Source organism: Canis aureus, chromosome 23, assembly GCF_053574225.1.
Source record: "Canis aureus isolate CA01 chromosome 23, VMU_Caureus_v.1.0, whole genome shotgun sequence".
NCBI lineage: Eukaryota > Metazoa > Chordata > Mammalia > Carnivora > Canidae > Canis > Canis aureus.
In genome coordinates this window covers 2,531,526-2,675,704 of record NC_135633.1, presented here as the reverse complement: position 1 = coordinate 2,675,704, position 144,179 = coordinate 2,531,526, and the positions used below count along the sequence as shown (strand labels likewise).

Sequence of the window (144,179 nt, the reverse complement as noted above, 5' to 3'; positions counted from 1 at the left end):
CTGAAGATACGTGCCCCCCTCTCATGGAATTCAGAGAATTAAAAGTTTTATAGGAAAAAGAAATGCCTTGTGTGGAGGCCAATGGGCAAGAGAGAGCATTGATGATCTCAGAGAACTGAAAATGGGTCAGAGCACAGAGGGAAAATGGTGGGAGCAAAGTGGAAGGAGCCTGTGAAGGGTGCCGTCTCCCATACTATGGAGTCTGGGATTTGTCTTGGTATCATTCCATCATTCTTTCATTGCTTTGGCAAAACACTTTGGTGTTGTCCTTGACTCATCTCTCTCACTCAGACCGCATCCAGTCTGTCGTCAAACCCCGTCGGTTCCAAAATAAGACAATTTATGTGTTTGTTTGTTTTCCAACCCCTTCTCACCATTCCCGTTGCCCCCACTGTGGTCCAAGTCTTGTCGTCTCTTGCCTAGATTATTGAAATAGCTTCCTAGCTGGTCTCTCTGCTTTTGGCCCTGGCCCCCTTGGTAGTCCATTCTCAAGAAGCAGCCAGAGTGATCTTGGAAATGTATCAATTTTAACGGTCAAATGTAGAGTAAAATCCAAAGTTCTTAATATGACCTGCAGACCCAACCTACCTGAACTGCCTCCTCCCTCACCCTTGCATTGTCACTACTCTGTCTCTCTCCGCTGCCCCAATACCACTCTGTGTTCCCCTCTCTCATTCTGCTCCGCTAGTCTCTCTGGTCCTCAACAAGCTAGATATGTTCCCATGTGGGGATGTTTCCTCTTCTTTCGCCTTAAGATGGAGCTACCCAAGCATCAACAGATCTAGCTCCTTCACTTCCTTTATGTCTTTACTCAAAAGTCACTCTCTACTACACTAAATGTATAAATATATATATTTACTTAACTTTTTCACTGCTTGAGGCTTCACAAGAGTGTGAGCTTCATAAAAGCAGAACTTTTTGTGCATTTTGCTCACTATTGTATTCCTAGCACCAAGACCAGTGTCTGGCAGCTGGGAGGTATTCATAATTATTGAACAAATGGATAGAGACACTTCGGAAGATTTTTCTGATTGGTTGAATTGCCATGTAGCAGGTCTATTTTACTAGACAGTAAATGTTTTTATTTTAAAATTTAAGCATGGTTAGTGGATAGCTTTCTAAAGCCTATTACACTATTATCTGCATTTTTTAAACAAACATAATTAGTTGGATGTGCTCAAGTAGGGACACTTTTAAAGGCTCTTAGGATATTTGCCCCAGTGCTAAATAACTTCTGTGTATTGTATCTTGTGTCTGTATTTTATAGTTTTCCTCCTGCTTCTTTACTTACTGGTAGCCTTTCAGCTTAAGCTTTCTCCAACATCTCAAATGGGACAAGAGACAAAGATATCGGCCCAGAATATTGCAATAAATGGAAAGTCAAAAGAGTGCTTGGTCAACTAAAAAGCAAAGAGCAGTGAGACTTACGTAATTCACATAATAACCGGGTGATGTTTGTATCCTTTCCATCTTACAGATAAGAAGAGCAGACTATGGGAAATTAATGTGTTCAAGATCAGATGGTTTGCCAATAATAGAGCCAGGATTGATTCCAGATCCCTTGATTCCAAATACTATGCTCTCTTTACCATGTTGAGGTAAATCACTATTTCTTCAAGAGAGATATCAAACGCATTAAATCTGAGTTACTGTAATCCAAAGGAGTCTCATAGGCCATGAGTTGATTGCCTGCAAGAAAAGCAGTTAAGAGAAGACTCAATATGTATCAAGCAGACTCACATTAATTTCTGGCTCCAAATCATTTAAACTTTGAGCCTCAGTCTCCTTATTTGTAAAAGAGAGACAACAGTGATAATAATAATAATACCCAGATAGAGGGCTGTTGTGAGCTCTTCTAGAATAATATATGGAAAGCACTTACGTTAGTACCTGGCATATAATAAACATTAAAAATGATTCCATTATTATTATTATTATTATTATTATTATTATTATATTACCGAAGTAACTGAGTCCTTCCTCTCAATACCAGGCACCATCCAGGGAGGTTTGGGGCCATTTGTACAGGTGACTTCAAAGGCTTACAGGTGGACAATAGAACGTAAGTCAGCTCTGCAGCACTATGGCTAATGCAAGTCCTGGCACGGCTATAGCCACCATGCACAGGATATCAACACATGGGGAGAAGCTAGCCGCCCTACCCAACAGGGGTGAAGCCTCAGAGTCCCACTGGTCTGGGCATCTCACTGCTTTTACTGGAAGCCCCTCAGCCTGAGCCACTGTCAGAGTGGGTCTGAGCCGTCTCTGCTTTAGGCAGAACATTACGTGGACTGCGTTACACGGCTGTGACCTGAGCAGTGCATATTCATATGCTGTCGAACATCTGAGTTCAAACTAATTGAATACTAGCAACCTGTCCCCTTCCTACAATTTCTTTTCTCTGCAAGATTCCATGCAGAATCCTTCAGAGAATAGTGTCTTAGAGAACTCGCAGGATTTCAGGATGCCCTGCATCTTCCCTTCTGAGGCAGACACAGTTAAAAAGACCTCTGTGTCTGGGGCCCAGAACCACTTGTGTGCCCAAAATTGTGCCAGGAAAAAGCCAAAATTGAAGAAGTGGCAATGTGGACAGGAAGCTCAATAGGATGGTTATGTATTTTCGAATGACCGATGTTGCAATAGTTGTGCATGTAACTCACCTATGGGTAGACAACCAAGCTCTGTCTCCAAAGGCTAGAGCGTAATAGATGGCTGTGTGCCCCGTAACGTAAGGCAAAGTTTCATCGTCATATAATTGCTAAGGGGTTCGTATAAAGCTTGTGGAATCCCACAGACCTGCCTTTCAAATCCCACTTCCTTCACATACTAATTTCAAGAACTCGATGAAGTGATTCAACATCTCAAACCTTATTAGTTTCCTCCTCTTTAAAATGGATTGGTAATACCTACTGTGGCAAATGGACCTAAGTCTATTGCTTACTCAGAACTATCAGATCCTCCAGGGATTATTACTATTAGGCTATTTTTGGTAAAGAGTAAGTAGCTTATAATAGTTACATGGTAGGGAGGGAGGGCGGGAGGGAGGTAGATGAGGGCTGTAGGTTTCCTTCTCCAAAATCTATCAGGTGCTTCACTGCAATAAAAGCAAGTCTCGGGCCAAATTCTCCAATTCTGCCACAGATAAGGAAGCACCAGTCATACAAACGATTTTGTAAGTGTGACAAAATCTCAGCTCTCTGTATTTCTGTTTAGGCGACTGTGACAAATTTTTTTTTTTTGACTGTGACAATTTTTAAGGGTATAATTCTGTCTAAATTTCTAGTAGGAGCCAGGTAACACCATCCTCTCTTTTAGAACCCTAAACCTAGGGATTCCTTTTTGAAGCAATCGAGCTATTGAGTGACTAGATTTTTTTTTTTAAATAAGCTCCATGCCCAGTGTGGAGCCCAACATGGGCTTGAACTCATGACCCTGAGATTGAGACCTGAGCTGAGATCAAGAGTCGGACGCTTAACCTACTGAGCCAACCGAGGGACTAGATTTTTATATTCTGTTTTAGCAACGGCGAGAGAGAGTGCCTGTATAATATTAGTAGCCAATCCAGCATCTGGAACACTCCACATTTCACCAACAAAAATGATTTCTAATATCCATTATGCTAATTCTAATTAATAAATTTTTGGGGTTGACCAGAGATCATGACAGCTAAAAGACTAAAGTAGTTTTGTAGTAACTGCCTCTGGAATGTGGAATTCCAATAGGGTCTTTCAAAGGCTAACCAGACATCCTCGGAGTGTATTTTCCTGAGTAGAGTCCTTTGAATATTAATTAATCTTCCTAAAGTGGTTTTAAATAGGGTAATTATCTAGGATAATTAACTACCCTAAGGTGTAGATTGAAACACACTCATTACTATCTGTGCTGATATATTTCAAAGCTAAAGACTACACAGAGTATCTCATGGAATTAAATGATGCGTGTTAGGGACTTAGCGCCTACCACGTGCCGAATAGCTACTAGAGTTATATAAATTTGTGTTTCTAATAATAGCATTAACAGAGCTTGGACCAATTAAAGCCATCCGTCTTGGTGGTTGGCTCAGAATGGTGGAGGAAAGGCCAGTAGTGAGTGACAGCCTGTCCTGAACTGTGGGGTGAATGATGCCCCCCGTTGGCAACCATCAGAAACACAATGATGGTGGGGGGAGTTATGCAAGGGATTGGAATTTTTGGGTGAATAGATAAGGCAGGATGAAGAGAGCTTTAGATATTAATGTTAATGTGGTATTAATAGAGAACCGGTATTCTATTAACCGGTATTAATAGACAGTGAACTCCATAAGGACAGGAAATTCTTTCATTTCACCCCCTGCTACATCTTGACGCTTAGAACAGTGCCTGCTATATATTATAGTTGCTCAATAGATAGCTGTTGAGTGAATGAATACATTCGTTTTTAAAATCCAGTCTAAAAAAAAAAAATCCAGTCTAGTTTTCTTGAGGATGTTCGGGACTTACTGCTGTGCTAAGCATAAAGTAGAAGCCCAGTGAATGTTTGCTAATTAAAATAAACGAATAAATGAATGAATAAGCAGCTGAATGAACACACAGAAGAATTCCCTGAGGAATTCTGGCAGACCAGAACGGAACAATGTTTCTTGAAATCCAGATATGCTCCACTTACAGCGACTCCGATGACAATATCTTAAATAAGATGGTAAGAAGATAGTGGCGTTATAGCCAAACGAATGTCCCCAAGTGAATGAAGAACACAGGTGGATAGATCCACACTGGCCTGAAGAAAGGGCTTTTGTGTGGTTATGGGAAGTCTGCCTTCCAAGCTTATCATAATTTTTGTTTAGGAGTTGTCATTTTCCTTTCTTTATGGTATTTTTTGATTAAACAGTTCTTAATTTTAGTGATCAAATTTATCAATCTTTCCTTTTCTGGCTTCCACATTGTATACCTTGTTTAAGAACTCCTCCCTAATTTCAAGTTGAAAAATATACTCTATAGTTTTTATTAAAGGTTTTGAAATTTTGCCCTTCTCAATGTCATCGATCCATCAGGAATTGATATTTTGTGGACGGTGTGAAGTAGGTATACAATTTCACTAGTAGTCTCCCAATCCTTACTTAAGCAAAATGTCATTAAGTCGTCCAATAACTACATTTTATCACTTTGAACTACATTTTGAAATAACTACAGTTATTTTTTGTGTTGTTGGGAGCATCCACATATACTGTTAATTCTTCCCCACAAATAGTGTGAGTGGGCAGCTGTGGTTAGGAACTTGGGGCGGGGTGTCCCTCCCTCCCACACTCTCTCCTTCCCAACTTCATTTAGAGTCAAGTCTGAGATAGACCAACACTTTCTTCTTGCTGCAAGTTTATTTCTCATCTAATGAGGACATCACCTTTCGAACATGAGGTTCCTTCTTTGGAATTTTTGCTTTCCTTTCTCATCCTGCTTTGATGACTTCCAACTTTGCATCTAAGGTCTGGCCCAATAAAACCACGGCTTTGGGCTTCCAGGAATAAGTAATTTTTGTACTAGATTATTTCTTTGTACTGTTGATTCTGGCCTCGAGGATTTTGAAAATTCCCTTTAACTTCCTGACAGCTCATCCACGCATTAAAATATATTTTAACAATTTAATTCAAACTTTTAGATGTTCTGTACCATGAAAAAGTCTGCAAGGACTAGTCTCTCATGTTGCTGAAAGAGAAGCCTACGGTTTTTTGTGTTTAAATCTTTGATCCATGTGGAATTCATTTTTAAATTTTAAAGAGTGTGGTAGGGATCCTACTTTATTTTTTCTAAAGTCAGCTAGTTAATCCAATTATTTACTGACTAGGTCACAAGATGGCAGTTTTAGAATGCAAATACTCAACGTATTACAGGGAAAAGAACTCTAATACAAATATGAGTAAGACATAGTCTCTGCCTTGAAAGATCTTCAGCCAAATGAAAAATGACTCCTACTATTACCATTTGCCAGCATCTATTGGGTAAGAGCAATTTCTTGTACCACTAGGGTCATTTGTGCTAGAGACACTGCAATCTTATCTTCATTCCAAATATTTACAGACTGACATATACTGCTGAGGGTATAATGAACGATATATTAACTTTTTTCATGTGCATTATTGTGTTGCTGTACCTGTACCTAGTAATAATTCCAGAAAAGTTGTATCATATTTAAATCATGTTTTAAATTTCCTTGGTAAGTTTTCCTTTTTTTTTTTTTTTTTGTATATATTTTTTTATTGGTAAGTTTTCTAAATAAAAGGATTTTACTTTGAATTATTTTCGGAAATCATTCTGAAGAGTAAATAATGACTCCCTAATTTTTCCATGATGCAAATAGGGGTTTCCACTTACTAGGGTTTTTAATGCAAGCTATATTTGCATAATTCAGGTTCTTTCCTAAAAGAGGAAGAAAAATATAAGGAGATGAGAATTTTAAAAGCAAACCAATGTGTATTTTTAAAAATGCAGTTGTTGGAATACAGACTTAAAGACATTTCTTAAGGATCATTTACATGAATTCAATTTGCTTGCTTCTACACGCGAGGCAACATTTTGGGTGATTTTTTTTCCCAAAAGCTAATTTTTAAGCTTTGTAGGGTGGGTGCCAAATGGTATTTTAAAGACACACATTTAAAAAAAGAAGAACGTGCAGTTTTGCCTGGAGTGCAGATGGAGCCTGTGTCAATTGAAGGCATTTTGCCTAAGGACACAGAGAAAAGCACTTTTTCATAAAGACCATAAACTCCACTCTTTGTTTCTGTTCATCCTAATTTGCAGAAAGTGGGAAGGCATCAGATAAAGGGCTCAAGGGTTCGTTGTTTCAACAATCCCATTGCTCAAATTTTGTATTGAGCGTGCTGTAAATATGGCTTGACCTTGAAATTAGTAATGAAGGAATATGATAATTTTGGTTATTTCTTATTACTTCTCTTATTGATTCATTTCTGTCATGTACGAATAGGGCCTCAGTTCTATTTTGTATTTACATCTCATATGTATGTCCTCACCTTGGCCCCTGCAGCCACAGTATATTAAAAATGATGATAGTAACTCTCATTACCAAGTGTTACCCTGTGCCAGGCATTGTCCTAAGGACCATGGAGGCAGCATTTCATTTAAACTGCAAAAGAGAAATGAGGAACCAGAGAGTCTTTGAGATGTAAGGGGCAGAGGCAGGCTCTGAGCACACACTTTGGCTTGGAATCTTTTCTCTTTACCTTCAGAAAATATGCTTTGTAGAAACAAGTATGTGAAACTGCTAGTAAGATGATAATGTGAATTGGGGCACCTGGGGGCTCAGTCAGTTACGCACCTGCCTTCAGCTCATGGAGTCCTGGGATGGAGCCCTGCGTTGGGCTCCCTGCTCAGCAAGGAGTCTGCTTCTCCCTCTGCTTCTGCCCCCCACTCCCCTGGCTTGTGCTCACTCTCTCTCAAATAAAATCTTAAAAAAAAAAAAGATGATGGCATAAATCTTCATTTATTGACATGGACATTGTCTATCACAGATTGTCATGTGCAAAACTCAGGTTATAATACGGTACATGCCGTAGGATCTCATTTTTGTGAAAATAAATTTGTGAATGTGCAAAAATGACTGGGAATTTAAGAGCAGTGATTTTTTTTATATTCTTTAAATTTTTGAATTTCACTTATTAGTCATGGTTCTTTATTGCAACCAACAATTCTGGAAAAAAAAAATTAAGCAGCAGCACATGGCTATAAATGGGATCTTTGGTTTTAACGCCCTGTGCTACTATATCACTTATAGGTTATAATCTATCCTTTTGATTATAAAGCCAGTTCTCATCATATAGCTGAGATAAAATTAATCTTTCCTGGTGATAATTTCTCACAGATTCTCTATTTTTAAAAAATGAAAAAAAAAAAAAAAAAGAACACATTTTTGTTTCCCTTATCGTTTAGCCTCATTTGGGTGGTGTCAAGCTACAGAAATCCCGGCACAAACTAGCACATAAAAAAGGGGGGGGGGGGAGTAAAATTATTAGCTCCTGTAACTGGAGTGTTGAGGTTCTCAGTGTCATCAGGTCCTGACCCACTTCTCGGTGACTCATTTGCCTCTGCTCCCCTGCCTCCGACAGGCTCATTCTCCTCCTGGTTCCCTATCCTCGTATAAAAAGGCTGCAGCTGTCTTCGGCTCCACATCCTTTCTTACTCTCTTCAGGGGGAGGAAGACTATTACCTCTTAGAGAACTATGAAGAAGCTTCTTTCCCAGAGAAGCCCCAGCAAAAGCCTCCTTGTCTCTTATTGGCCCAAACAGGGTCACCTGTTTGGCCTGAGCCAATTACTAAAACCAGGAGCTGGATGCTTCTTGAAGCTGAGGTGTGGGCCGTTGTCCGAAGGAAAATGTCGATGCTGTTGAAGAGAGAAGAGGGAAGTGGAGTCTGGAAAAGCATCAAGAGCTTGTCCTCTTCTGTCTCGGCTTTCAGAGTCTGACTCTTCATACACCCCCCTTAACCAACCCTTCCCCCAACACACTCATTCTTAACCCTTCCTTACCTCATTGTTCCAACACCTTTCTTCGACCTACTAAATGATTTTTTTAATTTAAGTTTTTCTCCTCACATCAAGACTCTAACAGAACCTGCCTGTGGCCACAACATCAAATTCAAACCCTAATATCCATTTAAATTTTTCTCTCCCTAACTGTTCACTCTCACTTGATTGATCATCCTAAATAAAGTTCTCATTTTGCTCCTTCCCTAATGAAAATCTTCAAGGGTTCTCTGCTGCATAACAACAGATAAAGCTCATTCACCTTATCCTGTCATTTAAAAATGTCAACAACCTGGCCTCGTCTACAATTTAACTTTTTCTCTTGCCCTTGCCCTTAATTATTTCCAGAAAATGCTGTATTCTTACCTCCACAAATTTGAAAACACCGTTTCCCTCCATCTGAAAATCCTTTTCATAGATCTGGGTAACTAAGTAACATTCGAAACTATGTGCCTCTGCATAACTATGCCTTTTACTATATATTATAACTGTTCATTAGAATACAAACAACAGCAGCAGTTCTACAAGTGTATATTTCATTGATTAGTTTATTTACTGATCATGGTGTATAAGGTCCTGCATGAGCCTTGTAGGACCAGCCTTGTGTTACACCTTCCTATCTGTTGCTTGCCACACCTTGCCACACAACAAATGTTCAATGCTGTTTCCAATTTTAATGCACATATTCTCCTCCCAAAACGTTCTTTCCCCACCTCTTGACCTCGATAAATCCTACTCATCCTTCAAGTGTCTCCTTGTATATCATGGCTTTAAGAAAATCTCTGACTCGCAGTAGTAGATTTGGTCCTCCTGTTACGTGATTTTATAGGACTTTTACTCTTCTTTTTTGATTTTTGACACTTATTTCAGTTATAATTAATTATTAATTTGGTTATCTTTTTAATGCTATTTCTCCTAAAATACTCTAAGCACCTAGACAATGACTGGTACTGGTATGTTCCATTTTTTGCTGAATGAATGCTTTTCCCCCACAGTGATGCTTTTTTTTTTTTTTTTTCCACTAATCTTCATTGGCCGACAGACACTACTTAATCTAACATTGGTTTTAACTTTGGGTCAAGCCATACATCCAAATAATTTCCTTAGATTTATGAGCCTAAGCACATCTTCTTTATGTGAGGGTTTTTCCAGTCAGTGGCATATAGATACATATAAATATAGGCATCTAGGTAAATGGGGCCATTCCCTTAGTTTCAAATGAGCTCTAACAAAATGCTATTTTTTTTTTATCACATATCAAAAGTCCAGTGAACTATTCCAGTAGACTCCAAAATTTTTCAATTTGGTCATTCTTATTGAATATTTCAGGGCCCATTTAGTCAAAATCTTATACTATTTCAACCGAGTCTTCAGTTTTAGAAAGGATTTTGGAGAAACTAATTTCAGGTATTTTCTTATTGATCCTACGATATCCTTCTATGAGGGCTACAGGGACAAATGCTGCTCTTCTAACTTGAAAAAAATAGGGAAATGGGAATCATGTCAATGCCCCCTCACTCTCTTTGCAACAATGGAAATGTTCCGAATCTTGGCTCTTCAGTATGGTAGCGCTAGCCATGGGTGGCTATTGAGTACTTGAGATGTGGCTGGTGCAAAAAGAAGCTGAATCTTTAATTTTAATTAATTTTGATTTAAATAGTCATGTGTGGCTGGTGGTTATAGTATTTCACAGTACGGGAGTGCTTGCTCGAAGTGATGGATGAGTGGAATTCTGGATTGTAGAAGAAGCATCAAGAAGTGACTGTTAATTCTGGTCTTCTTTCCCTTTATCTCTCAGTTAGGTGAGGGAACTATTCAAAAGCAGAAACCTTTTTCTAATAGGATGACCAGACTACATGGGACATTCCATACTACAAAATTTATGTCTCACCTCATCCGAAACACTGAAAGACGAACCTCCACAAAAATAATTTGTGGAGCATGTTCGAACAGACACACTCAGGTTTTTTTCTCTCACGAGGCTCAGATGCAGGAACATTTAGAGTTCTGGTTCATACCGATAATATGAGCACCTATTGTGGCTGAGTGTTTGTGGAAATATTGCACGTCCACCCAACTCATCACCTGTTAAGTCACATCTTTGTTTAATTTTCAAGAATGAAATGATTCATAGTCATTTCATTCATGGGAATTGGTGCCAGTTCGTTTCTGGGAGTTCAATCGCCAGCTTCTAGAATTGAGAAACAAATATCTTATTATAACCACGCTAACATGCAGAGTTCTCTGTCTTATTTCCCCCTTGGAAAAGTAGCAGTAATTTCATATTTGGTCTAAGAAATCATTTTCCGGAAAAGTATTTGCTGACGTCATTTTTGTTATTCCCCGCAGCTTTGATATGGAAAAAAATAGTCTGGTCATGTTCAAAATAGGAGGTTAGCACGGGCAGTGTCTTTCTGCCTGTTGCAGCCCCCACTCCTCTACAGTCACGATTTAGGAGTGCTTTTACCTCACCACAAGAGAAACGACGCCGTGGAGGACAGACCTGGAGGTGCCCTGGGAAGAGGAGCTGGAAACTGATCTTCTTAAAGCACTGATTTCATCATGTGCATGTAGAAGTTGTGGCTGCTGTTTGCAATTTCAGAGATGAGGCCAGAGTCCCAGCCTGCAGGCAAAGCTTTCTGTAATCAGGCAAGCCGGACTCACAAGGTGAACACCCTGCCAAGGCCCACATTTAAAATTTCATCCATGTGAATTTTGATCCAAATGAACATGAAGGGCAGTCCTGAAGGCAAAGAGAAAAGGAGGATATTTCAGTTAAAAAGCAACAGGCAGCATTCCGGAGAAGAAAGAGAAGAGAGGTTTCTTGTTTGGCACACAACTGCTGTGACTGTATTGAAGAGTGCAAAGGCATTTCCCGTCCATACCGTAGCTGTTTTCCATGCTCCAATTCCAATAACTCCATGTACTTACTGAGCACCTACTACAGGCAGAACTGGGCCCAGTGGTACGGGAGCCTCCGTTTTCAGCCTAGTTGATTATTTAAGCCATGCATTTTTTGACTTTTTAAAAATTTTATTCGGGTAATCTCTACACCCAACATACAGCTTGAAATCTCAACCCTGAGATCAAAAGTCTGCTCTACCGACTGAGCCAGCCAGGCATCCCTAAGCTATGTATTGTTTTAAATGAATTTTTATATTAAAAAATTTCAAACACAGAGAAAAATTGAGACTAATATAATGGTTCCCTATATAACAATCAACCAGCTTCCACAATCAGCCAATATTTGCCATGATGGCATCATTTATCCCTTTCTATTGTCCTCATTGTTGCTAAATATTTTTTTAAGATTTTTAAAAATTTTTATTCATGAGAGACAGAGAGAGAGAGAGAGAGAGAGAGGCAGAGACACAGGCAGAGGGAGAAGCAGGCTCCATGCAGGGAGCCTGTTGTGGGACTTGATCCCGGGTCTCCAGGATCACGGCCTGGGCTGAAGGTGGCGCTAAACCACTGAGCCACCCAGGCTGCCTGTTGCTAAATATTTTTAAGCAAATCCCAGATCTCCTATCATTTCCTAATTCACTTGTGCACATCTCAAAAAAAAAAAAAAATAGTGTTTTCTTCCATACCCTCAGTGCCATGATCACACCCAAGAAAATTAAGAATATTTGCTTGGTACCCTAACAGGGTGCCTGGGGGGCTCAGTCTGTTGAGTGTCCGACTCTTGATATCCACTCAGGTTGTTATCTCAGGGTCGTGAGGTCGAGCCCCATCGAGCCCAGGTGGAGCCCTGCTGTGAGCCCCATACTCAGCAGGGAGTCTGCTTCTCTCCCTCTCCCTCTCCCCATGCCCCTCCCCTTACTCTTTCTCTCTCTCAAAGAAATAACTCTTTAAAAAAAAGAATATTTGCTTAGTATCTTCCAATAGGCAGTCACACACATTAACATTCAAATTTCCCACTTATTAAAAATGTCTTTTTAAAATCAACTTGCTCAAATCAGGAACCAAAGTTTAAAAATTAAATTAACTCAACCCAAACCAAGTTCTACTGTCTGTCTATCTATCTATCTATCTATCTATCATCTATCATATCTATCATCTAGCGTGTAGTTGACTGACCTGCAGTCAGTCCTACATTCTTAAATCCTAAGTTTTTCTTTCACTTCTTTATGGTGTCTTTCATCTTGATTCTTCATCCTTCTGTTTTCAATAAACTGAAAGTGAGATCTAAAGAACTAACTGGATCTACATTCAAATTTTTTTGGCAAACATACTTCATAAGTGGTGCCATGAGCCACACATTCTATCATATCGGGAGGTCCACAGTGTTGGCCATTTCATTCTCTAAGCATCCTCTCTCTCGAAAAGCTAAGGGTGACCTTGGGCAAATTATTTAACCCTGCAGAGTTTCACTTTTCTTGTATAGATATTGGGGATAATCCTAGATCGTACTTCTAAAGTTTGTTATAAGGATTGAATCATGTAATCTTTGCAAGAAATATGCCTGGCGCATCGAAACACTTAGATGATAACTACTGTTGTGAATAAGCCATGCAACATGTTTAATACAGTACGGTGATCCAGGAGGTACTTAATAATGTTAGCTAGTATCATTGTCATTACAAAGTATGTCAGCTGAACAGATTGGGGAGCTTTCATTGAGTGGATCACATTTGAAGGGTGTCATGAAAGGGGCATAGGCTCTAATACAGTGAGACGCCAAGAAATCTAAATGTCTTTCTAGGATTAGATTATAAGATTCAAGATGGCAGGAATTTATTAATACCTGTGTCTGCAGTATATAGCCCAGTGCATGACCCTCAATATTGAGTGAGTAAAAGACCCTGCACGAAATTTCAGATCCTTATTGCATAATCTCTTATTTCCACCCTTGTAACACCCATATCACAACAAAATGTCCCCCCTCGTTGCCAGCTGTGGACATCTGCCCCCGCTGCTCCCACTGTATAGACAGCTTGGGCCCCTCACTTTAACAACATCAATTGGATCAACCCCTCTGTATCAACTTATGTCCATCTCCTCCTGGGAGGACCTTTCTGAGATCATACCATCCTATAAATATATCATGTCTTTACTTTCCTCATTACCTGTATCACTTATTGTTTGCCACACCAACTGATGCTTATGCTTTGTGAATTTGTAGATTGCCTTGATTTTTAAAAATCCCTAATAGTTCCACCTTATTTCCTACAATTAAATTGTGAACGCTCTGATGGAGGAGATGATGTCTTCTTCCTTCCTAACTTCTATTCTTCTCCAATACTCATTCCCAAACCAAACACTTGGCATAGGTGTAGAGTCATAGTAGAACTTTACATGAATACGCTGTACTAATTTATCACCTCCTCATTATACTTTTCAACATACTGTATTTGGAAACCCAAGGATGTTATCATCAATACACTGCCAGGATGAGGCTGGCTGTGGCTCTGTGCTCGAAAGCACCCTATGCCTACTTCCTCTATCACTTACCACACCACATAGTAATGGTCTGGTTATGCGCTCGTGTCCTCATCAGACTGACAGGGTGCCAGAAAGAGGGATTATGAATCTTTATCCCTATTGCCCCTAAGGCTTGGCACATAACAGATGCTCAATCAATCAATGATTGAGATAAGAAACAGTGAGTCACCAAATTTGATGAATTCACTTTTGTTCAGAAAACAATTTCTGAACGATTTAGTCGACAAATTAAGGTGGTTGAACCAATTATATCTGGAGGTCCAGTCCTCATGAAAATATGAAACATATTTTTAGGATGCAGATAGAATTAGACCTGAAACTGAAATAGAAAAAAAAAAAAAAAAAAAAAAAAGAGAGAGAGAACTTAAGAGAGACATTGACTGCTAATGGCTCTGTTGTTCTACTCAGGAACATTATAGAGCTTTTAAGATTTTGAACCTAAAGAAAACTCTAGCAGTAGAATTTCAGGCAGGAGAGGGAGCTATTTTGAAAAGTGAGGCCTGTTGGCCGGTTGGTGCTTAACTCATACTAAAGAGATGTGTCTCTCTTCCCTTCTAGAAGCTCCAGTAATGCTCCTACTTCCCACCTAGCAACCAAAACAAGGCAGCTTCAGGTGGTGGGAAGCACAGAAGAATAATCCTCTCTGCTTATGTTGTGGATGTGTTTCTTCCACAATTGGAGGTGGAGCTTAACACCCAGGTTGAGGCACACCCAGGTTCCACGCTCCACGTATCTTCCTCTGAATCTTAGCCCACGTAGAAGTCAGGCACCCCCACATTAGAAGAGCTGGCCTTTCTGTGTTTTAAGTACTGACATCTACTGGCTCAGTGGTCCGGCTAAAAGTAAGGGAAAAGTTCATCTTCCAATTATCTTTATCCTTCAAGCCAAAAAAGATGTCTTTCCTTGCATTTTACTGACCACTGCCTGGTTTGGAGAAAGAAAAAAAAAACAAAAAACAAAACTCTTCAAGAACTGGGCAAACTGGCATTGCTAATGTAACATAATTTAGTTAAAAGTTAATTCTCCCCTGCCGTGAGCCACAGCCGATTTGTTTAGAGAATTATTACCATTGTTCATGGAGTGTGAGCTTTTTGAATTTCCATTGGTGTAGCATGATATGTTACTAGGAAAAATATTATGATTTTAATTGCATTTTGGCATCTTAAAAGTCTATTTCACACTGCTTAACATCTGCAGTCAACAGATGTTTAAACACAACTCCCTCAACAACTGAAATTTGGCAAAATGTGTAATAGTTGGAACAGCTTAAAATTCTAAATATACTTCTAGGAACATGATACAGGCAGATGAAGTACTACTTGTATGTGTTTTATATTAAATATTAAAATATAATTTTATATACCCCATCCCTCTAGGATATGACAGGTTGCAGGGAAAGGATAAGAACAGTAAGATTTCAACCCTACCACACCAGACACATTCTGTAAATGGGGTTGTATGTATGAACACCGTCAACTGCAGTCGGGATCTTTTTTGAAATTATTTGTGATTCATTCTGGAGGGTAGCAGAAACGGCCATGAGGCAGATAAGTTTGCCCTTCTTCTTCCCCTTTGGGTATTCTTTTCTCTGACTCAGTTCCCAATCTTCCATAAAGATTGATTCTCAGACTTACCTTGTAATTAATTGGTCAACCTTCAGTTAATTTAGGCAAAAATTCAGTCAGATCAGTGAGTGAGTGTGCGTGTGCCTGTATGTGTGTGTATTGAGAAGTGAAGGACAAGAAAGCGAGAACGACCCAATTAATGTTTGACCTACTGTCGACCAGTTCAGCCCCTGTGTGTTCTCCATCGTGGCTAGCATGGCTTAAAGCAATCCAAGGATAATTATGGATTTCAATGCAGTGACAACTTCCAACAATCTACCCCCACTGACCCTTTACGACAGTTGCTAAGTCTGGGCTTAGCTGAGAGCTGCTTCCTTTCTTCACGTAGAGCCAAACTCCCGTGGAAACCCCGTTTCCACAGCAAGCATCCAGACGTCTGTAGCAGAAAGAATGAGAATTCACATCTTCTATCCCTGAATGGTTGAGTTCACAGGCACAGGAAATGTATTTGAGATTCTGACATTCAGAAGGAAGACTGAGATTCAGTATTTCCAATTCTGGTTACTATATGAGGCTTTCAGTTGACACCTCCTTCCTGAACTCATGACACCATTCTGTTCCCTGCTCTCCAATAGCTTAAAATCCTACCGTGGAGACACAATTTAAATACATAGAGTAACAGTGAAGAGATGGTAATGGTTAATAGTAGGTGTCGATTTGTCCAGGCTTTGGTGCGCAGTCGCTTGACCCAATACCAGTCCACATTCTGCTGTAAAGGTATGTTTCAAGATGTGGATTTGGGCCCCAAGATTGAAGTCACAACATGCAAGCTTGCCTTACAATATATACCTGCACATACACTTATATATATACGGTTGTGCTCCTCTGGAGAACCCTGACTAATACAGGTGTGTTCCTGAGACATCCGCGTTCAGAGAAGGTGACCGTTGCCAGGAGGAAGTAGGGGGAGCTTCATAGTAGGAGACAGGATTAAGGTGGCAGAACCGTGATGCAGGTGGTTTGTCACGAAAGGCAACCAGCTTCTACAAAGGTCTGGAGATGGGCCTTGCGGGGATCAACGCAGAGTTGGGCCTGCTAGCTGGGAGGCTGGATGTTGGAGAGCGACGGGTTCTGACCGGAGGGATTAATGGGACCCGAGGACTGATGGGGACAAAAGCGCCTCTTGCTGTTTCTTCCGTGGAGGGGGCTTAGCTGGCCCTACTGCGTCTTTCAGTTATGTCTCTGCAGCAGTGACAGCAGAGAGCGCTTCAGACCCGGACGCCGTCCCCAGCCATCATCTCTCCCACCGACTCACCCCTGGAGGCGTTTTCCCTTCCTAAGAGGGAAGCCCTCCAAAGAAATTGTAAAACAAGCTCATCAGGGAGCTCTGGAGAATAAAGGGAGTGTGAAGGTAAGTGCACAATGTGACAAACGTTTTGGGGAAAGCTCGCAGTGGCAGGAGATGGTTGGAGAGGTGGCAGATGGGGGTTCATTTCTGCGAGAATAGAGGAATGCAGGGTCCAAGAGAAGCAGGCCTTCAGCACCCAAGGGAGGGAGCATTCCCCTTTCAGCGAGTGTCACAGACCATTTGACCAGGTGGATCTTTCATGTGATTTTTTATAAAAAGGTTTCTTTAGCTATTTTCGAAGGAGAGAAAGAGCAGCGGGGAGGGGCAGGACGAGAGCAGGGAAGGAGAAAGGATTCCCAAGCGGACCACCCTGAGTGTGGAGCCCGACGAGGGGCTCTAGCTCAGGACCCTGAGATCAGGGCCTGAGCTGGAATTGAGAGTCCGATGCTTGACCCACCGGGCCACCCCGGTGCTCCTCAGGTGATGTTTAAGTGAATACAGAGGACCTATGTCTAAGGGCCAGGAATGATGGTTGTGCAATTGACTGTCCTTCTGCAGAGATTGCCACCGGACTGAGAGGGTGGGGTGACTTAATAAACATTAGAAACGGGTGTATTTGAAAAGTACAGGAAGGGGGCAGCAATAAAAGAAAGAGAAAAGCTATCCATAATCCTACCACTTGGAAATTTATAAGATTCACACAAGAAGTGAAGTTGCCCCCTGACTCTCCAGTCCCATTATGTGTAGGGAACACGAATCTTATTTTATAAACTCAGATGTACAAGAAATAGCACGTTATTTATTTTACACAAATTAAATCCAGTTCTCAGTCTAGAGCCACCCTCATCCTATCAGGTTGTTGGAAATTCAGTCTCGACCATTATTGCCACCCTCGGTGTTGGGCAAAGGTCCCAGGGTTCTATGTAGTACCAAGTCCTGGGGACCCCTCGACCATTGGATGTAGACTGTGTTTACTGCTGAGGCGTTCACGGTCTCAAACCACATGATCTCTTCCAGTTCTGGCTCCTCCAAGGCCTCCTTTTAAGCCAGGAAAAATCTTTCGTGAGACTTTAGATTTCTGAGCTCCCTAGGCCAGTTCATCTGAGGTCTTCCTCTTCCTGGGAGTACTCCAGGATCACAGACCTCTATCCATTTCCATTTCAAAGGCCTTCCCTTTCCTCTCCTCCTCCTCCAAGATACCAAATAGAGTCTCTTCCATGGGTTTGGGTTTTATAAAATTCCAGAACCAGGATCAGACGTGTCTTACAGACAACTTTGGTTTCTGGCCCTGTAACAAAAATTTCCTGGTGGCAAGAGGCCCCCAAAAGCCCTGACCATCTGCTTACAGTGGAGGAAAGGAAGAAACATGGGGAGGATAAATGAAAGTTAATATTCTAAAAATTAAGCCGCAACACACTGTTGCTGCTTGGAGAGTTTCTTCTCAGAATTTTCTTTTGCTGACAAAGTCAAATATCTATGTACATATAAGCTGTGGCTTTTTAAACCAAAAGGGGATTAGACTTTACACATGCAGCTGCAACTTCGTTTTTCACTTACTGCAGCTTGACTATCTTTCTAGATTAACTTTATTTTATTCGATGACATTGGGTATTGCTCCATCGATGGGTCCTCAAACTCCACTGTTGTGCTATTACAAGCAATGCTTGTAATACTGTTTACATATATGCGTGCCTTTCTATTATTTTTTTTTATCATTGATGCCTAGAAGTGAATTGACTGGGTTGACCAAGTAATTAATGGGTATTAAACACTCAGGCTTATTTGCAAACAGCAGCATAGTTCTCCACTTCCCGCCCTGTGGACCCTGGCCCGCTCTCGTGAGTTGGTTTCCACAAGCTGGTTTCAAGAAAGGGACCCAAGGGAAAAAAAAAAAAAAAAAGAAAGAAAAAAAGAAAGGGACCTAAGAGCTACGTTAAAGCCACACTGAACAGAGGTCGGAGAAGCCAAATCAGAGGTCAAAACATCATCAGATGTCAGGATGTGGGATGTCAGAAACACAACGGACAAACAGGGGACAGAGTTTCAGGAAAGGAGTGAGAGTAGCAAAAAAGTAGGAGGAACCCAGTGCAGGGTGCAGACCCAGCTAGGAAGGCATCATGTGTCCGACGGCCGCTAAATGGTGTGTGAGCGACTTGGCCTGGAACAGACACCCCAAAACCAAGATCCCGAGCAGAGGGGCCACCGACAGGAGAGGGCTTGGTCCCAGGTGTCAGATCACGGAACTGTTTGGGGTGATAGAGGAAAGCACTGGCAATGAACCGAGGGCCTCGGGAAGGTTTTGTGGGGTATAAAAACATCGCCTCGTTCAATTTTGGTTCAAGAAATTAAAAAAAAAAAAAAGAAAAAAAGCTCTGGTTAGAAAAATTTAGAAAATCAACGTGCTCGTGTCACTAAATCAGAAAAAAAAACTTTGTAGGAAAAAAAAATTTGAAAATAAACCTAAACTGGAATTTCTTATTAGCTGGAAGAATTTAGGCAAGCAATTTGGACTAGTAACCTCTGTGCACTTAAGTTCTCATCAGGAAGTAGATAATAGCCCTGGGCTGTTAGGAGGAATCGGAGATAATAAGATAAGGATGGCGATGATTGATTGATTGATTGATGATTGATTGATGGTGATGACTTATCGACTACTTAATGTGTCCCCGGCCCAGTAGCAGGGGCTTTCGTATACTTGGCTTTATTTCCTGTAATAATCCTACAAGACGCGCACATCACCATTCTCATGTTAGGGATGCAAATCGAGTCTCGGGGTGGTTCAGTGCCCTGCGCCTCGTGCCACAGCTACAGATACGTGTGACCATCACGCGCGGAATCCAGTAGGCGTCTGACACATGGGGATCCTCCCTTTCCATTGCGCCTGCAGTGCCAGCCAAAGATGATTTTAAAATTATCTGATTAGTGAAGATAAAGTCCTTGGAAGTGTTCTCTCTCGGCTGGGCCAGGATTCGTTTGACTATCATGTTCTTCGTGAATTTGATAGCTTCTTAATCCACCCGGGCCACGACCTCACTGTGATGTGTTCCCTTCTCTGACGCCAGTGCCTCTCAAGGGACCTCTGTCCGCATTTGTTTGCGGCCGTCTCTCTCTCTCTCTCTCTCTCTCTCTCTCTCTCTCTCTCGGGGACATCTCCTCCTCCACCTGCCTCCCAAGATGCTGTTTCGCGTTTGCGCTTGGGCCGCGCAGGAGATGATGTCAAAGTGCATCCATCCCCGGCAGCTTGGGAGAGCATCCCTCAGCCTGCTGGCCTAGAGGACCATGTCCCCGCGCCCGATGGGCCACCCAGGAGAGCCCCAGGCCCTGCGGCCCCTCCTCAGCGGGCCGGATGTCCCGGGCTGGGCGCTCTCAGCACCCGAGGCCCGATGCAGGAGATGGGCGCTGAGGAGGTGTCCTCCCCGGGGACTGCCGGGCCCCCCGGACCCCAGGTGGGAAACCAACCCCCCTCTAGGGACCCCAAGGAACAACCCGAAGCTCACCGTCTCCTCTCCCTCGGGAGAGCCTTCTCTTTAGGGGGAAACCAAAGATTCTTGGACCCTTCGCACCTGTTTCCTGAGGAGAGGGGAAGGCTGGGGTCCCACCCTCGCCTGCTTCTCTCGGGGGCCTCGTCCCTCATCCCTGCAGAAGCCGCCCCGAGGGTCCAAGGATGTGCGGCCCTTTGGGGTCCTGCACCACCTGGGCTCCGGGGCCTCGGGAACCCCCCCCCCCGGTGTGTGCAGCGGGGTGGGGGGGCACAGGGACGCAGTGCTGGCGAGGAAGCAGGGGCGCACCTGTCTCCCGACCCCTCCAGGTGTGCGCGCAGCACTGCCCAGCTCCTTCCCTGGGCGCGCAGGACACCCGGCTGTTGGCACCGTGAGCTGCGCTGACCCCCGTGTCCATCACCTGCGCCCCTCCGTGCCTGGCCCACCTGCACCCTGACCCCCGTATCCGTTACCCGCGCCCCTCCGTGCCCGGCCCACCTGCCCGCTGACCCGGTATCCATCACCTGCGCCCCTCTGTGCCCGGCCCACCTGAGCCTGACCCCCGTGTCCATCACCCACGCCCACCCCGTGCCCGGCCCACCTGCGCGTTGACCCCCATGTCCATCACCCGCGCCCCACCCCATGCCTGGCCCACTGTGCCCTGACTCCCGAGTCCATCACCTGCGCCTCTCTATGCCCAGCCCCCTGCGCCCTGACTCCCGTATCCATCACCCACGCCCCTCTGGGCCTGGCCCACCTGCCCACTGACCCGGTATCCATCACCTGTGCCCCTCCGTGCCCGACCCACCTGAGCCTGACCCCCGTGTCCATCACCCGCGCCCCTCCATGCCAGGCCCACCTGCGCGCTGACCCCCGTGTCCGTCACCCGCGCCCCTCCGTGCCCGGCCCACCTGCGCACTGACCCCCGTGTCCATCACCTGCGCCCCTCCGTGCCAGGCCCACCTGCCCGCTGACCCCCGTGTCCATCACCCACGCCCCTCCGTGCCCGGCCCACCTGCGCGCCGACCCCCGTGTCCATCACCCGCGCCCCTCCGTGCCAGGCCCACCTGCGCGCTGACCCCCGTGTCCGTCACCCGCGCCCCTCCGTGCCTGGCCCACCTGCGCACTGACCCCCGTGTCCATCACCTGCGCCCCTCCGTGCCAGGCCCACCTGCCCGCTGACCCCCGTGTCCATCACCCACGCCCCTCCGTGCCCGGCCCACCTGCGCGCCGACCCCCGTGTCCATCACCCGCGCCCCTCCGTGCCAGGCCCACCTGCGCGCTGACCCCCGTGTCCGTCACCCGCGCCCCTCCGTGCCTGGCCCACCTGCGCACTGACCCCCGTGTCCATCCCCTGCGCCCCTCCGTGCCAGGCCCACCTGCCCGCTGACCCCCGTGTCCATCACCCACGCCCCTCCGTGCCCGGCCCACCTGCGCGCCGACCCCCGTGTCCATCACCCGCGCCCCTCCGTGCCAGGCCCACCTGCGCGCTGACCCCCGTGTCCATCACCTGCGCCCCTGCGGGGGAGGCGGCTCGCAGACAGGGCCCCGCAGCACCGCAGCCCCTACCCTGTTGGCGCGCTGGGTCACGGCCCTGCCCCGTCGAGCGGCGCCCACCTGTGCCCATCTGGGAGGGCGCAGAATGGCAGTGCCAGGTACTCTGCACACACCCGCCGGCGCGCAGGTGGACGTAGCTGGCACGGGCATCGTCTCAGCCTGGGCCACGGCCCCGTCTCCCTGGTGCTTCAGAGTCAGGCCCACCGAGTTTCAAATCTTCAGGTTGCCATTAGCTATGTGCTTTGGGTTTTTTTTCCTTTAAGGTTTTATTTATTTATTCATGAGAGACAGAGACAGAGAGAGAGAGAGAGAGAGGCAGAGACCCAGGCAGAGGGAGAAGCGGGCTCCATGCACCGGGAGCCTGACGTGGGACTCGATCCAGGACCCCGGAGTGACGCCCTGGGCCGAAGGCAGACGCTCCACCCCGAGCCCCCCAGGCGCCCCTGGGCTGTGTGTTTTGGACTAATCACTCTGCACCTGAGTTCCCTCCCCTGTACCTGGAGATAGAAGCGCTTTCCCAGTCCAACCGGCTTGGGCTGGGTGGCTCGGCGCGTCTTCCTTTCCTGCAGGCCCCTGGCCTCTCCCCTCCCGGCCATCGGTTCTTGCTCTCCGGGACTGTACCCGAAGCCTCCAGACTTCTCCAGCCAGCCCCTCATCACCATGAAACCTCAGATAAACAGTCTGAAAGGTGACAAGAAAGCAGGATTTGGAGTCAGAAGACCCGACTCTGGTGTCAGCCTCATGCTCATTTCTTGCCCTCCGCAAGCCTTCTCTGGTTCTGAATTACAGTTTCCGTCTGTAAGCTGAGGAGAGAGACCTGCAGCCGCGCAGGTGGAGGCGGGGTGACGTGAGTCCGTCCCAAGGATTAAATTAAGAAATGCATGTGAAAGGTTCTGGAAACTCTAGGGCACCACACACTTGGAAAGGATTATTATTATTGAGGCGGAAAAATCCTAGAATGAACTTTTGGCCCATTGCCTGGTCCCCAGGATGTTTTAGGCAAACCAGTCTTTGCACAGGACGTTTGTCCTGCTGGTGCGTGGCTGTGTGTACGTCTGCACGTCTTCTCTCCCAGGGGGCACGGGGATGCAGTCCGGGGCATGTGTTTTAAGTTTCTTTACCGAACCTAGAAAAATGATGGGTGCCTCATACATGTTCGGGATGCACATGGGATGCAGGCTTTCTACGCATCTGTCTTTCTTGTTCTTGCTGCGATGCTTTTCAGGAGTCGGGAGATCCCTTAACGATGAGGGTGAAAACCTTTGAAACATCTCAAAAAGCCCCGTGTGAGCGCAAAGGCATCACATTCACAGGGGGTGCCCTTGCGGCTAATGCCACGCAAATTCATGAGTCGTAACGGAAATAATAATTCTATAAGGAAAAATGCCTTTACTTCGGTTTTTTTTTTTTTTTTGCGTTTGGAAAATATATCCCATATAGGGATACATCTACATGAGATAAGGGATATAGGGATAAGGTCTACATCTCTGCATCCCGGCTTCCTTATGGCACATATTGAGGAATCCGGGGAAGAAAGAACCGTCTAAGGACGTGGAATCATGAACTGTGTTCAGCCCTGCCCCTGGGGCGATGAGAAGACTACGCCTGGGAGACCAGAAATGACCTGCCTAAGATCACACGGTGAAACAGTAATTCTTTTATGTCTTTATCCTCCCCCGGAAACATTTTGGTGTCTTCAGTGTTATCGACATTTCCTTGGAAAGAGAACAATTTTTACAATGCAGTCCCTTCTTCCAGGGCCAGCGCCGCGTCTCTGGGCTTCCCGACGGAGCTGGTAGGCATGAGGCAGTGGAGGGAAAGCAGAAAGGGCGTAGGCTCGCCACGTGCGCGTGTCAGCGCACCACAAGTGTGCCGTTCAGGTAGCTCATCCCAGGACAGCAAAAGTGCACCTGACTGGGTCACGTTCTTCAAGTTAAATATTGGATCACTTTCTTCAAATGATTATTTCCTGAGCATCTACTTTGTGCCAACGGTGTGCTAGGCTCCGTAAAGAATTACAGTTTTTTAAAAGGACTTATTTATTGGGGCCCCTGGGGGGCTCAGCAACTGAGCATCTGCCTTGGGCCCAGGGCGTGACCCCGTGTCCCGGGATCGAGTCTCCCATCGGGCTTCCCGCAGGGAGCCTGCTTCTCCTTCTGCCCGTGTCTCTGCCTCTCTCTCTCTCTCTCTCTCTCTCTCTTTGTCTCTCATGAGTAAATAAATAAAATCTTTTAAAAAATTACAAAAATAAAAAGACCAAATGGAAAAAGAACAAAAATTTTAAATAAGACCTAAGCCTTTGAGACATGGTGATTATTTATTAGTAAAAATTGGCAAAACATGGGCATATTTGATTAGTTCTTTTCTGAAAAAGTTCTAGTTTACCAGAATAAAGTTTTCTTTTCTTTTAACCACAAAGGGAGCTGATTTTGCAAGCACCATCCTTGTTCATTTGAAGAGCTTTCTTTCTGAGGTATGACGTGATTTCCATATCTAAGTTGAACTGCAGTTATAGGTATCTCCCCCTGACTGAATAAAATATATCCAGGCTTTAGATTTTATTTGTGAATTCTTTGGCTCCTTCTTCCCTTCTTTTTTCCCTTCCTTCCTCCTACTTGCATTTGAGCTTGGTTCGCAGCTAGGTTCCTGAACCACTGGTGTCTTCTCGGTCTTTGATTCTGGTCTCTCCTTCGTGTTCTAGATGGTGTCCTACATTCCAGTACTGCATTCGAGGTGACGTAAACCCTCAGCCACCAGGGCGCCCAAGGTCCCTAAAATGGCAGAGCTGAAAGGGATGGTAGATAGAATGTGCTTGAACATCAGATCGCAGCTGACAAGAATAGGACCCAGAGAGGAAGAACAACTTTCTCAAGAACACGGAGCCAGTCCAAGGTGGACATTTCAGTGCACAGAGCACGTGTGCAGGCAGGACCTGGGGCAAGAGTTTTGTTTCCTAAGGGTGATTCCCAGAGTCTCCACGGACCTCTCACGTACCGCTTCAGGACTTAGGATCCGTGGAGCACTTCGACCTGGAAGGGCTCTTAGGATCGTTGAATCCAGGGTCCTCCTTTTGCAGAGGACACGGCCAAGGCTGAAAGAAGTAAGGGGGACACCCAGGTCACACAGCAGGAGGGGCAGCGCAAGGCCAGGGATTCCAGTCTGCTGACTCCCGGGCCCACGTTTTCCCTCTGCTCATGCTCATCCCCACTTTCCAGAGTCCATTTCAAGAATCCATCTCTTTTTTTTTTTTTTTAATTTTTATTTATTTATGATAGTCACAGGGAGAGAGAGAGAGAGAGAGGCAGAGACACAGGCAGAGGGAGAAGCAGGCTCCATGCACCGGGAGCCCGATGTGGGATTCGATCCCGGGTCTCCAGGATCGCGCCCTGGGCCAAAGGCAGGTGCCAAACCGCTGTACCACCCAGGGATCCCCAAGAATCCATCTCTTTACAGCCCCATGCACTGAAAGGAATTCTGCTTCGCAAGGTCTGGAAGAGCGTCAAGTGGAGTGTGGCCAAACCAAAAGGAAGCCATTGACTTGGTTTCTCTCTGCTTAGTTCAGGTCGGTGCGTGGCGGCAGGGAGGTGTGGAGGGCTGGCCAATTCTGCGTTAGCAGGTTTTTCTTGACCTTTCAAATCCAAAAGGTATCACAGTGTCTGACTCCTTGGTGAAACCAGAACCCGAAAGAGTGGCACTGGCCACGGCAGCTGGTAGAGCGAGGCCCGACCCAGCCAGATCCAGGACTGCAGTTCCCATAGCTGCACTTCTGTAGCCGCCTCGCACCTCGTGCTCACAAAGGGAACACACAGCCAAGGCTCGATGGCCAGACTCTGGCGGGTGTGGCATGTGTCCGTGCGTGTGTAAAAGCTCTAGGAAACTAGGAAACACAAAGGGGGGGAAGAAAAAGAGAACCGTAACTCTCCCATATTACATCCTCTTGTCTCTTCTGTGTCGTGCATTAGAACCAGAGGCGCACGTCAGGGCCACCTCTCGAGCGACCACCCATCATTTTGCTGCTCAGTACAATCACCTGGGAGCTTTGAAAACAATGTGGGTGCCCGAATGCCGAAGCTTCTAACTCACTTGACCGGGGATGGTGGCTTGACATGATGATGTTTGTAAGGAAACCCCTCAGCTGTCCAGCATGCGGATGGGAGGAGGATCACTCGCTTGGCCTGTCCAGCCGCTCTACTTGGCCACCGGGATTGGTTCCGTGAGCTCCCGCTAACTTGGTTACAGCCACGTGGAGCTAAATGCATTTAAAATGCGGCGTTACACTGGGTCGTTCTATTTAATCGATGCTCCTCGCGGACTTAGCTAGGCACGCTGTGGTGGGCGCGGGCGTGAATGGAGCATCCATGGTCCTAGCGCGGCGTGGGGTAAAGCCAGGGGCTTCGTCCCCTGCACAAGTGACTCCCAGCTGGGAAAGGAGCGACTCCGTCCTCCTGGGAAAGCCCTGAACCTTGAAGGGAATCGAACCTTGAAGATTCTATAAATGGGGGGACAATTTTTTAATCTTCTTAGGAGATGATGCCTGTGTATGGAGGGCCATGGCTAATTAAAAAGTTGCTTTGGTGGGTCCTCGGTAGCCTGCAGAAGAGCCTGGGCCCGCTGCCCTGGTGGGGAAAATGGAAGCTTCTCTGCACATTAAAGAGTGGGAGCGGGCGGAATGCTACAGAGGAAAGAGGTCGAAAGAATACTTGAGAACTTTTTTGACCAAGATCAGAGGCTCGTGAGGTCATTTTCAGTAAGTTTTGTTTTTTTTTTGTTGTTTTTTTTTTTTTAGATAAAATGGTAGGTATTATGAAATGTAAACCCCAGCTTCCATATTTACTAAGAAACCCTCAGTGAAGTACCCATTGTTTACCGACGGTTTGGTACAGAAAACACGGAGGAGCACTGAACCCCGCTTTGACACGGGCAGAGTAAACCCAGAGGGTACGCGTAGTCGGGTTTGTCGACTAAAGTTATAGACTCTACAAAACAGAGTTAAATCTGAATTGAAATGAACACAGATCATTTCTTAATGTGAGCGTGTCCCCCTCGTGTCTGGCCGCATCTGTGTCACACAGTCACTCAGGAGTTACCTGAAACTCCTATTTCACCGGGCGTCTGGGTTCTATGTGGCCTCCCTACAGCCGAGCGGCTAGGCAGGCCTGCCGTGAGCATAAGGGTGCAGGGGCACGAGGACGAGGCGTACCCCGGGAACAGGAGGGGACCGCGAGCCCTGCGTGTGGGGAGTGGCGACAGTTGTCCGGACACTGAAGCAGGAAGATGATCTAAGGCTGCATCCCAGGAGGCCCCACAGGCCAGCGTGACCGGATTCGGCTCTGGCAGCAGTGGTGAGCCCTTCCTCGTGTCCGGGGTGGGGGGTGCCCTCCACACGGTCACCCGGCCGCCCATCCAGCGGGGACTGTCCACGTGTGTGTCAGCAGGGCGCAGCGGGGGGTGCAGCAGGGGCCCGCAGTGTGCACCCAAGGGAGCTGGGCAAGTGGGCCGGCCCCACTCATCCTCAGTTCTGAGATGGGCACCGCCGGGTCCCTCCCTGCCTGTCGCCGGGGTGGCCGTGGTGGCAGGGTGCGGCACCGCCCACAGGGCCCCCGAAGGCCTGCGGGGCACCTGTTGGGGCTCCAGCGCGGTGGGCACACCTTCCCAGCCGCTGCCCCAAACCACTGCTCTCGGTGTGGCCACTTCACCCTTTCGCAGAAGCCCAGGCTGCAGGCCCGAGTCTTCACCCCGAGTAAGGGCTGCGACCCTGGTGGGAGGAGCCGGGCGGTACCTGGGTGTGCGGGTGGGCCTGGGGATTCCTATGGTTGGGCACAAAGCACTTTCACGCTCCTTATTTCCCCAGAGCCTGTCCGGGAGGGTACATGGGGGTAGGGGGCCGGACTGGAGGTGGGGAGCCCCCCAGGGGCGTGGCGAGAGTCCAGGTGAGAGCTGGTGTAGACCCGACCTGCAGTGGTGGGGACGCTTCTGAAAGTGAGAGGAACGCATGAGAAGAGATGACACAGAAATACAGACAGGGACGTCGTGGCTCCCGCATTTTGGCCTCCCTGCCCTCGCTTCCATTTCCTCACGGTTCGTGTCTAGATGGGGGTGAAACCGGATGCTCCCTGGCGGTTTCGGGTGACATCACCCCTAACTTGCCATTGGATAGAGGACTGCCCGAAATAGCCTCTGGCCCCACAGCCTGGGGCTTGCTGGGACTCCGTTCCGTGGCCTGGAAACCAGGGGGAAAGCCAGGCACTCGCCCACTCGCGCTCCAAGCAGCTGACCGGGCAGGGGCACCTGCTGCCCGCCGACACGGGCCATTTGCCCATTCGCCCCGCGGCCTGCCCCAGCCGGGCACGTCCTGCCTTGCTGCTGACGGGAGCCCTCCGGGAGGGGCCCGAGACACCGACAAGCCGCCACGGGGTGTCAGTCAGAACGGACCCCTCGGCAGCTTGCGGCGGGTGGGGGGAGGCGAAAGCATCAGAAGCAGCCGACCGCCGGGCCGAAGGCTAATCCGACGGCCACCTGTGGAAGCAGAAGGCGGTCCAAGCAGTCGGCGGGGACCGCTTGCTTTCTTCTCTGCTCGAACTTTATGAAGCTCTTTGGAGTCCAGCGGGACAAGCGAAGCTTGAGTGAAATGACGTGTCGGAGCCTGTCGCTGGCTCGGGCAGGCCCCCCGGACGCGGGACAGGCAACGACCTGCCCGCCTCCCGGCCTGTGAGCTCCGTCCTCCACGTCCCTGGGCCACTCGCCCCTGGTCCGCGGGCTCAGCCCTCCTGCGGCAGCTGGCACCTCTCCCGTGCGGGCGGTGGGTCCACGCTGGCCACCCAACGGAACTACTAGGGGGCTTTAAGACACCCCTGTGCCTGGGCCCCACGCCCAGAGAGTCTGACTTAACCCCTCTGGGGCGGGGGCTGGCATAGCTCAGTTTTTAAAAAAATTCCCTAAGTGATTCAGGTGTATAGAGACCGAGAGCTACTGGTCTCATGGTTCAGATGAGGGGCCTTGGCGTTCGTGCCGTGACTTTGAGGGTATTTTGCTAAGTGCAGTAAGTCAGACAGAGAAACACATGTACTGTATGTTCTCACTTACAGGTGGAACCTAAAAAATCTGAACTCCTGGAACTAGAGACTAGGATGGTGGCTACGGGGGGCGGGGGGTGCTGGGGGAGCAGAAATGTTGGTTACGGAGCACAAACTTCCAGCAAGGGGGTGAGAACGTCCTGGGAAGTCTAATGTACAGCGTGGTGGCTGCGGTTAGCGACGCTGTGCTGGGCACCTCACAGTCGCTGAGAGGTAGCTCTTCACTGTTCCTACCACAAAGACGAGGCGGTAATTAGGGGAGGGCGTCGGCTAAGGCGGCGGCGGTGATCATTGGCGATACCTGTGTCTCGCGTCGTCACACTGTACCTCTTAGGCTTCCACAATGTTACGGGTCAATTCTACCTCAATAAAGCTGGGCATGCGCGAAGAAGGCAAATACAGGGAAATACAGGGTTGTGCTGAGAATGCCAGGGGTTGTTAACATAGAGGCAGCAGTAAATGCACTAAGATTTTTTTTTTTTTATGCACTAAGATTTTTAGGTTGCATGTGATCGATGAAAGAAAATAAAACAAGGCTGGTTTTTTTTGAAAATTGAGGACCTTGGGCTCATGCAGATGTGGCTTCCGATCTGAATTTCACATTTATTGCTGTGTGACCTCGGGCAAGTTATTTAGGCTTGGGTGCTGTTGGTTCCCTTAGCTCCTCAGTCACTCGTGTCTCGTGGTTGACGTGTTTCAGATAGCTCGGCGCCTCGTACAACATCCCGCAGGACTATGAGATTACTGCCTATCGCCAAACCCTGTTCCTTGCATCCCACCACTTCCTGAGTCGTGATCACCCCTTACTGGGCTTCTCAGGTCCAGGTCACGTATCCAAAGCCGACGGTGCCAGTGGCTACGGACTTGTCTGCGGAACATTCTTCGCCCTCTCGGCCCCCAGTCCTGCTCCGACCTGATGGGCACACGCAGGCCTCGGCACTTTGCTGCCCGGTGTATTCCCCTACCGACGGGATGTATTCCTGAGAACCTGGGGAAACGGGGGCGGCAGGTGAGGTCGTCCTTTGGGTCAGTCACATTCAGCTGGCGGTGATGACACGAAGCACAGTTCTAACGATTCTGAGGCTGAAACCGAGCTCAGCAAGGACTTACTAGTGACGCCTGCCATCCTCGGAAGGGGTGGGGTGGACGGGAGGTGGCACCTGCTACCCCTGCTACCCCTGCTACCCCTGCTACCTCTGTGGGGCCTGGGCCCCGGCCCTCTCTCCTCCGGCAATCGCAAACACAGAGTAACTTCATAAATTTTTGACCTGGAGGGGCGATTGGGCATTCCTGAGTTTAGCAAGTGGTTCCAGAACATTCTGTCTGCCCAATCCAGGCAACGCACAGGAAACCCTCCTGATCTGCCACGAGGTTGAAGGGGGTGACAGCTGCCCCGTTTCCAGGTATTGGAAACAGCTGGCACAAAGTCGAGAAACCCAGCCCTGGGATTGTTTAGTGCAGAGCGGTGTCGCGTCCCCTTTTGGACGGGCCTCCCTGCAACATGAGCCTCTGTGCGCGTTAACCCTTAAGAGAGCAAAGCCAAACAGTAAGGGCAGCACTGGCGCTCTCCCTTTTCCGTGAAAGCCCAAGTCTCCTCAGACACGGAGCTGCTTGCCATTTCTTTTGTTTCTGTTTTTCCCGAATGTTCTTCACACTTCTTCACCTCTGCAGCTGTCAGCAGGGCCAGACTGTGAGGATTCTGGGCAGCCCCTGGGCCCCCCCTGGGCCCCTCCTTCCCCCCTACATGTGGGTACTGGGACGGCCACCTAGATGGGCGTGGGGTGCGTGGAACCCTGCTGGCCCAGGGCGAGCCCTCCTCATCCTCAGGGTGCAGTGGTGGGGTGCGCGGGGCCCAAGCGTGAGGGGTGCCCCCTCCTCCTGAGGGCCTGGCTATTTTTAGAGCCGTGGCTGTGGCTCCTGGTTTCCCTTTCCCACTGTGTGAGTTCATGTGCTGCGCCCTGGCTGCGGCCCTGCTTCAGCTGCACCGGACACTTAAGGATAACGGGCTTCGTTTGGATTTCATGGCCCAGAAAAATGCCTTTTATTGTGGCGCGTCTCCTCCATTTGCCTGAGTGTGTGTCCTGGCCACGGGGTAAGAGCCAGAGCCGGCCGGTGGGTCAACAGGGGCCGCCTCTGGGAGTCTTCCAGAAGACACAGAGTGCCCTGGGCGCAATGAAACACACATGAAATGGGATCCCCTCTGAGAGCCAGAGAATGTTGGAGAAGAATCTCTGCCATCCAGGCCAGGTGAGCCCAGTTCATCCTCGGTCAATAGAATACGGGTTCGTAGCACCTTCCTGAGGCGTTTCCTTGCTCCATCCCTGTTCCCAGTGCCCTGTGTGCACTCACTTACTTGGTTGTCGCCAAGTCCCGAGGCAGGTGGTAGTATTTTTGCTCGTCTTTTAAGAAGAAGGAGGACACCGGGCACAGGGGCGGTCAGGAACTAGGCCGCACCCACACAGCCCTGGGGCAGAGCCGGGTTCAGCCCCCGCAGTCAGGCTGCGGAGTCTACACTGCTACCCACCCGGATGCTGGGAGGTGAGGAGGCGACCCCCGCCCACCGGCCGCGGGAAGGGAGCCGAAGCCGAAGCCGACGCAGCCACAGAGCACGTGCAGGTGGCACAGGGGGTCCTGGGCGCCGAACAAGCCGAAGCTGGGGGCTGGCGTGAGCAGGCCCCGCCCCCGGCTGGGGGACCCGCCCGATTCCCCGGATCAGGGAGGGGGTGGGGGGAGCGCGGGGCGGGGCGAGGGAGCTGGCCGAGGGGGGGGCAGGGGGGTGGGGAGCGGGGGCTGGGGGCGCTGCGGGGGCTGGGGGCAGGGGCCAGGGCGCTGTGGGGGGGGCACTGCGGGGCGGGGGGAGGTGCGCACGGGGCCTAGTGCGGGCATCCGCGAAGGCCAGGCCTCCCCGCGGGCCTATCCCCGACGACTGCCCCGGGGCCTGCACGGGCTCCGCAGGGCAGGGGCTCTGCTGGGCAGGGGCTGGGCGGGGCAGGGTCTCCGCAGGGCAGGGGTCGGCGGGGCAGGGGTCGGCGGGGCGGGGGCTCGGCGGGGCAGGGTCTCCGCAGGGCAGGGGCTCGGCGGGGCAGGGGCTCGGCGGGGCAGGGGCTCCGCAGGGCAGGGTCTCCGCAGGGCAGGGGCTCGGCGGGGCAGGGTCTCCACAGGGCAGGGGCTCGGCGGGGCAGGGGCTCGGCGGGGCAGGGGCTCCGCAGGGCAGGGTCTCCGCAGGGCAGGGGCTCGGCGGGGCAGGGTCTCCGCAGGGCAGGGTCTCCGCAGGGCAGGGGCTCGGCGGGGCAGGGTCTCCGCAGGGCAGGGGCTCGGCGGGGCAGGGTCTCCGCAGGGCAGGGGCTCGGCGGGGCAGGGGCTCCGCAGGGCAGGGGCTCCGCAGGGCAGGGTCTCCGCAGGGCAGGGGCTCGGCGGGGCAGGGTCTCTGCAGGGCAGGGGCTGGGCGGGGCAGGGTCTCCGCAGGGCAGGGGCTCGGCGGGGCGGGGGCTCAGCGGGGCTGAGCGGCCAAGGCGGCCTGGGCGGGGCGGCTCCTGCACCGCGTGGCAGGTGCGCGAGGGCGGCGGGCGCGCGGGTGAAGTCGGGGTGTCCCCAGGGCTGCGCGCCCCCACCTCTGCGCTCCCTGCGCACCGCAAGGGATGAAGTAGGGAGGGCAGGAGGACAGGCCCGCGGGGCCGGGGTCTCCCTGCAGGACCCTCGGGTCGGCGGGCGAGGGGGCCCCGAAGGTTCTGAGCCGCGGGCGGCTTGGCCGGGGGCGACCTGAGCCACCGGCACCCCAGGTCCCAGCACGTGCGCCCCAACCCGGGTTTCCACGTTGCCCGTAGATGGGCGACGGATTCGGGCGCCTCCACCCCAGCCCGCAAGCAGGGAAGGTTCCGGGGCTGCCTGGGTGTCCACGACGTGCAGGAGAGTGCGCACACACATGCACATTCACACGTGCACGCACACACGTGCACACACACGCACATTCACACGTGCACACACGCACACATGCACACACGCACGTGCACACACCCACATGCACACACGCACATGCACACGCACACACGGGGAGGCTGGGGGCGAACCATCCCTCTCCAGGCCCTGCTCCGGCAAACGGCTCCTGCAACGGGCAGAGGTTTGCCCCAGAGAAGCCGCCGGCGGCTCGGGGCCGGTCACTCCGCAGGGTGAGCTCGGCCTCCTCAGCTGGACGGTCAGAGCTGATTAACTCAGGAAGCTTATTTAATTTGCGACCAATATAGCTCGTTTCACGGAGCGAGGGCCGTGTTGGCAGGTGCAGAGCCCAGCTCCCCAGATGGAATAATCTTTTCCTTATTAATTTGCTGCATGTTGCTTCTCATTTCTCGCAGTCGTTCCAAGTGTGTTACAAACGACTACATGCTCTGGGTCCTGAATCCACGCCTGCTGTAGCTTCGAAAGAGAAGAAAAAAAAAGTTGTTGACTCTAAATTGTGGCCAGCGTCCCCCGCACACATTTAGGGGCTGGGCTGGCTTCTCGAGCAGCAGGGCCTTGGTCCCGGCTGAGCAGTGCTCCCCCCGGAGCACCCACTGCTCTGCTCTGCTCTGGTGGCTTCTAGGAAGTGGAAAAAAGAAGCTCGATGGTCTGAACGTGTTCAGGGCCCTGGAAGTGGCTTGCCTGGGATTCGAACTCACAGTTCCAATTTCTCGCGCTGTGCCACCTTCCTGCGATTTAGGGCACAGGCTGGGCCAGTGGCTTCCTTCCCTTCGTCCTGTGATTCCTCAACTTGTGTGGGCCTGAGAATCGCCTGGAGGGCCTTTTGAAAACACAGATTTGCTGTCTCCACCTCCAAAGTTTTACTCAACAAGTCTGGGGTGGGGCCTGAGAACCTGCATTTCCAACAAGTTCCTGGAGAGGCTGCTGCTGATTGGAGGGTGCACCCTGGGAGCCACTGCAGGTAGTCCAGCTAGACCAGAGCGTGGGGACCCCAACTCCCAAGTACGTGCTGTTTGGTACCTATCGAAGGTCTCCTGTTTAGGGAGTTTCTACTTCGTTCTGTGTCTTTTCCTCTTTTCCCTGCTTGATATGCACCAAATTCCAGTCCAGAAAAAAAATTTTTTTTGATGTTAGGGCTCAGTGGAGAATGTAGCTCGACTAAATTAATTTGAGTATGTACTGCAATACTTGATATGGATTTTTCCAAAATGTGAGCACTTAAGCTAGACAAAAATATTTCCCCTGGGTTCAGCCATTCTATGCAGACCGGCTCCTGCTTTCTAAGGCACCATCTGAGCAGCACACAATCCCAAAGTGCCGTGCTGCAGAAGCATCCTTATGATTTTTCAACGTAGAACATGCACTTCAAGCTCAGTCTTCCAGTCAACATTTTTGGGTCATTTACAAGCCGAAGACATGCCCCGTCATTAAACTGCAGTGTGTTGTACGGGGTATTTTAGTACAGAAGGAAGGGCTTATTTTTCGAAAGGGAGAAATAATTGTTTTGCCAGATTTAAGAGATTAGCGCCTCACACAGATAGTGAATGCAAAGGTCCCGTCTGTTCACGTGTGCGTGTGTGCATGTGTGCACACAGCGAGGAGTGATTACTAGGCCGGCATGTACAACGCCATGATCCTGAGGGTACGCTATCATCAGACAAGCCAGTGCCAGGTCGGGGGGCCTGCGCTCCGGTGTTCTGTGCCTAGCAAATAACTAGAGGGGTTGAGCTAGGGGCCTCTGGAAGTCCTACAGACTGTGCCGCCTAGAGAACTCTTTCTTAATGAGGAATATAATAATGTGTAGGATCACATTTTTTTCTGTTAATATTTAAACATTCTTCGGGCAATTTACTGCATTTAATCACTCATCAAAAGATGAAGAGGTGGCCTTTTTGCTTTTCTATAAAGAATTAATATGGTGGCTACAATCGGGGGAGTCGCTGAGGATGCTCAAGCCCGGGGACAGAGGTGCAGGTTGAGGAGGGAGACACGTGTTAGCTGCACTGCACGTAGACGCGGGCTGGTTTGCAGCGGCTGCACCTACTCTAGTCACTCAGTTTGGCTCTTAGGTGGGGATTCCCAGAACCACCCACCAGTTGGCTTAACGTAACCGACATTAGATTCCCAACCCTCCGTCCCTTCAAATCGTCAACCCACTAACCTTACAACGAGAGTTAAACCAACCCACCGCTAAAAAACCCCAAAACCGGAAACCAGAAAATTTTAAAAAGGGCCCAGATTCCATCACTAGTTTTGCTGTCCAACATTATGAGGGTGGATCAAATCCATGGATGAGTTTCTCTGAGCTGACTACGAAATGCTTACTACGTCATCTGCCTACATTTGTGTACGTGTATACTAGTTCTTACGCCAATTATTAGCATCCTTCACTTAGCAACAGCTTACCAAAATGTGGAGCCGTTTCAACTTTGACCGGCGTCTGAAACAGGCTTGACGAGAGGACGCGGAGAAGATGGGCAGGGTTTGCGTCGGGCTTCAGCCCTGACACGGCCCCACTGCTGGCCCCACGGAGGCCGGGCTGGAAGCCCTTGGTTGCGGCTTGTGAGGGGTGGACATTTTATCCAGAGGCTAGTGATCACTTAAATGAGTAAGAGAAGAGTTAGCACTGACCCACTCTCTGGTGCTTTGAATGTCACAACTGGGGTCGCCTTCGTGGAATCAGTACAGCCAATAAGCAAGCGTCATAGACCCCGCCAATCCCCACGGAAGCCTCCCAATGTGGCGGAAAACAATCGATCCAAGAAAGCAAGGATCTGGGTTACTTCGAGGCATCCCAGTGACTGAACAGGTTTCACTGCTTGTCCCCAGTGAGCCGAGTACAAATTAACTAGCCCTGCTGACTCTAAGTTGGTAAATTTGGTAGAGCCTACGTGGTTTGTTCCTCTGACCTCATCTTTCAATGAAAACTCCCAGTAACTGTTTACCCCGCGCTCCTTTAACTTCACGTAATTTGGAGGCCACACTGGATTCTCTCCTTCTCACACAATCCTTTCAAAAATACCTTGGTGTCCCTTGACTACGAAAACCGGTGGAGCCTGACGTTCACCCAAGCTCTAATTCCACGGCTGGGCTTGGGCCTCCACTGCCAGTCAGGGTCTTCTCCTGGAGTTTGGAGTACTTTGTTTGCAAAGCCCCCTGGACAGATTAGGATTGAGTCATTCATCTCATTCGATCTGTTCTTCCATATACACAACACAAGTCAATGTTTGTTATGACTTTCTTGATCCTTATTTATAAGACAATACAAGAGGAAACCATGTGTGTGTGTTTGAAATAGAAATGATACACTGCACAGATATAGTTCACCACGTTCTGGGATGGGTTTGTCAGTGTTCAAATGGGGAGTCTGAAGAGTAGGAACAGATGCTTTTTTTCCTTAATGGCTCTTTCTCTAATTTAAAATCCTTCCATTTATTTCCCTAAGATTTAGTGATAACTTTAAACACTTTAACTAAATTACCCAGCGGCTTGGCAGCCATCACAGAGGCAAATCTTTTTAGAAATCCTAGCAATCTGTTAGATCATGGGTACTATGATATAAAATCTGCATGCTCCACATACAAAAATTAAATCAGTGCAATGGATACAAATGCATAATGCAAATGGTACCATTTCCAAAATGAGGGTACATGACCTGCTTCCAAATATTGAATCTCTATGTTTTCTTTCAGTCATTGACTTTCTAAATTTGGGCCAATTTATTCCCATTATTCCTAAGTAAACCTACTTTGATTTTTTTTTTTAACAGTCATTTTATAATCAAATAGAGCCAGCCAGCCCTGATTCATGGATCCTGATGTTGCTAGGATACATGGTTTGGTACTTGATGAAACTATATCACTTCAAAAGGAGAAAACTTTCAAGTGTCCTAGAATATGACACTCCCGTCTTCCCCTGTGGAAGACAGGCCCAATCCTAGAGCTTCTCGGAAGCTCACAGACTGCAGGATTGGCCTCCCCTGCTTTGAAATAAGCAAGCATCCTCTCTTGGGGGGCTGTGCAATTGCTAAAACTAGTCAGGTTGGTCTTAAAGCAAGGAACACGCGTATTTATAATAAAACACGTTTTCATGTTTGTTTTACAGTGAAGAGAAAAAACCCAGAACCCCCAGATTTTATGTACTTTGAAAATATATTTAAAAACATTAAAAATTCTATATTTAAAACATATATTATATGTTAATTAGTACACTTAAATAGAACTTGTATTTACAATAGGCTTCTGATGCGGTTAAGTTTTAATGCCAATTTTTTTTTCAATAACATAATTATATAAATATACTAAAATACAATAAATATTTTTTTTGTTTTGTTTTTACATGGTGAATAATATCTTTACCATAGAGAAAACAAGGCCACAGACATTTACTTACATTTTCAATGGGAATCACCATAAAAAAGCAACAGGCCTGCCGGCATGCATGAAACACTTCTGCCACAAAGAGACCACAGCAAGACTTTAAAAACAAAACAAAACTGAACAGAACAAAAACGAACAGCAACAGAGAGAGATTTTAACAAAATAAATCTTAGGTCAACGTGAACCACCAAGCGTGTGACTGTGACGCATCCTATCGGGTAAGAGAGAGCCAGTGACCACACAGTTGCCGAATGTCTCCTACGCGACCACGTAACAGATCTGGCCTGTGCAGGACTTTGAGATGGCGCTGGGACTCCCCGTTTTAGGATTTTGTCCCTCAGAAGCAAGCTGCGAAAGTTCACGTACAGCAGATATTCGTTACATGTCAAAAATAATTACAAAGACAGCATTTTCAAACAGCACAAAACAAACCTACACTAAAGTCTTCCCTCTTCTAAAGACAGGTGTTCGGGTGGTTCCCTAAGGGGTAGGCTCGGCTCGCTCTAAACGAAAGACTGAACAAAGGGCAATCATTTGCGATGGTGTCTTCATGCCCTGGGTCACGGTGGAAGGCCTCTTTTGCTTACCCCTCGCCCTGCTAAGATGCAGCAACCTCTGCAGGCTTTCTGCTGTTCAAGGACTCTGGCCTAGGGCATTTTCAGGCTTGGGTAGTGGGCTGCGTGGGTGAGTGGGTTTAGCACTAATTCTCCCTGGGATCCGTGTCTCCCGCGACCACTACTCCAGACTCCCCACTTTACTTCTCCAACCCCGAGAGGGCAGAGGTGAGACAGGACGGGCAGGAGGCCGCGGAGGCCTTCACTGCAGGGCGTGACTCGCTCAGCGCCGGCCCGGCCTCTTCCATCGCGCAAGGCACCTTCAGGCCTTTGGTGTCCCAGATGTGCAGACACCTCCCCGAAGTCTTGTCTCTGGACAAGATTTTCTCTCGGTAGCCTTGGTCATCCGAACCTGAGTTTGGGGGCCTGTTCCTGTCCCTGCCCCCTTACCAAAAGTTCTCAGAAGACAAAACCCTGGTCTCCTCAAGTCTACTGTCCCAGCCGCAAGCGTTCCTGCCGCAAGCATCTTCTTCCTCCTTGCATCCGTCTCAAGATCACGGTGCCACACTCGGCTCTGAACCTGCTCCAGGCTAATCCAGCTCTAGGACAAATGACCCAGGGGCGCAGAGCTTCAGTCAGCCCGAGTGGGGTCCTCCAGCGAGAACCTCTTAGCACAGTTAGATAATGTAGGCACTTAAAGCGCGAGGTCCAAGCAACGCGACACAGTCATTGCAGAGCCGCCCCTGCAAAGTCCCTCAGAGGCCTCCCTTCCGGAATGTACCGTTGCCCACCCCCACCTAGACCTCAGGATGGCCCCCAGAAATTCCTCCTGCACCGCCCGGAGATGATGAGTCAGCTCCACGCGGCCTCCAGACGGCTGCGCAGTCTCCAGCCACCGGCAGTGTGGACTCCTGCCCTGATCTAGGCATTTCTGGGTCTGTACAGAGCTCCACCTTCCACTTGCGAGACCACTCTTAAGCCTTCCCATGATTTTCTTAAGCCTTACAATGATTTACCCAAATGTCTACCCCTCATAAAAAAGAATCTGTTTTTGTGTTTTGTTGTCTTTCTCTCCTCTTAAAAAAAAAAAAAGAAAAAAAAAGGAAAAGGAAAAAAAAAAAAGAAATCACTGTTCTCCATGCTTATAGGAGTGCTACGGTGGCAAAATTTGCTCACTTGTTCACAGCAGTGGTAAATTATTTCAGGGCGCGCAACTGATTTTTCTTCCTTTAAGAGAAAACGAAACAAAGAGGGGACCAGAGAGGGCGGGAGGGAAAGAATGTGCTCTAAGAAAATGTAGTTCTTTCCAACAAAAGCAGCCTCCCCTGACCACGTGGGAGGGCACGGGGGAGCCTAGGAGGTGCATCATGGGAAGTGGGCTGGGAACTTTGTTCGGTTGCCTTAATTTTTTATTCATTTTCCAGTCATCTGACTGATACTGCAAACATCTTTACAATATACAAATAAATCTTTTGTCAACCAGAATATATATAGTGAAGGAATTCTTTCCCCATCCCTACCCCCTATGGGAACTAAAAAAGAAAAACAAAAACAAAACAAAACAACAAAACAAACAAAAAAAAAACACAAAACAAACAAAAAATATACCCCCCATCCCCCATTCCCTAAGCCAGTAAAGCGATGACAACAGCACCTTGACATTGTTTTAATTCCAACGCTATCAGAAGTTAAAAGCAGTAAAACAGAGAATAGTACTAACAAGAACGAAGATACTTACTGTCTAAAATGTAAACGGAATGTTTTGGTTCAAATTTTTGTTGGTTTTTTTTTTTTTTGTCTGTTTTCTGAAAGAGGACAGTTTATTATCGATTCACAATTAAAGCAGCATGCAATTTATTATTATCATTATTATTATTATTTTTTTAGACTTTTTACGTTTTCAATTCTTGGCAACGGCAACAAACCACAACATATTATCGAGGAATGTAATGCAGACTTTTTAAAGTTGTGCGCAAAATGACTGTTTCCCTTCTGGTCATGGATATGTCCAATAAATAGATTGTAGAACCACTGTACTGTATAAACTTCATTTATACATGCAGTTCATAAAATTATTTTTCTTAACTGAATAATTTACCCTGTTATGTATATATACAAATAGATAATTTTTGTCTCAATATAATCTATACAACATAAAGCCACTATCTTCCCCTCTTAATGGTCAGTGTACACACACAGGAAGTGTCTATCCTTATGAACCGCCAGCCAATTCTCTTTTTGCTATCCATGGTAAGGGCCCGCACGTACGACTGGGTAGTTCGGCACTGGGAGTTCCAATGCCTTTTGTCTATGCCCCTGCAGCCCTCCTTCGTGTAACCCATGGGATTGCACTTGGTCTCGTAGAAGTACTGCTTCAGTTGGCCTTTCGACACAGGGACTTTTTCGAGGACGGTGACCGTCCCGCCCGACATGTCCACTGCAGTCTTTTTGTCTGCCGCTGTCACCCACTCGCTAATGCTGTCGCACACGCTCAGCTCCCCGCGGCGGGCGGGGTCGGAGTGGCGCCGGACCCTCATCGACATGTTTGCAGCATCCAGGTAATTTTTGTATTCCTCAAGCAGAAAGAGAAGAGGAGGCTCCAAAGGCACTTGACTGCTGAGCATCACCCGGGAGGTATACAAGTCCGCGTCCTTATTGTTCTCTTCATTGGGCCGAACCTTCTGGTCCTCGTCCAACAGCTCTTCTATCACGTGTTCAAAAGTGTCGGCCAACGACGTCAGGCCTCTGGAACCCGCCTTGGGCCCACTCACGCTCTCCAGAGTCCCATGGGTCCGCACACCTGGGTAGGCCAAGCTGCCTTGTCCTCGGACGCTCGCTTCTTTCATGGGGGCAGCCTTCATGCAACCGAAGTATGAAATAACCATAGTAAGGAAAAGGATGGTCATCACTCTTCTCACCTGGTGGAACTGTAGGGAAAAAGCAGAAACAGGACACAGAACTCGTTAGGGCTTTCTCTTGCGAGGATGCAGTGCGGCCACGTGGTTGCTATTCCAGGCCATTCTGCAGGGTCAAGGGTCTTATGCGCTGGTGACAAACTCCAGCTGCACCAGACACCAGCTAACGCCGGCAGCGCGCTCTACGCGGCTTAATAGGTTTAATATAAACCAGGGACTGTGCAGGGTCTGCCGCAAGATGTGGCACTGAAACCTGAGCTTAGATGGCTTCTGAGCGAGCGAAAAAATGGTGGCTTCAAGTTTTCCTCCTTCCTCCCGCTTTAGCAGCTTTGTAAGTTTAATTTTTAATGATCTCTGCTCAGGCTGTCACAGGAAACACAAAATCAGAAATGTTACTAAGCAACAACTGCAAGTGCAATAGTAATTTTCCCCCCAAGTCAGCAACATGGTCCTGCTGCAGGAGCCTGTGACAGACGGGCAGTGGCCCGCGGGGCCTGGGGGGCCTCCGGCTCCGTGGTGCCCGGGCACCAGCGGCACCAGGAGAAAGAAGGCGGGGAGCTGGAAAGGGCCTTTCTTTCCATTGCCTTTTCCCCCCTCCCGTAGAGATCATCTATCAGAACAAAGCAGAAAGAGAACTCCAGCAAGCGTGGCAGATAAGGAGCCTGAAGGCCTCCGAGGACTCGCTCCCCGGCCCCAAGAAAGTTTACACGAGGGCTTGGGGCTCCCGACTTCGGCTGCCGCGTTCTCCTGCTGCACCTGCGTGGTCACAACTGAAGATGCTTTGCTTATTTCCAAACACACATCATTTTCTGCGCGGGGCTGGGGCCATGCACACAGCGCGAGTGCTCCGGGGCGAGCCGGCCACGCCGCCCTCCCGCGGGACCCGCACCCGCACCGACACCTGCACCTGCACCCGCTGGCCACGGCGGGCCGGGCCCGCGGGGACGTGTCCGAGCACCTGTCCGGCGCCGGGTGGCATCCTGCACGTTCCCCAAGAGGCAGCGAGGGCCTCCTCCCCACCTCCAGGGTCCCCGGGAGCCCCGAGGGCCACCCCATGGGCCGGCTGCTGCACCCCAGCTGTCTGTCTGTCTACAGGCAGGCCTGGCAGTGGCCGGCACGGGGTCAACCAACACGGACATACCTACAGGCCGCCCCTCGGTGACCGTCACCCGGCAAAGGACATCAGCGCACTTACCTGGAGCACCAGGTCCCTTAGCAAGACACAGAGGCACCCTCAGCCCCCACCCCCGCAACTATTCCTGCTTCCCGGGCCCAGAGCAAGCGCTTGCAAGGCACAAACGTGCCAGGGTGTCATCCTGTGCCAGCCAGCAGGACAAAGGACGGGCCTCCTTCTACCCAACGGAAGGCACCAACCTACCTCCACGCAACAGGCCATACTGCTGGTTCCGACAAACGAGGGTTTCCGTTCTCGGCTCTCACAGGAGACCACGAAGAGACAACCCCAAACACCCACAACTTTCCTGGTGGATCCACTCTCACTTTGCACCAACAGCAAGCACGCCAGGCCTGTCTGGAGTACCTGAGGGTCCCGGGGCAGGAGGGCCCACGGGTTTGAATGAGCCACAGATACCCATGCCGCGAACACCTGAACTTTTTGTGCACGTTCTGGATTCTGCACCATCAAAGAAGCTTTCTGGTCCTGGCAGGTGGTATTGACACCACTGGATGAAAATCCTTCCTCCTGATGTTCCCAGCCCAAATTGAAACAACCCAAGGGCCACCTCAATGTAGGTCGAGGAAAGAATGCACATTTAGAGTACCGTACTCCAGCGGTCTGTATCACCCTGGTAGAGACTGGCTGCGATCAGTTATCTTTTAATATGATTTATTTCATTATATCTAAGATGCTGGCGTTATAAGACACACCATTTTATGTACCACCAGAAATAAAGAATGTAGTCAATTAAGCTATTGCTTCCTTTTTTTTTATTTTATCTTATTCATTCATGAGACACACAGAGAGAGAGGGAGAGAGGCAGAGACACAGGCAGAGGGAGAAGCAGGCTCCCTGCCGGGACCCGATGTGGGACTCGATCCTGGGACTCTGGGGTCACGCCCTGGGCCAAAGGCAGATGCTCCACCGCTGAGCCACCCGGGCGCCCCTAAACTATTGCTTTCTTTATCGCTGGGAACTGTTACCGTGTACTTACTGAGGAGCTCTTTGAGACTTATTTGGACACATTTTATCACATATAATTTTTCTGCAGATGTAACAAAAGAAAACTAAGCAAAATATATTGGTTAAGGCGATGACAGCTGTGATATCCTACCTGTGATTCCTACCTGGCCAACAAGAACAGTAAAATGATATCAACTGTAGGACACAACCCTTTCCAGAGATGTTAAAAATACGATTAAGAAAATGCTCATCTTAGAATTAATGAAAAAGAGTACGTTTCATTAATATTTACTAACTGCCCACACGAGCTCCTTAAAATGACCCGAAGCACTCAGGCATCTTCAGCTGCAGAGTGGGGCAGCTGTCTCATCACCACCGCTACAGTAAGGAGTCTTTGAATGATACCTTTCCTACACTGGGCTTCAAGAAGTTTACTCTGCTTTTCACTGGTCTCAGCTTTTTACTAATAACTTCTTGGTTATCAAAGTATATATACCATTTTCTCAGCTCTTCCATAAGTAAATATTTCAGAAGAACAAAAAGTTCATCCTGAAGCCCCAAGGGGGGCGTCCTTCAAGGCTGGACATCTGCACAGACGAGTAACCAAGGACCTGGTGCTGAAGTCCCCCCCCACGGCCAGCCCTGCCCAGACGGACACTGCCCGGATGTTGCCCGCCGACCCGCCCACAAGGCCTTGTAATGTATCCAGCACCGAACTCAGTCCTTTTTTTGTGGGGGCCACCACGTTCCTTCCTCACTCTTTTGCTTCTGACAGTGATTTCCGAATGCTTGGGCTGTCCAGGCTGAAGGTGAGAGATCTTGGAATCAAGTCCACATGATTTGGGTGTGGTCTTCAAATCCAATCAGTGAAGAAGTCCTGCTCATTTTTCCTTTCAAACACGTTTCTCATCCATCCCACTGCCACCCTCTTGGCTCAGCTGTCACCCCCTTGTTTTGGGATGACGATGCCCCCCGATGTACCTCACATCCTTTCTGATCCATCCAACTATGATGACCACTGGCTGACTCACCACTCTTAATCTCGTCGTTCTCTTACAAAAACCTGCAATGGCATTTCTGTTCCACTAGATCCTACCCAACCTCTTTTACCAAGCTGGGCATTCACACTCTTCAAAACCTGGCTTTAACCTTACTCACCTCTGCTCTGATCAGACCAGAGGCCCTGGAGCCCCGTACACATTATGGCCTGGAAGTGACTTGTCCCATTCTTCGGGCCAACTCTTTTCTCTCTATCTGACTAAGTCTTGTTTATCCTTCACAGCCCATTCAAGCTTCAGCTCATATGCGCCACCTTCTCTAATTGCCCCGCACACGCTGCCCTCCTTGTCTTCTAAAATTTGCACACTACATCTCACCTCGTACCTGGTTCCCTACTCGCTTGTTAATTGTTAACAGTGTTTGCGAACCATGGCCGGTCTGCAGTTAGATGATAAGCTCTCTGAGGGAATGAATCATGCCTGACCCGACTAATGCTTAACACAGAATAATATCATAGTTCTCAGGGAAAACTTACTAATGGGTTTCCTAAACCATGAGGAAAGACAGTTTTGACCCAATTTTCATGGGAAGTCTTTCCATTTGGAAAGCACCAGTGAGCCCACTGGAATTATCTGGCCACGTACAGGTCATGCTAACCCCAAATTATAGGCTCTAAGGGACCCGATAGATGTCAACGATCAGCCACACGGAATCTCTTTAGCTTCTGCAAAGGGGAAAGCTTTACTTGAAGAATTTCTAAAAGCAAATGACATGATATCATACGAACTGCCCCTATTTCTGTAGCTCTGTTTTTAATAGAAGCCCTTGGAAAAGCAGCCAGTGATAACAATGATCATGGCAAAGCTTGGGCTTTTTAGTCTTGTAACTGCCTCTTTTGCCTTGAACCTCTTCATTGAGTGATTTTAGACGTTGTATTAGGGAATCCCAAAAGCAAGTAAGAGCTTCCATGACAATTCCTGACATTTTAGCCGCTCAGACGAGTCTTCATTACGCCAGAGATAAAGAGGCGGTGTGTAATGCTGCTAAGGAGACTGTTAGTCTACACAGCTGTTGATATGCAATAAAACAACTGGTGCTAATTTTGCTCCAAGGTTTCCAACAATCAACTCCATCATACCTATAAGATGCTAGGAAGGAGTTTTTTGGTTTGTTTTTTGTTTTTTTTTAGCCCTATTCTCAAAAAATTAAATATAGTACACAGGGCTAAAAGAAAATCGACAAAATGGAAGGAAAGTTTAGTTTTAAGCATGACTCCAAAGTCTTCAACATTCAACCAGGTGAATATCCAGGACAGGATGCTGTAGCAACGACTTACATTTGTCTAAAAGACTACAGCACATTCACAAGTATGATCTAACTTGATTGTGACAAGGAGGTAAGACAGGGTATTATTATCCGCATTATACAGATGAGACAATTATGGTTCAGAGAGGTTAACAGGTTACCTCTTTGTCCAAGTTTTCACCATCAGGACCCGCTGCCGGGTTTAGAATATGTAACTGCAGGGAGAAGAGAGGCTCTGCTACAAAGAGTGGTCAGAGGAGGAGCTTTTAAGATGTGGCCACGGTTCTCTGCAGGTGTGTGTACCCTGGAGCCCAACTTTCTAAAGGCAGCACCTCTGAGATACTACTTTGTAGTATTGGATTAATTGTGACCTAGAAGTCCCTTCCACTTTAAGGCTTGATTATTTCAGGAGGTGGAATTTCAGACAACATGGTCTTCCTCTAAAGGAAAGCTCTGCAAAAAATTTAAGCATGTTAGATAGAACAACACTTCCATGGCCAAAGCTAGGAAGGGAAAGCAAAAGCAACAGGGGTAATTCAGGCACACAGAAGAAAAAACACAAAGCCAGTCCCTTAGAGTTTTGTCTATGAGCATGCTATCAAAGCAAGCAGTTTAAAGATATGGCTGCTCAGCGTAGTCCTATAAGCAACAAGGATAATGGTACTGTTGAAGAAATTATCAATTAATAGTTAATTCCTGACATATATGACGCAAACCTATTCAAAGACCACCTTAATGCAATCTTGCAGATCAATGTAAGATGTAAAATCTTTCATTTGTATCCAGTTTCACTACATGCATAGATTAGCTTTGCTTGTTCAATCATCGTACAAGGAATCTAATTCCAAATGTTACAGTGTAGGAGGGAAGTAGGACATATATTTAAGTAACTAAAACAGAAAGGTAGACACGATCCAGGAAAAGTAAAAAGAAAAAATTCTATAAAGAGAAAGAGGTTACTTCCAGTTAGAGAATGAAGAATGCTTTGTGAAGAGGAAGGCAAAGGATGGGGATGATTTAGACGTGTCCAGAAAGGACGCTGACGGATGGATGGAGGCTTGGTTAGGAGTCATGGAGTACATTTCCCCAGAGAAGAGCTTTGGAAGAGAATGGCGAGAAATAACAGAGAGTGACTGTCAGATTCTGGAAGGCTCTCAGGGTGATGCTTAACGAGTCTGGATCTTGCCTTACAGGCATGGGAGAGCCAGTGAGAGTTTCTGAGCAGGAAAATGCTTCCAGAGAGCCAGTTTATCACCAGGTGTAGGGGGACCTTGAGTAACAGAGTGGGACAGACCAGTTAACTGGCTGGTTTTCTTCTCAGTAAACTTTAAAAATAAATAGCGAGGGGCACCTGAGTGGCTCAGTCGACTCTTGATTTTGGCTCAGGTCATGATCTCTGGGTGGTGAGGTTGAGCCCTATGTCCAGCTCTGTGCTAGGCATGGAGCCTGCTTAAGATTCTCTCTCTCTCTCTTCCCCAGCCCTGTGTGCACATGCGCTCTCAAAAAGAAAGAAAGAAAGAAAGAAAAAGAAAGAAAGAAAGAAAGAAAGAAAGAAAGAAAGAAAGAAAGAAAGAATGAATTAGTGAACAGTTACTTCAGTGTGAGATTGGGGTTCTGGGCTTGGGTATATCTTTTAACTTATTTCTATCTTCTATTCTCTACTGTTAGGCTGAAGTGAGTTGCAAAAGCAGAAGGGGTTGGAGAAAAGTGTGCAGGGATGAGTGGTACCCACGGGCCAGGTCTGGGTTGGCTGAAAGAACACCATGGAGCGAGGCAGAGGGAAGACGGGAATCGAAACTCTCATTCCAATTATAATTACACTGAACTTGGATTCCACTGCTCAGCACTTTTAATTCAAAGATCTCTAAACACTTTGCAAATATTAACTAATTAAGACTCATAGGACCCCAGAGGTGCAGGTAACTATAATTATCCCCCTTCTGTACAGGAGGAAAGAGGACCAGAGTTTTTAATCAACTCATCCACTCTCTGTGGTTCCCCTGATAGAACAAGGTCAGAACCTGAGATTCCAAAGGAAAACTAGGCCTTCAACTACAGAGACCAGTTTCTTTTATCCCTCTGCATTATTTTCCCATTAGGTATATACTGCTTGGCTGAGAAGAATATAAACGACAACAACTCAAAAACAGAAAACTTCATATTCCTCAAAGAAAATACTTGGCAGTTGGCATCCATAAATAAGACGGCGGTGGGGGCCTAATGATCATGACAGATGCTCACCTACTTGCCTGAATGACCAACCAATTGAAACTAACAAATATTTTAGGAAATGAAATCTGATAATGCAGATGTTCCAAAGCTATGGAGGAAGTGCCTTTAAAAATGAAATTTTTAACCATAATGTATTTTACGTTCATGTGCAACCAATTATGCTTTCTACACAACACAGTCCCTCAAACCAGAGTACGCTCTGATCCCCTAGTATGCTCCATGGAGTTGTGACATTTGTAGACACAGAATGTCTTACTCAGAGTGCCAGAGAAACTGCTGGTTCTTACAGACCCAGAATAATACAGACACATAATTATCATGTAAAAAAGTATAGCCCCTTGAATTACTAATTTGATAGATAAATTACATACCACTTTTGATAGCAAGCATATAGCTCTGATGCTCTATTAACACCCTTTATTCCATTCCATCCTTGAAAAAAGCAAAAATCTTTCTACTGGCCAGAGACCTAAGTCACCCAGGGGTAAAGCAGGACCGTAGTCTCCAGTAGGATGGGGATGGGTCTTCTCTCTGATTTACAATTTGTACAGTACCTTGTATAAAGTAGGTTCCCACACAGGCTAAATGACTCTCTTCCCTTCGCGCTGGTAATATTTGTGTAGTATTTAGGGAGGTGAAATCAAAGTAAGAATGGTAAGTCTTAAAATGAGATGGAACAAGTTTTGGAATAAGGGTAGGAAATGCCTGGCACAAGGACCAGGTCTGGTCAGAGATCACCCAACCTGTCATTCCAATCCCAGGCACGGCTGTCACCATCCAAAGGTCCCTAAGTTCCTCCAACACTACTGCCCCAAGAAACCTACTCTTCTACTGTAACCAAGGAAGAACCCCTGAAAGCCAGAGCCACCCACAGCTGGCAGCTCATCTAAGCCCTGCCCCTCACCTTCGCCTCCTCTTCAGAGAGCAATCCCACCCAAACAATGCACGTCTCTGTAATAGAGTTTCCAGCACACACAGGTCACTGGCCTATCAAACGAATAGATGGATTCAAAATTTTGTTTTTTAAAATACATTTTTAACTCCTATTAAAAAATATTCTATTTATGTATTTATTTATTTTGAGAGAGCAAGTGTGCAAGCTCACGTGGGCAGGGGGAGGGTCAAGGGGGAAGGGAGAAGCTAGAGAATGCCAAGCAGACTCGTGCTGAGCGTGGAGCCTGATGCTGGGCTCAATCTCACGACCCTGGGCTCCATCTCACGACCCTGAGATCATGACCTGAGCTAGACTCTTACCTGGCTGAGCTAGCCAGGTGCCTCTTAAACTGCTGGTTTTTAGATCATAAGAACAAAATGGCAGTTAACACTCAATTAATAAAAAGCCTGACCTCTTTATTTAGGATTCCATTATCTTTATTATAAACAAATCTCACCTGAAATTCTAAAGTTCAGATTTAACAGTATTCTATTACTATTTTTCTTGACTTTTTTAAGTCTATCCTAAGTTATAGTTAATTAACATACAGCGTTATGTTAATTTCAACTGTAAAACATAGTGATTCAACAATTCCATACATCACCCGGTGCTCATCACAAGGGCACACCTTAACCCCTATCACCTGTTTAACCCATCCCCCATACCTCTTCCATCTGGTAACCATCAGTTTGTTCTCTGTAATGAAGAGTCTGTTTCTTGATTCGTTTCTCTCTCTCTTTTTTCCCCTTTGCTCATTTCTTTTGTTTCTAAAATTCCCTATATTAATGAAATCATATGGTATTTGTCACTCTTTGAACAATGTTCTAATTATTAAATTGCAAAAAAAACAATGCATTATCAAATTCCCATACATGGCAGACAGAAATCTTGATTTTCCATATGATCAAGGTTCCTTTAAGTTTCAATGGCCCAGTTTGTAAGGAAGGACCTGGAAAAAATAATTGAAACCTTGCTTCTCAAAGTGAGCTCCATGGGCCAGAAGCAATAGCATCACCTAGGAGCTTATAAGAAACGAAGAACCTCAGCTTCCTTTCCTCCATCCCACCCACCCTATCCACTAAAACAATCTGTACTTCCACAAGATTCACATATACTTCAAGGTGATTTGTATCCTTATTAAGGTTGAGGAACGCTGGATTGTAAATGACAGAGAGAAGGAAAGTTACTTAAGATAAGGAAATGAAAGGGTTAATTGGGTTCAACTTAAGTATCTGGTACATTCTGCGCTTACCTGCCGTCTCTCCTCATTGGTTCAACTCATTTTATTGGGACATTTATTATGTAGGAAAATATTTTTCCTTTTGTAATGATACTAAATAAGTCTGTGTTCCCTTTAGCTCTGTTGTCTTTTCCACTATTGTGTTTACACAATACAGTGCAGGATGCCTATAAACATGATGGACTGAATGAGAATTTATATTGTATTACTGACCTGAATCTGGACTTCCACTCAATCACTAATTTCTATTTCCACGCTACAAAGCAAGTACAAGCATAATTGGCTTCCCGGATCACTTCCAAAGCCTAACATCATTCCCTCGATCAGAATCAGACTGGAAATGACACCGACGGCATTAGCAGGTGATAGATTTCCACACACATGAATATTCTTTTCAGCCAGATGTCTCTGGTGGTGAAACAGAGACAGAGGCAGGGAAAACTGACTCACTCACCACATGAAGATTTGTTTCTAAGCCTCTCCTACAACTAACCGATTAGCGAACTCCTACCACCTAACTCCTAAATAAAATTCGTAAAACAGCAGCAGTGGCAACAACAACAAAACCCTGAAACAGATCAAGCATCCAAATCCTCTAACCAACCCCAATTCATCTTTATGTCAGTAGGGTACACAGCAGGCAACCCGATTTCTCAGTCGGGTTCTGACAACTGGGATCATCTCCTTTAAGACTGGAGGAGGTTAAAGGGGGGGAGGGGAAGTCAGCTTTCTAAAGAAAAGCCTAAGAATTTTTGAGTCACTGGGATATCATCCGGGAGCTGATGGGGGTAGTTTCATCAACAGAACTGGAGATTGCTTCACTGTTTAGGTTTTTTTTTTTTTTTTCAAAGGATTGCAAAGACAGCTAGTTCCCAAACACCCGAGTCACCGAGTCACCAGTACATATACAGATGAGTCACTCGGGAACTCTGATAGTGTTGCTGTTACATCACCTGCAAATGGGTGGGACTGAGAGGACACAGAACCCCCTTTCCCAGGTGCAGTCCTAAGTACTACTGGTTTCCACCTCGAGCCGCACACAGTACAGATGTGAGCACAGCTAAGGGACTGCCCCCTCCAGATGACAAACAGGGTGCACCTACTACCAGGTGGTGCTGTGAACCCACAGCAGAGCACGGCCTTCCCAGCTCCGGGATCCAGGAATAAGCATGCTCTGTACTTCACGGAAAGTGAAGAAGGGGGGTGCAAGAGGGGGGGTGTGACTGCACGCTTTGTCCCCAAGGGAGAACATACAGACACCCTTTCAAGCCAGAGGATAAGAGGAATCCCCCTTTAAAAAAAGTTTGCCACAAGGCCGACATGGAGAACAAACAAGCCAGAACAATTACAATTACAGACAAAGACCAAAAACAAGCAAGAGAGATGACTGCGGTCTCTCTGCTCAGAATTGGAAACTTCCAGTTGACAGGTGGCTGGAAAGGTGTTGCCGGGCCCCCTCCGAATTCCTGCGAGCAGGTGCTACGGCAATTCTGGCAGCTGTGAGCCCACGCCCAGCAGACACGTCTCCACACTAACACAGGCTTAGTGGGCCCGGAGCTGTTGGTGAAGGCCTGGCGGTCCCAGCGTTTCCACGGATGGAGCGCCTGAAATCCTCCACAGCCAGTGATTTCCCTCCCGCGGCTAGCCAGTCACCTGAGCGCATTCCATCACAGACTATCCGCTCACGAGAGCCATCGCAATCCAAACTGGAAGCCTTCGGGGGCACTACTGCCAAGGGGTCGAATGAGCCTGGGACACATGACTCCCACCTGGTGAAGACACCTCCCCCTAGACCAGACCCTATCCTCTGAACTGCATCGGAGAACACGGGTTCCTACAAAGCAAGGGGTGAAACACAGGTCGGGGAAGAAGCCGGACAGAGGGGGTGCCCCTGGAATGACAGGGGCAGCCCCTTTAAAGCCCCACCAGGCAATCCTAAGGGAAAGACGTCCCACAAGGGGATGTCGGTAGCTCCCTGTTGCTCACCTTCATGAGACCATTTTCAGGGATCAGTGTGTTAAACTCTGCACGCCGCAGCCCTCCCTCTGGGATGCACAGTCACGCCATGAGGATGCGTGTGGGCAGCTGCCAAGACGTGTGTGGACGTGCAGCCCTTTCTGCAGAAACTCAACGTTCCAGGCCTTAACTAGGATTAACCTCCTGTGCACGTGGGGAAAACTGGTGCCTCTGCTGCACACATCCATTTGTCCTTCGGGCTATTTTTGCATCTAACTCTACAATTTTTTTCTTTTTTTTTTTTAAAGATTTTATTTATTCATGAGAGACAGACAGAGAGAGAGAGAGAGAGAGAGGCAGAGACACAGGCAGAGGGAAAAGCAGTCTCCATGCAGGGAGCCTGATGTGGGACTCGATCCCAGGGCTGAGGGCGGCACTAAACCGCTGAGCCACCCAGGGATCCCCTACAATTTCTTTTAATCACTTAAAAGAGCACAGGGATGTGCCCGTTCTTTGCAGCCTTATGCAGGAGCAAACACCATGCAGTTGGTTCCCCTGCCCACTGCCCTCCCGCATCCCCAGCTCTTCTCAGTGTCCCTGCTCACGTGAACAGCTCACGCCGGCCAGTTTCTGGGCCCTGTGCATAATGAGCCATGTGGACCCTGTTCCAGAAACTGGCCATGTTCCAGAGCTACTATAAAATACAAGGAAAATATTAACATCTCGGATGACAAAAGATCCATATGGCTGGTCAGAAAATATCCACATCGCTTAAGCCAATAGACTGTACCTTTATGGAAACACTCGATTCTGTTTCATGAGCATCGGGACTGTGAGAACATCTGTTTGTCTCCCTCCCTTTTCACTAAACATTGATTCCCACAGAATACATGCAAACTCAAACACCAACATATTTAATCTAAGCAACAGGATGAGGGATGTGTTTTTTATCTACATAGTGTCTGTAAGCAAACATAGCACTGGTGGTAGTGGCGGGTTGGGGGGGTTGTAGATTTTGGGAGAAGTTGTGGGCAGCTGGATAAATAACCTCTCTGTATTAAAAATGATTAAAGATAACAGCTCACATTTATAAGCTGCAAGGTGGATACCCCAGTTATCCACAGCTTACAGCAAAGAAAGCTGATGCTCAGGATGCCTGGGTGGCTCAGTGGTTGAGCGTCTGCCTTCAGCTCAGGCCATGATCCCAGGGTCCCGGGATCAAGTCCGGCATCAGGCTCCCCACAGGGAGCCTGCTTCTCCCTCTGCCTATGTCTCTCAGGAATAAATAAAATCTTAAAAAAAAAAAGAAGAAAAGAAAACTGAGGCTCAGAGAGGTTCAATAAATTACTTAAAGACACACGGTAGAAATGGAATTTGAACCAGAGCTTGCATGCTTCTTTCCACATGGGGTCAGATGTGGATGGGATCTTATATTTTGAGGGAGGTCTACTTGGCAGGGACACCTTCAAACCCTAAGCATCAATTTCATATTTACTTAAGCAAAGTCCTCTATGATCATTCCTGATAAGCAGCTTATTGACACACTAATTCCACAAAAGTTGACTCTAACCCGAATATTCCTGTTTTACTATCTCTTCCCCATATTGAATCGTCAAGGTCTCAGCCCTACATGCCTACTTAATAGGGCATAGTGTCAACACAATGCACGGAGGTAATTTGTTTGAAATGTCAGAACATTTTCCTAGAAGATCTCATTGGGCCAGGAACAGAACCACGTGCTTTTTAGGTCACTAACCATAACTGGCAAATAGCCCCAACTCCACCTGAGTAAGAATGATTTCAATCAAGACCCAAGTGCCAAGGTGCCTAAGGAAACAACAACAACAACATAAAATCTTTCCTTTTAGTACCAACCTAATCCTCTCCAAGTCGAGACGCCTGGTTCCCTAGGCCACCCCACCTGTGACTCACGTCATACTCCCATTCTTCAAGAACAGAGCTGAGAGGCTGAGACGGAAGTGAAACAAAAAGTATGGCAGGACAACCTCAAATATATTAAGGAGTAGTTCATGCAACTAGTTATGACCACAAAGACAGGGGAACAGATGATCCAACACGGATGGAGCAGAGGACCCTCCGAGTGCGCCCACAAGAGAAATCAAGCCCAAAGAGCCAAAGGAACAAGGGTTGTGAAGACCTTACATGGGTTCCCTGCCTCCAAATGGGTGCCCAGAGGCCCGTGGGCTGAACAGCAAAGGCCAAGTGGACCCCCCAGCCACACTGAGTCGATACAACACATACACCGAAGAGGACATCCTGAACGTGTGTGGCAGGTTGGACGCATCATGGCACAAAAACCAGAATGCCACACTTCTGGCCCCCCGTCAGCCCGTGGATGACAGCAGACTTCTAGAGAGGCAGCTGCAAAGAGCCTGAGAATAGAACTGGAAATGCCTGTTGTGAAAGCCCTCACAGGTATTAACAAAAGAAAATGCGTCTTTATCAGCGGTGTGTCAGCTAAGCTTCTGGAGGGCCACCCTAAGCCTTGTGTGGGCCATCAGTCATCGCTGCAACTCCCCAGGTCAGCCAGGCCACACCCAGGACGAGGAGTGGCTTTCCCTTCTAAAGAGGCCCCATCAAAAATTCTATGAAAAAGAACCATTCCGCCACTTTTCTAGGCAAACTAAAGGGATTTTTTTTTTCCTAATTAAAGCACATGGTCTGTAGAGAAAAGTAAGACTAAGAATCAATCTTTTCAATGAGATTGGTAGAGTCATGTGAACGTGACCGGAAATGTATGCTTTTCAAAATGTGGAGATATTATCTGGGCTCTAAACCCCATCGTGTTTTTCCACGATCCCCTATTTGTATGCTGCAGGGAACCGGCTGGCAACTTTACGGGAGAAGTGCAGCAATACTGCGGCACAGTTCGATGTTTACACTGTACGCCATCAGTTTTAATTTATCTTATAAAGTACTGATTATTCAATCACACATCTTCAGGAAAGCGCAAAATCATTCCTGAAAAGTGCAGCCCCTGGGGTGTGAAGGTTCTAAAGCCCAGCAAGGCTTCATCTGTGATTTGGGATGGATCTCAGGACCTAGAAACAAGGTTAACTTGCTACATCCCAGTAGTGACTAAAATCAAGACGTCTGTTGGGTGCCATCTCAATTTCTGGTAAATTTCCTAGAAGAAACTGGGCAATGAAGACCTGAGTTCTGGGCATGCTTTTCCCACTTGTTATTAAGTTGATCCTATGAACTGGCTGATAATTGGCCATTTTTTAACCAACAAATTGGGCAAATTCATGGGTGAGCCAATCGGAGGAACCCTGCTGCCTCAGCTCTGTGAAGGGAGGATAAGAAATCTCACCTTCCCTGACTCACAGCCTCATGCCAATGGTCATCAACACATGGGAAAGGGCTTTGGAAACCATAAAGGGCAACTGTGCAAACAAATGTTGTTAGACATACCACCAGCCTGTGGGGTGACCAAAGCCAAACACAGGAGGAGCACAAGACCAAAAGTCTCGGAGACACTGAGATGGTCGGGGCGGTGGTGGAGAAGAGGAAATATCCAAAATAATCTCAAAGTGTAAACAGAAAACAAGAGCGGGCTGACGAAAACAGACGTGAAGAGGAAGACATGTGGTTAAATGACTCCAAGCGTGTTCATCTACAAATGAATATACTGCAAATTCCATAAGCCTAACAGGGAAATTAGGGAGATATGATATATACAGGAGCAAACTTTAAGGACACGGAGTTTAAAACACAAATGCAAGATCGATGTCAAATGAATGATCCAAGATGCTGGCCCTATCCCTTGTGATCAGTATAGGTGTCGGCAACAGGTGCCTGTCACACACAGGTAGGCCTCCAATCTTCCTCCGAAATTAGATGCAAACTTCAAACAGTCTGAAAATACTCCCTAAGGGAACTTTTACCCCAAATTTAGAGACTGAATGAAAAACCATGCTTTAAAAAAAAAAAAAAAGACCAAAAAAACTCCCCTAAAACCAAAAAAACACAACCATCTTCTCATCTTCATATTTATTGTCATCTGGAAAGCAGATTTCCCATTAAATGGATGGTCAAGGCCACACCACGATGTTAAATTAATTATGAAAATCCAAGACTGGCATTCCACAGCCTCCTGAGGTACATTCATAGAGGCAGGGAATAACCACAGGAAGAAGTTCACTGGAGGTGCTCTACTCGGTACTGGCCCCTAGACACCTGGGGAGAAACCAGAAGGTTCAGAAAAAGTAAGAAAAGAACATCTTTCTTTTTGGTTAAAGAAGGCCCTGTGCAAGGTGCCTGGTTCCAGCTGAGTCTTAAGTAGTCTACATGGTGCCGTGCATTCTGGGATCACCTCTTAATGAAATGAATCTTGACTCTAGGCCATTCTGAGAAGTACCAATGCCTCTTTGGGCCAAATGCAATGTCCTCACCGCCAGCTTCATGTTTCACAGCAGACCGTGTTCCCTTACAGAAATTTCCCTAGGAGGTTTACTAACCTATAGTGTTTCAAGTTGGACTCTCTTCTTGCCTAAGAGCCATAAGCTATCTCTTATTAAGGACACATTACATACATGTTAGTTAACGATTCGTTTATTTATTCAGCAAAGGTTATTAAAAACTTACCGAGTTTGGATGTATGTTGCTTAAGAGAGGTAATTTTCAAGGCTGCTTTATGTAAAGTGGGAATAATCAATTTGACAAACTTTTTTTTTAAAGTAAGCTCTACGCCCAACATAGAGCTTGAACACACAACCCCAAGATCAAGTGTCAAATACTCTACTCACTGGGCCAGCCAGGTGCCCCTTGACTGGGTAAACTCAATAAAGTCTTCAAGAGAGTAAGCCCTGAGTTTAAACTGTCACTGACTTTTAAGAATAACTAGAGAATCTGAGACCTACGGAGGTGGGAACACTTCCCAGCTGTCAGTAGCTTTCAAGGAAGTGTTTCCGTGTCACCCCAAATGGTCAGTTTCACACAGTTTATCAATTAGAGGTTCACAAGATCAAAAAACAGTTCTTTAAAGATGTTTATGGGAACATAGGGCCAATGAGGTAACACCTCCACGGTGGACATCGGGGTCGGGGATTCAGACTCGTGTCCCACCAGCAGAGCTCCGGTCGTATCGCTCAAGTGGAAGGTCATAACCAGCTGTGTTTCTGCCATCCTCTCTCGTGAAGAAGCTCAGCGGCAGACCACCATTATTCCATGAGGAAAGAAAATCCCACAAGTATTTTTAAAGCTCCATTTCCGCCTCTTCTCCTTTCAGGGACACAAAGGTCATCATCCATCCTTCTGTGGCTAGGTTATCCTCTAAAGCCTTTCATTGGGGTCGAGGCGTCAAACTTACAGCTTAAGAGGACTGTGACTTAGCCTTCTCCTAACATTTGCTTTTTAACCTTTTGCTCCTTAACAATCTCTAAGCAGATGCCAGGGACGCCCCGATGAGTGAGGCAGGGTCCCTGCCTCTGGGGACTTCGCTGTTAGAGAGAAGGGATGGGGAACTGGTTGGACACAGAACAAACCAACAACTACAGTTGACTGGAGAACACGCTGTCATGGACACGTGCCCAAGGGCAGCTCCAAAAGAGGGAGGGAGAGGGAGGAGGGGTGACAGAGAAGGAGGCTGTTGACTTAGGTTTATGTTCAGTATAAATCATATTCTGTAGAGCAGAAGGCGACTTTATCTGATCTGTTTAACCTCTTAGCACCTAGAAGCCATAAAGAGAAGTGCCCATGGAGAGTTCAATGTTGGTGAGCTCCTGGGACATGGAAGCTGGAAATCAAGACTCGTTTATGGGCACTTCCATTCACGTGCTTGCCTAGCTGAACATGACAACGCTGGTCTTTCCCACACGTGAAGGAAATGCTGATTTATTTAGCAAGTACCTCTGGCACCACCTACTATGTATATGCCCACCTGTCAGCTATGTGCTATAGGAACTAAGACAACACAAGACACATAGGTTTTGCTTTCAAAGGGCTTACAATTTTAATTGTAGAATTAAGACTAAAATGGACAATGTTGCTGAACCACTGTATTATGCCTGTAACTGTAGGTAACACCGTATGTTAACTAATTGGAATTAAAATAAAATGTAGAAAGACTGAAATACATGGGGAGACAAAAGCTAACTGGTAACTCAGCTGTTTTGGGAGAAGGACCCTAACTCATTCAACTTTGAAAAAAAAAATTATTGTTTATTCAACTTCCTACTTATTAGTACGTATATAGGGTCACCATACCTCCTCGCTTCAGGATTCTGAATTGAGAACAGAACAGAAGCAAATTGCCAAGAGGGAATCAAAAATACAGAGTCAACCTCATGTTAGCAAAGCTGGGCTGGGAAACACGGTGGGCACAGGTCTTGGCAGGGCCCGAAGAAGCCTGCCCTGCACTTACTGCTTACTGCATAATGGCTGGACCGGCAAGAACCTACACATTTGGATGTGGTGGTCCCACAGAGCAGGAGAGCGGTGGGCTCGATTTCAGCACAGAAGGTCCGTTGCTTTGATGTACATAGAGTATACACTCCAGGAGAGGAGAGATTCAGGAAGGGCCCCCTGACCAGATTATTCACCACTTCTCACAGAAAGGAGCAAGTAATGGGGATGAGAGCAGACCCAGCATGCTTCTCTGATCCGACCCTTCTCTTGTGTGCATTTTACACATTGACAAGGGCAAGTGCCCTTGTAGAAGCACAGGATGGGGAGGGGGGAGTATTTCCCTCAACATTACTCAAGGCATGGAGAATTTAGGCAACTTGCCCAAGATCGCAGCTCTAGTGAGGGGCAGACCTGGAATCCAGCTCCATCACTCCAGCTGGGTCTTCAAGAATGAGCAGGATTTAGATGGATGGGGCGGGGGTGGGGGGGGGGGAGAAAGTCGTTAATAAACAAACTAGACTCCAAAGAGTACAGCAAAAGAGTCTTGGTCTCGTCAACTTCGGTACCAAGTGAAGCAAATGTAGGCATGAGGCGTGTTAATAAAGTTTTTAATTGTCTTGATAATCAGTCACAAATGGTGCTACGTAGGCCTGGAAAGTGCCAACAGCAACAACAGTGACTGAAGGACTCATGAAGCCCTCCCTACGCCAAGCACCACCGCGAGCACTTTACGCGTTTTAAAGCACTGAATCCTTACCACCACCCCGCGGAGAGGCTGAGGCACAGTGTACGCGACAGGCACGCGGTCACACCTGTAGGAAGTGGTGGGCCTGGACTCCAACTTGATCACTGAGCTGGGGAAGAGTGTCCCAGCGCGTCTGCTCTCAACGAAGTCTCAGGGGAAATATCTCTGGAGTCAGAGACTGTCTTCAGCAGACCTCCCATCTCAAAGCCTCTGAACTCCTGATTATTTACAAGGCCACAAATCCCTTCTAACCATGCGCTAATCCACATATTTGAGCAATGAAGTAAATGATAAGTCTCTCTAAAGACAGGATATTCAATTTATTTGGCTTTTCGTTCAGCAATTCTTAAGCTTTCCTGCATGTGGAAGTTTCTAACCATATGTCCGGGCTCTGTCCCAAACCGATGGATCTCAAGGACTAGTACCTGATATCTCTGTATTGGGTGGTTTTTTTTTTACAGTTTCAAAAGTAATTCTGATGATCATCAGGTGTGAGGATCCCGCTCTGGTATGTTCTCCAATGGTTCACTTACCCGGATCCTCGGCTTTAAGTAAAATTTTAATGAAGAAGCTCAAGCTCAAAAAATTCATTTAGGGCAGCCCGGGTAGCTCAGTGGTTTAGCACCGTCCTTGGCCCAGGGCGCGATCCTGGAGATCCGGGATCGAGTCCCACATTAGGCTCCCTGCATGGAGCCTGCTTCTCCCTCTGCCTGTGTCTCTGCCTCTCTCTCTCATATGAATAAATAAATAAAATATTTTTTAAAAAATCACTTATTCTGTTTCTCTCTTCAAGAGTTTTCTTCTTAAAAAATAAAAAAGGAAACTAAATTTAAAAACTCTTTAAAACAATCTTTTAAAATCTTCCCATCATCATTTTCCTCCTTGGCATGCAGAAGGTCGCCAATCTCTGCTCTACAGCATGGACACTAGGCCAAGGCGACGCGATTGGCCTACACCTGTGCCAGACACTCACATTGATGTGCCAAGGGTGAAATATGGTTTCTTACCTGAATACCATGGGTTATGGTGGTGGACAGACATGATGGAAGAGGACTAGGTCAGGAGCAGTCACTGAGTTGTAATCCCGGCTCTTGGATCAAATTATTTCACTACTCTGAGCTTCAGTTTCCCCATCTGTTATATGGGAATAATGTCCGCTCAATCATTTTCAAAGGGTTATTTGTAGGATCAAAGGAAATGAGACATGGGAATGTGTTTTTAAAATATGAAACAAGATTTTGGACACGATTATTACTGTGTGCAGTCTTGTCTACATATGACATAAGCCAAGAAAACCATGTAGGAACGTTAACGATGACAAACCAACTGAATTTTGGTCTAATACCGATGCTTACTGCATTAGGGCGAGTTTTCACATCCTCTTATGGTGCTTGGAATAGCGATGGTGCGAGTTCCCCTAGATTTTTACATGCGAATGACTCTAAAGAACAATCAGAGGCTCTAGGATGATAAAGGCTTCCAACTTTTAAGAAAGTCATTGTCAAGAACGTGAGAACTAGAAAAACACACTGATATTTTAGGAAAAGCATTTTAAAATGAATTTTGTTAATGACCAATTTTAATGATCAATAAAATCCTTAAGGTCATCCCTCATTGCTTTTCAGCCATTATACATCTATGATTATTTCTAAAAACTATGCAATGGGGAAAATGTCATGTACAAGTATCTCCTTGATTAAGGAATGCTCCGAACAAGCAGATGAATACAACTCTCAATGCAAGAGAATGAATGGCTAAGGAATGGGCAGGAGGATAGTCCTTTTCATGGAAAAAAAAGAAGGAAGATTTAGGACTTTGGGATTTCTATGTGCTGACTTTTACCTGGAAAACTCATTTCCCATCTGGGTTTTGCAGAGCAGAGTGTCAAGGGGTCTCTTGCAAGGGACAAAATTGAGGTCAAAGGGGCAGGACACTGATGTTCTCACCTGCAGTTCAATTAGAACAGCTCTGCTTACTGTTGTCTTACAGATGCCGATTCCTAGATGTGGTTTTGTAAGGGGGGAAAAAGCCAGTTCTACAATTTACTTATTAATATTTATATCACTGATTTTGAGGTTAGTGGACATGTGTCTCTCTCTGTCTGAGTCCGTCTCAAAACACGAAGCATGGGGTGTTCTCTGGCACCGTTTATTCACTGCTTACTCTCGCCGCCCTGCTCAGGAGCGAAGGAGAGGGCTGGGCACGTGGCTGTGAGCTTGGCATATGAGAAGGAAAGTGGGACCTATCACCCCCCTCTCGATCCACTTCCTGATTTTTCTGAAATTCACAGAACTACATGAAAATCCGCTTCCTTGTTATATATCAAGAAGTTAAACAATCCTTTCTGAGCCGATGGTGCCAAACTGCTCTTAGTTATATCGGCGTATTTACATGATCCATGAACACCACATATGGACTCGTACTTCTACCGCATATTTGAGCAAAAACACCTCCTGACTTCACCATGAAAGGAGATCCCATGGATTGAAAAGTGGTTTTCAGTAAACGCTAAAGAGACACATTACTAAATTTAAACCTGTTACCGACTAATCTTTAAAGGCAAGATAGTACTCACTACGCTGAGTTTTCCATCTTTCCCTTATTCAGCAGAACCATGAAACCAGCTTCCAGTAAATGGAAGCATTCTCACAATTTAAATTTATATACATACAGCATTTATAAACACTGTCAAATGAAAGACACATTCCTGAATACTAAGAGGCCCAAACATGTCCTTGTATGTAAGGGAAAAAATCCATCACAAAGTCAGTGGAAATGAACCAGCATCTTTGGTGCAGAAGTCCTACTGTGGCTTCTACCAGCAACTGGCACAGAGATTTCCTCGCGGAATACCCTCAAGTAGCAAAATGAGAAGACCACGACTAATAAGCACTTTTGTCTCTACCTGCATACAAAATGACACCCGAAAGTCAAGTGATAAAAAAGATCAACTCTTAAAAGAGGAGGAAGTCATTTTAAAATGTTACAGCCCAGAGCTAAAAATACAGCATGGAGAGGAAGTCAGAGAATTTGCTCAGATTTTTTTCTGTCTAAGGACCAGGCCTCTCTTGAAGTGAGTATATGAAGAGGTAACCAAGCTTTATAGGGGAAAATCAATGGATTTCTCAAGCACCTAGGGCGGATGGATCCGTTCAGGGAAGAGAAACCCCTTCTAGCCCAGTGTCTGGCACCCACTGGGTGCTCGGCGAATGCCTGGTGAATTCAGGAGTCAAACAGTCATCGCTGTGGATAATACTCCTACTTTCTTTTTTTTTTTTAATTTATTTTTTATTGGTGTTCAATTTGCCAACATATAGAATAACACCCAGTGCTCATCCCATCAAGTGAATACTCCCACTTTTTAAAAAGAAATGCTTTGAAACAGGAGAAAACATACACACAGCAACATAAACTACAAAATGTGTGAGGTCCTAAAGGGGACGTAAATAGTAAACCCATACATGCTGACTATAGGATACTTGAAAGGAGTCTGAGAGATGGGTCATAAAGAATAAATATTCATGAGTATGGGAGTGGGCCGTGCACCCCCATTGTCTAAACTTGCATTTTAATGACAATATCCATGTTGGTTAATCTCCAACTAGTCTACACAAGAGCAAAATAAGTTATAAAAAAGAAATTTTATGTTGAAACCCAGTTTCCCCCGGGGTTGAGGAAGGGGTCCACTTCTTTGACCTATTATATTTAAAGAGAGAAACTCTGGAAAACCATCCTATTTGAAGAGCTCTTGGTTCCCAGAAGGAGGAGGTGAATGTTCAAGGGTTTTTTTTAGCCCCGCTGTTGAACTCTCTAGAAAATCCAAATGTCAAAAGTTAATTTGTTAAGCAATTTGGGCATCTGAATCTGATCAGCTCTTTTTAGAAACATTCTGTTTAGTCTGATCTAGAGGAAAAAAGAACTACTTTTGGGAATCCATACGAAAGTAGGGAAAAAGTGCAGCATTTTGTAAAAATATGAGAAGCCTTTCTGATACTCCATGAAGCTGCAAAGGTAGAGGATTAAAAAAGCAAAGACAGGTAATTGTCATCATTGGGATTGTACGTTAAGTGAAAACGGGGAGCTCACTTTCCGATATGGTCCGTGCGTCTGAAAACTTGGGTACTCCTGGCCCCGTATACCGCACCCCAACCTCCACACTGGCATGCACCCTTTCCACAAGGTTTTCTTTTTTCTTTTTTTTTTTTTTTTCCCCACAAGGTTTTCAACCTGCTTAAGCATCTATACCTGGAACTGACCCCTATCCCTAAAAAGCCTCTTTTTTTGTTAGATCATAAATCCGCCTGATGAAGCGCTTTGTATGCACTAAGCAAGCATTCAGCATCTGCCGAATTAAATGGCACTGAGCACACCTGCAGACACTGGAGGGCACCCACATTATCTCACAGTCCCGGAGCTGCTCTCTGGGGTGACAGGAAACCAACACACTCCCTCCTCCCCACGTGAAGACCGTCCTGTAAATAAGGAGGTCCCCAAACCTGCCGCCAAGGCCCCGGCGGGCATGGGGCATGGGCCATGGGCCGTAGGAACATCCTTTCTCTTGGGGCCTTCTCTTGGGGCCTCAGAGCTCTTCCTGAGCCAGCACTGCAGGTGGCCAGGATCATGTGATGGGGTTGCTGAGACACCGAACCCCACCGGCCCTTCCAGCCTAAGTTTTTCTCTCCTGGCCATGCATTCCAAGTCGCCTCCACCGTTCCTCACATGCAATGACTTCAGAGGCCCCGTGCCTCCGTGTCCCTGGGCTCTCAGTATGGGAAAGCAGCTTGAGTCCCTCGAAGATGACATTCCACGCAGAGTCTATCCAAGAGCGGAGGAGAGTCCCTGGCTTCCCCAGGTGAGCGCTCCGCTTGCGGGGGTGCAGACCCACGCGGGAGCGGCTGTGCTCCTGCCCGGGGCCACCCCGCCAGTCACACACACCTGCGGGTACGTCAGCACACCTAGGTTGCCTTTCTACAGTCGTCCCCCCAAACCTTTGCCCAACTCCCTATTCTAGCCTATGGTCATAGGATGGATTTTAACCGAATCATACTATTTTACATCCAAGTAAATGTAAACGATGCAAAGTCTATGATTCAACAGTGTCTTCTGGCTCTGTGTTTCCATGTGGTAAGCGGAGCGTCTGTGCCCTTAGAGACGTCATCAGCCAACATGTTACTGCGGATGCGCTTTCCCAGTGGGGCGTGGGAGCCCGCACCTTTGACGTTTGGTCGAGGAATGTGGCCTGGGCCTCTGCCCAGCATCCCTTCCAGCAGCGCGAAGCAAATTCCTTGACCTCCAGATCCCGTAGGATGTAAAAGAAATTTATCTGTGTTGAAAAACACTCCCCGTAATTCAAGAAATAAACAAACACGTGAACAGATAAGAGAAACTTGTCTGATTTGGGCAGAGTCTCAGTTTTCAAAAACAGAGGAAGGCAGAAAGAGCATCGGAAAATGCAGCAAATGCTGATGCCAGCAGCTCCAAGACCAAGACTGATTGGACACAATCTCGTGTGGCAAAAGTTGTATTTTTTAAAGATTTTATTTATTTATTCATGAGAGACACACAGAGAGAGGCAGAGACACAGGCAGAGGGAGAAGCAGGCTCCATGCAGGAAGCCCCATGAGAGAGAGACTCGATCCCAACACCCTGGGGTCATGACCTGAGCCAAAGGCAGCTGCTCCACCACTGAGCCCCCCAGGGCTCCCCAAAATCCTATTCAATGAGTTTCCTTTTTCTTCCTCCTCTTTTTTTAGTACTTTTTTCCCCCTGAAAAGTAGTTTTCTGCACCCGATCGTTCCTTTGCATGACACAAAATACAGAAAATATATGACTTTGGTTATCTGCTTACTGCAAGAAATTAGCACTTACTTAACATATACTGTTAAAAAAAATATACACACGCACATGTGCACGGGTTTCCACTCCCTGGAACACAGTCACTGACATCCAAAACTTGGAAAACATTTAGACAAAAACCCACCAGTAAGTTTCCGGTTGCTACTGCCTAAACCAACTCTAACATTTCCTATGTTCCAAACGTGATTGATTTTATGAAAGAAGAAAATTATGCATAAGAAATTTCAGAACTAAGCCAAGTAAAGGACATCAACAATAGGTACCCCCCCCCCAAAAAAAGCAGCACTACACTTACTACTTCCAACTTCTACTTCTCTACCAGCAAAACAAGTAAACATTTTCCCGCAATTATGAGGTTTCTTCATTGTCTACACAGCTCGTCAGAATCTGAAGCAACTATTAATCCACCTATTTGTTCTTTCAACAGCGTTTGTCAAAGGGCCCCCTCTGCTACCAGCGCGGCTTTGGAGGCTATTGTGTGAGCACGCGAAAGTGAACTAAACAGAGATTTTTGTCATCAAAGAATTTTAAGCTAATTTATAATTATCGGTTCCTGGCTCCACTACTATTACTTGGTGCTGGCTCAGATTCTATCTTTATCTAGTCCAAGGCTGAGGCAGCTCTTATAAATTTCCTTCTCCTTGTCTCTTTCCCCCCTTCACTTTCTTGGTGTTTAAAGTCTTGTTACATATCTGATCCTTTATTTTACTCTTAATTTTTCTCAAATCATTAAAGTCAAAATTGGATCTTAGATCAAAGACATTCTTAAGGTCTCTCTACTCAATTTATTTGGTGTTACTGTGTCTCGGAGAGTGCAATGAATTGCCTGTAGCAAGTGAATAAAATCAGAACCTTTGTACTTGATGCTTCGATACATATTATTAAAAATAATAAATGTCAAAAAAATATTGAAAGCCAGCCTTTATTCCTGGCAGGCTGTTCTACATTTGGCTACTATATTAAAATGCTAAAATGACTTGCTGTACCCATTGAGCTGTGGATCTGCCAGTTTTAATATCTCATGGACAATCCCAAATGCATAATAAATCTCTTCCCCCTGCGGGCCCCCTACCCCCGCCAAATCTGAAGAGGGTGGCGAGCCAATCCTAGTAGCTGGGGAGACTTACAAGTAACTGTAGCCTGAAAAGAAATGGCTCATATGGCAAATTAAGCCATTTGGCTTGGTAAAGCTGGTGATTTTGTTCTCTAGGTGGCACTATTACTTCAACTTTTGACGCGTTGCTTCAATTTCTTGAAAATGCCGCTTTATCTTTTTTTTTTTTTTTGAATTTCCGTAGTATAAATCTTAATTTTATATACACTAGTTGAAATTAAATGACAGACTGTCTTCCAGTTTCATTTTAATAAGCCGGTTTGAAGTTGAATGATTTTTTTTTTAATCACGATTTTACATGTCCTTGGTTATATTGTCTTAGAATTAAGGACTCTCCCTTTGCCCGCCCTCTTCCCTCTAAATATGCAGAGGCACGTCAAAAACACAGAAGGTGGTCATAAAGCTTCAGTCAGACCAAAGGAATCAAGATGAAAGCACATTTAAGAGCTACTAGGTTCTGTGAGCTTTCAAAATCAGGACATTACTACCATGACAACCAATGAAAAGTTCTTTCAAGTGAACCTTTGGGGGAAAACTGCATAGCATTTGTTACTCTCTGGGCTCTCTGGAAATGAACTTTTGCTAGATTATGGCTGTCCCTGAAGCTTGTAAACTGACTCTGCTTCCCCCCCGCCCCCCGCCCCCAGTCACTCTCCTGGGTCCCGCACCCGGCTCCCCCCAATTCATTTAATGGAACCCATCCTCAAACTTCAGACAATGTACCAATGAGACATCAACCGCTTCTTAGCGTCTAGCAAATCTGGTCAGATTTGGTGAACCAAGAGCCTAAGCGCCCCAGGGTTTGAACTTGAACAGGAGTACCTGCATCTAAAGGAAAGCTTCCATACCTCTTACCGCATGTTTTCCTACTGAGCCGAGAATACCTTCCTGTCGCGCTTGGGGAACACACCGTATTCCCACTCCCTTACCCCCCACCCCCCAAAGTTTTTCAGAAATCAATATATTGGTGAGCTTCATTGTTTCATGTCTGTCATGAAGAATGACTCCATATATTTAATAATTGGGTCTATGCCTCTCCTAAGGCTTTGGTAAAAGTGTTCTAGAAAGCCAGAGATGCGTTTAAGTATAAAATTATTTAGGACTGAACAATTCTATGCCTTCAATGCCTTGAAGAGGGCTTTGAGGATCCATATGCCTAGGCTTAAAAATACCAAAATTTTCCTCTGTTTCCTAGGGTTAAGCCCCACCACATACAAATGACATACGGATTTCATTTGCCAACATCATTTCTTGCTTAACATTACTCCATACTAAACGGAGTAAATGGATGCAGAAGGGTAACCAATAAGTTTGCTCACTCACTTTTGAAGCCCATCTGGGTATGTTATTCATCCTAGTAAAGACAATTTATCACAACGCAACTTAATGTGATTCTTGTTCAAATGCCTTCTTCCTCCACTGAGCAGCCAGCAGTAAAACCTAGAATTCCCCCTGAATTCTCTTCTCCATTCCTCTTTAAAATGCAATTCACAGTTTGAGATTACAGAGCTTGCCAGCGGCTGAATGGCTGCTCTCGATGGCTGAGAGTCCTTCAATTAAGCAGCAATTTTGCAATTAGTGGAAACTGAGTGCTCCATAACAATCGTTTGAAAACAAGTTGAGAAAAGTTAGCAATTACCCTATTAAAGGGACATATTCACTTGCATTTGGCTGAGCTGGCCCCCTCACACAAATTGCAATCTTCCATACTGGGAGATGGCAGTTGAAAAGGATGTTTCAACCATTAAAATAAATTTGGTATTATAGGCATCGAAATGGGAGTGCCTTTCATTCTAAAAGATGCTCAGAGTTTAGCAATCATACAATTTCCATGCTCTCTGCTTTCATTCACAAAGTCGAAAATTGTTCTCTCTACTCTGGGACTAACTGCCTAGATCTTAAAATGCTAATGAACTGCGTGCACATGACCTTTCCACTGTGTACATCTCCAATATTCCTGAAGCTTGGTTGAGGAGTAAGCCCGTGACTGAGACCCAAAGCTGCTGGCCGTGACTCTACCTGGATATAGAGCATGAAGCTCTGGGTGCCCTGTGAAGGGAGGTCTGGGGGCAGGGGGATAGTTACAGAACATTTTAAAGACAAAGGTAAAAAAAAAAAAAAAAATGTTAACAGAGCTCTCTGCTATATCGGGTGGGCGTGCCCAGCTTGCTGTGTGCTGAGCTACAAGCCAGAGCTATTTATGTTTGAAAGAAATGGGATTATCAATCATCTGCATTTTTGACTACTGAAAAGTAAGATTCCAGGAAGAAGGGAATAGCTTACATTCTAATGGTGCCCCTATTAACAGGAAACCAAAAGACTTGAAGCCAGGATTTTAGAAATTTGCATTTACAGGATTTCCCCCCCTCCTGGTAAATCACAATGAACCAGCAATATCCCAGCACCTCCCCACCCCACCACTCTGGCCATTAGGAGCTTTAGACAATTCATTCACTTAGTATAAATGAATCATTTGCTTTTTAGGCAAAGGATCATTTTCTTGGTTCCTCTCATTCGAAAGTAAAAGTTACACTTATTGAAAAGACATCCTAAAAGAGATTTCCTTAATGCTTTATTCCGTGGATGCTTAAAATGTTGACCTACTTTATACCTTAAATAACCTTACATATCACCTTAAAATAAACATGATTTCCAGTTACTAATTCAGTTCTGAATGGGCTATGAATGGCTCCAAAGGCATGTGGAAAATCACGCTGTTATTTTGCTTTTAAAAAAAAATGTGATGTCTAAGTGTGGATGCAATGTTCTAGTGCTTCAAAACATGTACGTAAGTCTTGTTTATCTGGAAATAATTTCTTTCTGCTTATATCATTTATAAATAGAAAACGTTCTGTAATAACTTAAAATAGCACTACCTACATAACAATTCTCCTATCAAAATACTCATTACCAGTCTGTATTTACCAACATTTTTTTTTTTTAAATCACATTTTGCAAAATAACGTCAAAGAAAAAAAGACAACGACCTTATGGCCCTGGAATTCCAGTCATGGTGACCAACATGTTTTAAATTCCAGGAAAAGTCACGGTTACGTTTCAACAAGTGTCTCTTTCCTTTCTCTCACCTCTGCTGCTAACCCAGAGGTGAACTTCACGAGAGAAAAATCATAAGGTGTTTGTAGAAACAGGGAACAGGAGTTAAGGAGTGTCTTAAAGGGGTGCAGGTCCCTGGGCCAAAACTTTGCACTCTCGGTGCTACGTGTGACAACGTGTGATGAGATCTACTACGGGTAACAACATGGAGCACCGCAAGCCGTTATCTCAGAAACTTCAACTTGAAAGTGATAGTGTTTTGCAGGAGGTAACCATGGAGGGTTCCCATGGTCAGATGAAGTCTGTAAGTATACCCCAGTAAGTAAAACTGTAAAGAAAAAAAAAAAAAAAGGTATAGAACCAAAATGGCTTTTAACCTTATAATAAACACATAGACTCATAAATCTCTGGGTAAAAATAGAGAAGGAGCATTTTCCAGGAAGCAGAGCCAGTGTGAAGATCTTACTTAATAGCCTACCACGTTTTTATGCATTTCAGAAACAACAACAATATTCCCAATTAGACACCGGTTTGCTTTAAAACATAATTGCACTGGGGGCATTAATAAACATCCAGAAATAGGATTTTCTTTGCTTCTGGCCACGGACATTCCTGCATTCTTGTCCAAAAACTGCCCCCTGGCTCCCCCTGACATCGGGCAGTAAGGGTCAGGGACCCGGAGGTCCGCGAAACGGGCCCTGGGGGCCCTAACCCGCCGCCCACCCTCGGCCCTCGTGACCCCCGCGCGGGGCGCCCGACAGGGGCCACGAGCCACGCGCGTCCGGGTCGGGTCGGGTCGGGTCGGGAGCCAGCAGCATCCTCAACAGGTGTCCCCCGGCGCCCGCAGGGGTCGCGAAGAGCCAGCCCGCCCCCCCCCCCCCGCCCCCCGGCTCCAGCGGCTGCTCGGGGAGCTCGGCCGGCAGAGGGCGCCCCCGGCCTTCCCTAGCCCCGAGCGCCGGCCCCCTCCGCCCCGCGCCCCGCGCCCCGCGCCCCGCCGGCATCCTCCGGCATCCTCGGTCCCCGGCCCGCCCCCCGGCCCGCCCCCCAGGCCTCCGTCCCCGGCGCTGCCCCGGCCCGGCCCCCCCTGCGCCCCGCGGGCATCCTCGGTCCCCGGCCCGCCCCCCAGGCCTCCGTCCCCGCCCGTGCCCCCCGCGCCCCGCGCCCCGCGCCCCGCGCGCATCCTCCTCCTCGGCCCCCGCCCCGCGCGCATCCTCCGGCCGCCGCGCCCCCCAGGCCTGCGTCCCCGCCCGCCCGCCGCCCCCAGGCCTGGCTCGGTCGCCCGGGCACAGCCCACCCGTCCGCTCCTCCCGCCTGGGCGTCCCCGAAGCCCCCCCCACCCCGTCGGGACGCCCCGTCCGGTTCCCAGGCCTGCGCGCCCCGCAAGGTGCTCCGGGAGGCGCGGGGCGGGGCAGCGCGGGCGCAGCCGCAGCCGCGGGAGGAGCTCAAGTTTTCCGACGGGCACGGACCGGCGCGGGGCAGCCCGGGGGGCGCAGGGGGCGGCCGGGCCGGAGCCCCGGGGGGCGGGGGCGGGGACCCCGAGATCCGCGCGGGGCGGCCCGGGGGGCGCAGGGGGCGGCGCGGCTGCAGCCCGGAGGGCGGGGACCCCGAGATCCGCGCGGGGCGGCCCGGGGGGCGCAGGGGGCGGCCGGGCCGGAGCCCCGGGGCAGCGGGAGCGGGGGGACCCCCAGATCCGCGCGGGGCAGCCCGTGGGGCGCAGGGGGCGGCCCGGCTGGAGGCCTGGGACGGGGACCCCGAGATCCGCGCGGGGCAGCCCGTGGGGCGCAGGTGGTGGCGCGGGGCCCGGCTGCAGCCCCGGGGCGCGGGGGGCGCGGGGGGCTCGGGGGGCGCGGGGGCCCGGCCGGCTCCCGGGAGGCACCGGTGTCCCGGACCCCCGCGCCCGCCCGCCCGCCCGCGCCCGCGCCCGGGGAGGGGAGGGGAGGGGAGGGGAGGGCTCCGGGTCCCGCCGGGCTGCGGCCCCGCTCCGCGGCCTCCGGGTGGGGTCCCGGCCGCGGCGGCGACGAAGGCGGCTCCCGCGTCCTCCCGCAACTTGGGGGCCCCCCGGCCAACTTTCCCGCGGCCCGCGGCGCCCGCCCGTCGCCTACCTCGGGGCCCACTCGCAGCCCGCGGGTCCCCGGCGGGGTCACATCGTCGCCCGGCTCCTGGCCCCCGCGCGCAGCCCCGGCCCCCGTGGGCCCCGCCGGCCGCCGGCCCCGCAGCAGCGCTCGCAGCCGCCGTGCGGGCGTCTCATCCACGCGGGGCGCGGGCGCGGGGCCGGGAGCTCCAGCCTGCGCCGCCCGCTCCGCCGCTCGGGATTTAGCTCCTCGGGCGGGCGCCGATTGGTCCAGCGGCGCCGCCCCCGCCCCGCCCCGCCCCGCCCGCCCCGCCCCGCCCCGCCCCGCCGCCGACTCCCGTGCGGGGCGGACGCTTAAAGGGGACGGCGCGCCTTTCCGCCGCGCGGGCTCGGCCCCGGGCTCCCGCGCCCCCCGCCCCCGCCCCCGCCCCGGGACGCCGCGCCCGCCGTGGGGAGGGGAGGGGAGGGGAGGGGCCGGGCCAGGGTCGTGCCCGCCTGCCGCGCGCCCCGGCCCTTCGCAGCCCCGCAGCCGGGTGGGCGGCGAGATGCCCCCCGCGCCCCTCCCGCCCCCGCCCCCGCCCCCCGCGCCCCTCCCGCCCCCGACCCCGCCCCCCGCCCCGCGGACCCGCCGACGCCGGCGCGCAGGGAGGCGGGGAGGCGGCGCGGCCCGGGTTCGCGCGCGGAGCCGCAGGTAGCGGGACCCACCTTGGCCGCCGCCGCTCGTCCACGCGGGCATCAAGGCGGCGGCTCGCGGGGTCCCGGCCGCCGCGGCCCGTCTCCGGGTGTCCGCGCGCCCGCCGGCCGGGGGAAGTCGGGGCGCGAGCGGGCCCGGGCCTGGCGCGGGTCACAGGACACCTGCGCTGCCTCGAAAGAGACACGCCGGTGCGCGAATTAGCAGAATCAGAAGCGAGCGCGTTCAGAGCGATCCATCTTTTTTTTATTAGGAGGGTCCGTCGCGGGGCACCGCGCCGCTCTGCAGGGCTGTCCGCGCCCCGCCCCCCAAGCAAACTTGCACGCGCGCGCGCCCCGCGCCTTCGCTGCCCCATCCCGGGCCGCCACGCCGGCTGCGCAGCCCCGTCCCCGCGCGCCCTGCGCCCCCCCGCGCCCCCCCCCCCGCGCCCTCCCCTCCCCTCCCCTCCCCCCGGCGCGGGGCAGCCCCGGGGCGCAGGCGGCCGCACCCGCACGCAGAACTTCGCGGGCGAGGCCCCTGGGGACGACCGCGGCCAACCCTCCACCTCGGTTCCCGTCCTAAAGCTCAGTCCTCCTCCCGTCAGTTCAGCCGATTGGCAGCTGCTGGGAAGGACCTCAAAACACAGACGGAGGGCCCGGACCTCCCGGACCTCCCGCGGGCTCACGAAGGTCCTCTGGGTGCAGCTGAAGCGCTGGTTCCCCTCCTAAATTGGTGATTTTTAGGAGGGGTGGGGCCGGGTCTAGGAATGAGCATTGCAACCAGCACCTCGGGGATTCCAGATGCAGAAAACCCGAGGTCACCCTCTGAGAAACCCTCAAGGGATGAATCAGTGGGTGTCAGAGGAATCCCCCCCCCCATTTGGTAGGCAGCTTTATGAGTCTGTGCATTCTTCTCTAATCTCAAAGGGATCTGACCCACTAATTGCTAAGACTCCTTGCTGCAAGAATTTCCCTAAACACTCTCGCATTAATTTGGGGAAAGGGGAAGATTTATAAACAGTTTCCTTTCCTGGACCCTCTTGTGGTCATCAAGAATGCGGTGTTGAACCCAGTATGTAATAATATTATATCTAAGGGTTTGCAGTTGACAAAATGAGTTCACTTACATCAGCTGTTTTAGAGCGTCCAAAGACTAGTGACAGAAGCGGTTATTATTTTATAAGCGAAGAACCTGAGGCTCAGTGCCACGAAACAATTTGCCCAAATCCAAATCCGCACAGCTAAATAAATGCCAGAGACAAGGCTTGAATGAACTCGGGAACTCTGGCTGGAAATACCCCCGCCTCCCCGTCCCTCAAAACAGACAAAGCTCTCTGTCCCTTAGTGGAAGTGCTGTCAGGAGGAGTCCGCAAATTGTTGGACTGAATAGTCAAATTGTTTAAAAAAGGGGGGAAAAAGCATGTTCTTCGAGTGTCACACAGTTAGCTTTGCACCTCTATCAACTTGACAGGAAACATGACCCGAACCAAGTACCCTGCACCCCAGATGATGAAGTTGAGGGCGAGGTGTGTCATGCGCGTGGAACTGGCAGGCGAGCCACAAGCAATCAATGTCAGGGGGCATGAGGCTGGGCTGGGCCAACCCAGAGAACCCCTGTATGGATTACCTGGGGTGGAGGCTGAATGCAGACACAGTTTCTTTTAATTCTGCAAAACATTTTAAGAGACTAGATTCGTAAATTAAACACACACGCGTACACACAAATCGTGTACTGCCTTCTAAAGTACTGCAGGAATCCTACCCTAAACTTTGAAAAAATAACTTTACGCTAATTTCAAACCCATGCTTACTTTCCAACTTTAAATTTGCTTGAAAATGAGCTACTTCCTCAGGTTTTTAAGCTCAATTGTAATTTACTTCCTGCGGGGGGGTGGGGGGGGGGAGGAATACCTACCCAAAGTCAAGAATCTTAGCATTCCCGGTGCTGCTCACTGGGAAGTTATGGCGAATCCTCTACCTGCCCAATCCACGTTGCCACATCAGCATTTTTGCTGAAGGAAAAAGTGTTCTCGTTTCCGAGACTCTGATCGTGGTCTATGGCCAATGTTCTTATTCCTACTCTCCCTTGACGTTATGCAAATAAATGTGTGTATCTCTACCTTCCAGTGTGTGGTGCAGTTTTACTGAGGAAAAGACAGAGGAGTCAGAAATGGCAGGACTATTTCGAAATAAAAGAAGACCAATGCCAATTCAGATAAACCCTTTGATGAATCAGACCTCTTGACATTTCTGAGCATTTTGAAACGTTCTGATTTGTGATGCCACTGTTACCAAAACAATAAAAGACGAGACTTAAGATACTTGCTTATTTGCCTTAAAAGTACACCTTGCATTCAAAAACAATGAAGCTAAAAGAAGCCAAGGTTGTACTAGTGTGTGGCATGGAATTCTGAATAATTCTTGTATTTGTTTAGTTCGGGTAGCGTATGGAGACGGTTCCAGATCAAGCTTTTTACGAGATTATTTTCCTATTACGATCAAGGGTGATGCTGAGGATGTAGAGCCAACTTTCTGATTCTCTCCAAGCATTAGTCTCTCAGGTGATTGATATGTTAGGAACAGTTTCCAGATTCATGATCTGAACATTTTCTTAATCACCCAAAGGAGGAAAGATTTGACTCCTTGAAAAGAAAATGCTCCCTATTTCCCCATTAATTTTGAATTACCTAAAATCTTTGTTTTTGGTTTTGGGTCAGTTCTATTCTAACCCAATGTTCTAGAAGAACAAAGGTCAGGAAGAAATGCAAACTCCCATCTATTCTTATCAGGAAACATAAACTAATCCTCATTACCCAAGCGGGGACAGAGGCGGTAGACTCAGATTTGACATTGACGTATTTTTTCTATTAATAATTTTAATTGGCTGAGGTCAACTCTACTATCGTTGTAAGCATTTTATGTTTGATTATGTTTATTTAGGTTTCCTAGTTACTCCTGCCCTAAATCCTCCTTGCAACAAAATAAATAAATAAGTTGTCTAGAATCCAATGAATTGACCTCAAAAACTGCTGAAAATCTTAGTAATTAGCATAGGGGAAATAATAAGTAAACAGAAAACTCTCCTGCTTAGCGGAGTGGCAAAGGTATTTTCAGTGTCATGCTGCGTGACATCAAAGGCCCAATACAGCATTCAGGTATGTCCCCTCTAATCCTACAAATTATTGAGTAAGGTCTATTTTGAGAAAAATCTTGAAAGAGAAGTAATATTCCTGTTCATCAGACGGTACCTTAATATGAGGTGTGTTTCTTCTATGTAAACTTCTTACGAACCCTAAGTACAGCTCTATGCCATAATCAAATGTGTCCAAATTGGTCAACACCTGTTACAGTAATTATGCAACCAGGCATGGCCGTTAGTGGCAAACAAACAAAAGAAAAGAGCCACAGTATGAAAATGTTAGAAGGGCCAAAGTTAGGAGAATAGAACAAAGAGGTCAAAAACCAGTCCCATCTGGGAATAATATTTAGTTGGATCGAGAGAAACCGCGCCAAAACCATTATAAAACAACTGAGACTAGTCCCCAAACATATGAGAGTCATCAACTTGTAACCCTGTGAGTTACCAGGTTTTCCCTGAGAACATTTAAAAATTAATAGTAAAGAATAAATTGGTTTACTCATTGTAATGTTTCTTTAAGTGTGATCAAAAGGGCCGTGACTGTAGACAGACAAGAGTTAGAACTGACAGTGATAGCTGCCTATGGTATGTTGCTGGTTTTATTGGGAGAAGAGCTGGAAGAACTCGCAAGTTTAAACCAAAGGGTTTCAGGTCGTTTCAGGATCAAACCGTAAGGAACAGATTACATTATTTTTGAGACTTAACTACACAGGCTGTTTGATGGTGGTGGTGAGAGATTATCTACCGTTAAATTTTATATTCTTCATGGATAAAGTTAGAAACGTGAGAAAAAGAGAATTTAGAAAAAAAGTAATCATTGAACTTCCTAAAGTCATATTAAAAATAAAATCACACTAGGAATTTGGCCTATTTTTATGTGACTCTGAAACTATCTTGAATGGTCTCTTTGACCAAGGACCTGCGTGGGACATGCAGCTGGCTGCTGGTCCAAGTCCTCCAGATAGCACAGGGATGGTAGGAATAAAATCTTCAATGCTACACATGTGGCGGCAAGGGTTGAGATTTAGATTTGTCTAGCACACAGAATTATCTGAAACTCTTGACTTTCTCAACTTCAGTTAATCTTCAGTTTACCGTCCTCATGTCATGGTTACCCTCATTCAACTGATGAAAACTTGCTGAATACCTACTGCCACACATTGCTCTACAGACTATGTTTTGTTTTAAGATTTTATTTTTAAAAGTAATCTCTGCATCCAGTGTAGGGCTCGAACTCACAACCCTGAATTCAAGAGTCACACACTCCACCGACTGAGCCAACCGTGTGCCCCAACTCTACGGAGTATGTTATAGGCAGATGAATAAGACATATTTCAGGTCTTTCGGCACTCAAATTCTTGAGCATAAGATTTGTCTTTTAATCCGCTAGGTCACTTGTGAATGAGTGAAAGGTGGGAAATTATGTCGGGTTTTGTCTTCCCTTGTCATAGGATGGGTGTGTGGGAAGACCGACCTTCCAGCATGCTGGCAGTGGCCAGGGGATAGTAGTGATGGACAAGAAACCTGTTCCCAAAGCTGGAAGGGCACCTAGCAGCCGGGGAGGGCCCATCATGATCGATCAGAGCCCTAGTTACCCTTGGTTAACGGCATTTTACAGAAGGTAGACAAATGATAAGGGATAACCGATGCGAGTAGTGACAGGAAGGAAATGAGGCATTGTCCAGGCAGATCATTTTTCTGAGTGATTAGGTAGATTTATAAAACGATGGATCCAGAAGAGATCGTAAGAGATTATCTCGTCTTCCTCACCACTCCTAGGCCTATCATTGCAGACCACTGAAGAAGATTCCACATCCTTCTTCTGAAGACCTTCCTAAGGATCCAGCAATTCTAGGGCTTGGAAGTTCCAACTTACAACACAATTTTGTTCTTGTTGCAATTTATATCTCATTTTACTTCATCTAACCTTAGTGAAGATGGAGAACAGCTGCTCACTAACTTCCTTGTGTTATTAAGTCACCACTCGGACTTTTCTCATAGCAAGAAATCAGATCTCACAACCTTTCTTCATAAACTCCAACTTCCAACCCATTAATCATTTCCCTGGGTCTACTCTGGAACTCCTCCAAGATCTCCATATTCTTCTGAAAATGTAGAGCCCCGTACTAGACATGTGTGTGAAATTATCCAGGGCTCAGGAAACATGGGAGTCATGAATTATCTGAACACAGCTGTTGGGAAAAACTAAAGGGGAGATTCAATCAGATTGACAAATCCTTCCCTCGCAACTTAGAGACAGAAGTGGTTTGTTTCATAAAAAAGATGAGCCTTCATGCCAGAGCTGTGTCTTCTGTCCTTAGTTTTTAGACAAAGCACTTTGCAAAAGAGATAGGCCTTGAACAGGACATTTAGCTTTTATTTCTTTTCTTCTCAAAAAAAAAAATTGTTTAAGAACAAGTGATTTTTCTATACTCCGCTTAATATCCCAAGTTGTGAACCTTTATCTGTTCAAGTGGGATTGTGCTTACATATTCTCAGGGGTTTATTTTGATGTAATTTCTCTCAGAAGGTAAGGACTACAAAACACTGCACTACTTTTAAAGCTTCAACTTTCTCCTAATTTGAACCATATCTTTTCATTTTGTCTGCGTATAAAGCCTCGTTAGAAGAGAGTAAAACTAAATTGAAGTCCATACAAAAGCATCATGCTAATCTACATGATTCCCAGAATCACATTTAAATGATCACTTCTCTTGTCATTTATATGTCTGTTATGACCTCACAATCAAATATTTGGGGCCTCTTCATTCTTTATAGCCCAGATGAAGAGCATGGGATCAGCAGAAATACCGTTCCCACTACTCATGGTTGTCTCTTTAGGGCATATTTAGGGCATTCTGTGGTGACTACAAACTCAACTTACTAGTCCTGAGAAATGAGGCCAGCCATGGAATGAAATCAACACTAAAAAGAAACTGAATAGGAAAGGAGGGCACTTATTTCCCCTTCATAATATAATTTTGAGAAGTTGCCCAGGGACTCTGTGACCTAACGAAGACTACTAGGAGTGTTTGCTGTAAGTAGGCACTTCTGAAACCTCAGTCCATCAGTGCAGGGCCCCATGAGTGGTAAGTCTAGTTGGATCTAAGAGAGGGTGATGCTGATGCAGATGGACAGGACAAATACAATGTTTCATGAAAGTCGAGGACAGAGAGATGGGATAGAATGGGGAACGAATGGGGGAAAGCAGAGCTACACGTTTAAATTCCAAGACTCTTTACTTGATTTTTCTTCCTCTAGTCATTGCTATATATACCTATTTTTCTCTGCTTGGGCAGTGGTTATGACCTGGGAAAGGTGGGTGATGTGTGTGAGGTAGGGGGATACATGGCTAGGTATCCAATTTTGGAAGTCAGACGTTGATTCCATGATACAAATTAAATATATTTCTGGGATGCAAATTCAGACCACAGTCAGCTTTCCTCGAGACAGCCTCGATGCTGAATTAGAAAAATGAAGACCCAACACTTTGGTACCAAATTTCATGCCTCTCCCAAATGCAGGAAAATGTTTAGCATTGAGGATCTTTTATTTCCATAGACATGTTTTCCTGGAGTACTTGGGAAGAATGAGCCAATACTATTATATATTCTGACCTTTTTAATTTAAAAAAAGAAAAAGTTCCCAGGATAAATAACTCAAGTTAGCTTGCATTGCTCATTGCTTTATGTCTATACTGAATGCTAATTTGAATTACCATTCTCACATAATAAACATATTCTTATGGCATTACAACCAGATTGTGGATGTAGATCATCTTAGAACTACTTTGCAAGCCAAATTTCCATTGCCTTCCATTTTATCTGCACACAAAAACTAATTAAAGTGAGTAAAAATAAGTTGAATTCCATAAAAAAGAATCGTACTAACCTACATGATGCCAATTTGTCTCAAAAAATATATAGAAGTTTGACATATTCTTGACTATTTGCTTGGCTAATTGACATGTTTAATATTACTTTTTGTTATTGTGTTTTTGAGAACTCATATTGTTGATATTTGTTTATATAATTGCATTTGTCATTTTTAGGAACAACTTATAAATATCTAATTTACCCTTCAATTACTTGGTCTCTATAAGAGCACAACTTCAGAGTACTTAATAATAGAAACTAATCACAAAACTGGGATTATGTGTGTGGATGTTATATGAAGAATAAAGAAACAGCTTTAAAGAGTATTTCTTTGAGGAGCACCTGGCTGGCTTAGTGGAACATGCAACTCTTGATCTTGCAGTCATGAGTTTAAGACCCATGTTGGGTGTAGAGCTTACCAAAAAAAAAAAAAAAAAAGAAAAAAAAAAAGAAAAAGAAAAAGAAAAAGAAAAAAGAAAGAAAAAGAAAAAGAAAAAAAAAAGAATATTTCTTTGGAAAATGATGTGGGTTAAAAAATATAAAGTTTAAATTAGCAAACATTTCCTATCATTTTTAAGACTAGGGATTTTAATAAATAAATTTAATATTAGAATTCCCCTCTATTTTGATCATTTTAAGGGAAATAATCAATTTTTTGTTTTGTTTTGTTTTCGTAGGCAGAGTGGGGAGGAAGCTACAAAGATTGTCACTGGAAACCAAAGAAAGCTGTTTTGTCAAATCTCAGATAAGAAATATAGGAATCAATGAAAACTTGAGGTTTCAATTCATCTTGCCTTAGCTAGTGTCTCAATCATTGTAAAGTAACTGTGGAGTGTTGAAAAAAAATGTAAATGTAATTAGTTTTGTCCTATCGATTTAAAATTACTAATGTCTTATTGGCAGGCTGTCAACATCTTGTTAATCGTGTTTCTATTTTAGTAATTAAGCTATATATAAACTTAGGCTATCCATTGTTTTCTTATGTTTTTATTCTTGGAAAATAGAACTATCATTGTCACAGGCAATTTTAAGGCCTGCGGGCAGCGCATTCAGACGGTAGCCCAGAAAGAACAAATGATTCAGGTGACTTCAGTGCACTGGAGGTACCTGTGACCTAAATCATCGTTAAGATACTTCCTTCCCCCTACATTTAGACTCCTTCCAGGAACTGTATATCATTTGGTAAACTAAGCTTGAAACTCGGATCATTATTTCCCCTAAAGTTAGAGCCCTGAGCCAAGGTTAGAGTTCACAGTCTTCTATCCTTTATAGCACGCAGTTACCTCTGACAAGGCTTTCAGTGGATGTTTTCATAGGTTAACGTGTTCTTTAAGATCATCCTTTCCTGCCGGAATGGTTTCTGAGCTCCAGGACATAACAAACACGTTAGGCGTTCAGGCCATCCTGTCTTGCACACATCTGAGCGGAGGCAGGAGGGGGTCTCCCCATCTTTGATTCCCTACATAACTTCGGCAGCTCTGCAAACACCACTGACTCGTGCTACCAAGACTTACCAGTCTGCCTCCGGGCCCTCACTGAAAGCCACATCTTTCTAGGAGTTGCTTTTCAGGAGGGAGATGGATGAGTTTTGTCAGGAAGATGCCCAAGTCCAGGTATGACTCCCTTACCTGGACCATCTCCCAGCTTATTTCTAGAGCTGATGCTCGAGTTCTGAGTTGGCGCAAAGACACAACGGACCCAAACACCAAGTTTTGGCATTCTCCCAAATGAGATGCGATTCCCAGAGAAATTCCAAGTTTGGACTGGAGCCTTTGGAGGAAGAACATTGAATTGCACAAGGAAAGCCAATAAACATTTTAGTCCCTAACAGGGGCTGTAAGCCTTGTAATTACATTCAGGATTGTGCTTGTCCATCCTTCTCTTCTCCATATCTGTAAACAACATGTTAGCTTTGGAGGTTTGTCATCCACTGTGTTGTTGGAGAGGGTGTGCCTCTCACAGCATCTGCAGCGCGAGAGCCACTAACAGTTTGAAAAGGCAAATTTATGAAATGGCTTCTAAACACACTAAGTCCTAATCTAAACAATTTACAACGTTTCTTACTCAATAACTCTCAGAAGCCAGCTAAGTTGGAGCTGCCCTGAACAAGTTAAGAAAGGAATTAGACATCATCCATTGGGTTAATAAACTAAAGTAAGTGGAAGGAAGAACAGGCAGGTGAAGAGTTCCAGATACTCATCTCTCTCTTCAGTGATGATATACTTATTTCTGGAAATTCTCTTTCTTGCTAGTGTTTTAAACATGACAACAATTGTGATAATAACAGCTAAAGGATTTACAGATTAGTTTACCAAGTAAAAGAAAAGGCTTTGGGATGAGGCTGACCTGGGTTTGAGCCGAGCTTTGCCACTTAGTGGCTATGCAAATTTTGGACAGTTCTTTAATTAATGGATGCCTCAGTTTCCTTATCTTTAAAATCGGAATAATCCTAAAATGGTTGTGAGGATTCAGTTAACTGTGGAAATGTAGAATGCTCACCACAGGGAACTCAAGAAATTTCGATGTTATTGCTAATTGGTTGGATCCGCTCAAAACCCTAAGTATTGTCCCTGTCTCCATTTTGTGACTGCGAGAATGGGACTCCAAAGAGGATAGGTGACAATGAGTAGTTTGAAAGTCTTTCATTCGTTGGCAGAGATTCAATATAATTCTGGACCAGCATTTGCGGCAACCAGTTTTGAGATTCTCAGCCATCTCAAAGGGTTTGGCAAGATCTCTTGATGAAATGTATGTGCAAACCCGAAAATGCGAGACGCATATCAAATCTGGGTGGTAGCTATGAGATAGGGAGACATGATTTTACAATGGACTTTGGAACCAGAAAACCTTTAGGTTTTAATTTTAGCTTTTCCACTTAAGATTGGCTGTGTAATTTTGGGTAAATCACTGAAACTCTCTGAGCTCCACTTTCCTTATTTGTACCATTAGAATATAATCCATCTCAGAGAGTCGCTTTGAGGGTTAAACAGTATATTCAAATGCAAAGCAAAGAATTTAGCACTGAATAAATGCAAAATAAATGTTATCTCATCCCATCATAATGTGCATATAGTTCCCAGAGGACGGTAGTGACAAAATGAAGTCTACAGTTTGTTGAGGTTAGTGAAGTCACACAAGGTGTCCGAGGCAATGTGCATTGAGTTAGTGACCAGAGTGTGAACTTTGTCTCTTTTTCAATACAGTAGTGGATTTCTAGGGCAGTGGGGGTAGTGCTGGTGGTACTAAGGATAAACATTAGAATGACAGCAAGCTCAATCAATAGAAACACGTCACCATACCCCTAGCCACGCCATCACTTGGTTCCTTCTCTACTTGGCAACTTGTTGAATGGTAAAAGTATATTTTAAAAGTTTTCCCCAAATGCCAGTTTCCTTCTGCCAGGGAGGAAAACTCAATGGCTAATACTGGCAGACAGCAAGAGGCTAGATTAGCATTTCTGAGTCTACACTATGTTCATAAGCACCCGCCAACAAGTGTCGTGTTGTCAAATAGCTTTGTGAAATGCTACAGAGTAGTATTTGCAGACTTGGCCACCAATAGAAATCACAGACACCTTCCTATCGCTTGTCACTTGTTACAGACATCTCAAAAGACGTTGATGCTTAATCACCACTGCAAAACGTCAGTGTTGACATACTGTTAGATCTTATTTCGTGCATTAAAAAAGCACACGTTACCATATCACACAATATACTGTTTTTTTTTAATATTTTCATGACTATTAAATATAATTGGCTTCCTTTGCAATCTTATAGTTCTTTATTTACTTAGAACCATTATTTTGAGAAGGGTTGATAGGCTTGACCAGACTGCCAAGAGTGGAGTCCATGGGCCAAGAGTGGTTACAGAGCTCATGCTAATCCAACATACTCCAAGGAGAAACAACAAGCCCATTTTCAACTATTGATTATGGAAGTTGCTGGGAAGAAAGTAGCCCTTAGTGAAGGAATCTGGTAAAAGCAGAAGAAATGGGTTTCCCACCAAAGTAACCAGAATAAGGAGCATGGATGGTGCAGACCAATCTCAACAAATGGCTTTAGGGGATACGCAGAGGGGTTACTTCTAGAATCTCTCTTTTAATAGTGATCCTACTTTGGCTTTTTATTTTTTTCTGCTCAATTTTCTTCATGTTCACGTTTCTCCTTTCTAGTCACTCACCCTGCAGTGTCCCATTGGAAAGGCTTTAGGTATGTATGGAACCTTTCCATAATCACCCAATTTGAGTATTTCTTCCCACAGGTCGCCTTATTACCTAGGGAGTGGGTAGTTGGTATTTTCCTTGAAGCTGGAGATAAGATAAACTCAATTGCAACTTCTTCTAGTGCTGATAAGTGTGGGACCCTGCAGATTCTGAAGGAATTTCTAGATTCCCTAACATTATAAAATGCCCTTCGATGTCCTCCGAGCACAAAGATCGCAGATTATTTTCTTCTGCTGTTGAGGGCAATTGATTGGATTTCTCTTTCTCGGCGTGAGGAGTATTTTGGTGCATTTAACCTTTACTCAAGGGTTAAAAACATCTGCAAAGTACTTTTAAATTCCTGTGGTGGTCCAGAAAATGCTTGCAACTGGTCAAAATGTCTCACATAGACCGCATGTTTCTCCTAGCTTCAGACTTTACTGCTAAATTCAGAGGTCACATGTTGCTAAACTGCTGGTTTTTAGAAACGAGATTTTAAAGTTTTTTTTTTTTAATTTTTAAATTAATACTTTGGAATATATTTTGCCATTTGTCCAAAATAGAATTCAAGAATGATATCTGTCATCCGTAGTGCATCAGAAGTTATTTTAAATATGGCATCTTTATAAAAGTCAATAGCTGCCTCATCAAAGGGCAATCATGTCCAGTGTGGGTGGCTGTGCCAATTGTTTTTGAACTACTGCAGCAAGCTAGCCAATCCCAGGGAATGGCTTGCAGCCTTTCTACACCCACATTTTTTCTTAATTATCTCCACCAGGCTGAGTTAGCTAAGGACAGATCTATAGCATTTCCTGGATGTCAAAATGCCCACACACCTTCTGCAATCCTTGAGCTTCCAGCTCCCTTTCATGTTTTTCCTGGTTGGTCCATCTAATTATCTATTATCATGTATATATAATGCATTATTCATGAGGCCCAGACAATTTCAGGATGTAATATCTCTGATTTCAAAAGGAAATGACCTGAAAAATTAGAACTTATGCTTGCACAAAGAAGATGAGCAATTAATTTGATAGTGAGTCTCTCTCATCATCCCATACATTTGAAAAATAATCTGCAGGAGTTTGGGATCATTGTTCAAATTAAAACTCTCCCAGTCGTCATTTCTCAGAAAACCACAGGTTCAACATCTAGATTCCTTCTATATGGGGTTTAAATAAGTTGCCTTGACTTCTCATAATGTGCTTCCTAACAAACAAGTTAAAAACCTGGTGGCACCCCAAATTATAAATCATCAAAGGTTAGGGTGACTTAGGCCCTACCTTCCGCCAAGGAGGAGTTATCTGTTGTATCACTCAAACTTGGAGCTAACATGGAATTGAGAGTTTATCTTGAGAACATCTTCCTTGTCTTATGTGTGAGGAAATAGAGATGCTGAGGGACTAATGGATTTTTTTTCAGCTCCTGACAACTAGTTGGGAGGGAAGCTTGAACTCAGACTTTTAATTTGGTTCACTGTGTTCTCTTGAAAAAGGTAAGATTCCAGCAGTTTGTCCCCTTCTGGAGATTGGAGGAAATTAAAGGACGAGTCATGTCTCTAACCTATAAGCTCCACCAAGATAGGTGCCATTTAGTCTTCCTTATTGCTGAATCTTCAGCTTGTAAGTTAATGCTTATTGCATAGAAATATGAATCTTAGCATCTAGAAAGTATACCTTTTGGGCAAAGTAGGAAGCGGCCGGTCAAGTTCATGATCCCGTAAGTATCAGGGTATCTACCAAGACAAGCAAGATCCCAGGAATTGAAAGCTGGGATGAAATTCCAGAGGCTTGGAAGAAAACAAGTCAGTATGAATTCAAGCATCAGATATGGGTTGGGATAAGTGACCTCTGAGAACCTTCCCAGCCCTTGGATTCTATGACTCACTAGAAAAGCAAAATGATTCTTGGCTTTGGCTCTTCCTATTTTCTGTGTTGTTTTTTTGGGGACTTAGAGACTGTGCCTTAGATGGTATGTCAGGTACAGGAAGATTCCTTCCTTTGAGTCTCCAATTGCAGGAGATTGAAGTGGCTTAGAAAGGCAAGGTCATAGAATTCGGTGAACTGTTTGTAAATAGTTTTTTTTTTTTTTATCAAAGAAATCAAAATAGGAGAAAGATAACACATACAGTTCCCTCAGATGCCTAAGTGGGATTTGAGGTGGCACCGTCTGGAGAGGAACAAGCATGATCCGTGAAATTTGAAGAAATAGACTGAGTCAGTCTTCACCTCTTACCAGCAGCGTGGTCCTGGACAACTCTGAATCTGAATTTCCTCATCTGTAAAAAGGTGACTGCTAATTCCTACCCGACACAAATGCCAAAGAGATCAAATAAGGAATAAGGTAAAAAGCTATCAAAGCACTACATGCCTACAAAATACTATTATCAGGAAATACAAATAAAGTCTGCATTATAGCAGAATTCTTTCTAGGACTCCTTTAGAATGTTAGGAAAAAAGAAAAAAAAGTAAGAAAGTCTGCCTACATTTTTAAAAACTCAGAATGAACACTCCCCAAATTGCCAAATGAAAATGGAGGCAGGGACAAAGAATTTAACATTCTGCCCTTTGCATCATGCTGTTTTGGGGTATTAGTCTTCAGGGAACATGTGTATCTTCCTCAAGACACACTTGTTAAAGCAGTAGCTTTAACTTCCAAAGTAAAAAAAAAGAAAGAGAGAGATTTCAAATTGTTGAAAGTATGATCATTCTTAAGTCAAAGGGGGAAGGAAATTTTCTTTTTATTGTTGAAGAATTCAGTCTTTCTGCCTTTACAGGCAACCCCCCCTCCCCATTTCCATAGGATTCAATAGTGGTATGCTCTCACTAGGTGTTACTATTTATCTTTATTAAGTACCACACTCTGTTCTTTACGTGGATTGTGTCGTGTCAACTCAAGAGAGCCCCGCTTGTTAATGACACCAGCAAAGACACAGAGACAAACATGCCCCTACACACGCACACGCACACACGCACGCACACACAGCAGTAGCAGATCAGCAGGGAAAGACACGAGCCAAAGAAAGATAATTTGAGTTACTTCTGAGGTAGCAGTTGTAAAATTAAAATAGGCAACTCATTAAATTATCCATAGAGTGAAAAGAAAGCTACCAAAATAGATATTTTTCTGGCAAGTCAGTGCTTTTCAGAAAAAAAAATTTAGTTTTAAGCAGAATTTTAAAACCAGATGATATCAGTTGGTATTCATTAGAATCATTTAAATAGTTTGCCCTAATCAAAAGCAAAGAATAGCTTTGCTGGCCTTTGGTAGAAGTATATTGAATAAAAAATATGTTCAGTGAGACATCATTTTAACTGACAGATTGTAAGCAATTTGATCTGGTGAATGCTATTTGAGCAAGTTGGAGCCTGGTCCCCAAATCATAGAATTAAAAATAAAAATTCTTTTCCGGCAATGCCTCCATGCTGGCTTTTCTTCATTTCCATGTGCTGGTTTTTGTGGCCGATTATCTATTTAGTGGTCATCATCCAGGCCTTGCCTCGCACATTGACTGATTTGGGGATTTTGTTTCTTACTAACGCTTCCCCTAGAGGACAGGCCAGGAAAAGAAAAGAAACTAGATTCACCAGCTTCTCCTCTTATTAAAAATTTAGATTAGCGACTTGATAGGAAAAGAGGCTGGCAAATAAACGAAGTTTACGTACGTTGATTTTGGTATCTTTTCAAGGCCTTCTTTCCGACTCACACTGGTAGGCAATTAACAAATACTGTTTTGTAAGCCAGCAAAAATCTTGCTTGTACAATCCCTATTCCTGCCTTAACCATACAAATTTTCGATCATCTAAAAATAATTAGCACCCTGATTCCATTCAATGAAAGTGCTGCACGTAAAGAGAATGTAAAATAGTGACAGCTCCCATTTGCGGAGAGCGTCTGCTTCCCAGTTTGCAAAACCCTTTCAGACATTTTTTTTCTTCCTATCCTGCAAAAATTGCTGTGTTGTAGGTCTTACTATCAATGACACTGAAAAAGCTACAGGCAGGATGAATATATTTTCATCTGAATCAATACTGATATATTCCATTGGGGGAGCTAGACCAAGCGAACATCTCACACACGGAAATATTAATATGCAAGACCAGGGGTCCAAAAGTAGGCTAGAAGGTTGCTGGTTTTTAGGGTTAAAAAGAGCCCCCCCCCCCCCTTCCTTGCTCTCTCTCTCTCTCTCTGTATCACCTTCTAATCTTCCTTCTGATTGCAAACCGGACAATTGAAATTTCTTGCCTTCCTGCTGAGACGCTCTATGTAAATACACATCAACAGTGACTAGCAGGTGCACCATCCTTAAAGGGACCTTCGTCTCCGCGGCGCCCTAGGCGAAACCATTTTACCTCCTAAGTCGAGGACGTGTGTGTCTGTGACAGAGGATGACGTGACACTTTGCAGGTTTAAGTGCTTAATGATCTCGAGGTTACAAGCATGAGGCTGTTAAGCATTTCCCCCTCCTGGTCTCCCAGAGACGCGGAATCTACAATTTTCTCGGGTCGCCTGTCAGATAAATTGGCAAGTCGACTAAAAGGCTAATATTCCCTTAGCGATGCCTCCCTCGGAAGCCCTAGCAACTGTATTAGGCAGCGGGGAGTACTCGCGAGCAAGACACCTCGCCGAGAGGGAACTCTGCAATTTAGAGTGACAGATGATTCTTTTCTCATCCATCAAGCCGCCTCAAAATGTCACAATATTTACACCTCTTCCTTGGTGAATTAGAATCCAGGCAGGGTAAAAAAAAAAAAAAAAAAAAAAAAAAAAAAAAAAAAAAATGCGACCGGTTGCCGCTTGATTGGGGAAAAAGGAAAAAGCAAGCGTTGCACCTTTAAATCCTGCCGATCCGTTCCCGGTCCACCCGCTCCCCCTCCCCTCTCCTCCCCTCCCTCCCCTCCGCACCCCTCCCGCCCTTCTCGGGATTTTGCAATAAATCTCCCAGTTCTGCGTTCAGCCCTGCAGATCCGTATTTAAAACAGCACCATCTGGGAAGGGTGGGTGGCGGTGGTGATGCGGACTCCTTGGAGTTCCTTTGCAGCACGCTTGGAATTGCATCAGACGGATCAGAAATCCCCCCGCCCCCACGCCCCGCCCCGCCCCGCCCCGCCCCGCCCCGCCCTCCCTCCATCCTCCCGGCGTCCTCCCTCCTCCCTCCTCCCTCCTGCTCCCTCCGCGGGGCTCGCGCGGGGAGCGCGGCTGCACCCGGAGCCTCCGAGCCGCCTCGGCTGCTGCGCGCCCGGCCCCGCGCCCCCGGCCCCGCGCCCCCGGGCCCGCCCCCGCCTCCGGGCACAGCCGGGGTCGCGGCGCTCCCCGCCCCCCCCTCGGCTCCTGACTGCAGGGCTGAGCCGGGGGGAGGAGCCCGGGACGCCCCAGCCCCGAGCCGGGCTCGGCCGCCGGAACAAAGGGTCCGGCCCGGGGGCGGGCGCAGGTCGCGGGGGCGGGGAGGGCGGCGGCCCCGGGCTCCCGCGGGAGAGGCCGAGCACCGCGCGCCGCAGGCTGGGGCATCGCGGGGCGCCCCCCGGGGCGGGGGCGGGGCGGGGCGGGGGAGGCGCTCAGCGGCGCAGGTGCTCCCCGCGCCCCCGGGGCGCCCCTCGCCGGGGCCGGGCGGCCTGAGCATCCTCCGGGCGGGCCTGCGAGCGCTCCTCGCCGCCGCCCAGGCCCCCTCCCCCGGCCCGGAAGGGACCTTCTTCCACCGAGCGGAGGCCCCCCCTCTCCTTAGTTACCCCGACTGACTCGGACCTGGGCTCAGTGAGGCATCCGGCCCGGCGGGGGAGCGGAGCGCGGTCTCGGCGGCTCCCCTTCCCTTGAGAAAGCGGGAGCCCTCCAAGCCAGCGCCCGAAACTCGTGGGGAGGGAGGAAAAAAAAAAAAGAAAAAAAAGAAAAAAAAAAAAAAAAAGAACCACCAGAAAGAAACATCCAGCGAGGGCGACGGAGGGGAAGCGATAGAATGAGGGAGGGATGGAGGGATGGAGGGATGGAGGCAGGAGGAGGGGGCGGGGTACAAGGAGGGGGGGCGGGAAGGAGGGAGGGAGGCAGGGAGGGGGAGAGAGAGGAAGGGAGGGGGGAGAGATACATAGAGAATGAATCCTTCTCACTAGAAGAGCTGAAATTACCTTGATTCATTTTGTGTTGGAGATTTAACGCTACCTCCTACCTCCTCCCCAGCCTCCACCTCCCCTTCCCTCGCCGTACACCACCTCCACCGCCTGATTCTAAATGGCACAAAGTCAAAATTTAGGGGATCGAATGTTGTGTAAAAGCTTCATAATTAGTAATGAATCTACTGTACACACACACACACACACACACACACACACACCGGCAAAGAACGGAAAAGAAGGAGGTGAAGGGGAGAAAAAGAGAAATCTTACATTTGAATCAGACATATGCAGGTCCAAGTTAACTAAACTCATTATATCCGCAGGAAGACTGAGCATTTTTTCCCCCTTTATTTCTGTTTCCCCCCCCCCACCCCCCTTCTCGCTTTACCCCAAGGCTCTCACCTAGGGCAATCCAAACTGGGCAAATACCAGGAAACAACCCCCCTCTCATGCTCTCCTTCCACCTCCTCCCCTTCACCACAAGTCCTCTCGGGAAGACTGAGTATCAAAATAGCTCAAGAATTGGGGTTGCAGGGGGTCCCCGCCCCGATGCTTACCTTCTTTGCGGCTTACACCACCCCGGTGGCTAGATCCTGGAGATAAACACTTGCATTTCCCAAAGTTAACCCAGTATACCAACCCGGAGCTTGCCAAGAGTCTATTCCAGCCTACACCGCTAGGAAGCCAACTTCAGCGAGCTCAATGAGGGGACCAAACTGGGGCTCGCTTTCCAAACGCTCCGCTCCAAAATCTGACTCTCTCCAGCCCGATCTCGGTGTGAGCCGAACCTCAGAAAAGACGCTTCTTAAGGGCGACACGGAGCTGGCTTCACTGCGGGGCCGAGAGGCCACCTAGGGTACCACCACCTCGGACAAATCCGTTGGCTCTGTCCAAGGTGCTGAATGGACTCCGCTCGCCCAATTACACACCCGGCGCAGCGGGAGGAAAAGGCTAAAAAATCTCTAATTCAGTGATACTTGATATTGCTCTAGACGGTTTCTTCCACTTCCTTACGTTTTGTCACGTGTGGATGGCTTTGCCAAAGCCATCCTGTTAATAGTTGATCACATGTTGATGAGACCCTTTTCTTCTAGGAGAGGATTACCCATTTCATTCCCGGTGATATGCACTTCTGACTTATTTCTCCCCCCACCAACCCCACCCCCATCCGCACCCAAACTCCCATTCTCTACCCCATCCTTGCCCCCCCCTCCACCCCCTAACCCCAACCTCTAATAGCATTATTGGTTTCAGATGGAAATTAACCCCCTTGCGAATGTCAATTACATGCCCACATATAAATCATAGAATATGCTCATACACCACACACATAGAGGAAAAGGATGGAATGCAAGAAGGCTGGGAGAGAAGCATCAGCCTTGAACAGCCAATATAACACACACACACACACCCCCCCTCCAGCTCCAAGTTTGTTCCACGCAGTTCCACATTGCTGTGTTAAATCTCAAATGATTCCAATTAAAGTTGCACTATGTAAAAACCCGATTCTCCTGGCCTGAGTAGCTGCTGTTCTTTGGCGTGTGAAGTGCCAGGAAGAGCTGTGATATGCCCGTTGTTAAGCAACATGTCAAGATTTTTCAATTATAATGCAGGGTTTATTGCTACTCACCATTGTGCCTTTGCTGTCCTGGAGACTCAAGTGTCTTAAAATCCCGTCTCCCCAACAGATGCTGGAAGGTAATGTGTCTTGTTTGAAGTCATCATGTGAGAAGTTCGGCTTTGCTCAGTGGATCGCCCACCACTTGGTGTGACTTATGAATCTAATAACCCTTTGCAATATCCGCAAGCTTAAACTCTCAACCACCTTGGCGACTACAGAAGACAAAGCAACTGGCATCGGTGTTGAAAAACCTATAGATTTACGCAAACGCCCTCACTCCGAGAGAGACACGCTTTCTCTGGAGTTCTAACGTGATTCTAATGAATGAGCGAGGTTACCGAGGACTGCCCAACTGCCCTGCTAAATAGCGGGTGGTTCCTGGGGCTGCCTCCCAGCCGCCCGTCACTGGGTCCTGGCACAGAAAGTTCCCGGGGAAAGTGAGGAGTTTCAAGGGTACCCTCATAAAAATAGTGCAGCCTGCACAACGCTCCCTTGTCCACTGCCCAGGTCACACCTGGGGCTCTGGCAGAGCTGAGCTCGGCTCGGGAGATTTCCCCGTCGCCAGGTAAGAAACCCTTCGCCGTGTCAGGCTAGGGCGGGAAGACCGCTGGGGAACTTGTTGCTTATCAGCGCCAGCAAGCTACCGCTTTAATAATAATAGCAGAAGAGCGCAGGGGGGGAGGGGAGGAGGGGAGCGGAGGGGAGCGGAGGGGAGCGGAGGGGGCGGGGAGGGGGGGCGGCCTCGACTCTCCAGGCTGTTTACGTGCCCAGCTCGCTGTGACTCCCTCGGTAGAAAGGAAACTTCTCAGAAAAGTTCGTGCCCCCCTCCCCCATCATGACTAAGGGTCTCCAGCTGATGAGGTCGTGAGTGATGATCCGGGGCGGGGGGGTGCTGGGGGCTGGGCGGCGGGGGGTGTGGGGGAGTGACTCGCCCTTGGGCACCACTGCGTGCGTCGAAGCGCGCATCAGCCCGACAACTTTTCCTCTCCCTCCCAGGGACCGATGACTAGGCGAGAGGCACCGGGGCGAGCCACCAGTTGCCCACGGGAACCCGTGCAAGCCCAGCTCTCGGGCGGCTGAGTTGGATGAAGTTCTAACTGCGTGTGCTCTAATGGGTTATGGCTCCTCCGGTGGGAGTCAGAGCCCCGGCGCGCGGCTGGGGCGGCCTGGAGCGCCGCGGGGCGCGGAGCCGCGGGCAGGGGCGCGGGGGGGGGGGTCGCCGCGCGGCTCGGGGGCGCCTGCGCGCGGGCCTGGGGGCTCCCGGGGGCCTGCGGGGGGCGGCGGGGGCGCGCCCGCGGGGCCGGGCCGGGATCGCCGCGGCGGGAGGGGTCTCTCCCAGGAAGCCCCGCGGCTTAGAGACGCGCGTCCTCGCCAGTGGCTGCGCAGGCTGGGGCGCGGGGAGGTCACGTGCCGGCGGGAAGAAACTTGCAGAGGGGAGGATGAACTTCAAGGAGAGGCTCGCAGCGCCCCCGCGCCCCCTCCCCGGGCGCCGCAGCCGGGAGAGGGGCCTCGCCCTCCGAAGCCTGGGGAGGGGAGGGGAGGGGAGGGGGCCCGGGGAGCTCGGGCCGCGCGCGCTGTGCCCATCCCCGCGACGCTCCCGCAGCCTGGGGGGCGCACCCCGAGGCCTCTCTCCGCCCAGGCCGCCCTTTGCAGCCCCCGGCCGACGCCCGCGAGCCGAGCCGAGGACGCGCGGAGGGACGTGCGCCAGTTGTTATGGAGATGCCGGCCGCCCCGAGGAGCGCGAGGCCCCGGGAAGTCCCCAGGAGGGTTTCGTGCGGGTGCGGGTGCGGGTGGGGGGTGGGTGGGGGCTGGCGTCGTTTTGGCACCAACAGCACCATCATTTCACTCTCCACGCAGGGTCCCCACCCCGGGGAGCCCATCGGCGGCGTCGCAGGCCCTGGCCGCGGCGCTATTGACTGCAGGGATGAGGCAGAGAGATGCTGCAGAAGATGGTGGATATGGCTCTGAAGTTTCAGGCCCTCCGGCCCTATCCAGCCTCCACTTCCTTTAGGTCAGTCGCAAGCGCCCTGTCTGAACGCCATTCATTCGTGGCTTCCTCGCGTGTGAAGACCTGATCGGAGGCGACAGGATGTTCTGGGGCTGCCTCAAGGATCTGCCCCCCTCCCCCTCCCCCATCCCAGAAATGCCTTCCCCTTGGAAAACTGGCTTGAATTCCTAATTGCGTACATGGACGTCTGCTCATTGGAATTCCCATTGGCTCCGGGTTATTATTACTATGAGTGAGTCCAGTGTTGAGTTGATAGCGCCCTAGAGATGCTTCCGGGGCCAACCCAATTCATCCGAGGCTCCAACCAAGGTACAAATATACAGATGTTCCCTACACCTCCTTAGGGGTAGTTACAGATGTTTCCTAGACCTCCTCAGGGATAGTTCTAGACTCGTCCTCCTCCTGGACACCTGAGGGAGGTCACGATAAAAGGATGCCAGGCACCCTCCCCATCATCAAGGCAACAGTTCCCTCCAACTGAGAGGACTGCTCAGATTGTCCACAAACTGCCACTTTTTGTCGATCCATGAATTAGCCAGCAGATGCTGCCCTAAGACTGGGACAGCTGGTACATACCATCCTCAGAGGTCTTGGGGGTACAGGTTTTGTGGACAAGACTGGTTTCCTGAGAATGCGATTCAAAATGCCATAATTAGGTTTCCCTGCCTATTCAGTGACTCCATTACAGATCTGAAACCTTGAAATAACACAGGGAGACGATCACTATATGAACATAATTATTCCCATTGTCATCCATGTGTTATATTTATTTGGCTTCTTTGTCAGCAATTTATAGGTTGTATAGAGACTATCAGATATTTCTCTCTCTGAGGGATCTTTATTCTGAAAACTAACGCCATATTTTATAGTAGGGTGCCTTGAGTTGTTAGCTTGGGTGCTTGGGGATTCAAAACATGAGTGATTACTTAGTTTGAAATGATTTAGACAACACATAATCGTACCGAAAATGTTTTCCAAGGAATACGTTTGACCGCTGCCTTTCTTCCTTGGAGTCATTAACTAAAACCTACAAGTCATGGGCCAAGATGAAGGACAAGAACTGCTATTTAAGGTGAGTTCTCATAGAGAGTTGGAGAGAGAAGTGAAGAGGTGGTGTTTAACATATAGTATTTTTCTTTCTGTTCTTCATTTCCCAGCGATGAGAATTCTCTTGGTGCATGATCAGCTCTCCACCTTACCTCGTTCCACTCACTTACACATTTTCTTTTTCTTTTTTCCCATCTGCAGAAATCCAGTGTCTAATATAAGCAAAGATTGCAGTCATTTCATTTGTTAAGACATATGCCAAGCATTGTACCTGCCACAGTTTTCATCTTGGGAGCACTTATTCCTGAGGTCATCTCATTTTCTCTGCACAACCCGAGTCAGCTGTGATATGAATATCACACTTCTCCAGGTTCATCTGACCCCATTCATTTTTAGCAATGGTAAGAACATTTCAAACTGAACAGTAAACAAATCTTGTTCCTTAAAGATCACTACTTAACAATGTAGCCAGATTTAAAGCAAAGCGTATTAACAAAACCTAGAAGAAAGGATTTTTGCTTCGAAACCATGAATATTGTGTCCCTGGTAGGTGAATTGTCTAACGTTCACACGCAGTGTTCTGCCAAAGTCATAGTTGTAAAATCTGGTCTCTGACTGTATCTTTCTGAAGATGAGCGTAAAAATTAATAAGAAAGGACTTATCCAGACTAGGAGGCACAAGAATATCATTAGGGAGGTGTGTGAAGATTTTCAGAATTAGTGGGAGCGAGGTAACAAAACAGGAGTCTACACCATCAGAAATGAAAGAGTATTACTTTTTCTTGGGGGAATAAGCAGATGCTTGGGATATCTCTTGGGACAAAACCTTGACTTCTAAAAGGGAATTCGGTGTGTCACAGTAAAAAGAATGGTTTGGGTACTCCCTTCCCTCATATCAAGGCAGAAGTGATGAGACAGTACTTCCATTCTTTCTTTCCAACTTTTCTTTTTAAATCTATTTGATTGTAATTAATTGCCAGGTGCTCCACCTCGTGTTGGATGGATTAGTTCCTTTCTTCTCACTTACTCCTACTTCTTCTTGCCCGTCAGTACTTACTCTGTGCCTGCCACTTCTTGGGAGTTGGTGATCCCTATATTAATAATTCCCAAGCCTAACAGATCTCGGAGTCTCATAAGGCCAAGATCTAATCCATGAAGGGTTGGGGAGTTAGGGGAAGATGACACAGTGGAAGAGTGTTTGGCTAATTATTGCCCAGATGTCAGCAGTCATTGCCTCAGGATCACTTGTTATAATCCATGAAGGAGAGTGTTCATAGAGAATCTTCAGATGGTGACATAATTGCTGTCTTGGAAGCTAAAAAAACAAAAACCAAAAAAAAAAAAAACACAGCAAAAGAGTTGTGTTTATGATATGAGAAGTGATTCTGACCAGGTAGGAAGAAAGATTGGCTCCCTTAGTCACTTCCTGATTTTTAATGGTTCTCCACAGGCAATAGAAGGAGAGGCAAAGAATCACGATGCACAATTTGGAAAGCTTTCTGAAAACAAGAATAGGCAATGATTGCCAAGAACCTGATGTTGAGCTCATATTTAAAAAGAACCCAAAGAATCTTCCAGTTACAAACCTAGTTTAGTTAGAGAGGAAACAAGCAGAGCATCGAAAAGAAGCAAACAAGAGAAAGCCTTGGAAAAGTTATGGTTTAGTTGTAATAATCCTGGTGCATTCCTGAGCCTGACAAGTAAGCATGAGACAAAAGATCTGATCATGACTTAACTCAATTTCAGGAAAACCAGACAGCCACATAATGAGGCTGAAGCAAGACCACATGGGATTTTGAGGAAGAACCGAATGACTCTTTCCAAACCATCCTACGGACAAGAGATGAATAAGAGGAAGTATGGGTGGCAAGTCGGGGAGAAGTGACGTTGTTAATGTGAAAAGCTGATAGAAGATTAAGACAGGTCAAGAGCATGTCAGGTCAGGGCTTGGAAGAAAATATACTTAGCTAAATGTAAGATAATATTAGAAATTGAATAAAATGAGAAAGCAAGTCCCCAAGGAGTCCCATAACTTAGGATCATGAAAAGGCAAACAGAAACTCGTAAAAGCAATAGCGTCTATATCGTGGTGGGGCCTACCAGGCTGTGTTTGATATTTAAGCTGCCTAAAACATCTGGAAGGAAGCTTTCACAGATGCTAAACCATACTTTTTTTTCCAAATGATTTAATGGGCACATGAATTTCCTGGGTAGTTGTGTTTTTGTTTTTAAGTAAACTCTACCCCCATTGTGGGGCTTGAACTCATAACCTTGAGATTAAGAGTCACATGTGCTATTGACTGAGCCAGCTAGGTACCCTACCCGGGCAGCTTTTTTTGAAAAGCAGATTTGGAGTCTAGCATGAGGACCGAGATTTCACATTTTTAACAAATTTCCGGGTGGTGGGGCTGGACCACACTTTCCACGTGCTGCTTCAACCCATGGCATCACTGGGATTACAGTCTTTGTCAAAAAATAGCTAATCGCTTTATTAACTGAAGCAAATGCCAAAAAATGAAAAAATAATCCAAGTAATAGACCTCGTCTTTTAACCCTAATATTACGCCAACCGCAAACTCTGACTTGCTCTTGAACCCATTAATTCTAGAAAGTTCCTGAACACAACTAACATCAACCTCTCAAAATAAATAACATTGGCCATAGTTTAAATGTTTGTCTTTTTATATGCACTGAAATAAGGGGAAAATGAATTGGCTTGGAATATACTGGGCACATTGCAAAACTGAAATGAAGTCAGGAAAATTATTCTAGTCATGTAAAGAGGATTGGTTAGGTCATATTATAAGTCCTGAGCTCATTCTGGGTTTCTTTCTATAAATAGGATATTTTGGAACTAGAGAAGGCATAGCAGAAGGCAACCAGAATGACAGAGGGATTTGGGGAATTTGCTTCTGCTGAAAGGTTAAAGAAACTAGGTCTGTTTTCTTTTGTAAGGAGAGAAAAGATGGTACCTCACTGAGGTGATATCATTCTAAAAGTAGTGGAAGTAATAGGATGCGACAAGAGTGCCTTATGGAAACAAGAGTAGAAAGATTCTGGCACAGAATGAAGGCCAGAAGAATGGCTCTAGCTTTTCTAAAGGCCCTCAGTTAGCACTGTTCCTATTGGCAAAATTTCACTAGTCACAAAAGGAGGGATAAAAAATGGATTTTGACCAGGAAATAAGTGAGAGTTGGAAAATGAGGAGACAAGGGGGACCTCATCTATCTCTTCATTGAGAACATTTAAAATAGGCATCTATTAATCCTGTAGAAGTCCTCACTCATAGCACATGGTGAACTTTACCAACATTCCCCAGGCTCAAGGACTCTGCTTCTGTAACATCACATTTCTGCTTGCTCTTCATCACCAAGATGGTACTTTTTCCATCCGTTCAGCAAAGAAATGTAAATAATCAGTTACAACGTGCAGGACTCTTCGTTAAGTTACTTTTCCCTCTTCATCAATCCTGGAAAACATTCCTTTTTTTTTTCTTTAATTCATAGAAAAAGCATTGTCCCTGACTTTGCATATGAGATCCTAACACCTTCATCTGACCCCTGAAGCTCAGAGATGGAAGGACTTGCGGGTCACTCTGGTCAACCCCCTCATTTTACAGCAGGAAAATATGGAGCTTTTAGAGTGGACAATCATGCAATTTTGTCCATTTGGTATTAGAAAATACACACTTTCTGGAAACTTTGAAAATTCCCCCATGAACTATCTGGAGAATATCAGTCATACCATGGGTTAACTCAGAATTCTAGTTTTCTGTCAAAATTCATTTTCAGCTCTGTGTCTTTTCAATTAGACAGCCCTTGGCAGGAATTGTTCTAGGTCCACTGCTCTAAGTGGTCTCCGGCTGCTGTGGTGGTCAATAATTCAGGGCAGCAGGTAGGAGGAGGCGGCGTTTCTCTCTGGCTTCTCCTTAGGCCTGTGTGATGCTCATGTGCATGTTATTACCTAGCTACCTTTCCCTCCATCGGGACAACAAGGGCTGGCCTAGCCCCACTTTCGTACCACCCCGCCTTCCTCTGCATCCTCAGGAACCGGTAGCCTGAGGAACAGGGGAGGGATGAGTGTTGCAAGAAGAGAAAGTGGCCCCGGAAAGAAGCTCCCGGGGTGATGTTTTAGTTACTGCTATGCAACAAATCACTCCAAAACTTGGTAGTGTAACACGAAAATAAACATTCTTTACACCCGTATTTTCTGCGGGTCAGGAATACTTAGCTGGGAAGCTCTGGCTTGGGGGGCAGGGTAGGTCTCTTGTGAGGTTGCCGTGGAGATTTCAGCTAGGGCTGTCATCATCTAAAGCCTCCACAGAGCCAGCGACGATCCCTTTCCAGGCTATTCATGGACACGGATAACTGTTGCTGTTTGTTGGTGGGATTCCGCGCCGACACGGACCTCTCCGCAAGCTGCTTGGGTGTCGTTACAACATGGCAGGTGGCTTCCCTGGAGCAAGGAATCCAAGAAACAGAAAGCCAGGCAGAAGCCATTCCTCTGATGACCTCGTCTCAGAAACCACAGAGCTTCAGTTTTGCCACATTCTATGGGTTACAAGCGAGTCACCAAGTCTGGCCTACGTGTAAAGAGAAGAAAATCAGACCTCACCTATTAAATGGAGGATTGTCAAAGAAATGCATAACGTACTTTAAAGCCACCAGAGGTGGGAGAAATGTTAAGTTGTATACCTGGGTACCGAGAAGGGCCATGCAGCTGGAGCGTAGTGAGGGAGGGAGGGAGGGAAGAGGACAAGAGGAGGCTCTAGAAGTGAGCACGTGGTTCCACCACGCAGGGCCTCTGGGGCGCTTTGGATTTTTATCCTCTGTGCTTTGGGAGACCATTAAACTGAAGAAGTTACATGATTCACTTTATATTTTAAAACGATTACTCTGGATGCCCTGTGACGTCTGGACGAGAAGGGTCTAGGTGTAGAGTCCAGGCAGGAGTCTATTACAGATCAAGGCTTTCACTTAGAAAAGTGGATGTGAGATATATTTGGAAGGAAAAATCAAAGGACTGGGTGATGGGGTCATGCGGAATGAGGTGACCAAGGGTTCTGGCGTGAGCAATGGCACGTTTGAAGAAATCATTTACTGGCTGGAGAAAATTGGAAGAAAAGCAGATGTACAGCGTAGGGGAGAGATGGGGAAGGTCAAGAGTCTAGGTCACTTAATTCTTACAGCAGCGCCGGGAGACAGGTCAAAATGACCGCTGCTATCTATTGGGCATGAACAATGTGCCAGGCGCTGTGTTCAGGAAGTTACCTTCCTTCTTCTGTTTAATCCTCTTGACGATGTACTATTATAACCAGGTTATGGAGAAGCGAACTGATTTCTCCCAAAGTCAAGCCGCCTGTTAGCGGTAGGGTAGGGATTAAAACTCAAGATTTTCAGATTCCAAAGCTCATGCTTTCAAGGCTACATTTACCCCTCCTGGCCTTCTCCCACCCTTAATACATCCACAATTGATCTTTTTTTTTTCAGCCTAATGTGTGTTAGGGTACTGCGACAGGCCAGTCTCAATGAACTATTCTGTCCCCACCCCACCCCCATGCCATGGCTGGTAGATAATTGAAGCTTAATAGAATTTCATTACATTAGTTAGAATTAAACCTCCCCTCTTCTCTCTGGGAACACTTGTTTTCTAACCTCATAACAACATAGAAATATAGATTGGGATGCACCGTGCGACTGGAAGAAGAGCATTGAATACCAATTGTCTTATGTCCCGGGAAGGCTTAAACCACATCAGGAGATTCCCCTTCCTTCACCTCCATCCTAGCAGGTGGCAGGTGCGTCCCAGAAGAAGCCTAGACAGCAGAAAGGCCAAGTCCTCCCTGAGATGCAGGTTCTTCTTGAAACCCAAGAGCTACAAATCAAAGATGGGGTAGACACTGAAGCTGAGGGGGCACCAATGCTATGACTCAGAGCTCCAGAATGGGCCTGGGCTTGCAAATCGCTGAGGAGATGTTCCCAAAGTCTTGACAGATCTATGTTAAGGCAGAAACAAGGACATCATATTCTCTAATATTCCTGTGATTCAGAATCTAAATAGTGACCTGAACATCAGAAATATCAGCCAAGAAATGGGAAAAGAAATGAGTAGGCCAGAGATCTAGGTCTGTACCCAATGACTTGGAGAAGAGGCAATTGTGAAAAGCCTGAAATTTCAAGAGAAAAGGAGACATCTCTGGCCCCCACACTGGGCCTTTCTTGGTTTCTCTGTTTCCTGCCTTCTGTAAGGCAGGAGAGAAGTCTTGGAATCCTCTGACATGTTGGGGAAAGGGCTGCACTGGAAAGAAGTCTCCTTCTGACTCTATTACTAATTGTATTGTCTGACCTGGGCAGATTGTAATCTGTCTCTGGATCCTAGTTTTTCTACTTATACAACGTCATTAGATTTGACATTTGTTATGGGCTGAATTGTATCCCCCCACCCCCAAATCCATATATTAAAGTCCTGATCTTCAGTATCTCAGAATGTAACTATATTTAGAGATAGGGGTCTCTAAAGAGGTGACTAAGTTAAAAGGAGGATGCATGGGTAGGGCTCTGATGCAATATAACCGGTGTCACTGTAGGAAGGGAGAGACTCCAGGATGCACGTGCACATGTGAAGACAAAGCAGGAGGGTGGCCATCTGCAAGGCAAAGAGAGAGGCCTCTGAAGAAACCAACCCTGCCGGCAACTTGATCTTGGACCTCCAGTCTCCAACACCGTGAGAAAGTAAATTCCTGTTGTTAAAGCCACCCCGTCTATGCAATTTTGTTATGGTAGTTCTAGCAAACTGATATGTATTTCAGAAAGCCAACTTACCTGCTTTCCTATTTCTGTGAAATTTCCTTCAATAAGTTTAGTCCTGGAATCAACTGAAGTTGACTGTGTCTCGAAACACTTGCTCTTGGAGCCCTGTCCCACCATGTCAGAGGTCCAACACTACCCTGCTGGAGAGACCGCGTGAATCCATGAGACTACATGGAGAAGGAAAAGGGCCCAGCTGAGCCCAGCCTTCCGGGTTGCCCTGCCAGGATGCTGTGCATGTGCGTGAAGCCGTCCTGGAACCTCCAGGTCAGCGCGGCCCCAGCTGAAAGCCATCAGGTTATTCCCTGATCAATGCCATGGGGAATGCAAGCATTGCCTAGCCGATCCCTGCTTGAATTCCTATGTCACAAAACCATCAGATATGACTTGGTTGCTGATGTAAGTAAACCATTAAGGCTGGGGGTAGCTTGTTACAATAATAATAAATAACAATTTATAACAATAGCTTGTAATAATAATATAATAAACATTCTGAACTGATTTACCGGGTGCTTATTGTTGTATGAACTCTCTATAAGCCATTCTTACCAAGTCTCATTTTGTGGGAAGGAGTAGGTGCAATTTTTAAGGGATTTGGTTTAAGACAGGTTTGGATCTTGATAAACTCTGCCATCGACAGGTCACTTGTCTGGTTTCAGTAACTTGGCGCCTTTGATCTCGGTTTCCTCATCTGTGAAATAAGGATAATTGCCCCTGCTGTGTGGGCTTTGGAGATAATTTAATGTGTTAATTGGACGTCATATTGCTAATGCAGAGAGAGAGCATGTTAAATGGTAACCACCATTCCTGCAATAGGCGTGCTATGCTGCCGCTGATTGTAATGATAAAACCAGGTCGGGCCACCTATAGCTGTCAGTGGAGCTGGGTGAGATGCGCCTGCTAAACAAGCAGCTCTCAGTGGTCTACCACAGGACCCAAGTCCCACCATTGACGCCTTCCAGTTGTGACATATCAGCTTAAGGACTCGAAATCCTGTAAAGTTCTAGTTTTACCTGGTGAGATTGATGTATACAATGACATTGTAAACTGGGGGCCATGTAGCCAAGTGTAAAGAGCGTGGGATTTGATGTGTTCTAGAATTAGTTTTGGCTGAAAGTGGCTCAGGACCCCTAAAAAGGTAGATTAAATATATTAGAAATTTGACTTCCTTTGAAAGTCCAAGTAGGTAGCCTGTGCCATATGGTGTTGCATGGTGCCAGGTATCCAGGCTCTTTCTGTCTTCCATACCATCAGGAAAGAAAAAAATGGTTGGAGAAGGGCATACTCGATGGTTTTCAGGACACTCCCCGGAAGATGGACACGGGTTTTGCCACTGGCCACAACTTAGTCACATGGCCAAACCTATCTGATAACACAAGCTCGGGGATGTAGACTTGAGTCAGGATATCCATGTGCCCAGCTAAAATCTAGGAATTCTAACCATGGGAGAAGAGGTCATTTCCAAGGAAAAGGAGACTCTTTTTTTTAAAAGATTTTATTTATTTATTTATTTATTTATTCGTGAGACACACAGAGAGAGGGGCAGAGACACAGGCAGAGGGAGAAGCAGGCTCCATGCAGGGAGCCCGATGTGGGACTCGATCCTGGGATCGAGGATCACACCCTGAGCAGAATGCAGATGCTCAACCACTGAGCCATCCAGGCATCCTGGAAGGAGTCTTCCTAACAGTCACCACTTACCAAGCATTGTTTCGAGTCAGGAATGGTGCTAGGCAATTAGAGTACTTACCTGCCCCATGTGCTTAGTCTGCTCATTTCCATCTAAGAGAGGAGAAAGGTGAAACTGAGAACTGACTTGCACAAAGACACACAGCTCTTAGTGCCCGAGACAAGACTGGGACCAGGTCTGTGTGACTTCTAAGTCTGTGCTCATTCTGCTCAAGCAACCTGGTTCTGGTCCTGGATTGGCCAGGTGACCTTGAGGTGGTCACTTCCTCAGGCAAAGCCAGGCTTACTGTGAAGCTAATGAAGCACTTCCCTTGCACAGACCCCTGGAGAGAGACAGGAGTTTCCAGGAGCTGTAGAAGGCTGGAGGTGCGATAGTGGCGGTCGGAAGCCAGGTAGCAATTAGGAAGCATCCCTGTGTAAGCATTTCTGGCAAGTTGACAGACAGACCGAAGAAGAGAAGGACCCACTCCCACAGCTGCCGCTATTTGTGATATTTTTTTCTTATTCTAAGTAAACATTTCCTTCTGGACCTGAGGTTGTGTTTGTAACATTGAGGTCTTTCTTAAAGAGTCCCCCAGATTGTATACACTCCAGGTCTTACAGAACCTGAATCCATCCCCATCCCCAAGTCAAAATGTAGGAAAGCCCAAGAGCATGAATTCCAGACAAGTTCTGAATAAAAGTTGGGCCTGAGAAATGGCAGGGCAGGAACTCTGAGTAGGAGGGCAGACCCAGGGGGAGGTTACGGGGGGCTTTTGGAAGCACAGCACGGCAGGCCTCCTCTGGAACTTCTCCAGATTCCTCCCTGGAAGGAACTCACCCCTGGCCCCATTTGTCCTTGAGTCTAGCCCACGGCGCATCTGCCTTCTGATAGAAATTACTTGTGTCCGTGACGGGCACTGGGGATTATTCTGTATGTTAGTAAATTGAACACCTATAAAAAATAATTTAAAAATTAAAAAAAAAAAAAAAGAAATTACTTGTGTCCCACAGAGGCCGTGTTTAAATGCAGAAACAAGGTCCCCGTCTCTCTCTCTAAATGCCAAGAACTTCAGGGAAAGAGCTGACACAGAGCAGGGGACAGTAAATAGTTGTTGAGTTAAACTTAATTGGGGGAAACCGTGGATTTAGTGGCACAGAGAAGCAAAGTGACTTCTAGGCCTCAGTTTCCTCGGTGAGGTGAAGGCATTGGTCTCAAGGAGGGCAATTCTGAACCTGACAGCAGGGAACTAATTAACATCTCTGTACTCGATATTCTCAGAGTGTAGGTTTTATACCTTGAATGGAGGTGAAATCCAAGCTGGAGGCTTCGTGTCCACTGCATAGGCCTACGGCATTGCTTGCAAGTGTCAGACGCTGGCCTGCCCAGGTCCAGTGGGGGTAACTGCATTCTGGCAATTTCGAGTTCCCCTGCGCTCTTCATTTGGACAAGGTAGACTTTGCTTCCCGTCCCAATCCTTTTGCGCTGCTGTCCTTGGCTATTAAGCAGAGAAGTCACCTCCTTTGTAAGCCATCGTGTGCTTCCTTTCGAAGGACTATGTAGTTTTGCTGAGGTTTAATAATTGTGACCAGTTAAGACATCGTATGATTTCAGGTAATTCCCATGGATGAAAGGCTGTTCCCAATGCTGTATCAGAACTATTTTAGAACCACCTTCTTCTTCCTCCAGCGCTGAAGAATGACACTGGAACATGAAAAGTCCATCACAGTGATTGACCCTTGTGTGTACGGGAGCAGAATGGAATGTGAAGAGAATGTGAATTCCCCTTCCTTTAGAGGCACAGACCTGACTAAAAATTGCCAGGGGCCACAGGTGTTACCTTGTTAATAAAACAACCATAGGTTCCAGTTGGTTCTACATTTGAGTCTTGGGACACCCTGAACCTGGCCTGATATACCTTTCAATCTAATCAAGGAATGAGAACATGTGGAAGGTGTTCGAAAGTGAGATGACTCTGTAGATATTACTATGATCACGATTGCATTTTTCTGTTTTCATCATGGAACGCAGAAACAAGGGAACCGATATGCCCCGACCTGCCCTCATATTCAGTTCCAGCAAGACAACTCTGTAAAATCATTTGTTTAATATTAAGGAGGTAATTTAACCCATCTTATGAAGATTTATTTTATTAGCAGCTACTCTAATAGGTTGGCATCTGATCATCTTTCTTTGGTTATAATAACATCCTTATCCTCTTAATGATGAAATTTTCTCCACTCCTTTGATGTCTGTGCTAATTGCCGTCTATTGTAATATTTAAATTCAGAATTAAAATGAGTTCCTTCCTTTATCTCAAGCTCTTAAAAAAGTCAAGTTGTGAACACAATGACATCAAATCAAACCCTAACTAGAGGCCCATAATGATCTTACTTAACAGCTCAATGATTCTGCTGTTATAAATAGATGGTTCATTCCTTCCATCACTAAATGTTTACTGAGTACTTCCTTTGGCTTTGTATGGGTGATGAAAAGATTGCTACGCCCGATATGACCTTGTCACCCTTTTCTCCCTTGACGTGGATAGTATATATCTTGGAAAAAACTAACAATTTTACAAAATATACCTGGAATCAAGATGAATGGAGATGGGCCATGGAAAAGAGGAAAGGGGAGTGGTCATGAATTACAAAGTAAAGGCCTTGTAGGAGGTCTTCTCAACTAGCTTTGTACTTTTTTTTGGAATCTCTTAGAAAAAATGTACCCCCTTTCCAAAGTTTGCTTGGGATTTTAGAGTAGTTACAGACTTACAGAAACCCCTCCATGCAACCCAGCTCTGTAACAGCCTATGTAGGTAAAACTGAGAAAACATTTAAGTTGCTATACGAAGCATGCCACGTGCTACTCGTGAGGTTTCCCACACGATTACTGACCTTGCCCCAGAGTTTCATGCAGTGCTCAGTCATGGCACCCAGGACAGGAAGCTTCCTGCTGAAAGGCCAGAGTGGCTTTATACACTTACATTTATTGTCATTATTATAGTTTGTCAAAATTCTCCCAATCTTGTGACCTTTTTTATTGATGTCAGAAAGACTTTAGAGTATGTGCTTTTTCAGCGATTATGATCCGGTTTAATGAAAGGATTGCCAACGTTTACCCTCTTATTTGGAACATTGGAGGCAGAGCTGTGACATAGTATTTATGCAGCTTCTAGGTCAGATCCACCCGTTCACTTGTGTTTTATTTGCCCACTGTCATGGTTTTAGCAGGCAACAATGCTCACGGGTGATTACGAACCTAGGGGAGGTAACTGTAGGCAGAGTCCTAGACACACATAGGTCCTACAGGCAAACAAAGCAAACCCCAAAACTCTGTTACCAAGGGTTTATGATTAAGGTGTGTGTGTGTGCGTGCGTGAACACTTGGATCTCCCCAAGCAGAGATTGGACAACCCATTTATAGAGGGACTTCTTCTTCCAACCGACAGATGCTTATTAAATATGTTGTTTGGGAGACCAAAGTACCAGACATGTATAAGGAGGTTACCTGGTTTACTAGAAATAGTCTTGAGGAGCACTTTTGCCCTATCCTTTCATTTAATTGAATTCAACAAATACACATTGCATCCACACAGGCTATGACCTGTGCTATGCTCTCTGAGTGATTCAAAGGTGCGCACTATGCTTCCCTGAAGATATTCGTTGCTCATGCAGGCTGGTAAGCACACATGCAGCCAGTATTCCTTCTTGTTCCCACGTCAGACATTTCCAATCGATCATGGGGCTCTTTCTTTCTGAACCTGGATTCAATCTCAAAATCCTTTTAAACGCAGTGCTCGAGGCAGCTCTTTCCAATCAATCTGAGTTGGAACAAGCAATAAAATCCATTTGCCATCCTGACGCGGGGAGGGACAGATATATACACAGATATGTATGGTTTCAGGTGGATCAACAAAAATAGATATTCCTTAAGTATTTACTATATGCTGAATCAAGTTCTCAACAATGGATTGTAGTAGCAATGCCCTGCAAATGAAAACTATTTTAGGAAATCCTATTGGGACCTTCTTTTGAAAAGCAAAGAATCACTTTGGAAGCAAATCATCATTCTCTGATTGATCTGTTTGATGAGATCAACTACGCATTGAATTTTCTTTGTGTACCACACACCTAGAAGAAAAATATAGGGCTCAATTTCAATTGCCTGCGCTGGAGTCTGAGATGAAGCCAAACAAGGAGAAAGGAGTGGTTTTTTTTAAGGAAAAACAATTCAGAGTAAAGAAACAAAATTAAAGCACTCAGTGGGAGTGAAAGGAAAAAATATGGAAACTAACGTTACTACATGAATTCCTTTCCCCCTCCACTTGATAGAGAAAAACATATTTATTTTCCTTTCTTCCTTGATTGGAAAAAAATCTACTTCCCATTAGATTAATTTCTTTAGGAAAGTCCACTCTTTAGGGCAAGCTGGGTGGCTCAGCGGTTTAGCACCACCTTCAGCCCAGGGCCTGATCCTGGAGACCCGGGATCGAGTCCCACATCTGGCTTCCTGCATGGAGCCTGCTTCTCCCTCTGCCTGTGTCTCTGCCTCTCTCTCTCTCTGTCTCTGTGTGTGTGTCTCTCATGAATAAGTAAATAAAATCTTAAAAAAATACATTAACAAAGCACAGGATTTTTTTTTGAGGTGAGGCATTTCAATTTTAACAAGTTACTATAGGCTAAATGCTGTGTCCTCCCAAATCCCTTTATCCATACCTAATCTGCAACGAGCTGGTAGTTGGAGGTGAGGCCTTTGGGAAATCATTAGGTCATGAGGGTGGAGCTCTCCAGAATGGGGTTAGTACCCTGGTTATAGAGGGTCCAGAGAGCTCCCTCAACTTTCCTTCTTGTGAGGATACAGCAAGACACCGGACACCAAGTATAGCAGAGCCTCGATCTTGGACTTCTCAGCCTCTAGAACCATGACAAATGAATTTCTGTGTTTATAAGCCACCCAGTATGCTATCCTTTTTAGCAGCTCAAATGAACTAAGTCACAAGGACTTTCCTTAGCATCCCCATAAGAGACTTTTAGAAAGGGGACCGTATGTACACAACGCAAAGAGAAAGATTGCATTAGCAAAGGGGCCCTCGGTATGGCTTGTTTAAAAAAAAAAAAAAAAAAAGACATGCATGTCATTAAGCAGGAAACTTGGGTGCCCATTGTACTGTCTTTATTTTCTAGTTTGTTTCTCTTTTGAGGGAATTCTTGGTTTAAAACTAATTTGGATCAGCCCTTGATTATCATGTGTCAGGTAGTAATAATAGCTGCCTCAGTACATCCTAAGTGCCAGGAACTGTTCAGAGAGTTTATAGGTCTTGACATTTAATCGTATCAACAGTCCTATGAGATAGACACTGTTGTGATCCTCATTTTACAGATGATGAAACCGAGGTAAAGAAAGGCTAAGTAACTTGGTCAAAGTCCTGTAGCTAATAAGTAATCAGGCTGGGATGAGAACTCTCACAGTCCAGCCCCAGCGTCTGCATTCTTAGGTGAAATGCTTTATAGCCTCAGATGGGAAGTTGAAGCCCACAACTGGTACTCTGGGTTTCCTGGAAGTTCCACTTCGAAATATTAATATTAGGATTATTTTATTTTCAAAACTGTATTTGCCCTTTTAAGACCACATGTAAGTAGGAATGCAAGAATGACCAAGACTTGGTATTTGCCTCAGAATTCATGATTTCATTCATTCATTCATTCATTCATTCATTCATTTTCAATAAAACAAATTATTGGAGTCCTCTCTATTGCTTTTTTTTTTTATCTCACTGGCCACTCCTTCTTGATCTCATTTTGCTGATTGTTTCTCAACCCCCAGACTTCTAAATCATGGGGGTTTCAGTCCCTGGTTTTAGTTCTTGGTATATTTCTCTATTTACGATCAGTTTTCAGGTAATTTATTAAGCTTCATGACTTCAAGTACCCTTTGTAGAATCTGACTCTAAAATTTATACTTCCAGGGATGCTTGGGTGGCTTAGAGGTTGAGCATCTGTCTTCGGCTCAGGGCGTGATCCGGAGTCCTGGGATCAAGTCCCACATCAGGTTCCCTGCATGGAGCCTGCTTCTCCCTCTGCTTATGTCTCTGCCTCTCTCTCTCTCTCTCTCTGTGTCTTTCATGAATAAATAAATAAATAAAATCTTAAAAAAATAAATTAAATTTATACTTCATCTCAGACCATTCCATTTAACACTAGACTTGTATTATCTACTTGATAGATGCTGACATTTAATAAGTGACTCAAATCTAACATGCCCCAATCCAAACTACAGGTTCATGCCCCTGCCGCCAACATATGCTTTTCCCATGGTCTTCCCACATTGTAAATGGCAACTTTATTTTTCTAGTTGTTTGGGATAAAAATCTTGATGTCATCTCTAACTCCTTTCCTTCTCTCACATTCCATTTCAGCAAATCCTATCAGCCCTTTATCTTTGAAATGTAACCAGAATCCAACAACTTCCTGCCGCTCTCCCATATTCCCCTGGTCCGTGCTATTATTACCTCTCATTTGGGTTATTTTATCTACCTCTTAATTGACCTACCTACTCCCACCCTGGCCAATTTCAGGGGTGTGTTGTGTTTTCTAGTATCCCTCAGCATAGCACTTAGGTCATCTTAGACTAGAAGTGAGGTCAAGTTGCCCCTCTGCTCAAAACTCTCTAGGGGCTTCCAACCTCATTTGGCACAAAAGCCCATATTCTTAAAGAAATTGTATGACTTGGTCTTTAAAGGGCCTCTGAGACTCTACATTATCCTCTTCCTCCTCCTCAAGGTTCCTAGTACTTTTCTGACTGTATCTCTTACCACTCTCCCCCTCACTACATTGGCCTCCTGATAGTAGTCAAGTCAGACAAGCGTAGTCTCTCCTCAGTGCCTCTGCACTTGCTGTGTTTTGCCTGGACACTCTGGCTCTGCACAACCACATGGCTCACTCCCTGACTCTTTCAGTGCTTTGGTTAAACGTCATTTTATCACAGAGGTCTTTGCCGCCATCAAACAGCATATACCGAATCCTCGCTGCCTACATCCACCTGACACTTGCAGTCACATTATTCTACTTTATTTTCCTCTAACGTATTTATCAACGTTTGACATTTTATATCTTTATTTAGTTATTGTTTGAATCACTCCATCAGAATAGAAGCTTAATGAAGGCAGGGACTTCCTCTATTCTGTTCCCTGTTGTGTAACAAGCTTTTGGAATAGCATCTTACACGTAGTGGGTGCTCACTAAGTACTTGTGAAATGACTGACTGACGGAATGCATGCCTAGGGATCTACCGTGAGTCAGACCCTGGGCTTAGCACAGTGGGTTTAGCAGTGAACAAGACAGACGTGGTCCTGCTTTCACGACTCACACTTTATACTGGTTATTGGCATTCTCCTTTTCTCTAAAATGTAGCTCACATTTCTTTTATGGTCAGTTGAAAGTGGAGAGTGAAGAAAAAGTGGGGGAAGATCCAGGGGTATGATAAGAGGATGGCTAAGGAAAGGGAAAGATAGAGATTTTAATGTATAATGTGTTACAAGGGTTTTAACATTCCCTGTGCTCCATTAGTGTCATCAATACTGGAGTTGGGGAGGAAGGCTTCAGAAATTGTTCTGAAATTGGCCCCGTGGACTCTCTTTAAAATGCCCCATTAGGGGAGGGCAGATAGAAGAAAGGCAAACTACTGTGATAGCTGCTTATCACACAGGCACTACTCACAAGTGCTCTTTTTACCCAACATTATTCTTAGGGCTCATTCTGCATGGAAAATTTATACCTGCTCTTTCTGGTCTGTTCACATACCCGGTGTTTCACGTATAGCAAACCTAAGGTGTCACGTGCTGCCTGAATTCTCAGGCAAGCTGGGCATTTTGAAAATTATCCTCCATGTCCCCATAGAAAATTCTTGGGTCAATTCTTGCCCGTCTCCCAATATTTAAAAGTGAAATTATTTAGAGGCAACAGTTCTCCTTTCTTACTCTATAGATGGTTCTCCAGCCACTTCTAGGTGTGAAGAGGCCGTTGCTGGAGTTGCCAAGTAGAGGCGTAGACATAACCTATAGGGCTCCTTTAAGGCTCATTTTAGGCATAGCTAAGAACAGTCATTGGTTACTTTGCTGCTTTGAATCAGCCTTTTTCTACCCAGTTGTGTGATTCAAGGGGTCAGAAGATAGAACCACAATTTTTCTAAGCTAGCAGAAGTTCCCTAAAATCACAGAACGCTGAGATTTACTTTGCTTTTTGAGATTAAATTAAGCATGAAGGGTGGTCAGAATCTGTTTGGGGATTTTACGGGCAGAAACTAAAAAACAATAGCTATTGTCACACGGGAAGCACAGGTAGGGCACACCGTCCGGGCTCAGTGGGAGATTTCCCCCCGGTTCTACCAAGGAATGTCTTTGCTACATATGGAGGACTTTTCTTATTGAATCACCATCACCCTTTAAGTCGACTGGGCTGAGGATTATCCCCGTCCTTGAAGGGGCATCGCAAAATGGGTTCGATGGGAATGAGCAAAGGCCTAAGGAGTAAAATGGGGATCGCTTTCAGTCATTGCATGATCATCGGATGACGCCCTGGCTGCTATCGCTGGGTGATCCTCATCAGATGAGAAGCCGCCAAGATAGCTGCTCAGGTCAGGGATGGCACATGGGTCACAGGAGTGGGGAGCGAACCATATGTGTGTACTAACCCAGTTTGTGGCTGGCGGCTCCTTTGGGCTGAGGATCGACGGTACTCGGCCAGGTTCAGCCATTTCTTCCTATTCTGTTCTAACCTCATATGTTCAATAGTCCCTCTCTCTTCTCAGGCCTGACATCTTTACTTGGTCTAGAGAGAGAAAAATAAAACTTGACCATTTATACTTATACATCTTTCCCGGCTTCCATCTGTATCAGAGTTCTTGAAGTTCAAGAACCAATACTTTGACACTTTTCTTCCTGGGTTCTATGCGGACTCTGTTCTTGGAGGCAAAAGTTAACTCCCGGGTAGCTGCGAGGGCTGAAGGGTCACAGAGGTCACGTGAAGAAATGAAATGAGGAGAAGGTGGAAGCGGAGTGGGGAAGACAGTCGATAGCAGGTCAGAGCTTTCTCTGGCCCTAATCCTGTTTAATCAGACATCCTATTTAGCTTTCAGAGCAACCCATGGAAGAGGTATCACTGCCTATCTCACCAGGCGAGGCGAAGGAAACCCAGAGAGGTTAAGTGATGTGTGCAGGATCATGCGACCAGTCAGCGGTAGACCTGGCGTACAGAATCAGGGCTCTCTACTTCCCAAATCCGTTTGCCTCACCACTCATTCACTATGCCCATCACCAGCCCAGAGAGATGCAATTTGAGCACCTAATGCTGTGTCCTCTCCTTTACTCATTTCTGCATTTCATTCTTTTTTTATTTTTAAAGATTTATTTATTTATTTATTTATTTATTTATTTATTTATTTATTTTTTATGTATTTATTTATTTTAGAGAGAGTTGGGGGGGTGCAGAGGAGTGGGAAAAAAATCTTTTTTAAAAAGATTTTATTTATTTATTCATGAGAGACACAGAGAGAGAGGCAGAGACACAGGCAGAGGGAGAAGCAGGCTCCATGCGGGGAGCCCGATGGGGGACTTGATCCTGGGACCCTGGAGACACGGCCCAACCTGAAGGCAGATGCTCAACCACTGAGCCCCACAGGCGCCCCCGGGAGAGAGAATCTTAAGCAGACTCTGCGCTGGACAGAGCCATCGTGGGGCTTGACCTCATAACCCTGAGATCATGGCCTGAGCTGAAATCCCGTTTGAGGCTTAACCAGCTGAGCCACCCGGGCACCCCTCATTGCTATATGGCTAACACCAGGTTAAACTGAGGGTGCGTAAAAATTGCTGTAGCATGAACATCCCTCGTTGCTCAGACCTAGACTGTGTGGTTGGGGTAGGGATGCATGGATCTCTGGAGTATCAAGAGGCCCAGCTCCCTGTTACTGTCTGAGCCAGGGCAGAGGCGTCAGCGTTTCCTTTATCTACTGGGGGTGTCTCCTTCAAAAGCCCCAGGGACCCTCAGGGGCTCAGCTGGCCTCTCGTGCTGTCCTTCCTTAGGAGGCTGTGGAAGACAGCCAGTAATTGTTTTCTTCCCTTTCACTCACAATCGTGGCTTTCACCTGGGCCTCCCTCTAGTAAACCCTATTCTTCCACTTTCCTCTGGATGGCCACCCTGGCCCAGTGCCACCTCCACGGGAAAACAAGGAGCCCTCCTTTCTGGGAGAAGCAATTTCTCATTCCCCACTGCAGCTCTCTCAGTAGATAAGGATTTTTGGCCTGTTTTCAAGGATGTTGCAGCTGAATTATCCACCTCTGTGCTTTCTTCCATTTGCTTTTATGACATTTCTTCCATTCTTCATTGTTCCTTGTAACTTTTGTTGATGACAAAAGATACCCTCCATTTACATTTGAAAAAGGGTAGCGACTCTGTTGGAAAGCCAGAACAATAAGTGCTACGGCTCAGCTTCAGTCCCACTTACTCAACTGAATAGTCGGTTAATATTTTAATAAAATAAAGATCTCTTTTAGTACCTGCTGCTGGGTCTGTGAAGTTTATGATGCATCCTTTATATTCCTTTCCACGTTTAAATTCTAATATTTTCCCTCTCACCCGGAGCAGCTTAATACACTGCAGGGAACACTTTCCCTTGATGATGAAAACAATATTTTTTAAGGTAAGTGGGGCTTTTAATTTAAGTATAACCAGGGGACTCATTAAGGAATCTGTTCAATGTCCTGGTACCTGGATTCTCACGTCTAAACCACTAACATGTACGCTTGAGTTTAAAATATCAAACTTGATAATTTGGGGGGAGTGGGGAATAAACCATTTGCATAAAGTTAATAAAAAATCATGTACACCTGCGAGCTGATCCCTACAAAGCCTCAAATGATGACGCTATCTTGGTGAAGTTAGATGGTCTTCAGGACTTAATAGCCTCTAAAACCTGATTTGTCATTACCTAGAACCAGGTATCATCCCCTCAAAGACAATCTTGTGTTAACTAGGTATCCTAAGATTGTTGTATAAATTGCCTGTGTCAGTTTATCAATTCACAAAAAAAATGTCATAATCATTTGAGTTGGAATACTTGTGTGGCAAGAATCAGTACATTCTTTCTCTGTGCAAAATCCTATCAAGGAAACCATATTATAGCTAGAAGATTGTAGGGTGAGCACGGAATCGCCATAAAGCAGATTAAGCTAATTCCAATGTCAGGTTTAACATTACCCGACACAATGGGGATTCTCTACCCTGGCTATGTCTCTGGCACCAGTGGAATTTACAAAATTTTCAGAAGCTTGGGATCCATCTCAGACCTAATTAGGGCCAGACATTTGCATTTTTTTTCTTAACAACTCTACATGTGATTCTCTTGGTCAGTCGGGGTTGAGACCATTGATCCAACACATAATTGACTCCACAATAAGGATGGTTTTGCAGTGGCGTGTTACCCACGTCCGTTGGGCAAGACTCTCTCTGTCTCTGTCTCTCTGTCTCAGATGGTGGTTGGAATCACAACACCAAGATTTGCCTTCATTATTTGCCTTTGTCTGAGGTTACAAGGATGATCAATTCTTTTTTTAGATAGGTTTTTGCATTTAGACAAATGCTTGCTCTGACTGGAGTCCTTTTAATTTTGGATAATTTTGTTTCTCTCTGCTCTGATCTAACGAGCACTGGTCATACAAGGAAATCTTCCAAGTATACGCAATCTTGTTTCCTTCTTGGGCAGTTTTGAGGGACCCCTGTTATTTTAATCCGATGTTCCATTTTTTTCAACCAAGGAACCAAAAGGGGGGGACAAAGGAAGATTTCTTTTGCAGTGATATAAGTTTATGCAGGGATAAAATAGCCCACAGGGATATATATTTGTCGCCATAAAGACTACAACCAGAGGCTGTCATCCCTTCCCCCCAGGTGCAGCCAGAATAATCTTTTTTAAACATAAATCTGATCATGGCAGTCCCATTCAATGAGTTTCCAAAGCTCCTATGCTTAAGTCTAACCTCTGAAAGCTGCTTCCAAAGCCTTTCATGCTCTACTCACGGCCTACTTCTCTAGATACATCACCCTCCCACACCTCCACAGTCATGCTTCAGCCATTTCTGGATGTTGTCCAGTTCCTTAAATGTGTGGCTCTTACATCTTCTTTGCCTAGAACACTCCCCATCCTCTTCTTCCCTGGTTAGCTCTTCTTCTCCTTTGGTTCTCAACTTCAACATCACTTCCTCTGTGAGATCTTCTTGGATTTCCTGACCTAGTTTAGAAATACAGGCATGAGCTTTCATAGTACCCTTGGTTTGCATGATCATAACTCATATCACGTTTTTAAAAATAGCTCAGTGACTTGCCATTGCTTTTAGAATAAAGGCTTAGTACTTAACCAATCAGCCCACTGCTTGGAATCTTATTTCTCTATTTTCTGGGCTACCCTTTTTTGAAGACCTTCTATTTCAGCCATCCTTGGTTACTTCCTGGCCATCTAAAACTGCTTAAACTACCAGGTTAAAACACCAAAAAAAATCTTGCCCTTTTATATTAGTTTCATATTATAACTAAAATTAAACATGCTCTTTGCAAATCACTGCAGACTAAAGTACCGAGGTGTGATATTTCCAATGTGGATTTAGTTAAAAATTTTCAAGACATTCTTTCTTTACTACTTCTGAGTTTAATTTCTAGAGACAGCCACTCTCGTTGTTAATCAAAGAGTGCTACCCCTGGCTGAATTGAATAAGGGGGAGAGAATTCTTTCATAAGCATGAGATCCCAGTCAATCACATTTCCTGGGTTTAATTGGGAGGAAGCTAGTATATCGATGTGTCTGCTCTAGATAGATCTCAAATCTTCCAGTAGAGTTGGCATTTCATGTAATTTTATATCTTTCGATATTGGTATTGTGTTATGTATTTCCTGAAGTAGGAATTCATTTTTAAAACTTCCAAAGGTATAAACACACTAACTTTTCAAAAACTCTTTTGTAAAGTTATATAACTGTGTACAACTGGGTCTCTCTGGTTTGGCAAGTACAGTTGCTGTATATATGTGTACATGCTTCACAGATCTATTTGCTAGGAGACAGAAGGGCCTCTTTCCTCTATGTAGTTTCCATTGCAGCACACTAACATTCCTTGGGTTTTCATTTACTATAAACTTTCTCCTCATATTTGGATTATAGGAGAAGGGAGAAGAGATTTTTTTTTTTTTTTTTTTTGGTCTGAAACAAAAAAAGCTTACTATTGGCTAATCACTGCAATATTCAACTTCTCAAAGCAATATTATCTTCCTATGAAATGAAACACACTACCAAGACTCTTTCATTTGAATGTGACAGAGACCCAACAAAAAATAGACTCTGCAAAAAATCGAATTTATTGGTTTGCTTAACTCAGTGGTTCACAAATATTTTGACTCCAGAATCGTCTTACATTTAAAAATTGCTGATGACCTTTAAAGAGCTTTTGTTTGTATAGGTCATATCTATAATATTTGCCATATTTGAAATTAATGCTGGGAATTAAAATGATTTTTTTTTATAATCTATGAAGTCTGTCCTTATGGAAACACTGATGTGTATTCCAAACTATTGGTATTATTGGGTATGATTTCAGGTCAGCAGGATAAATATAGTTTAGGTTAAAGAGCAGATAGTTATTTTATCTCTCTAATCCATCAAGCCAAGTTTTTGAAGAGCCTAAACTCTCACAATTGCCTTCTTTTAATGGGGCAAGTTACATGGGTTTTAGTTTTTATCAAAACTGCTTGCAGTTTCAAACTTCATAAACCAAGAAGCTGCTTTGAGAGTGTCTGGAGACTCAACTGGGTACGGATTTTGGTTCTTGGGTAGGGCTGATATATCTGCAGACAAGCCAGTTTTGGAAAAAGACCTGTAACAAACACTGTATTTTTTTTTTTCTTGAATTGCAAACATTTAAGGATGCATGGACTCATTTATTGAAGAACTATTTAAGCAAAATGTCATAATGGGAATGACTGTGGGGACAGAGAAGGCTTCTCTGAGGAGGTAACATTTGAACTGGTCTTTGTTGTGGGAAGATGATGTACAAGAAAGTTACTGTTAGAGCCCAGAGCAACTGCATGAATCTCTAAAGTGCAAAAGAGCTGATAAAATTTGTAGATTAGGAAAGAGGCGAGTGTGAGGCTAGTGTAGAGTGAGTGAACTCCGGGAGAGAGCAGGCAGGAGCCAGATCATGTAAGCCACTGCTCAACAGAAAGCCATTGCAGGATTTTGAACAAAGGGACAGGGGAGACAAGACGTATAGCATTGTAGAAAGCGAAGATGTTCGTTCCTTGACTTAGCGCTCTAGGGAAACCAGGCCATTGAGGGCTCCTCTGTGTACTCCTAGCTGTTGGGGTTGCTTTGTTTGCTCCTGCCATTCTTTACATCCAAAGGCTCTTCCTCATCTCCATCTGCTGAAATCCTGTTCCACCTTGAAAGAACCCCACAGACACCATAGTTCCTCAATGAAATTATTAAATTGGGTTGTTGGGTGCTACAGAAAGCACATGGTCATTGGTGTCCGGGAAATCTGGTTTTAAGTCCTGGCTCAGTTGCTTTTAAAGTCACTGTGAGTCTTACAAAACATTCTTAACCTTTCTGAGGCTCTTGCTTGCTTCTAGCTGACAATAATACCTGTCCCGAAGAATTGCTGTGAGGATCCAGCCAAGTGGCATTTGCAAGGGGCATGTCACACTGTAGGTGCTCCATAAATACTAGTTCTCTTCTGCCTTGGAAGACAGTACGGCGACGGTTAAGAGCATGGGTTGTGAATCAAAAAGACTGGGTTTGCAACCCACCCTGCTGTAAGCTTCCTGGTTGATCCTGGGTTTTATTTCACCTCTTCACAGGTTTCTCATTTGTATACGGGAATAACAAAATCATGATCCTAAAATCATAGGATTGCCGTGAGAATTAAATGGGATGATCTGGTGAAAGCACTTGGCATAGCGCCTGACAAATGATAAGCACTCAACAAATACTGGCTATTATTAACAGGAACCGTACCCAGTGTGGGTGCTTCGTAAACCACATATAGCATGATCTATGAATGCTTTCCGAATGAATAACTGTTGACGGGTATCGGTAAATTCAAGTCTGAACCATGGGCAGCTGAGTAAGTCCAGGGAGGAGAGGAATGGGAAACAGATGTAGCTCTCTATGAGGATCTTGGGCATCCAGGGGTAAATGCCAAAAGCAAGTACAGAAGGTAGGCTACAGAAGCTGATGGTGGTAAACGTTGCCTTCTTCACAATCTTGGTGCATGAACAACACAAGCTGAATCTCCTAAGCTATAAACAATGAGAACAAACTTCTTAAAAAATACAACTGAATTTCAATGAGTCATATTTCTTTCTTGATGATATTTGGAGAGATCTAGAGTCCAGACGTGATAGCTCCCACAGAATACATTCGTTTCTGTCTCTGCTGGTGTTGCAGCACGCTTGCCAGCCCTGCTCAGGGAGGGGGTGGGCATCCAGGCTGGCTGTCCTTGACTAGGTTACGTATTACAAGCACTTTAAGGTGCCCCCATAATCAAGGGGGGGAGGCAAGTGGCTCAAAGGACTTGAGCAAGGGACCTTAGGGAAATGCCAGGAAAGAAGGCTCCAGCATTAATATTGATTACTAATGACATGATGACTCTTTTTCTTGGTACTGGTTTATACTCCAAAGGTAAGCCCTGAGTTCTAGAATATTCCTGAATAGGTGACACATGCTCAGCCCCTGGTACAGTGGCTTTCACACTGGATGTTCAATTCAGTTTATTGGGGTTATACTTGGTTTCAGAAAGATGGAACAATTGAAGGAACAGCATTGACAAAGAGCAGGAGGGCTGAATGTCAGAGCTTTCCCAGAGCAACTACTTCACACAACTCCATTTGCATCACTATCCTTGTTAGTCGTGCAGTGTCCAGGCTGCATGGTCATTTTCGGTAGCTTTAGAATTTCCAAACTGAAAATATCCCAACTCCAAATACATAGATGGGTTTTGAACCCTTATTTTGTGCCCTATACTTTCTCATAGATTTTTTTTTCTTTTAAACCAAACCAGGTCAAAACTCTCAGGAGTCATTCATGATTCCCCTCTTTCTCTCGCGCTACCCCCAACTCAATAGCAAGTCCTGTCAGCTTGACTTCCAAAGTATAATGTGACCCTGATTACTGCTCGGCACCTCCTCTGCTACCACCTTAGACCAATCCCTCCCCCCTCCACCCCATCCCTTTTCTGGAGGATCTCAGCAGCTGCCTAACTGCACCTGCTTCCACTCCTGTCCTGCTCAGCAGCCAGAGAGCTCTTTGAGAACTATAAGTCAGATCACCTGCTGAAAACCCTCCAGGCACTTTCCATCACACTTCAAATAAGATGCAACCTGTTGAAGACAGTCTAGAATGCTCTACACGATGTTGCACCACTGTCTGTGTCTTTGATATTGTATTCCCATTCTCCCTTCTTGGCTCACTGTGCTCTGGTCATTTGGCTCTCCCCGAAAGTCTTCAAATCTATTTCTTCTTTGGGATCTTGGATCTTTGCACTTGCTGCTCTCTCATATTAGAATGTTCTCCTAGATCAAATATATCTTCTTCCCTTCTTATTATTTTAAATCAAATATCACCTCTTCAGAGATATCTTCCCTGACTACTGTATCTGAAAAAACTTTCCCAATGAAACCCATTATCCCCTTAACCTACTTCACTTTTTTTCAAAATATCTTATGTTGTTACATTTTTAAAATATTTATTTATTTATTTATTTATTTATTTATTTATTTATTTATGAGAAACAGAGGCAGAGACACAGGCAGAGGTTGAAGTAGGCTCCCTGCGGGGAGCCCTATGTGGGACTTGATCCCAGGACCCCAGGGTCACACCTTAAGCTGAAGACAGATGCTCAACTGCTGAGCCACCCAGGCGTCCGAGTATGTTACTTTTATTTCTAGGTTTATTTGTGTATTTCCCATGCTGGAATGTGAGCTTCATGAAGACTGGGACTTTGTCTCCTTTCCTGCTTTTCCTTCTATACCTAGAACAGTTCCTGGCACACAATAGGTGCTCAGTAAATATCTGTTGAATAGATGCTCAATAAACTTAATCTTTAGATTCTTTAAGTAGTGGCCCTGGACCATTAGCATCGGTATTAATTGGGAAATTATTAGAATTGCAAATCGCTAGTTTCTAACCTGGGCCCACTAAATCAGAAACAGTGGCAGTGGAGCCCAGCAATCAATGTTTTAAGAAGCTTACCAAGGGATTCTGATGCATACTCAAGTTTGAGAACCACTGTCTTAAAGCAAATGTGTAAAATATTATTAGGGTTGTTGTACGGATAAGGTAAATTTTAAAGAAGTAACACAGTTCAGACAACTTAAGGAAAAAAATAACAATTATTACCAAATGTCACATTGTAAGCACTCAATAAATAACATGAATAATAGTATTCATAATAATACTGTTACGTATTATGCATCAGGTGCTGTATTTAATCTTCACAATAATTCTTTTCAGTGGGTATAATGCTTCCATTGTTGACTTTACTGATGTTCAGACAGTTAAGTCGTCCAAGATCACCCAGCAGGCAAGAGGCAGAAAGATCTGCTTGCTTCTTTGCATCTTTCCTTTTCTAAAAGAGATCTAAGGACAGACCACTCATGTGGCCCCAGATAAGCAAGGAAAACACATGTGGCATTTTCTAAAACAAATGCCAAGTTTCCATAATTGGAAATGATGAATGGTAGGTCCTGACATCAGGGGAACCCTCAGAAAGGGAAGTAGATGCCCTTTCTGCTTGGTGGCTCCAACTCAGAGACCCTGGCCCAAGCTGACCTTGGCGAACCCTATCTTCTTCCACCTTAGAAACGGGCTGCATGGTACTTTGGATGTGGGCTGGCAAAAGCTTGGCTTGGGCACCAGCAAGTATGAATAACTGTGGGCTCAGCAAATCACGTGGGCCCCACTGCCTTCGTGGAAGAGAACTGACATTTGATGGTGATAGGGAAGATGATGATGGAAATATATAAATATATATACTTCTGAAGTCAAGTCACAGTTGTTCTTGGAACTGCACACCCTGAACACATACAGACGAAACCCCAAACGGCAAATTCCTAAAATTATGCTACAGCAATCTGGTCAATTTAACCATGAATATTGATGGAGAAATTACGTCAAGTGGCCTTTCCATTTCCTCCTCATTCCTTCCTCTGTTTTGGCTTTTCATAGCAACATCAATCCATTCTCCAATTTTTAGTTGTTGTTGTTGTTTTTTTAAGTAATTTGGGGGCAAGGATTCCTGGGATGGATATGCTTTTAAATTTCTAATGCACATAGGACCAGTGCTGTATTAATTTCCACTTAAAGGTGATATCTTTACAGATGTGTCTTTATGCATGAAAGATTTTCTAAGGATCCAAGATATCGCTGTTAAAATTTTGCATGTAGGCTGCTATTGGCCTAGGGTCTGAGAGTGAAATTGCGTGGGACGAGGGGATTTACAGAAAGCAGAGGTACTGTGTTGGGGGTTATCAGAAAAATGGGACATTATCTGAATCATGTGCATCCCCAGTCCCTCACTCAACATCTTGCCCATAGTAGACATGTAATAAGTCTGTGTGGAATGAGTATTTAGGTGGCGTATACACCCTAGGAACTCAAAATATATTCTTTGACTGGGTAAAAGAAGGAAAGATGCTCACTGTATCTCTCCTACAACAGGCATTCAGTGCACACTTCTTGAATAGGAAAGTGCTACCAAGAATCTCCGTGCCTGTTTGGAAAAGTTTTGAGCAAATGCTTGGCACATAGTAGGCAGTCAAGGGAATGGCACCAGAATGGATGAGCACTCATTTTCCCAGCCGTACCAACGGCATATGCAAAGTGTAATGGAAAGATAGTGGGCCAACTCCCGAGACCAGGATCCTTATGCTTCGAATGTGCCTTTTTTTCCCCCTCTTTTTAAGTAAATCTCTGTGTATTTCATAGCATTACCAGAAACTTGGATGGTTCATTTGTGCGACAATGGCTTTGTTTCTCTTCTCAGCACTTCTCGGAGGCACAGGCACTCATTTGTGCAAGCTCACGCAGTAAGGCAGGGGCGCAGTCCAAGCTTCTGACACGTCCACACTCATTAGAGCCAGAGAAGTCATCTCCCTCCAAAATGCCTAAAGAGTGTCTCTGTTTACGCACATAGATCTACTGTGTCAGCCCACATGGTGGAGGTCTGACACATTTGGTGCTTTCGACGTCTATGACATCATGAATTTTTCTAGACTTCTCCCTCCACGACCCAGATACGAAGCCCGTGTAGCCAGCTCAGCTCAGCTCTCGAAAGGGACTGTTATGGAAAAGCTTATCTGGAAAATAATATTTCATCTGTGACCGGTGTTTCTTTTAAAACCAGGGTTCTATCTAAGCTTGGCTTTAGTTTCCTTTGGGCAGGAGACCAGATGTCTGTGGGGAGATGAAACCTCTTCCCGTGACGGAAGGAGGCATTCTCTGTTAGGAGTCTTAATTCGTGGACACTCTGATCAGGCTCTTTGTGCCTCTGTTTTTTTCACGTGTAAAATGGGGTTAATAATACCTATTCTATAGGATTGTTGTGAGAGGAAGGAGTTATGGTCTAGAAAGCATTTGGAATATTCAGTAAAGGCACCCAGGGGGTCGATCTTTACTTAGCACAGAAATCAAGTTAGGGAGGCCTCACTGACACTGTGGCGTCCAGCATATTGGCAGCAGGGAAGGAAGGGTGGGTGATGAGGGAACGGCCCTGCATCTCTGTGCTGTCCCAATCTGCTCAGCACACGTAACCTAATTGTTTGGGGCTCCATGTCAGATTTCAGGCAGCAAAAGCTTTCAACGATTTTAAAAGGAAATAAAAAAAAGCTGAGAACCGAGGATCTAGTGTAATCTTCCATTTTAGAAATGAGAAGACTTGAGGATTCAAGATCTCTTGCCCCCAAGTCAGTGCTCGCTCCACCGTCCCCCTCTGCCCCTTCCCCTTACTTATCAAAGTCGATCGTTCTCATCCTATGGTTATAATTGAGACTCCTTGTATAGACATAAGGGGGACCTAACTCTCATTTTCTTCTTCTTTTTTTTAAGGAATTTATTTATTTATTTATTTATTTATTTGAGAGAGAGAGAGAGAGAGAGGAAGAGCGAGCACATGGGTGGGGAGGCTCAGAGGAAGGAGAATCTCAAGCAGACACCATGGGGCTGAGCTCGTGACCCGGGCTGAAATCAAGAGTCAGATGCTTAACTGACTGAGTCCCCCAGGCGCCCCTTAACTCTTATTTTCTACTTAACAATGAGACCTGATTCCATTGTTTTTCCAAAGCTGTATAGTCAGAAAGTCGGTTAGACTATAGCAGAGGGTTTTTTATATTCATTATTCAGTTCAGTCATGGAGCAACCACTGCATTTCAGTCCCTTCTAGAGTGGTTCCCACTGACGGCGGCGGCCCCTGCTCAGGAGAGGGCTGCGACCACAGCGCCCGAAAATTCCCAGGATGCTGCTAGATTGTTGCTTGAGGGTTTGCCTCCTCTCATTCCTCTTAAGGAGCCAACAGGATTTAGGAAGAGTTTTTAAGCCTTCTGGGAAAAAAAAACAAAAACAAAAACAAAAAACCTGATTTTCATAACTTGAGCTGTGAGGAGGCCAGGGTCTACCTTTAACTGGTACCTTCTATGTCTCAGTGTGACTTTTTTGCATTTATAAAACAAAGCTGGAGATGCCCACGTGACAAAGCTGTCGGGCAGGTTGAATGAGGCAGCGTGTGCAACCCCCCAGGGCCTCCTGGGCGCACCTGGGTCCTTCCCCTTCTCCCCCAGGGAACATACACTTTTCCAGTTTCCCAGATTCCTTTAGGGGATCCGCCCAACAGTCAGATCTACAAAATTCCTCTTTCTGAACTTTTTCCCTCGGTCCCAGATGAAAATTTCTGTTTGAGGCCTGGCCCCGGGTCTGGCACTTTGGTTGGCTCAGTGGCTGTGTCTGTTTGTCCTCCTGGGCCCTGTCGGGAGCCCCAGACAGGTAGGCAGGCAGACAGCAGCCTGGCCATTCTTCAGGCGATGCAGCCAGTGGCGGGGGTTGTGGGACCTACCCAGGGCCCTGCGGCGCCCGGCGGCCAAGCTGGAGCACACGTCCAGGGTGTGTGACCCCGGCCAGGGATCACACTTGGGCCCCCTGCCTCTGCCAGGCAGGCCGGGCCTGCCCCGCCGCTCCCAGCGCAGTGACTTGTATTTTTATATCCAGCAGCTCTCACTGCCTCTCGAGGGGTCGTGAGAACCTGGGGAGGGAGGTCGTTGTGCTTCAGAGGCTGCAGGGCCCGAGCCGAGGGGGGGCGGGAGGGGTTGGCATGACGCGGGCCCACGGGGAGGCGGGGAGGTGGGAGCCGCGGGGCCAGCCAAGCGTGAGGAAGAGCTCGGCCCTATATAAACCCAGGCGTGACACGGGAAGGTCGCCTGCAAGGACACACTTGACGGTTCCTTGAGTTTTTGAGGGGAAGGGCTGAGTCACCACGGAAACTCCGCCACGTTCCCTCCCCCAGGGCCTCGACAGTGAGGGGTGAGTCTAAAACAGGGCCGCGGTGCTCTGGGGCTCATCGGGGGAGGGCCACCCCTCTCCCTCCGCTTTCTTTCCAAGGCTTCTGAGGTTCCAAACCCCTGCTCGGAGCTGCCCCCACCCCCCACCCCCACCCCAGGGTTCCCCTAGCCCATGACCTTGATCTTCAGCCTACAGCCGACTTCACCTCCTGCCCACTCAGGGACCCACGCGGCACGTTTCATTCGCAGTCAATAGAACACCCAGCCTAGAGTGGCTTAAGTTAAAAAAAAAAAAAAAAAGAGTTTTATCTTAAATAAGAGACAGGGAGGGAAGTGGGTGCAGGGTTAGTTTGACCCAAGGGTTTAAGGCCCGCAGCTTCCCTCCATCTTCGTCTACTGTCATCTGTCGGCCTTCTGGTGGAGTCGGGTGATCCCAGTCCCAAGAAGGCCACCACTGCCCCGGGCTCCGCAGCCTGAGATCCAGGCCCCGCAGGAGGAAGAGAGTCCTTCCCCCCCCACCCCCCGACCTCTCCGAGCACAAAGCCTGTCCACCAGTCCCCTGACAGGTGTCTGTCCCTCTATTCCCCGTGAGTCCAACTGCCCCTTGCCCTTAGCTCCACAGGCTGCACCTACAGGAATGGAATCCCTGTCGCTGGCTCCCACTGATGAACGGTCACCCCCTGGAGCTGGGGGAGAGGATCTTCCAGCAACCCAAGTCTGTCCAGAAGGAAACTGCAAAATTGAATCAGAGTTCTGTGGCAAGGAAGGGGGTGGGTGGTGGATGCTACTGGATAGGTGACCAGAAGTGCCCTTTACAGAATTACCTAATATTACCCCAGACAGTTGTGAAGATTAGATGAGATATGTGAGAAATACTGTTTTATTTATTATTTATTTATTTATTTATTTATTTATTATAAATTTATTTTTTATTGGTATTCAATTTACCAACATATAGCATAACACCCAGAGCTCAACCCATCAAGTGCCCCCCTCAGTGCCCGTCACCCAGTCACCCCCACCCCCCGCCCTCCTCCCCTTCCATCACCCCTAGTTTGTTTCCCAGAGTTAGGAGTCTCTCATGGTCTGTCTCCCTTTCTGATATTGCCCACTCATTTTTTTTTGTGAGAAATACTGTTAATGGCTCCTGGCTGATAGTAAATCTCAAATTAATGATTCCCACCTCTATTTTTATCCCACCCTCTACTTGCTCTTCCTCAGATTGGCTGCTGGTCTCTGTCTGTTTTCGATGCCCCTTCCTGTTGTAATGCCACTGTCACCCTCTGCTCCGGCTGCTGGAATAGGATACCAGGGACTGGGAAGCTCATAAACAACGGATATTTATTTCTCCCAGATCCTGAGGAGGGGAAGTCTGACATTAAGGTGCCAGGAGATCTGGGGTCAGATGACAGCCCATTTCCTGGTTCACAGGCAGCCATACTCTTGCTGCGTCCTCACATGGCAAAAGGGAGTGGGGGGCTCTCCGGGTCTTTGACGAGGACACTGATTCCATTCCTGAGGGCTCCACCCTAACGACTTAATCACCTCAGAAACTCCCCACCTCGAAATGCCATCACTGTGGAGATTAGACCGCAATACATGAATTTGTTGGGAGACACAAATATTCAGTCTAAAACAGCTGTCAATACCCCACGGCCCATCGTAAGTCAAACACACAATTAATTCTTCCCTGAATTCTCAGTCTTCCAAGGTATATTTGCTCCTCATTTACAGTTTTATCATACCTCGCCTTGTATTTGTGGACTTTCTGAGATCTCTCTACAATGTGAGCTTCTTGAGGCTTGGACTAAGTCTCATCAATCCCTAAATCCTCCAAATAACCCCCTAACAAGGCCTGACATGCAACAGACGCTCAGAAAATATCTGGGCAATTGAATGCATTTTGTTCAAAGCTGCCTCCCTGACCCCACAGGTCTAGAACTCCAATACTGGCCAGAGGTTGAGGCACCTTTTTTCTTTTTTTTTTTTTTTTAATATGGTGATAAAATATACACTACATGAATTTACCATCCTCACCATTTTTCAGTGTATGGTCTAGGGCCATTAAGTACGTCTACGTTATCTTGCAGCCATTGCCACCAACCACCTCCAGAACTTTTTTATCTTCCTAAATTGACACTTCGTATCTGCTAAATAGTAGTTCCCCTTCCTCCCTACTCCCTTCCATTTTCTGACAATCAACGCTCTATTTCCTGCCTATATGAGTTTACCGTACCGTAGATGCATCATTCAAGTGGAATCATGCAGTATCTGTTCTTTTTTTTTTTTTTTAAGATTTTATTTATTTATTTGAGAGACAGAGTGAGAGAAAGATAGAGAAAGAGAGCAAGAGAGCCAGAGCACGAGCAGGGGGAGGAGCAGAGGCAGAGGGAGAAGCAGCCTCCCCACTGGGCAGGGAACCTGACATGGGGCTCCATCCCAGGACTCCGGGGCATGACCTGAGCTGAAGGCAGATGCTTAACGAGCTGAGCCATCCAGGCGTCCCAATATCTGTTCTTTTGTGTCTGGTTTGTTTGACTTCAAAGTTCATCCATGCTGTAAGATGTGTCAGAATTGCATTTCTTTTTGAGGCTAATATTCCATTGTACGTGTCTATATCACATTCTGCTTATCCGTTCATCTGTTGGTGGACATTTGGGTTGTCTCACCTTTTGGCTATTGTGAATAATGTTGCTATCGACAGTGGTGTCCAAACAGCTGTTCAAATCCCTATTTCAATTCTTTTGGGTCTATACCCAGAAGTAGAATTGCAGGATCGTATAATAATTTTATGTTCAATTTTTTGAGGAACCACAAGACTATCTTCCACAGTGGCTGCATCACTGGCACAATCTTTTGTACCAGGGGTAGCAAATCTCAGACCTTGGAGGATGGATGTGATTTTCGACGTCAGCCAGACATCAGGTCAGTCCTTGTCTATTAAATCAATCAAGCTCATGACGACAGGTTTCAGGCAGGATCAGCAGAGTGATTCAGAGTTCATGCTTTCAGCTAAAAGACCTCATTTCTGAATGCTGTTGTCATTGCCTACTCACTGTGTGGCCTTTGGCAAGTTGTTACAGCACTGAGCTCCAGTTTTGTCTTCTGTACAATGGGAACAATAATAGAACCTACTTCAAAGGCAGTTGTTTGAATGAATGGGATAGTGTCGATAAAGCTCTCACTGCAGGGCCTGACAGTAAACACCCAATGAACACAGTGATTAAGTCATGTGACAACATTAAGGAGTCATGGAGGGGCTCATTTTGAAAGCCTTTCTCAGAAGGAAGTTTCCAACTGGTTTAATCAACGGTAATTTTGAGCAACTGCTTAGTTACTCAACCCTGAAGGCATCTACCTTGGTGCACAGAATTCATTTGAAGATCACAATTTTATTTTGTTTTGTTTTAATAATAAATTTATTTTTTATTGGTGTTCAATTTGCCAACATACAGAATAACACCAGTGCTCATCCCGTCAAGTGCCCCCCTCAGTGCCCGCCACCCAGTCACCCCCACCCCCCGCCCTCCTCCCCTTCTACCCCCTCTAGTTCATTTCCCAGAGTTAGGAGTCTTTATGTTCTTTCTCCCTTTCTGATATTTCCCACACATTTCTTCTCCCTTCCCTTCTATTCCCTTTCACTCTTATTTATATTCCCCAAGTGAATGAGAACATACAATGTTTGTCCTTCTCCGATTGACTTACTTCACTCAGCATCATACCCTCCAGGTCCATCCACATCGAAGCAAATGGTGGGTATTTGTCATTTCTAATGGCTGAGGAATATTCCATTGTATACATAAACCACATCTTCTTTATCATCTTTCGATGGACACCGAGGCTCCTTCCACAGTTTGGCTATTGTCACAGTTTTGACACGTTGCCTTATTGAGGATTCTTCTGGTGTCCAGCAATAGAAACCCATTCAAACTGGCATGAACAAAGTGGGGAACTCATTTTAGGTATACAGAGGGGTCCTAGTGAACCTAAGTGCAAGGGTATAGTCAGGCGGCTTCTGTGTGTGTGTCTGCTGCTCCATGGTATCTCATTGCTGCTTCTCTCTGGGCATCTTCTCTGCTCTTATTTTTTTCTGAAGAATGACTTCCTTTGCTGGTGTATATGATCACAATGTACCACAGCTTCTGGGTTTTGTACTTATCCCTTCTAGCCTCAAAAACAAAATTGATGAATCTGGTTTCCAGTCACAAATCCCCAGGGAAATCTCATCGGCCCCTATGACTCAGGTGCTCATCCAGGATGGAACTGGAATTGGGAGGCTCTGGGAAGGTCATACGGACCAGACTCGGCTGCTCAGATTTACAGTGGTCTCCGGAGAAAGGGGGCCCATGTGGTTCTGCAGAGCCACGACACGTTCCCAACAAAAGTATTTAACACTTAAGTTTGGCTACTTTTAGTCACATTGAAGACCTATGATCTCTTCTCGGCTGTCCAAGGATAGAAGGGTCTCCCAATCTCTAATGAGAAGTCTTGCCAAGAAATTAGGTTGAGGGAAACCCCAAACCAAATAGCCCCACTCATGTTTCTTCTCCATCAAAATATTTCATGTGTTCCAGATGTCATTCTCTTTTGAGAAGGGACTGGACTCTACATCGGACAGGAAGACTGGTCCTTGGCAATGTTACAGACTAATGATGGATGACCTGTCATTACAACAACTCTGTAAATGTGTTTTGCCAACATAAAAGGGGAAAAAAACCCGCAAAAGGAGAAGAAGAAGGAAAGGTCTTTAACATTTTGGCCACTGAAGTCTTGTCATCCATCAGGACCTGGAACTCAGCCACCCACTCACTTGGCCACTGCTGGACCAGAAATGATGAACATAAGTCACTGTGGTTTTTTTGGTTTTTTCAAAAATAGAAGAAAAGGGATTTGGCTAGAGTGTGGCATGCCTGGGTTTCCAGATACAGCTGCTTATACAGGGAAATGAAGGCCCCAGGGCATGCTAGTGCAGATGTCATGATAGGGGTCCCCCAAATCTCAAGGTTATCAGTCCCTATAGAGCAGAGGAAGAATTTTGCTTGGCTTTATCGCTTTTTTTTTATTATTATCATAAGTTTAGTAGATTCCTACTCTTTAAAAAAAAAAGCTGTACAGGAATGAATGAGTTAGGGAATTAGAATTCCTCATAGTTTTACTCCATGGATACAACCACTGGAATTCCTTCAGTTTATATTTTTCTGGAATTTTTTCTACGTGTGCTGTATTCTAATATAAGTAAAGACATACTTTTTCTACATGTAATCATTTTTACCTAAGTGGGTTAATACAATAATGTAGCTCTGCGATTCTTTTTACATAACGCTGTAACTTAGACATCTTTCCCTGTCAGTACTTAGAACTCTCTCTCATTCTTTATAGGCTACACGTTTCCCTTGTATGGCCGGGGGTTATTTATTCAGTCCCTATTTAAGCTATTCAGGGAGTGAGGAAAATATTTAATACTCCTATCTTTCCCCGTTCTCTCTCTTTCTTGCCTCCCACACCTATATTTTATTAGGCAAAGGGTGACTTTGGATCAAAAGTCCTAAGTGGCTTCCGTCTGTTCCAGTGGCTGCATGATTGCTTTAAAATTAGCATCTCTCCTGGTTATTCATTGTGATGCTCAATTATTCGGTTACTGGTTCTTAGCTTAAGGAAATCACCCTTCATCTGTATATTCAACGGTGAAAGAACGCTCGCCCTCCCACAGAAATCTTAGAGCGGCCTCAGAGCGGTCGGTCTGGGGAGGAAGCTCTTGTGTAGTTTCTGTATCGCCTTTGGATCATCCCCCCTTGTTTGGTTTCCATGGGAATTGGTGATGTGCATGGTGTGTGTGTGTGTGTGTGTGTGCGTGCGTGTACGCGCTTCCATGCACACATACGTGTGTGTGTGTGTGTGTGTGTGGGGGGGAGTATATCCGCGTGTGTGTCTGGGTGAAAACGCCGGCACATGAGTGAACTCCACGGAGCAAATGCTGATGTGTGAAAAGCCCCAGGAGGAGGCTGGGTGGAGTTTGGGGGCCACTGGGCAGTAGATGAAGTGACCCTCGTGAGTTGGCACAAAGCTAGGGGAAAGGACTGGATGCTATTTTGTGTTTTTCATGAATGTGGAAATTTGATTCCTATACTATTATGATGATGCTTTGGGCATCTCTGATTAATTAAACGCTTCTGGGCCCCTTTGTGATGAATGCTGCGACTCCTGAGTAGCACACCATCAGAGAAAGCAAGAGATCCCAGAAAAATCTCCAATGGTCTTTATTATCCAAACCTTACGTGGGTCTCAAGTGCTGGAAAAGCGCTCTGATTTAAGATGGATGCTGGTTGTCGGGGGCCGTGAGGTTGGGAGGTGTGATTGGAGAGGGGTGACTAAGGATTTCGGGTGAATTCAAGGCATCTTGCTACTGCTTTCAAAATACTGTTGTCTGTAGTTATAGAAATGTTAGTCTGTGTTACTTAAGAAGGGCAGCTTTAGAGAAGCTTTTATTCTTCAAGTGCTAATTTAAGCACAGCGTGGTTTCCCGAGTATAAATACAGATTTAGTGTGTACTCTACCCTACTCAATATACAATCGTGTAGCTGCAAAAGCCACCTTGTCCTCAGGCTCACATTGCTGGGCGTAGGCAGGAGCGGTCAGCCCTCTGGCTTTGGTTTTCTCTGGGAACAGGGACTGTCTTCTGAGACCGAGGAGACCATTGCGCTCTTTGTCATAATAACTATGATTCTGTACATTGCATTGTCCTCTTAGTATAAACAGCCTCCTCAGTCTATGATCTTATATGTTCCTCTCTAGAAATTCCTGGAGGGTAGGCACGGATTATTATCTCTTCGTTTTGCGTGTGGGGAAAACAGGGGCAGAAACAGTAAGCAGGAGCCAGATCCCAGGGCGGTCAGGAACAAGGACGCTTGGGTAGGACCGAACTGGGTTCAAATTCAACCTTCACCCTTGAGGCCGATGAGACTTTGGGCAAGTTCTTGAATTCCTCCGCCCTTTAAGACCCTTTTCTACAACAGGAGGCTACTGATTCCTACCTGTATAGCATAGGAGTCACTACGAGGTGGAGTAGAAGGCGGCATTGTACGCAGTCGGTGCAGCCCTTGGCACCGAGGGAGCCCCCAGCAAATGCAGACGCACTTAGTGGCGTCACACAAAGATGGCAAGTCATGAACCAGGACTCGAGTCCGGGTCTGACTCTGAGCTGGGTGTGTTTTACTACTCCATCCAGGCAGTTCGTTGCAGGCTTTACGGGGGAGGTGAATCCTTTCCTGTTGGAACCATCTAGAATCGCCCTGTTGTGGAAGCTGCACCTTTAGTGGACTGATTCTGCAGGGCTGTTGCAGGAAAGAAAGAATGCGAGACAAGCAAACACGCTTGAGCCCCACTCCGGCAGGCGGGTTCACGGAGCTAGCTCATTTAATCAGCACACCCTTGCTCGTTACAGAGTCGGGGAACAGGAGGCTCGGCAAGCAGACACCTCGCCCAAAGTCACGCAGCTGGTATGAGGCAGAGGACGCCAAGCCTCAGACCTGTTCACCGGCAAAGCCGTCATCTTCCCACGGCTCCAACCAACTGCCACCCAAGGGGCACCTTGGCTTCTGCGGGGACGCAGCCCTGGTGCTGGGAAGGTGTGGGCTGTATTTGGTTTGCCTGCCTGCTCAAGAGGCTCCTTCCTCAGTCGGATTCCTTGGACTATTTCGGGGCTCCCATGTCATTTCTGTCCCCCCTCGGAGAGCCCTGAAGAATGTGCAAAGGAAAAAAGAAACCCAAGAAATCTATTATTGGCACTCGCCCTCGATTTGCTATTATGACGTCCATCCTGCAGAGAAGTGTTTATACCCTTATAAGGTTCCGAGCATCAGTTTAACTGTGTTCTCTCCCAGCAGATGATACAAAATGCAATCTCAGTAGCATACGGCAGAGAGAGGTGGGAGAGTTTCTTGGCTGGGGAATGAGAGAGAAATGAAAAAGGGCCTACTATGCTGAGTCACTAAGGCAAAGCCGCTTACTATGGACCACATTCAGCCCTGTGCCAAGACAGCAGCGAGTCAGATACTGGTTGGTGCCGCGGAGATGTTCCTCTTTGGGAACGCGTCTTCTGAGAAGCTGCAGCCAGAAAAAAGGAGGAAAAACGCCAACATCCTGAACATTTTAAGTTCATCAGTTATATTTTTACATAGTTAAATCAAGCACAAAAACAGAAAAAAGAAAGTCATGTTTCCACCAGCTTTCCTCGAGCCTCCCCCAACACAGCCGGATGCCTCAGCTCGCCTCCCTTTGCCATCATAATAATCCAGCTAGCATTGCTGAGTGTTGTTCACGGGCCAGGCGCCGGTTCCGAGAGTCAGATGCCTTACCTCGCCTAATCCTCGCAAAAATCCCCTGGGGTGGGTACGATCAGCAGCCTCAAATGAGGAAATGATGCTTAGAGACACCGAGTAACTTGACAAAGTTTCAGAACTGGAGAGTTACAGACCCGGAGTCAGAACCTGGCTCTGTCTGATACCAGAGGTGGGATCTTTAACTACTACCCACTACTACCTCACCCCTCCCTAAGGGTTAAAGGGACAAGAAATCTATTAGGCCAGTGTCCCACACCTGGCTTATTAGCAGAATGGCTTGGTGAGCTCAAAGCAAAACAAACAAACAAACAAACAAAAAGTGAAGAAAATGGAACCAAACAAAAAAACCCCTACTCCGGACTCACTAGGGAAGATCTATATTTAGAAGATTTGTATTGGATCCTAGAAATTCAGATTTGAGGTTCCCCCGGGTGATTCTAATGAAGACGCGAGCTGGAAACCACAGATTTCATCTATGTCATTCATTTACAGAGCAGCAGCTTAGAATAGAAGCGACTCGTGCACGGAAGGACACCAAGCTGGTGGTAGACCAGACCCTGATTCCTGGCCCTCTCTCCGAATTACCACGCCTATCAGTTGGTTGATGACCTGGTAATATATGCGGTCAAGTCACTGAATTCTGTGAACTATACAGGATATATTTTTGAGGGAGGGGGACACGGGGGGATCTGGGGTATCAGCGAGGATGATTTTCATCAGGGAAGGTTCTTGAAAGATAATAGAACCACATTTGTCAGTGCTCAGCAAACACGCCAGGCCAAAGTCAAGAAGCAGGCGTGGAGAATGGAGGGACCACAGATCAAATCTGAGGCCTTTTCAGAAAGAGAAAGAAGAATCGATGGGAGCATGGACATGGGAATGGGCAGGCTCCGTCGGGACGTGCAAATACCTCATTCTGAGAAGCCCACAAGTTACAGATGAGCGAGTGCGAGGAGATGAACTCCATAGGAAAACGGGAGTCAGGTCAAGAGGAACACAATGTAGTTGGACCACCTGCAGTGAGCATTTGGCATTTTGTTTACTGTGTGCAATCCGAAGCTCCGTTCCGTACTGTGTGTGCGTGTGTGTGTGTGTGTGTGTGTTTGGAGGTGGGGGGGGGGGGGTTGCCGTCACCAAGTCTGTGGAGTGAAGAGGCCAGATTGATACTTGCTCTTCTCACCTCTGGAGACTGGTGCATCGACATGGTAGGCAACCGGATACTCCAACCAGATTGATTAGGTAATGAATGGACTTCTTTAAGATTTGCTCAAGGGACTGAAGTAGGGCGTCCAGGGCCCAGGGGTGGCAGAGGCGGTGGGGCAGAGGCTGTGTCTGAGGAGGCCCCATGGCTGTGAGTGTGGCCATGCATCTTCCTTTATCTCCTGGCCCTTGCCAAGCCCAGGCTCCTCAGCCTCCCTGCTGATGCTGGGAGCCGCTCTGCGTGCGCCTGGCCAACAAATCTCTTTGCTGCTTCAGTCAGTTTATATGCTTCGCGGTCAAGAATCTTGACCCATGTGCCTCCCTACACGGCAGCCTACTGCCGCCCCGCTCGAGTTCCTCAGTGGTATTCTGGTTGACCTCTTCCAACCTTTTCTCTAACAACAACCCACCAAATCGGCTGCTTTTAAAGCCTTCGTCTTATTAAATCTACATTTGTGAGGCAGCTATCACCATCACTCCCGTTTTTTAAGACTTGGAGACCCAGGCTCATAGAAATAAGTAAGAACACCTGGGTTCAAATCCTCATTCTGATACTTAGATTTTGGGAGAATTTTTTTTTTAACCTCTCTACATTTTTGTCTGCTTGTCTTTGAAAGGGAGGCAGTGACCACCTGTCTCTTAGGGTTGTTGGGAGGATGAAATATATGACAAAATGTTCTAGACGCCATAAAATGTATTTTAAAGTTATTGCCATCACTGTGACTTTATCCCTCAGACAATCCCATGCATTTTCATTCACTTTAAAAGTTGTATTTCAAAGGAATAAAAATTATAGACTGATACCTCCCACCAATTCTAAATGATAACCAGGCTAAAATGTGAAAAAAAAGAAAGGATAATTTTGAACAAAATTGGTTTTCAATGCCATTTTGATTCCAGTCTGTCAATGGTTTGTTCTGAGGGCCCTGATGGAGTATTTATTCTGAGTTACGGCTGTGTTATAGGAACGCTGGGCTGAAGGCATCTCTCCCAAGGAAGATGAGCAAGTACTGGGTCCAATGGATTGGGCATTTTCCCTACAATGTGACTGGTGTGGAGAGAAAAACTATCTTTTAATTGAAGACTCAGGAGGCTTGACCAACCAGAAACAATAAAGCCATCACTTAGGACGTTTGCTAATATGAGGGCTACAAAAGCTCCCCCGAGCTGAAATGCCAAGGGCTTGAAGGGCACAGCAGGATGGGTCCTGCCCTTGACGCTGGATGGGAAGAAATGCTTTTGGGGCATGGAGGCCTTTTCTGGACAAATGATTTGGCAATGTGTCTGTCTGGCCCTACGGTGCCCATTTTCATTGAGAACCTGAGGGACTCATAGTAAACTCTCCTGAGAAAGGTAGGTAAAGATGGCCTTTCGTCTTCCTCTCTCCACGTCCAGAAAACTAGATTTTCTGAGGCTATTCATGGAAAACTCTTATCAGCTATACCCCCTCCCCGCTTCCTTTCCCGTGCAGCTGGTGCGGCAGGCCCTTCTGAGAACCTTCTGAGCCTGAAGCACCAGTTTTGTCTGTATCCGTACCTGTCCTTGCTTCCTTCTTCTTCTTCTTCTCCCAATTTCCCAACCCCTTCCCACCATGATGTCTCAGAGGAAACAATGCCTTTCTTATGCAGGGTTGACCTCCACACATGGCCTTAACTCCATCCTTGACTTCTACACAAGGCCTTAACGCCATCCTCTCCGGCATGTTCTATCTTCATCTTCTTTCTTGCTTCCTTTCCTAATGTTTTAATATAGTCCTTCATTTTGGCTCTATCTCCCCTGAATAAATGCGCTGTGAAGTCTCCTCTCTTAAAGAACCTTCACCTGACCCTGTGCTCTCCTGTAGCAATTATCCATCTGTCATTCCCTTTATAGTTAGACAACTGGGAAGAGTGATCTCCATTCCCTGTTGTACTCCTTCACTTTATTCAGCTTCTCGTAACCTTTCCCCCCCAGCTCCTTCCCCCCCTTTCCTCATTGAAATTGCTCTTGCTCAATTTATATGTTGCCAAGTCACCGGACCTCTCAGTTTCTATTGACCTAAATACTACAGCATTTGACCATGATAATCTCTCTCTCTTCCTCAAAACTTCCCCCCCCCCATCTCCTTGATGTGTCCTCATTTTCCTTCAACGTCTATGGTATTTCCTTCTCAATGCCTTTTGCTGTCTTCTTTCCTTCTCCTACCCCACTGAACTACCTAAGTGCCCCTCCTAACTCTTTAAATATTGGTATTGCCCAAATGTGACAGTGGAAGTCATGCCCCTACATTTTATTTAGCTGTTAGGCAGACATCTATTGAGTTTAGGGAAAGTAGGCTCTTACCTCGGAGCTGGGGTATACATCATGAAATATCAATCTCATTTTCCATCACGAGCCAGGTATAGACAATGAAACATAAGGACAAATCTGCTGGAGGACTTCTGAGAAGAATTATTTTTCCATATGGAGGACAGAATCTTAAAAAATGAAAACCTTTTGTCCCTACTTCATGTTCTTGCCTTGAACATGGTTGAGTGAGGTCATGGAATTTAGGATTTGGCGACCATCTAAAAGACCATGAGGCAACAAAACTGAACACGGAAAGTCAACATGCAAAAATTGGCATAACAGAAAATGGAAAAAACCTGGATCCTTCGTGACATCACTGAACTCTGGACCCACCTGAGACCCACTTCCCTCTGTGGTTCTTATTGTTATTGCAAGGTTATTAAATGGCTTTATTAGTAAGTTAAGCCACTATTAGTTGGAGTTTTGTCTATTTGCAGCTGAATACGGCAATCCTAATACTGAAATCCTAGTATTTAAGGGTTTCAGTTTGCTTTGATTCTCTTTTCTCCCTCCCTGGATATTCTCTGGTAGGACAATCTTATAACATCCACGGCTTCACGTAAGCCCTGGGCCCTGGTATCTCTCTGTCTTAGTAGATTTGGGCTGCTAGAACAGAAATATCGTGGTCTGCGTGGCTTAAACAATGGGCATTTAATTCTCACAGTTCTAGAGGCTGGGAAGTCCAAGATCAAAGCATCTGCAGATTCAGTGTCTGCTGAAGGCCTGCTTTCTGGTTCATAGATGGCTACCTGCTCCCTGTGTCTTCACAGAAGAGACGGGAAGCAAACTTGTTCATGACTCTTGAGCACTAATCTCATTCATGAGGGCTCCAGTCTCGGGACCTCATCTAGTCCCAATTATCTCCCACTCCCTCCTACCATCACAAGGAGGGATAGAATTTAAACATATGAATTCTGGAGGGTACACAAATCTAGAACACTCCTGTGTGTAGTTTCCAGGCAACTTCTGCATGAAATAATGTACTGAGTATTTACTGTGCGTCAGGCACTGTTCTGGGTATTTATATGTGTCTGTTAATCTTCACCACACTCCTATGTGGAATGTCTTACTATCCCCATTGCACAGTGAGGAAGGGAAGCCAGACACAGTCAACCAACTTACCCAAAGCTATTATAGGTCAAAGCCATGATTTAAACCCATGAGTTGGATTCCAGAATTTGAGCTCTTAACCACTATATTCTGCTTCCCGCTGCTGGAGAACTCAAATGTTAAAGCGTGTTTCTTTTTATAGAGGTTTAATCAGCCCTTTGTTTATTCCACCTTGGTTGGCCATAGTCTGCTTACTCAGAATGTTTCCTGTCACCCTTCTGCCAGCCCCTCAGACAGCCTAAGAATCTCTCTTGTCCTCTCTTTTCCTCTCTAACCTGAAGAGTCCCACTTCTCATAATTAAAAAAAAAAAAAAACTTTCTCATAATTTAAAAAAAATTATTTATTTATTTATTTATTTATTTATTTATTTATTTAGAGTGGTGGGGGGGGACACAGGGAGAGGGAGAAAATCCTCAAGCAGAGTATTTGCTGAGCGCTGAGTGTGGAACCAGATGGGGGCTCTATCCCAGGACCCTGAGATCATGGCCTGAGCCAAAACCAAGAGTTGGACATGGAACAGACTGAGCCACTCAAGTTCCCCAAACAGTCTCTCATATTTTTTTTCAGAGATTTTTATTTATTTATTCACAAGAGACAGAGGGAGAGAAAGAGGCAGAGACGCGGGCAGAGGGAGAAGCAGGCTCCACACAGGGAGCCCAATGTGGGACTCGATCCTTAGACCCCAGGATCATGCCCTGAGCCCAAGGCAGATGCTCAACCGCTGAGCCCCCCAGGAGTCCCAACGGTCTCTCATATCAAGGTGTTTCCAGACTGACCCTCGCTCTTTGATCTAGACACATCCTGGATTGATGTGTCCCTTTTAAAAAGGGATGCTCCTCACTGGACCTCATACTACTCACATGTGATGGGGCTAATGCAAGGGCCAAGGGGATTATCCCTTTCCAGAAATTCCGGATCAGGGCCGTTATTAATGATTGACCACCTACTATGTGTGGGACACCATGCTAGGTATTTTGGGTACACCAAAGCTTCTCAAACGTTTTGCTGCGGTACCCTGAAGACAGAGAAAGGGAATGTGTATCCTAGGGAACCAGGGCCATGGACCACGCAGTGGCTGTCTGTACTTGAAAGCTCTTTACCACTTTGAGCTTTAAGATGGCAGCAGATTTTTCTTCCTACTCAATAATAGATCCCTGTTTGGCTTATCATAAAAAAAAATAGGTTGTAAGTGAGTTGCCATTGAGTAAAATAGAAACATTGGGAACATGCCTTGTATTTATGCCATGGCTTCCCATACTCCCAAGTGCACTGCCAAATACTCCTAGGAATTTGCCAGCCTAATCTGAGAAGTCTAACCAGACATTATCTTTATTACTTATGACAACCAGTCAAGGGAAGCATATGTGGGGACAGATCAAGAACAGTGGCTGACATGTACCTTGCCCAAGTTCTCCAAGGTAGTAAGTACGCTGAAGCTGGCTTTGGATTTAGCTCTGCCTAAGTCGTGTCTGCTCTGCTCTGGAGCAGATGAGGATTCCACCCCTGAACACTTTGGAGCCAGACTAATTCACGAATACAAACCTTCTTCTCCTGTTAGCCCAGCCCAAGCTGATGGGTGGTCCTGCTGGCTAGTGTACACCGCGGATCCTGTTTCCTAGTACCGGATGCAAGAGTGCTGGGTGGGGAGAAATTGAATGTTTGGACCCAAATGCTGGACCTAATGTTTATCTCTACCTTTCCTTCTTGCTATGGGTTTGGGCTTGCTTAGGCAGTTTTGAGGTGTAATTTGGTGATCAAATCTGCTTCCCTACCCCCACAGGAAGAACTGTGATTCTAATTTCTCTAGGGAGTTTCCTAGAGGCCCCTTTAGACTATGGAGCTATTAGATATTACTCCTACTGAGGCACCATTAAAAATGACAAACGTGTGTGTGTGTGTGTTTCAAAAGTCAAAACTACTTATTTTTAGCTAGGCAGGCTTTGAAACTCGCTGCTTATCCTTCTCAGCACTGTCAATGTGGAAGTGTTCCTCCTGATGGTTGAGAACAGTGGGTCACAGAGAAGAAACTGGAAGGTAAGATGCCAGGGAATAGATGGAGCGCAAACCCCAGGCCCTCGAGGCCCGGCCGTACCTTCCCCGAAGCCCAGCAAAGAGCGGATCTCTTAGGGCGGAGGCCCCAGAGGCTGCCCTCTGCACTCTTCACGGCCCCTGCAGCCCCTCTCGGGTTCCGCGTCCTTCCCGAGGGCTGGCCTGCCCGCGGTCTGCGCCCTTCCTCCACAGCTCCCTTCCTCGCCACCAGCGTGCTGCCTGGGTGCCTGCCCCCACCTGCCATCGGAACCCAGGGCATGAGCGATGTAGGCATGACAGCTGGCCATGTTCACGCGAGGTGCAGCGTCACCGGAGTTCCCGCTTACCTTCAACCCCCGGGAAAGGTGAGAGCCGGGGAGATAAAGGGATGGACAGGGGAGGACACGGCAGGACTGAAGTCAGATTACAGGCTCCCACCAGTGAGCCGACCAGCAAAACCAGCAAAACTGGTCCATATTCTCAAGACCAACCCCGACTGCTCTCTGCCTTTATCCAGAAGCATCCCTTTCTTTTCTGAGAGCAGGGAAATGGACTTGAAGCAAAGATGATGTCTCTTGGCAGGTGGAGAGAGGGTGGGAGCCATAAATGTTTCTCTCCTCAGAGAGAATATACAGAATTAAAGAAAGTGGATGCTTCAGCATCTGGAGCAACGCAGTTTTCACAGCCCCGGCACAGCCGTAGCGGCCACCCTTGATGACCGGGAAAGCCCTGGAACCCACGGGCCCTGCTGCTGGCAGTCAGCGGTCTGCTTTTGTGGATCGGACGATGGGCCAGGTGCCTGGTCCTACAGGCCTGGCCTTCCGGCAGCTTCCGGGGCTAGCAGCCCCGAGCCTCGACGGGCCCCTCAGCTCCTCGAATCCCCGGCGGTGCCTCGGCCTTGCTTGGCCACTGGCTGGGCCTGCAGCACCGCGCGTTCTCCGCTCTACCATTTTGGTGGCTGCTGGATGTCTGATGGTCCCGAGGGCCACACCGCCAGTGACAGAGGACACAGGACCAGGCGGTTTGGGAGGACACTTCCGAAGTCCAACTTCCTGGCGTCGAATCCCACGTTGCTCCTGCAGCCGCGGGACAGCGGGCGCCTTTCCTGCCCTTCCCGATCTTCCGTGCCTCATGCCGAGGTGAAGGTAGCAGCTGAGGCGGCTGGGTGCTGCGAGGGCCTCACACGATGTTGGGCGCCGTCGGCCGGAAGGCAGCAGGTGCTCAGGCAACGTCAGCCCCCGGGCACGTGTCATTGAGGGATCGTTTGCTCTTCCCCAGGTAGCGCCACGTGGAAGGGGGAAGCTCTTCAGGCCACGCGGTTCGGCGGATGCTGGAGCAGAAGAGCACGGGCAACGCGGGGGGCTGGGGCGTCGCGGACGTGCCGTCTCACCTTGGAGGAAGCCTCTCTCCTCTCAGGGCTCGGTTTTCCCGTCTGGAACTCGAGGGCTCACCAAACCCAAGCCCTTCGGGGACGACATGCTAAGCGTCGGTTTTCAGCAGAAGATGAGGTGGGAGGACGAGGGAGCCCTGGACCCCCCTGGCTCCCTGTGCGCGAGCCGGATGCGCAGGCCTAGGGCAAGCCTACGTTTGGGGCAAGGGACACAGATGAACACTCGATTCAAGAATGAACGTTTTGGGGCAAAAAAATGCGTGCGCGTGCCTGCAAGTGTATTCATTAGAGGTCCGGAGAGGGATGGGAAACGGCTTTATGCCTGTGATCAGAAGGCCGAGCGGCCCGGGCCTCTGGCTACCGCACGGTGCTCTCGGTGCCCAGGTGCGCTGCAGGAAGGGGGCGGGTACACGCGCTCCTCCCCCGTCCCCTCTCCCTCGCTGGCCAGGGTCCCAGGGGAGCCCGGCTCAGGGGCCGGTGAGGAGCCGCCTTGTGGGGGTGGATGGGCTGACGGGGTGGCAGGTGCCCTCCGGAGACCGAGATGCTCTCCCGTCCAACCCAGATTCTCAAAGTCTAGGCTCTCGCTTGCCGTCTGGGTTTGGTTGGCACCTTCCTTTCGGGGGTCTCGTTTCCTTCCTCTGCCATCTGAGGTGTCCCAGGTGTCTCCATGCTCGGTCAGAGGGCCGTCAAGTGCCCATCTGGGCCCTGAGAACAGGAGGAAGCCTGAGAGATCTTGGGGGCCAGTGGGCACCACATGCCGGGCTCGTTGATGCACATATTCACTCTCACATCCTACATACTGTGAGATGGGGGTGCGGCCCCCACTTTACAGGTGAGGCAACTAGGGTTCGGAGAGATTGAGGAGATGGCCAAGTCTCGGCTGCTAGCGAGGGGCAAACCTCACATTTGGACGGAGGGTCATCGGATCCTAGAGCCTCTGCTCTTTCTAGAAACCCCCAGCCGCAGGCCAGCGCTGCACGGTCGGCCCCGGATCAGGGGCAGGTTCAGCCTTCAGTCAGCTCCCACCTCCCTTCATCCCTTGCTCTCCGGCGGCCTCGTCTCCTCTGGTCTGCATGGAGGCCGCTACACTCCAGAAGAACAGAGCGAGCGTGTATCGCGTGGCATGTGCCACGCCAGGCCCTACCCGGCTAAGCCAGTTTCCGAGGTAATTCAAAGGCAAGGGGAGAGCCTGAGTTGGTAACTGTTACATAAAGCATGAAAGCAACCCGCCCGACGTGGAGCATTCTACTGGACAGCGCAAGAGCTTATCTGTCCACCTCCCACTCCTGGCCCCGCGGCCCCGACAGACAAGGCCTGTGATCCACCTCCTTCTCTGGCAGCCTGAACGCAACTTCAAAATTCTTCTCAGGTGCCCCTCGGGGACAGGCCACCAATCCGTCAGGAGTCTCCCCGTCGTCTCTATGTTACAGGGAAGCTATTTATTTTGGCTGAAGGAAATGACAAGAGTTTTCCCGGAACTGGCGATATCTGAGAATGAGACTGAGAAACGAGCAGTATTTCAGTGGGTCAGGGACGCTCATCCTGAGACGACGACGTGAGCAAAGGCTAGAAGGAATTTAGGAAGGATGAATAATCGTGTGTGTGTGTGTGTGTGTGTGTGTTGGTGGGAACGGAAATTAGTCCTCGGAGAGAAAGACTAGGAGGTCAGGTGGGCCTAGATGACAGAGGGCCTTGAACTATCATTTGAAGGCCCGGGCGGACCTGGTTTCCCTGCACTTTGCCCGTGCGCGTCGCAGATACCGTGTCTCCTCCGCAGTTGAAGGTCTGGGCCACGGCCCGGGGCAAGGGCTCTGTTGCTGTGTTTCCAACGGCATTTGCTCACCTCAGGGTTCTGTGTCACATGTGGTGAGTGTCACATTATTTCTCACTTCTGCTGATCACGGTGTTTGTGGCGGCGATCTGTGAGCGGTGCCCTTCGTCGCCACCCACGTTGCTGGGCTGATGAATGTGGCCCGGGGCCCGACTGCGCCCTCTCCTCAGGCCCCCTGCTCCCCGAGATACGGCGACGCCGGGATTAGGCCAATGCCTGACCCTCAGCGGTTCCTACGTCTTCAGGTGAGAGACTCCATCGATGCGGCAAACTTCCCCTTGTCTTATTTTCCGCACCCGCCACCCTCAGCCACCAGCACCCCGACCAGCCAGCAGCCGTCGCCCCTGGGTGAGACCCTCCACCTGCATAAAGGTCACGACCCTCAGAAAGCTCCGGTGACGGTTAGCCCGTTTGAGCGATGGGGGATCTTTTTAAATTAAGATGTGTACGTGGTCTTAGACATCATATTGTCGCACACTTACTGGACGACAGTATAGAATAAGCAGGACTTTTATAAGCACCGGGAAACCAAAAAAATTCATTTGACTCATTTTATTACAATATTCGCTTTGTTGCGTGGTCCGAAGCCACGCCTGCAATGCCAGCGAAGCGCGGCTGTGTCCGTACCTTGTTTCGGAGGCCGCAGGCACCACGTCCAGGTGTGTCTTAGGATCACAAGGCGGCGGGGCGTGTGGAGGGCGCGGTGGGGACCCCCTTGGCCTGGAGGGCCAGGGAAAAGGCGTGGCGCTCGCAGTCTGAGTGACCTGAGGGCCTGAGCTCTCCAAGGACCCGGGGGCGGGGGGGCTACTACGAGGTGGGCTTAGGGCTCCTGGGGCAGAAGGGGCCCAGTGGCTTCAGCCTGGCCGGGAAGGGAGGCGGCGCAGCGCATGCTGGGGAAGCCGGCCGAGCTGGTTGTTCCAAGCACCAGGAGCCCTCGCAGGCAGGCGCCTTTAGTGCTTTATGCCTTGAAAAGGTCACTTTAGCTGCTACGTGGAGAATAGTTTGGGAAGCAGTTAGGGGCTAGTTTAAGAGTCCAGGCCCGAGCCGGTGGAGGCTGAACGTCACATGGGAGCCAAGGAAATGACGAGAAGCCTACAGCTTCGGGTTCTATGCTGGGGGCAGAAGCGATTGAAATGGCTCGAGGTTCAATATGGGGAGTGGGGAGGACAGAGGAGTCATTTATGAGACGTGGGGTTGAGAAGCTACATGGATGAAAAGAAAGGTAACTGGGACCGCAGGTGAGGGCACCGTTACTCCCTGTGATGTCTGCTTCTCCCGGGAGGGCTGTCACCCCGTCGGGAGGAGCACCAGGTGCACCCCTGCTGGGTGGGGGACTGTGGGGTCTGCTCGAAGCTCAGCAGGTCCTGCGTCCACCGCACAGAGAACACTCAGAAAATAAGGACAGCTCCGGCCCTACTGGCTTCGGCCTTGTCAAGCGCTATTTGGCAAACCCCATCAAGAGCCATAAAAATGTTCACACTCCATTGGCTAAGAAATCCCAATTCTAGGAATAGATCCGAAGGCAGGGCTCGCAGAGGAACAGAACGGCTATGAACATGCGTTAACGTCAACTTTCCTTAGCATAGGATAACCCACGGGAACATCCTAAACGCCTCACAATAGAGGATCGCTTAAAAATGCGGTACCTTCGTGGAACGTCGTTTGAGACGAGCTGTGCAAAGGCCAAATTTTAGTGGAATAATTAATGACTTAGGAGCATCCGGAGCGCGGGCGGGGCCGGGCACCAGGCGCTCCCCGCAAGCCCCGGGCAGCCGCAGCCAGGGCGCTCCAGGTCGCGCAGGGCACCTCCCCACGCTGTGCCCGCGGCCCGCACCCCCAGGGCCTCCCGAGGCCGCGGGGATCCGGGCGGCGCAGGGCCGGGGCCGGGCGGGGAGAAAGGGGCCCTGCGGGGTGCTTGGGAGGCCTCATGGGGGGGTCGCCTTGGCGCCCCGTGGTGCCCCCGGGACTCAGCAGCCGCCCTCCGCCCCGGCCGCGGAGCCCCTCGCCCCGTCGGCAGGTGGGAGCATCACACCTCGGGCGGGGACGCGCACGGCTCTCCTGCGGCCGCGGGAAGAATGAAACCCGGGGCCTGCCCGGCCTTTGCACGGGGACCTGAGCTCAGGGAGAGGCTGCTGAGCCTCCGCCCCGGCACTTCTGTCACCTGCCCCGCTGCGCGGAGCGGCCCTGGGCGGCCCCGGACGGCCCCGGAGCCCCGACCACCACCGCAACGGAGCCGCTGCGCACCAGGAGCTGAGTGACCGCAGCACGCGTCGTGCAGAGTGCGTGTGCGTGCGGGTGCATGTGTGCTCCTGTGCGCGTGTGCGCGTGCGTCCGTGTGTCCTTGTGTGCACGTGTGCATGTGTGTGTCCTTGTGTGCACATGTGCATGTGTGTGCATGTGTTGCCCGTGTGCACGTGCATCCGTGTGTCCTTGTGTGCACGCG

The 144,179-nt window shown here is 46.9% G+C and overlaps 1 protein-coding gene and 1 long non-coding RNA gene across 9 annotated transcripts; one reads left to right on the top strand and one right to left on the bottom strand.

The window, feature by feature from the left end:
- Nucleotides 1–39,512: 39,512 nt before the first annotated feature.
- On the bottom strand, nt 39,513–90,929 carry BDNF (brain derived neurotrophic factor). 5 transcript variants are annotated; one of them, XM_077866151.1, is made up of 2 exons: nt 90,411–90,929; nt 39,513–40,789 (listed from the first exon to the last, which is right to left on the bottom strand). In XM_077866151.1, exons 1-2 carry the CDS (start codon nt 90,411–90,413, stop codon nt 40,025–40,027), a joined length of 768 nt encoding a protein of 255 aa, XP_077722277.1. In that variant the 5' UTR covers nt 90,414–90,929; the 3' UTR covers nt 39,513–40,024. The 5 variants fall into 5 exon arrangements, with proteins under 5 accessions (XP_077722277.1, XP_077722278.1, XP_077722280.1 ...); XM_077866152.1 differs by lacking the exon at nt 90,411–90,929 and adding an exon at nt 89,338–89,875; XM_077866154.1 differs by lacking the exon at nt 90,411–90,929 and adding an exon at nt 89,421–89,875.
- Nucleotides 90,930–92,210: 1,281 nt separating this feature from the next.
- LOC144294496 (uncharacterized) lies at nt 92,211–100,763 on the top strand. Of its 4 annotated transcripts, none has more exons than XR_013361862.1 (6): nt 92,211–92,412; nt 93,389–93,481; nt 93,658–93,857; nt 95,203–98,125; nt 100,043–100,187; nt 100,319–100,763. It is a non-coding gene; the product is annotated as an uncharacterized LOC144294496 (long non-coding RNA). The 4 variants fall into 4 exon arrangements; XR_013361859.1 differs by having other exon boundaries at nt 100,314–100,763; XR_013361860.1 differs by having other exon boundaries at nt 94,907–98,125; nt 100,314–100,763.
- Nucleotides 100,764–144,179: the final 43,416 nt, after the last annotated feature.